General features: G+C 45.4%; 1 protein-coding gene across 2 annotated transcripts; it reads left to right on the forward strand.

Annotated features, from left to right (window-relative positions):
* Positions 1-6848: 6848 nt before the first annotated feature.
* On the forward strand, positions 6849-109650 carry LOC147897208 (NEDD8-activating enzyme E1 regulatory subunit AXL-like). Of its 2 annotated transcripts, XM_087381272.1 has the most exons (15): positions 6849-7012; positions 7315-7487; positions 7586-7749; positions 23090-23200; positions 23363-23442; positions 29435-29585; positions 29705-29798; positions 34070-34158; positions 34248-34321; positions 34433-34595; positions 34703-34788; positions 87374-87457; positions 87917-87997; positions 108841-109021; positions 109123-109650. In XM_087381272.1, the coding sequence occupies exons 1-15, from the start codon at positions 6975-6977 to the stop codon at positions 109213-109215; spliced, it is 1662 nt and encodes a 553-aa protein (XP_087237398.1). In that variant the 5' UTR covers positions 6849-6974; the 3' UTR covers positions 109216-109650. The 2 variants fall into 2 exon arrangements, with proteins under 2 accessions (XP_087237398.1, XP_087237399.1); XM_087381273.1 differs by lacking the exon at positions 87374-87457.
* Positions 109651-144179: the final 34529 nt, after the last annotated feature.

Here is a 144179-nt window from a genome sequence, read left to right on the forward strand (position 1 = left end):
ACCGTTTCTTATACCTTTTTAACTACTTCTTGATATATGACATTTACTAGCGTGGGTTCTTGTACGTTTGATGAGTATTATATGTGACAGCAAGACAAGCGAGGGAAGAATGCTTGGATACCTGTCACCCATTCAATAACTAGTAAAGTTCTAACTTTCATTATTGTCTGGTTGGTTGGCAAGTATAGTTCTTTCCTCCTCGAATAATTGGCATCAAGGACACAACTACCTCGGCTACACTATTGTTATCACTTTGTTGTCACCTTGATTATTCTATGTTACTTTTCTTTTTTCTCTTTTTTAAAGCAAATATTGATTTCCTTTTTTAATCAAATATTGATGATATCACTTCTCCCTACTCACTTTTTTTTAAAATTATACCACTTTGAATGAAATGTATGGTTCATATATGTGATGGGATATTGAATTGTCTACACACACACGCGTGCGCTATCCTTTCACTCTTTTTGCGTTTACACAATTAAATTTGTTTACCTTATTGAAAAAGACTTTTTTTTACCTTATCCCTGACTTCTCTTACATTCCCTCTATCCACTTTAAACATCTCCTAATTTCCCTCTATCCCAATTTCCCCCTAAATTTCGCCTAATTATTTCTCCCTATTTTTTGCCTAATTTTCCCTAATTTTTTCCAAAATTTTCTTCTAATTTTTTGCTACCCCCCCTTTTTTCCCTAATTTCCTTTATTTGCCTAATCGCATAATCTTCCCTAATTTTTTCCTTTATTTTTTAATTGTTTCTCATCTTCAATTTTTTATTTTCCTATTTTCCCCTAACTCACTTCTAATTTTTCCCTAATTTCTTCTATTTTTTCTTCCCCTCCACCCCATCTTCCCCTTCCCGTGTATTTTCATCTAATTTTTTCCCTTTAACCTTTTTCCCTGCTACTTTTTCCTTTTTCCTCTCCTAAATTTTCCTATTTTTCTCAAAGTTTTCCTATTTCTTCTCTAAAGCCCCCTATTTCCCCCCTAACTTCCCCTATTTTTGCCCCTAACTTCCCTTATTTTCCCTCCAAATTTTGTAACTATTTTTCTCTACTCCACCCCCCCCTTTTTCCTATTTTTTATCCTATTGTTCCCCTTGTTTTCCCTATTTTTCTAATATATTTCCCATCCTGAAAGTGCGAGTGGAAGCACTGCCTCTCTAGTCGGGCCAATGAAGCATACCCTTTGCTCAAGCGTGCCTGCATCGCAAGTCTCATAGTGAAGATGGGTCTGGAAAAGATAACCCCAATATAAGTGTATGATGAAACTACCTCAACAGGTAACCCATCAAATGTGAACTGCTCTTGGCACATGGTGGCTTGAGATGTATTAAAGATCATGACCTTGATTTTACCCAGGTTGAGACCTTCAAATCATGAGACTCATAAAGGGATTGTAGTGCGTCAAGGTGTCTCTGGAGCCCCTCTATTGAGGAAGACAAGAGAGCCATGTCATCAGCATAAAGCAATATCCGAATCAGCGTGTCCACAAGAGAGCAACCTACCCCCCCTGTGTCTGCATCAATGCCTCAAGCTCATCAATGTAGAGGCCAAACAAGGTAGGTGATAAAGCACACCCTTGTTTGACCCCAATACTACTCATGATCTCGTCTATCCACCCAGATCCTACCTAGACTCTACATGAAACTCTCTCGTAAAGTACCATGACAGCCCAAATGATCTCTTGGTCAGAACCTAAGTCCTGTAGGTGCCGTATGAGGCGGGCTCTTGGAACTGTGTCAAATGCCTTGCGAAAATCCATAAAGCAACAATAAACCCTCTGCTTCTGTGCCCTCGCCTCCTCGATGATACATCAGAGCTTGAGAATGTGGTCCGTGGTTCCATGATCATGCCAGAATCTGGCATTTCTTATTGCTTCAAGTACTCAACACTCCACAAATATGCTAACCTTGGAATCAAGTAGTGATGCATAAACCTTGGACATGACATGTCTAATCATAATGGTCCTGTAGTTCTTCAGGCTCATGGGATCCCCTGCCATGTGGATGGATGAGATAGTGTTAATGGTTGAGGTGCATGGAAACCCCAAACAAACAGCTTCATTAAAGAGCTTTGCTAAGATCGACGGGGCTAGGAGGTTAATCCCATATGCAATGAACTTAGTGAATAGCCCCTCATGATCCTTCGCTTGGCCATTATGAAGTTTCATTATGGATCCTTTACCCCTCCTCTACTGAAGTGGGTGCAGGATGTGGGGTGTGGCATGTGTCAGAGGTTAGGGACTGGCTGATTTGGGATGTCATAAAGTGTGCATGCATAATCAAACCAGATCTGATTGTCAGTGAGTGGTGAGGGAGACCGTCCTTCTAGAAATCTCTACCAAAAGTCCTTAGAGTCGTTACTAGACAAAATGTTCAGTAGCTCCTCCTCGTTCTGACGAACGAAGTCTAGTTTCTTTCTCTGTACCAATCTATGGTACATGCATAGCGTCTCTGGTTAGCTCAAAAGACTGTTTTTGGTTTTGAATCTAAGCTGATGTAAAGCCTTACACTCATCATCGTACCAGCTATTACAAGGTACAGTCCCAGGGGGTGGTGGGTGGGTGGTGTGGGGGAAAGCATGAAGGGCAGCCTTGTGTAGTGAGCGGGTGACCAAGGCAGCACGATCCTCTAAAAGGGGTATGAAGTCAATTTAAGCGAGAAGTATATACAGACAGCCAGAGTAAGTAGGTGAGTGATTGTGGTCAAAGCGTATATCATGTTAGGTGGAGTAAGAACTCCGTGGGTTAGAAGGTGCTATGCGATGGCGAGTGGAGATGCTAAAGAAAAGATAGGTATGATCAGCCCTTGGAGGGAGAGGTGCTACGTTGAAGTCAGTGATGCGAGATGTGAAGGCAGGGGATCCCATGATGTAATCACAACAATGCAAGAGCCTCCCTTGTTTGTCAGTCAAAACCCGTAGCATACCTACCTCCTCAAGGTCAATGTCTGGCAGTAGAGTGAAATCATCCCTGAAGTCGAGTAGTACCTAACGGGCACCTATCCTCGTGTTGAAGTCCCCCACTAGAAGATATTCTCCATGACTAGAGAAGTCAACAATGGACTGATAAAGAGTAGCAAATGGAGATGTCTCATCCTCACCTCGAATATCTGTGGCAAAGTGGGAGGTCTCAGGGGGGAAGTAGCAAACTGCAACAAATAGATCCCGGCTGTCCATGTGCTGAATCTGGATCCAAAGAGACCTAGAATGTGCATCTCTCTGCTCTATTGAAATGGTCCCCAAAAGTGTGGATCTGAAAAGGATTGCAACTCCACCTGACCTTCGAACTCCCTGTGTATCCCTCATCTCATCTCTGTAGGCAGACTCCCATGTATATCCGCTGACTATTGGAAGTGGGTGCTCTGGACTCTGATGTGTCTCTATATAAAAGACTATGTCGTGACCTGTATAGGATTTTGATAAGTTCCCTAGTTCTGACCATAAGGTACCATTACAGCTCCAAATGGTGCAGGATAGGGTCTCGGATATTTGAGTCTCATAGACCCCGCTTCCCTATGTAGGGGAGGGGGCTGGTGCCCTACGGGGGCCTGTAAGAAGTTGTCCCTCTCGTACCACTGCCCACTTCTCCTCCTTCCAGCCCTGATCCCGCTGCTGCAGCAAAGAGCATCTCTTCTCGACCTATAGAGGAGTGTGGTCCTCATCCATGGAGATCGCTGGTTGATCTCAAAGGGCTGACTTGCATCGTAGAGCTGAAAGTCGTGCGTGAGTGTCATGGAATCGTATGATCAAGGGTTGCTCTCGGTTGGGGTCTCTCCCCACCCGCCATGCCCTCTCTATCCTGTTCTCAGCCACACCTAGAGTAGCGACCACGAAAGCAGTCGCATTTACCATTGGTGTAGCCTTGGTGCATGGGATCCCGTGTACTCTGATGTTGAGAGCCTTATTGGCTCTCTACTGTTGCTCCATGAGGGTAGCCGAAACGGTTACCCTTATGGGTTTCGTTTGACCATGTCAACCCATCTAGATGTCTCCTCAATAGCAGATTGCATGCTCGCAATTTGTGCCTCAACAACTGGAGTACTCCGTGGTTTTGTGTGTATGGATGGCTGTGACCTCTTGCCGGAGTTGCAAGATATCCGATCTGAGTCCCTGAATGAGACCAGCCTGCTCTCGGCCCAAGCCTGCTCTTGGTTGATGCAGCTCTACTCTTGGTTGAAGCGGACCTACTTCCGTGTGAAGCATGTCTACTCCATCTCGCACTCACAAAAACTATGAAACTATGCACCTCCATGATCAAGGTCTCCCAAGCCTTTGGTGTATCAGCCCACCCATGTCCTAGCTGAAACTGTGATGGTTGTGACTTGAAAGTATGGGGATGAGTCCGGAAGCTGGGTGAATTAGGTGAGGTACGAAGATGACAATGGAAGGGATGAGGCGATGTGGGAGTGTTGGCTGATTGAGAGGGAGAGGGGAGAGTGAAGCATAATGCGGAGCAATGTATGACACCTCCGAAGTAGGTGTCATAAGTGGTGCGAGAGCTGTAAGAGGAGAGGAAGGGAAGGAAACAATCAGCGCCACGGGCATAAGTATGTCACTGATAGTGGCTATAGCTGTAGCTGGGGATGTGGAGGCTGTAGCTGAAACTAGTGCTGAAGTGGAAGCTAAAGTTGGAAGTGAGGATGTAGAGGGAGTTGAGACTGGAACTGGAACCGAGACTGAAGCGAGGGCTAAAGTCGAAGTAGAAATAGAGGGAGCTAAGGCTGGAATTGAAACTGAAATTGAAGTGGGGGCTAAAGTCGAAGTAGAGATAGAGGCTGAAGATGAGGCTGAAGTGGGTGCCGCCTCTACTTTGCTGTCAACCTCGAGTCCACTGTGGTTGATGCGCGTGTTCACATCCTCAAGTTTCAATTGGGTCTGTGGTTTGCTATTGTTGTCGTCTTTCTTGGCTTTATCCGTCTCTCTCTTAGCTTTTCCCATTGCCTTGGATTGATTCGTGTCCCCTTGATGCAGGTTTTAGTGCGCGATCGGGAGTGGGAGCACAAGTCCCCCCTTGGCGGGAAGCACACCAAGAGCGAGGAAGGTAGGGTAGTCGGAGGTGGGTGGAAGAGAGTAGGAGGAGAGAGGAATTGTAGAGGAGGAGGTGCAAGGTGGAGGGCAGCCGGAGGTGGAGAGGCGAAGGAGGGAGCTACCTACCGTGAGGGCGGGGGGCTGTGAGGCGTGGCGGGAGAGAGGAGCAGCCGAAGGTGAGGAGGTGGAGAGGCGAAGGAGGGAGCGGGTGGGAGGCCTAAAGGCCTAGGCGGAGGGGTGGGCAGAGCTACAGCGCAACACGGGAGGGAAGAGCAGCACGGGGGGAGGGGTAGCAAAGCTGTAGTAGGAGGCGCAGGCGGGGAGTAGGAGCGAAGGGCAGGAGCAGGAGTGTAGGAGCAGGAGCGGGAGAGGCTGAGTGACGAGGGAGCTGAGCAGGAGGGAGAGTCTAAGCGGTGAGGGAGGGGGCTGAGCAGCAAGAGAGAAGGAGGAGGAAGGTGAGTTGGCACTACTAAAGAAAAGTATAGTAGAGCCAAACAAGCTTCAATAGACCAATAGAATGAGGAGGGTCTTTTGCGAGCTCATGCAACCGATAAGCTTATCAGGTACGCCCACGCCCTGTTAGTTTTGATAGGCATGAATTTTTTTCCTTGTGAACAACGTGCCAAAGATCCTGGAGAGATACTTTGAGTCCTCCATGTGAGGTTGATGCACCTTGGTTTGTCCATCTTTGATCTCTCTCTCTCTCTCTCTCTCAGACTTTTCATAAACTTTTCTCTGCCTTCATACATGTACTATGTATAAATGAATTGTGTATTGCATATTTCTCATTGCTCAATACTTATTGAGAGAGAGAGAGAGAGCGAGAGAGAGAGAGAGAGAGAGAGAGAGAGAGAGAGAGAGAGAGAGAGTATAACATGATCAAAAAAAGCCGTTCAACACACAACTCCCCATAAATGAAAAATCCAAGCTTGGTTCACTTTTAATAAGTATTGAGCAATGAGAATTATGCAATACACAATTCATTTATACATAGTGCATGTATGAATGAAGTTAAAACAAAGAGAAAAAAGAAAAGAGGTTGCAAGGTTGTTACTGGACCTTTCACCCTAGCATACTTGTTCTCGGTTATTTTTAAATCTCTTCTTATGGGTATGATTTAAGCAATGAAAACTTTACATGCCTCGTTAAAACTCTAAGTTGAATGAGATCTAGAGACTTGTGATACAAACGTATTCCATAGTTAACACATTAAGTGCAATTTTTGTGTTTTTTTTTTGGGTGTAATATAAAATGAACAAAGTAGATATGTAGAAATTTAAAAGACCGCGTCCTAGTCGTAACAAAAAAAGTGTAGTTTTTGAAGTGTATAAGATTAATTCAAATGTTATATATATATATATATATGTATGTATGTATGCATGTATGTATGTATATGTATTGATAATAATATTTACTCATTATTCAATATAATTTGATAATTATATGTATTCATTATTCAATATATTTTGAGTGTGTTACTTGAATATATATATATATATATATATATAAATAATTGTATTTACTCATTATTCAATATCTATTTATGAGTTGAACTTCTAAACAAGCGTGGATGAGGGCACTGCCTCCTAGTATAGTGGTAAAGCAAGTGCTTTTGGATGCAAAAACGGAAGCAAAGGATTTTTGGGCTATTAATAGGCAATTTTTGTAGCATGATCTCCATAAACCTAACCGAGTTAATGTTTTTAAAATTAGATGTGGAAATTCACAAAAGAGTTTCAATTGTGCTAAATAAACATGAATACTCTTATTTTCATGAAACTGCAAGAAAGCAAACCACGTCATTAGTGGACCTACAATCATGTTGCCTTTTATAGGGGAAGGGTCTGATCGATTTGCAAGTTCAGTATCGGGCCGTGGGCTGATCATGGACGCAATGGAAGCACTCCAACTGTAAGCATTCCGCACCTGCATCGCCATTCACTATGGCTGCTCGCAACAACAAATACGATCGTCAACTCAGGTGCCCCTTTGTCCCATGCTTCTCTTTCCTCGATCGTCTGCGCTTTCGTCCCCCGTCAGCTAAATGACTAGTGCTTCATCTTCCTGAGGATTTTCTCAAATTCTCTCTAACCCTTTTGAATTTACAGATTAGAATTATAAGGCTGTTTGCCATTTCCAAATGATATGGTTTGCACTTGTGTGAACTCCACTTCGGTCTGCGGAGTTTTTTTGCAAGTTAAGCTACAGACTACGTAGCCTGATGCTTCTTTGGATGACTCGAGGTCAAAACTTTGCGTTATGATGAAGTACTTTCTTTTACAGAATTTGGGGTGACCAAGGCCAGTCGGCACTAGAGCAAGCAAGCATCTGTCTACTCAACTGCGGACCGACAGGAGCTGAAGCTTTGAAAAATCTTGTACTGGGTGGTGTTGGAAGCTTCACAATTGTCGATGCTTCTAAAGTGGAGGCAAAAGATCTGGGAAACAACTTTCTTGGCATGTTTTTGTCTCAGTTTGTGGTTTTTGTTCAGAAATAATTTTGAGGCTTGTGGTCACGGATGTTCATCTTTTACTGGTTGCATATATTTCTGCAGTCGACTGGGAAAGCAGTGGGCTTTCAAAAGCCAAGACAGTTAGTGCATTGTTGCAAGAACTCAATGACACTGTGAAGGCCAAGTTTGTGGAAGAGTCGCCCGAATCTTTGCTGGAGGCAAATCCTGCATTTTTCTCTCAGTTTACTATTGTGATAGCAACTCAGGTATCGATTGTTGAAACATGAGTACCCTGTATAACTTGTTATGAAGTCATAAATGTTTGGAGCTCAAGCAAAAGCTCAGCCCTAACATTTTGTCAAATTTTTACATGCGTTAAGAATTACTAATGTGTTTTAAGCAGCCAAAGGGTGTAGGCATCAATCAGAATAAAATGTATGAGTACTTATACGGGTGAGCCTAAATGCTTTTCTCGCAACCAACTGCATGACCATGTAAAGATCTGCTCAAATCAAATATCCATGGACGGTGATAAAAGAAATTCCAACTATTCCGTGCTCATACATTTAATGGGTATGTTAACAAAGGGCAAGGGCAGCGATATGCTAACAAAGGGCAGCCATATAAAGATGTCTGTTAGTTCTGCTCAAACCACATATCTGTGGACAGTTATACAAAAAATGCCAACCATTCCACGCTCGTGCATTTAAGGGTATATTAACAAAGGGCGGCGATATACTTTGCGTTAAGAATTACTAATGTGTTTTAAGCACCCAAACGGTGTAGGGATCGATCAGAATAAAATGTATGAGTACTTATACGGGTCAGCCTAAATGCTTTTCTTGCAACCAAATGCATGACCGTGTAAAGATCTACTCAAATCACATATCCATGGACAGTGATAAAAGAGATGTCTGTTAGTTCTGCTCAAACCACATATCCGTGGACAGTTACACAAAGAAATGCCAACCATTCCACGCTCGTGCATTTAAGGGATATATTAACAAAGGGCGGCGATACACTTTAGATCATGATGAGGTGGGAAGGCACTTGTGTCCACGTGGCTGAACTGAAAACTCTTCAAGCTGGTGTGTGGAGGCTGCCCGTGTTGGGGGACAGGCTGCTTCTGGATGGCCCCATGCGGGCTGCATTGACCTGGCCACGCTGTGGCAGTACAGCTTTTGCTGCTTCTGTCTCAGGCTGGGTGTTGTAACCATACAGCTGCATGGCAGCCTACGTGTCTGCCTATGTTCTTGGCAGCCCTTGGCTGCCCCATATGCACACTTTCATGTTTATGGAGTGTACATGTCTATGCACACTTATACCCAGCCCTATGCTTTTACCCTCCAAGGTCCTCATGAACAGAGGCTGATGGACTGGGTAGCTGAAGCTACAGTCCTCTTTTTTTAAAGGGTGTTGGAAACCACGTTTCAAGGGTACATATTCTATCATGCCCCCAACTGTTGGAATACCTTGGGGGGCTAGCTTTTATAGAGCTGCTAATAGTGACTAGTGTCACGAGGACGTGAAAAGTGATGTAAAGTATCTTCGTAACTCAACCTACGCTTAACTCGGGGTTAACCATGGTTAAGTGTTGTAATGGTTTGGCGGTGAGGGACTGGCTAGAGGAAGTGCACACTTCCTAGAAGCTCCTAGGGGCAAAGTCTAGGTGCACCACTAGGTCGTAGGGGCAAGGCAAAGGCTTTAAAAGAGGGGTCTAAAAGTTGGGCTCAAGGACAACCAACGTTGTCCTTGGTATGGGGGTTAGGACTTTAATGAAGGGAAAAATGGCAAGGAGGAGGTGCCATTTGTCATGCATGTGCATGCATGTCCTTCCCCCACCTTCCATCTCTCTCCCCTCACTCTCCCAGAGGTGTTGGACGTTTTCAGTTATTCTTGTGAAGTTTTTGAGTTGTTTGAGTTGTTTCAAGCCTATTTTCAGCCGTTTTAAGCCTGTTTTGGCTATTCCAAGGTTAGTATACACTTCTAGGAAGTGCCAGAAGTCATTTCTAAACTTTCTGAAAATTTTCATAGGGACTGTATGGACGTTCGTACAGACGTGTGCAGCGGCGTCCAACAGGTGCCCAGGGTTGTCTTTTCCTGTGCTGGACCTTTCTGCACGTGTTTCTTGCTGCGTGGTGGCTTCTGGAGCTGTTCAAGACCAGTGCAAGCTGTAGGAGAAACTTTACCTGTTGCTTTTGGCACCCTCTCTTAGGCATAGATCCCGAGGCGGTCATTTCAGGGCAGATCTGTGGACCATCTTTCCTCTACAGCTCTTTCTTGTTCACCCTCCGCTCTCTACCTTCATTTCTCTCTTCTCCTGATCGCTGAAAGACACCTTCCTGGGAAGAGCTTGGACAGAGGATAGGTGCGGGGAAGAAGCTTGCCCCTCTGCCACAGACAGCGGGAGTTGGTTCCAGGTTCTGTTTTTCGTTGTTCTTTCTTGCTTTGTAGCTTTTTGCAGTGCATGCGTGTTGTTTGCAGTTCTTTCAGGACTCCTATAGGTTCTAGCAAGCATCCAGAGGCAAGGGTGATCCTGTGGAAGGCCTAAGGACAGTGTGGATACATGTGATAGCCTTGAGCTCAGTTTGCCAGTGGTTTGGATGCTTGAATGCCTCTAAGTTGGGTCAGATCAGAAGTGAATGCCTGAGTATGCCTTGCCAGTGGGAATTCTAGTGGTGCACTTGGATTAGATGCCTTGAAGACAAGTAGAGGATTTGCAGAGGGGAACAGTGCAGGGTTGAACCCCTGTTGTAAAATCCATTCAGAAGCATTAAATAAATACCGTAAGGGGTGCCAAGGCATTTGGGGCATTCTAGTCTCACCTTTGTTGTTGTTGAAGCTTGTTTCTAAGTTGTGCTAAGTGATTGAAGTGACTGAAGCTTGCATTGTGGCCATTTATGAAGTTTATGATTGAGTAGAAGAAGGTCACTGCCCTTTTGTTTATCGAAGGCCGGTTTCAGTGGTTTCATTGCCGGGATATTCACCATCTTCCTACAGAGGTGAGCCTTGGTAGTGTTGGGTGAAGGACACCTTCAGTGCAATTGTTGCTATAGCCATCAATCTTAGCAAGCATGTCACACCGTGAGAGGTCATTGACCATTTCAGAGCAGGAAGGGCATGACGAAGACAGAGCATCAGAGAGCTTTGAAGAGGAGCATAGTATTAGCGGGGGTGATGACCAGCAGGGCAGTGGGACACATCCAGTTTCTCCTGAGCATGCCACGGAGGACTCATAGGATGAGGTAGATGAGGCAGAGGAGCTTGATCCCAATGCACTTTTTCAGCTACGAATGCAAAGTGTAGCGGGAGCCCTATCGCAGTTGCAACATGCTGTCACGGAGATTATGCAAGCTCCTTTATCTATGGTTGCTTCCCCTGGAAGTAAAAAGTCAGCTCAGAAGAAACATAAGAAGCATAAGAAGACTCCTAGGCATGTTTCTTTCAGTGGACAGCCGTCAGAGATACCCTCGATCACCCTTGTAGCGGGTAATGCCAATAACTTTCATTCAGTCAATCAGGGACAGCAAGCCCTTCCTCAGCCCATGATGCATCCAGGATATTTCGGAGGGGGATTAGTTTTTCAGGCAATGGTGGCACCATCCGCAGAGGCACCCTGAAATGCAGAATTTCCAGCAACCTATGATGGGTGAATGCCCCCTGCAAATGCCAATATGATGTGCTCAAACATTGGGATGCAGCCTGGAATGCAGATAGGAATGCTTGGGTCTATGGGCAATACTTGGAATATGTCACAGATGCAGGGAGTGGGACTTGGAATGCCAAACCCCACCATGGATACGGCTGAAATCGTTTAGAATGCGGGAGCAGTGATGCCCCCACCGTTTTTACAGCGCCCCGTCTATAACAATCTCACCCCTAAAGGCATATTGAAAGATTACAAAGAGGGAGAGGCAACTGTCAAGTTTGAGACTTTTAATGGGATGCAGGACAGATTGAAGGCTTTGACATTCGTGCAACAGTTTGATGCTGCCTACTCAGGTGGACACTTCATAGAATCCTCCAAAGTCCGAAAGGCAGCCACCTTTTTGAAGGGCAATGCGCTCCAATGGTGGACCAACCTCCTCTTGCAAGGCAGAGCACCTGGTCTTCTCAGCAGCATGGCTCACTACCACTTTTGAGGTGGATATCATGACCGCCTGGTACAAGTTGGATGGTGCAAATTGCAGAAATTTGGAGGACTACAATAAGAAGTTTTGGGAAGCTCTACTGCCAGCGAATTCTTACAGACATGTGCCGCTGTCCGAGCAAATTGAAAGATATTGCTGCGGGTTGCCAAAGGAGATTTGCCCTTCACCTTCGGAGTGCCGACAGAAACTCAGTACGAAGACTTTGTATAAATGGATGCTCAAGTATGTGTGGGTGTGTGGATTTGTATGTGTGAGAGCATACTTTTATACTATGGTCTACACCCACTGTTAGGCGCTGATGACGTCAGTGGGGATGTCATAGTAGCTAGTCCGTGCTATGCGTGATGGAGTTTATGGTTTTTAATCTTATGAGTGACTCTCGTGAGATTGAAATTGCACTATGTTGTGTTTTTAGAGGATGAGTTTGGGAATGTTACTGGATTCATCTAGGTATATGCTTCCGTCGTATTAGCGGACATGCGAATTTCACCTTGTGAAGTTTTCGTCCAAGTTGCGGCCTGCTGGTATTGCAATAATTCTTTCTATCTTAAATGGTTGTTTTTCCTTGTGTTGTTAAGGCTATGTGCTAGTTTTCATGCTTGATTTTCAAGGATTAAAGACAAAAAACGAGATTTTGTGAAAGATACTATGGTCTACACCCACTGTTGGGCGCTGATGATGTCAGTGGGGATGTCATAGTAGCTAGTCCCTGCTATGCGTGATGGAGTTTATGGTTTTCAATCTTATGAGTGACTCTCGTGAGATTGAAACTGCACTATGTTGTGTTTTTAGAGGTGTTTTTAGAGGATGAGTTTGGGAATGTTCATGGATTCATCTAGGTATATGCTTCTGTCGTATTAGCGGACGTGCAAATTTCACCTTGTGAAGTTTTCGTCCAAGTTGCAGCTTGCTGGTATTGCGATAATTCTTTGTATCTTAAATGGTGCGTTGCCCTATCAGCTAGATTTAGATTTAGATGCTTGTTTGGGAGAGACTAAAATAAAATCGTTTAGACTTCACAAGCAGTTGTAGCTTGAATGAAGAGATTTGGACTACTTTTTGATTAGCCTTCTCCTTTAGTGCTAGCCTTCGTCATGGCTGAGTTTGCTTTTCACCTCCGGAGTGCTGACAGAAACTCAGTACGAAGACTTTGTATAAATGGATGCTCAAGTATGTGTGGGTGTGTGGATTTGTATGTGTGAGAGCATACTTTTATACTATGGTCTACACCCACTGTTGGGCGCTGATGATGTCAGTGGGGATGTCATAGTAGCTAGTCCGTGCTATGCGTGATGGAGTTTATGGTTTTCAATCTTATGAGTGACTCTCGTGAGATTGAAACTACACTATGTTGTGTTTTTAGAGGATGAGTTTGGGAATGTTCCTGGATTCATCTAGGTATATGCTTTTGCCGTATTAGCGGACATGCAAATTTCACCTTGTGAAGTTTTCGTCCAAGTTGCGGCCCGCTGGTATTGCGATAATTCTTTCTATCTTAAATGGTGCGTTGCCCTATCAGCTAGATTTAGATTTAGATGCTCGTTTGGGAGAGACTAAAATCTGCAAAAGGAGTAAATTCTACTGCCAATATGCTCAAATGTGACTCAAACTGAGTCCAAAAAGCCTGCAAAGCTCTCAAATTGCTCTTCTTCTGCAAAATTGCAATCCAATTGCAAAAGCCCCAATTTCTTACCACAAATTGCAACCAGAAGAGGGCAGATTGACTAAAAGCCCCAACTGCTGCAAAAATTGCAATGCAAGTCCAAAATCCCCAAACTCTTGACAAATCTGCAATCTGCTTGCCATACTTGTCCAAGAATGTACAGAAGCCCCAGTTTTTTGTCCCAAAAAATGCAATGTGCCTGCTAAATGTTACTTGTTGCAAAAATAGAAGTACCTACACCTTGTGTCTGTTGGTGGTTGTACGGATAGTAGCGCAGTACGGATGTACGGACTAACTGCTTGCTGTTGGAACGGGAGTTGCTTGCGCAACTTTGTACGGATGTACGGTCATCCTTCCTGTGTAGTACGGGCACGTATGGACGGTAGTACGTCGAACAACTTTGAAGCTATGTAGTACCAAGCAGCCAACAGGTTGTGTGTACGGCCAAATGGCTCACAACACGGACGAGTAGTAGGTACGGATAGTCGGCGCAAATCTGTACGGACGAAATGTGCAGGTTGTACGGAAGCAGGTACGGACATTGCAGGTTTGGACTTGCACAGTACGGACATCGTACATTGTACAGACGGTGACGTGAATGCAGGGCTGTACGGGACTGGGTAGAGTTGTACGGACGGAAGAAGTATGACGCTCCAAGCTTCTACTGCAGGTATGTATGAACATATGATTGATAGGTGCAGGGTGTACGGCACCTCGAGGCTAGAGCTGGAGCTGGAGCTACGTGAGCTTGGGAGCTGAAGTCGAAGATGTGGGAGCTGGTCCACAAGGCAGGAGCTCAGGATCTAAGAGCACTCTCACACACGGACAATGACAGGAGCTCGGGGAGAGAAGCAGATGCTCTGATACCAAAGAGAAAGAGAGAGCAAAAGAGACTGAGTGCTGAACGTAAGTTGCAATAGATAAGATTAACAACATACAAAGCAGGGAAAGGTTTTGTCTAAGTGACAAAACCTTATCCTTCACTAACCGTAGTTAGTGAACTAACTAGGGTTAGGGGGAAAAACCTCTAAAGAGGGAAAAGTGCCCCTAACACATTGGTCACTGCCTAGAATATAATAATAATTCTAACATATGATGGGATATGGACCGTTATTTGCAGATTCAGTAAGCAGGCTCACTTCATTTCCGTAAGGAAGAAAATTACAGCATACCAGATGGCGAGACTCTTTATGTCTCATGTGTTTAATCATCACGGGATGCCTCGATCAATTGTCAGTGATAGAGACTTGCGGATGACAAGTCTTTTCTAGAGAGGTATCTTTGAGAATATGGGTACCACGCTGAATTTCTCACCCTCTTTCCATCCTGAATCTAATGGGCAGTCCGAAGAAGCCGATTCCACTGCCCTTGATCTTCTAAAATGCTATGTTTCGGATCAGCAATCGAAATGGGAGCAATTTTTGCCACTTGTTGAGTTTGTGTATAACAACACTGTACACTCATCCACAGGAAAATCTCCCTTTGAAATTGTGGCAGGAGAACGGAAGGTACCTCCCATTCTGCATACGAAAAATAGGATCTTTGAAGCGGACAGATTTGTGGAAAGTTCGGATGTTGCTTACCAGAAGGTCAAAACAGCTTTCCAGAAAAGCCAAGAGAAGCACAAACGGGCAGCCGATAAGCATCGCCGCGAGTTACTCTTGAAAGAGGGTGATTGGGTGCTGCTGCATTTTGAAAAAGCATGACTCAGGAAGATGAAAGGCAAGATGGAAGTGTACACAAAGCTGAAGATGCGGTATTATGGTCCTTTTCAGGTTTTTGAATGCATTAATGATGTAGCTTACAGGCTGAAGCTACCTGCCACATGGACCATACACAATGCCTTTCATGTGAGTTTATTGAAGCCTTTCCAGGGTGATGTGCTTGCTGACCTGCTACATGAGGATCAGCCCGAGGTGGAAGAGTTGGATGAAATCTTGGTTTTGGAACAGATTTTGGCACATATGGAAAGAAAAGTGAAAGGTAGAGTTTCCTGTCGCCACCTGTTGAAGATCAAGAATTATCCTACACTGGATGCGAGGTGGATGGAGGAGGGTGACCTGGCAGAGTCACCTCAGATTTTGCAGCTCTACCTTGACGTGCTACAGCTTGCGTCCACTGCGGTGCAGGCTCCTACAGGTTAAGCAAAGCAGAGATTTGGAGCATTGCCTGGTGCTCAAGAGGAGGGTAGCACATCCCCTTCCTTGATTCAGATTGCTCATGTATCCGGAGATCGCTTGGTGGCACCGATTGTCTCACCCGAGATGCTGCTTGTTGACAGTATTTTTGCCGTGAGGTCTCCATGATGGGTGCTCGCGACACTCGACACAGAGGATGCATTGATGTATGGATGGACTCTCGAGCTCTCCTAGCCCATATTATCATGCAGGTTGTATCTTACAGATGATGTATATTCTGGTATGGGCTATATTTGCCTATTTGCACCTTTTTAGCAGCAACCTAGGTAGTTTGCTGTTTTAAGAGGAGGGTATGTCACGAGTACGAGAAAAGTGATGTAAAGTATCTTCGTAACTCAACCTACGCTTAACCCGAGGTCAACCATGGTTAAGTGTTGTAATGGTTTGGCGGTGAGGGATTGGCTAGAGGAAGTGCACACTTCTTAGAAGTTCCTAGGGGCAAAGTCTAGGTGCACCACTAGGTCCTAGGGGCAAGGCAAAGGCTTTAAAAGAGCGGTCTAAAAGTTGGGCCCAAGGACAACCAACGTTGTCCTTGGTATGGGAGTTAGGACTTTAATGAAGGGGCAAATGGCAAGGAGGAGGTGCCATTTGTCATGCATGTGTATGACCTTCCATCTCTCTCCCCTTACTCTCCCAGAGGTGTTGGACGTTTTCAGTTGTTCTTGTGCAGTTTTTGAGCTGTTTGAGCTGTTTCAAGCCTGTTTTCAGCCGTTTTAAGCCTGTTTTGGCTGTTTCAAGGCTACTATGCACTTCAAGGAAGTGCAGAAGTCATTTTTGAACTTTTTGAAAATTTTCGTACGGACTATATGGGAATCCGTACGGACGTGTGCAGCTGCCTCCAGCAGGTGCCCAGGGTTATCTTTTCCTGGGCTGGACCTTTCTGCACGCGTTTTTGGCTGCTTGGTGGCTTCTGGAGCTGTTCTGATTCAGTGCAGGCTATAGTAGAAACTTTCCTTGCTGTTGGCACCCATCCTGAGTGAATGTGGTAGGTGGATCTGGGTGTACCTGGTGGGATGGTGAAACTCTCTGTTGAAATGTGCAAGCAGTGGTTCCGATAGAAACTGAGCTTCATAGGGAGCTCTGCTTGTGCTAGCCAGGTCCCGAATGTGTGTAGCTGTAGGAGATCCTCTCGTATGATTGGGTTGAATTCGTTGCCCCGGAACGGGACAAATGCTGTACTGGAAGGGTGGCAGCCTGTCTATATGAAAACCTAATCTCTTAAACCACCTGTATGTGTGCACGTACTAACATCTCTCATCATCTTGAGTTGCTAATGCCATAGAAGATGCTAGTGCCAACCAAGGTAGCTTGGGTTGCCTTGTGGTATATGAACCATACGCGGGCACACGGTAGAGGTAAATGATAGTCTGGAATGCCGCATCTAATTGCAGTGGATGTCCCAAACTTAGCTTGAATGATCTGATGAGGGACAGATGGCTTGCACGTATCATCCGTGAGAGTAGGAGAACTTGTAATCCCTCCACTCGAGTCCACTTTGTGACAGAGAGGTCTAGTCCCCAACATGTGCTACCATACATGCCCGCAGGTCGGACCAAGGAGTCGAAAAGAACCTTGGTCCGCGGGTCCTGAAATTGTGAATGGAAGCATTGTCTTTCCGATCGGGCTAGGGAGGCGTAACCTCTACTCAGGCGTGCTTGCATCGCCGGTCTCATCGTGAAGATAGGTCCAAAAAACAGAACCCCCAAGTATGTGTATGATGAAACGATCTCAACTGGTGTCCTGTCAAAAGTAAAACGCTCTCTGTGTATAGCCGCCTTGGAGGTATTGAAGATCATAACATTGGTTTTACCCAGGTTGATCTTTTTTTTGGGCAAAAAAAGACTTCTTTTAAGTATTAAAGAAAACCGTTAGAGCAAGCTCCATACGGGAATACGGGATACACCATGCAATGCATGAAAAGCTCGAGCCAAAAAGAAAGGATTGGGGCTGATAAAGCCTGCCTGTCCATCTGCTCTGAGTCCCTGCATCTCTGCATAGCGACTGACCTCCATATCTACTGAAAAGCATATATCTTGGACATGAAGCAACCATGAGATCCCCTTACTTGGGGATAGGTGTGATAGTGTTGAGGGTCCAAGTGCGTGGGAAACCAAGACAAACTACTTCATTAAATAGGTTTGCAAGGATGGGGGCTAGGATATCAATCCCGTATGCAACAAACTTGACACATAATCTCTCATGATCCTTTGCTCGGCCATTATGTAGTTTCATGACCGCATCTTTGATGCCCCCCTTAGAGAGAAGAGCGCAAGAGGTAGGTTGTGGTATGTGCGAGAGATTAGTGTGGGCTGGTTGGGGATGTCATAAAGTGCGTGGGCGTAGTTGAGTGTCTGTGAGTGGTGAGGGGGACCGCCATTCAAGAAACCGTTGCCAAAAGTAGTTGGAATTCTTACTGAAAAGAATGTTCAGTAATTCGTCCTCGTTTTAGCGAACTAGATGACGGTACTCACGTAACATGTCTGGTTCACTCGGTAGGCCATGTTGGGATTCGAATCGAAGTTGTCGGTGAAGAGCCTTATACTCGTTATCATACCACCTATTACACGGCACGAACCCTAACGTGTGGTGTGCGGAAAGACATGAACGGCTGCTTCGTGCAGTGACCGGCTAATCAATGCGGCTCGATCCTCTAGGAGGGGTATGTGGTCAATATAGGTGAGTAGAGTGTAGAGTCGTGCAGAGTATATGGGTGAGAGGCTGTGGTCAAAGTGTATGTCGTGATAGGTAGTGTAGGTGGGTGGTGTGGTGAGTGGTGAAGCGAGGCGGGGAGTGGTGATATTGAAGAGGAGAGAGAGAGAGAGAGAGAGAGAGAGAGAGAGAGAGAGAGAGAGAGAGAACGTCCACAAAAAGCCTCGCGGGCCTATGGGACAAAGGGACACCAAAGAGAAAAACTCATACAAGCCACAAGGCGCTGAGGCAAAGGGCGCGCTAAGGCCCTTTGCTGAGTACTGTGCTGAAATAAAAAGAGCTCACTGGCTCAAACATAAACAAGTACGAAAATAAATAAATATATCATATCATATCATGTGCTATTTGCTATCGGGAGCAAGTTGAGAAGTGGAATTGGACTGGAAACTCAGAAACCGAAACCGGGCATTGTGGTGGCTTGTCTATGAGTGGTGAAAGTGTCTCTAATCTGAGTCTGTTTGGCTATCTCATACTGTGGCATCGGAGGGGGTGTGGTCTCTGAACCTGCTGAGCTATGTTCAGAGTGACACCTCGTCTCGGGCGGTCCCCTTTGAGGAAAGCTGTGATTGGGCGAACCTCAATCGAGTGTGCTCTTGACGGTCTCCGTGTCGTGGGTGGCCTCTGCAGTCGTCTCTCGGTAATCCAAGCTGCCTGCATAGCAGCTAGCTCCTCCTCCACCTCACTGTGTCCTGGAGCTCACTCGAATGCATAAAAATCTGTCACGTGCCGCTATCTATGGTCAGCCTCTGCATCCTGTGGTGTGATCACGTCGTGCTGCTCTCTGATCTGTCGTAGCAAGGTCTCCCTGTGTCGGCGCATCTCAAGCAGGTAAGCCCAATGCAAACCTGGTCATGGAAATGGATCAAGCGTGATAGTGGGCCGAAGCCACTCTCGTCCTGATAGAGGTAGTGGTATTGTCCCCGGATCTCGTAGTAGGTTGGGCAAGTGCAAAGAAAGTGTTCGTCTTTCTCAACCACTCCCAATGTGCATAGCGTGCAGGTCCGCTCTCTGGGTATACGCAGTGCTGTCCCTGTCTCAATCCTCAGCTGATGGGATGAAACTTGTATCTGCCTAATAGCGATCCTCAGTGCATGTGAGACTCTTCTGTCCTCGAGATATAGGGGTCTGATGATGAATCCATCCTCTGAGACATTCAGGAAATTGTCACAGTAGAATTGTGTCTTGGTGGGGAGCTCCTGATCTCCCCCCCAAGCTCGAGACGTATGGAGCTGGAGAAGATCTAACCGTATGATACGGTTAATCTCATCTTGCGGGATTGACTCCGGGGGTGTATCCAAACTATACTGAAAGGGGGGGAGCTTGTCCATTTGAATCCCGTGTCTGGCAAACCATGTGGATATACGTGCATACCATGTGTCTGCCCCACCACAGAGCCAGCCTCAGTAGTCTCCAATGGGGCAAGTCCCCGACTCTATGGATGAAAGTCACTGTCTGAAAGATGGCATAAATTTGTAGTGGTGTCATGGCGAACTCTGCTTGTATTATCTCATGGGGGATTGAGGACTTGCTCCGAATCATCCTAGATCCCATGGTAACCTGTAACCGCTCAAATGTCTTCCACCTTGCTATCGGTAGATCACATCCCCAAAAAGGTGTTGCATACATGACAATCGGTCACACTAGTGTATCGAAAAGCCAACACTTCGTCGGTGGATCTTGGAAGTGTGCCTGGAAACACCGCCTCTCTAATCGGGCCAGAGCACCCCGTCCAAACGTGCTTGGGCTGCATGTGTCAAGGGGGTGTGGGGGGAGCTCTCCCTCTGGTTGGCGTGGTGGTGGCGATATGGAAGGTCAAGTATGAGTGATCAGCTCCGAGTTGGGGGGGGGTATGGCGAAGTCGTGTATCCGTGAGATAAAGTCTAGTGGGCCTAGTAGATAGTCCACTGTACTAGATCCACCACCATGTGGGAAGCAAGTGAGTCTTCTAGAAGATGGCCATCTGTGAAGGCCATTAAAGATGATGAGGTCGTGGATTGCCCCTAGCTCAAGCAGATGTCGTCCATACCCTCACCTGTGGGGTATTTGCAGAATGCCTTAGTATCCCAAGCTGAGCTGCATCTAGTTCCGGGACTATGTGTGGGTCTCTGTCATCATCTGAGAAGTCAAGTAGGCCCACCTGTCTATTTCCTGTCTGTGCATTGAAGTCCCCCAGTAGGAGAGTGTCTCCTTGTTTGGAAAACTCCGTGATGTCATCATGGATCGTCTCATATGGACTGTGTCCATCTGTAGTGATCTCTCGTGCATAGGATGACGTGTTTGGAGGAAAGTAGCATACTGCAATGAAGATAGGCCGAGCGTCTGGGAGCTGAACTCGTATCCACATGTGTCGTGCATGCTCGTCTCTCCGAACAATCGATATGAGTGGTCTCAATTGTGATCTAAAAAGGACAGCCACTCCACCGGAGCCACAAACTCCGCTATCTCTTCTCAACTCTCTTCTGTGAGCTGATTCCCATGCATGTCCAGTCATTGTGGGCAGCCCTCGCTCTGGACTCTCGTGTGTCTCAGTGTAGTAAATCACATCTCTATCGTTATACGTCTCCAAGAAGCCCCTGGGTCATACCATAATGTGCCATTACAATTCCATACTGCTATTTTCAGTCCGATATGTGCACACATCCTATGAGCTTGACACCGTCACAATTCTCCCTCTTCCTTCTCTTCCTTCTCTTCTTTATCCTCCTTATCTCCTCTTTCTCGAAGAATCACCCTACCATCCCTATATACAGCCCATTTCCCTGCTTCCCTATCATACCTTCCCTGCGATGTTCCTGTTGTAAGAGTGTGAGGTCGTCATCCAGGTAGATCCTTGTTCCCTTCAAAGTCGCCCTCGTGCTCATGAGGGTCTTTCTGTCCATGGCTGTCCGGAATTTCAGCACTAGTGGCTTTGAGGGTGCCTCAGGTTTACCCACCCTCCAGGCTGTCTCAGAAGTGAGATTGACTCCCATTTGGTGAACAGTATTTTGGCATCTTCCATCGGAAGCCCCCTCACTAAGACCTTTAATGCTTTGCTGGTCCTCCTTTTTTCCTCCTCAAGTGCTTCGGAGATAAATTCTTTTTTGGGGGCTGTTGTACCCTTTTTGACCACATCCTTCCATTCCAACATCTTAGCTTCCCCTTTGCTCATTTGTTGTTTAAGCTCAGCATGTGTGCCTTGCATTGTTTCCTGCATGGTGGCAATGTCCTTCCTGAGAGTGGCATTTTCTGTTTTCAGCTCCCCCATCGCTTTGCAATTTCCTTCCGGGGGTGCTTTCATGTCCTTTATTTGCTGCAATTCAATCTCCAAAGCATGTGCCCTGTCCTGGAGCTTGTTTTTCTCGCATATCCATTCACCCTTTTCATTCTCCCATTCCTCCTTTTTGACCCTTTCTTTCCTCCATTCCTCCTGCATTTTCCCTCCATGCTTTTTCACTTTAGCTAGTGTTTTATCTACATTTGCCTTCTCTGCAAGGAGGGCCACATTAGTAGATTCCAAGCTATCGATTCTGTCAATCAATGCAAGGCATATCTTTTGGAGGCTGCTGAGGACATTGGACGTAATGTTTGGAGTGGTCCCTGCTGTGTAAGCTGTCATGGCATTTTCAAGTGGTTGTTTCCCCCAAATGTCCTCCACACATGCTCGTGTAGGCATTGTGCAATGTAAGTATCTACCCTTGTTGGCTGAGACAGGTATGATACCTCTCGAAGGAGAGGCATTGTGCCAATTCATGGCATACCTCAGCAAAGTTGGAAAGATGGACGCCAATAGGATACCACACAAAGCAATGGAAGCTACGTGAAGCGCTGGATGGCACAAAGAGGGGCTGAAATGGATGGAATTATGGGGCATAACCGCTGCTGAGATCCCCGAAGATGCATTGGAAATTAGGGAGCTAGTGATGCAGAGAATGCTACAGCAGCTATGGCAAGAACCGAGGGCAAAAATGCAGTTTTATAAGCAGGAAATCAATCCGATGGACAGCTATGGAATGCAGATATACCTTGGGGAAGACATATCAATATTCAAAAGACATTTAATCTGCAAAATCAGAACCAGCTCACATGATCTCGAGGTGGAGAGGGGAAGATGGGCAAGACCCAGGGTACCAAGAGAGGAAAGAGTACGTAAAATCTGCCTCGCAGGAGAAGTAGAAAATGAGCAACATGTACTCCTAACATGTTGAGCATCTGCGCAAATCAGAGAATGTTATATGGGCAACAGAAGCAACCTGAAATCCCTACTGGAGTGGCTAGCCAAAGAGCTAGGCAACTACATAAAGGAAATTTTAGAATATTGCAACAAAGTGCTTGGTCTAGCACACATGCTAGCACAAGAAGTACTCATTGCATAGCACATTTATGCTTTTATTTATGATATTTTCTTTCAATGGATGTAAACAATCACTACTTGTTGATAGTGATCACTGTCCCATAGATCCTGAAGGGTCTCACGAGGACGTTAATACAATCATATCATATCATATCATATTTGTTGAACTGGAAAATGCAGTTATATATATATATAGAGAGAGAGAGAGAGAGAGAGGGAGAGAGAGAGAGAGAGAGAGAGAGAGAGGCGGGGGGCTACTTCTTGCTTGCAAAAGACCTGAATTGCCTATTCAACAAGGTCCAGTGTAATGCATGTTATACTTGAGGGAGAGCTTAAATACTTCTCCCAATCATTTAAGAAAAACACAACAAAATGTAAAATACAACTCTGCTAGTGTGTGTTGCAATGTAAGTCAGCTAGGCTGAAGGACGCAGATGCATGCACGCGCATAAATAAATATAAACTTGTCTTTAGTGATTTATATATGTGTTTTGTTGTATGCTTAAAAGGACTGAAAGCTGGATTTCCTTTTTGTTGAAAAAACCTTGTGTACAGATGAGAGAAGCTTCCCTTTTGAAGCTTGATACAATTTGCAGGAACCAGAACGTGATACTCTTGATTGCCCGATCCTATGGTTTGACAGGGCTTGTTCGCATTAGCCTAAAGGTGGGATTTTTGAAGTAAGCACAGTTTATTTGACAATGTTTTGCATTTATTTGCTTAAGGTCAGGTTAGGAGCCCTTCGTTTTTTGGGTTGCAAAGACATGCCAGGAATCTTGGAGTCAAAAAATCGAATTTTGGAAAATGATAAAAATTCTGTTGTTGCAGGAACATTGTGTGGTTGAATCAAAGCCGGATAATGCGCTAGATGATCTCAGATTGCATAAACCATGGGACAAGTGTAAGAGGTAGTGGGGTCGATGCTCTTATTGTTTCCTTTTTGTGGAATAGTAGGGTTGAGCAAGCATTTGGCCTCATATTTATTTGCGTCATTGGTAGAAGTTTGCTTTTTGTGTTCTAGCTGTTAGAGTAGTATAAAAGCCTTATCACAAACACTTGTACATTTTGGTAGTAAAAGGGATTAGACACTTCATCAAGGAAGAACGAGGTGGTTGGTGGGATCTACATAATGAGACTTCCATACATGTGGCATAAATATATCTTACAAGTAGAAAGAGTGACATCAAAAGTAAATTTTCCTCAAGTTTGAACAACCTAATTTATTTTGAGATATATCAAGTGGGTTGGACCTTTGGGGCTTCTTGTGTAATAGGCAAGCTAATAAGTTTTTGTAGCTGCAGTACCTAATCTGATCTTTGCCTTCTTGTGTGATGACCGAAACTGAAACATGTGTATGCTATAAAGGCGCTCAGTCAAATGAGATGTTCCAATACACACGTGGATTGATTGTAATAATTCTGGCAACCAGAGAAAGTTCCTCTTTCCAAGAACGTACTAAACATATTGTGTCACGGAGTACTCCCATTGTTACGAGGTTAGGGTAACTTAACACACATGATGCACATGCATCAGGGTCAAGCCCAAGTGGCAGTGACAACTGGCTACCTCGTCAGCCGATCGCAGCTCCCTACACAGCAGATTTGGCATGATTTGGGGCCTCAAAAGGGCAGCAAAATGCATAGAGAGTGAGCTAGGGGAGGCACCTTTTATGGGCAGCCTCAAACCCCTCCTGGTCGGCCCCTAGGGCTGGGCAAACAGCCCGACCAGCCCAGCCGATTGGAGTTCATGCTGGTTGGAACGGGTCTTTCTTGTTAGCACTTAGCCTTGAGCCTTGTACGCTAGTTAGGACATTTTCTCCTAGTCTTGGTCAACCAATCGACTTTGGGGTCATATAGTGGCCACACTCGTACTTTCTTCATTCTCCATTTGCAAGTACGTCATGTACTCCATTTAGATGCTCGTTTGGGAGAGACTGTTTAGACTGCACAAGCAGTTGTAGCTTGAATGAAGAGATTTTGGACTACTTTTTGATTAGCCTTCTCCTTTAGTGCTAGCCTTCGTCATGGCTGAGTCTGCCCTTCACATCCGGAGTGCCGACAGAAACTCAGTACGAAGACTTTGTATAAATGGATGCTCAAGTATGTGTGGGTGTGTAAATTTGTACGTGTGAGAGCATATTTTTATACTATGGTCTACGCCCACTGTTGGGCGCTGATGACGTCAGTGGCGATGTCATAGTAGCTAGTCCCTCCTATGCATGGAGTTTATGGTTTTCAATCTTATGAGTGACTATCGTGAGATTGAAACTGCACTATGTTGTGTTTTTACAGGATGAGTTTGGGAATGTTCTTGGATTCATCTAGGTATATACTTCGTGTTCTCTCAGCTTGTTGTTTCTCCCTTCATTCCATCTCCATTCCATTGCTCCCTGCACCCAATGGTGGTATCAGAGCAGCTTCTGGATGTCGCCTGCTCTCCCCTTGTGCACATTTGTAGCAATTTGCTGTGGGCTCTCTTCCAAGCAATCTCGAATAGCCTCATTGCTTAAGCAACCTATGGCAGCTTAGCCCCATGACCAAAGGCAACAAATCATCGACAACCACTTCAGTCGTCAGCTTTAGCTCAAGCGGCCTTACGATGCTGCAACGTCAATCTTCTTGTACGTTGTCCGTACATATTTCTGCTGTACCTGCTTAGCCTGTGCAATCCATGTGTCAACGTTTGTAGGGTGACTATGTCAACATTGCTACAATTTGCTGAAGTTTCCCATATGACCATTGCTCCTACCATTCGCCGTACAATTGTACAATCGTGGCAATCACCGTACAATCTTTGACCGTACGTGCAATCGTCTGTACAATTTGCATGTGTAGTTTTTTACTGTACTTTTTTACATTTGACCGTACCACGTACGATTCTCATATGGTGGTCTAGGGGAAGAGTTTCTAGCCTCACCATTAGAGCAAAAATCCTCAAAGAAAATCAAGGTAAATCTTGGCTCAGTTGATGGTGTCCTGAGGATGTGTAGGACCTGCTAGCCAGAGAGTAACATCTTACAGATATCAAACATCCACATAAAATATAACAATTATGCAAGAAGACCTGAGAAGAGATTTCACACCAAACCAAAATTGGAATTCTATTGAAGCCTCACACAAAAGAAGTAACACAGGTTCTGCAGACTATTTTATGCCAGTAACAAAAGTCGGTACACAGTCGAAGTAAAACTGCAAAAGTACTCCAACACAGTTGGCATAGTAGTCAAGGAGTTTCGAAACGGCAAGTTTCACAACGGGTTTCGGGGTTTCGGAAACGTGTTCAAGGCGAGCCCGAAACGTCCATACAAACTTTTTTCCCCCCCCAAAAAAAATAATTTTATATTATTATCACCAGAACTCCAATACTTGAAAAAAACTCATGAAACATAGTGCATAGACATTTGATTTGGCTATCAGTGGTCGTGGATGATGCTTACAGATATCAAACATCCCCGTAAAATATAACAGAGAAGAGATTTCACACCAAACCAAAATTTCAGTACACACTGGAGTAAAATTGCATAAAATGATGAAGTACTCTAACACAGTTTCCAATTGGATATATGAAGGTAGAGTAGCCGTGACACAGATCCAAAGCTTGCTCTATGCAAGACAACAGTTGAGGCGACACATGCCTTCACACAGTCGTGATCAGTGAGAGCATTGTCGCCCTGCTCTCAAGCTTATGTAAACGTCGAGGAGGAGCCACGAATCGACTCCACCAGCTAGCTTGCCCATTCGCCATAGACTCAACCCATAAGGGTTGGTGCTAGCAGCTCACCTTCCAGCTGTAGGCTCATTCGAGCCACCCCTGAGGTAGAGGTCTAAATCACCTGGAGAGAGCTATTAGAATTGTGTGCTCTGGGGTGTAAACCTTGTAGGTGATGACATTCCTAGGTTGAATGCAACACGTGGTGTCAGAGCTTGCAATGGTGCATGCAATTGTGAACGTGCCTATCAGCAGCGTGGGTTTTCTGGCCTTTTGCCTTGAGTACTTGTCATTCTCCCTGTGGGTTTGAGAGCTCTCCATGAGAGTTGGAAGGTGTGACTGGTTATGGAGCTGACGTGGATACCCCACTAGGGTCTAGGGTTGACTAGACCTGGTTGGGGGTTGTTACATCTGAGCTTGTATATCTTTTGGGAGAAAAGGTTGGTGATCCTCATCATCTTGTATGTTGACGATCTCATTTTGACACGCAGCCACATTGTCCACATTACCGAGACAAAGCTGCTTTGTCGTGATGACAGATGTAGGTCTACTCCATTTCTTCTTGGGTTTGGAGATTTGGCATACTGAGAGGGGGCTCTCGGTCTTACAACAGCAGTATGCTCATGAGCTGGTAGCGGCCTTTAAAATGGAGAATTGTAAAGCTTAAACCCATCTCCTCTCCCATGGATCATAACCCTTAAGTTGTCCCAGCATCATCTCAAGGAGCAGGTGGACGACACGACGTACAAGAAACTTGTGGGTTGATCTACTCTTTAACATGAGGGTGGACCTCAGCCTTCCAGCGGGCTTCTAAGCTCCTTTATGCAGAAACCACAGAAGACATATCAGGTATGCAGATTCTCGGTATCTACAGGGTACGAGGGATTGTGGACTGTTTTATGTTAGAGGTATAGGAGTACAGCCTAGGATCCGGTTACAAGGATGGAGTGATTGCAATTGGGGGGGAGATCTGGATACACGGAGACCGACAACCGGCTATTGCTTTACCCTCGGTTCAGCAGCCATTACGTGGAGCAGTAAGAAGAACTAGGCTTCGTGTTCAGCAACTTGCGAGGTGGTTTGGCTTTGGATGCTATTGAGAGAGATCCGACCGTCATCAAGTGCGACAATTAGAGTTGTATAGCAATTGCAAGTAATCCGGTGTTCCATGCCCGGACCAAGCACATTGAGATATAGTACCACTTTGTCCGTAAAAAGATCCTTGATCGGAATATCTTCCTAGCCTTCTGTTCGACGAAGGACAACGCAGTGGACCTGTTTACCGATCCCCTACCACAAGTGTTGCTCAGTGAATGTTCCAGCTCCCTTGGGTTGATCTGACATCGAGGAGCTGAGAGTGGGTATTAGAGGGAGACATCTACTTATGTACAGTAGTGAGTGAGGCTTGCTATGTGTGTGCGCTTGCCTAGAGAGAGGCATAGGATATTCATCCTTTCTCAGTGTAAGTCACAGGTAGGGTTCCCTGCCAGAGTACGGGCTTCGCGGGCCAGTTTGGAGGCTCTTAAAGGGCCACATTTGGCCGCTTCACAAGCCGGGGTTGGGGCCCACGCTTGGCCACTCAACTAGGTTGGGTAACCCCGACCATCTTGTGTGTCGGGTTAGTCCGACGAGCAGGTCAGTCAGTCATCTGCATAAGAAGGCTGACCAGGAAGGGGGGCTTCCCCTATAAAAAGGTCCCATCCTTGCCCTCATGTTGTATCACACTATGAACGCTTTTCTCAGCATTATCAGTAGATTGTTTTCCACGACTCCTATGTCAATTTCTATCACTACGGGTGATGGTAATGCTGTTGATTCTTCATCTTCCAGCACTACTTCTCTTTTGCCTCCAGCTCAGGAACAATCCAAAATGGGATGGAAGAGATGCACATGCTCAATTGACCTCTTTGTATCAGAACCGCAATGAAGCAAGAGTTGCATATTTTGAGACAGCAGCTGGATGCCTTAAGAAAGCAATGATAGTGGTGCTTCTAAGCACATAACTTTATGCAAAGAGTTGCCTATGTGAAAGTGCAGTGAAATACTAAACCTGTGATGGAGGTCTAGCCTCAACACCTTAATAATACTCCACAAATTCTTGGCTACCAACACATGATGTATCATGTAGGACCACATGGGGTAGTGGTGCCATCTAAATTGTCTTCAAGGGCAAGCATTTGAAAAAGTCTTTGTTTTCCATTACAATTGAGGCAAAATGCACACATTCCCAAATTATCTCACTGATCCAAGCTCAAAGTCAACTGCATGCACAGTAACTAACTGCAAATGTGTGCTGCCCACACAATAGTGCACTGTATGGAGCAGAAATAAAACCCCAAGGCACGAGGGCCTCATACAAAGAGCAAATCGAGCAGAAGCCCCAGATTATGCAAGGCAGAATGTAACAAAATGTTGACCAGGACTCTGAAAAGGCAGCCAAAGTGAACTTGCAGTTCTTTTGTCAAAGAACTATCAAAGATTTGCCCTGCAGAAGGGAATTTTCACCAAAATCTGATGGAAATCGCTGCTAAACAGCAATGAAGTACTTCCGTGGAAGCTCTAGTTGCACTAAAACTGAATCATTCAATCAAAAAACAGCAGCAACAGGCCGTGATCCACTATATGCAATGGTCAAAGGTGCATGGCTTTCAGCCCAAGAATCTGGTCTTCTATGCAAGGACTAGGATTTGGAACTGCATTTTCAAATTTCTGGAAGGATATGTAGAGTGAGGTGATTTAAATGTTGGGTTGTCTTGCTGAGGATAATCTTGCAGATGTGGTTATCGAAGAGTTTACAATTGGTGAATTTGTAAAGTTTAGAAAGTCTCTAGAATTAAAAAGGATAACGTGAGACAATCTCATCAAGTTGTCAGCATCGATCAGAGCTTAGTCACAATAAGTGCTAGTGAGGCTATTTGCTTTAGCCCTCTGTGTTTACTTTTTAACCTCCGGCATGAGGAGTATGTCAGTATTGGGGTTTCCACTAGGGTTCAGTGAATAACTCCCATTTTAGGATTTCAGGATGACACGTGGCTTGTTTTGTATTGCACTATCTCCTCTCAGTTTGCATGGCTCAATCTCAGCTATACACCATTTAGCGATAGCAGCTTTGGTTTTGCTATATTATTTAAGTTTTTATTGTGAGAGTAATGTGTTTGAGTGGCTTGATTAAATTCGGCACTATTTGAACAGGTTTGTGGATGAGTTTGACGTGGAAATAGATGATCCCTTAATACACAAGCACATACCCTTTGCAGTTCTCTTGATCAAGGCAACGGAAGACTGGCGCAAAAATCATGGTGGCTCATTGCCCTCAACAAGCAAAGAGAGGCAGGAGTTCAAGGTAGATGTATATCCATTCTTCTTGTATCTCTCCATAACTCAACGTGGTTTCATTTTTTCCGAATGTGAGTTTTTTTGTTTCAAATTGTATCTGCTTTTTAATTGTTTTACTTCATTTAGGCATTTCTTTCTTCAACAAGGCGCTCGGAAGACGAGGATAATTACAAAGAGGCTTTGGCTTCAGCATATAAAGTCTGGTCTCCACCAAGAATGAGTATGGATTGCCTCTGGAGTCTTGTCAAAATGCACGGTTTACAAACTGAATGTGTGGTATTGTAATTTGGCTTGCCAAATCTTAATGAGTGAGTGCTCTCTCAGTATAGTTTTTCTTTGAACACAAAACAGTTAAGGCAAAGGAGATTTTGTGCCCCTTTGTATTTTCAAAACTGAATGTGTGGTATTGTAATTTGGCTTGCCAAATCTTAATGAGTGAGTGATCTCTAAGTATAGTTTTTCTTTGAACACAAAACAGTTAAGGCAAATGAGATTTTGTGTCCCTTTGTCTTTTCCTTTTGAAAGGCTTGAAATGCCAGGAAAAGTGAGCTTCCCCTAGAAAACAAAATGCTTTTGCACACATCTGTGTGACTGAAGTGAAGTGTGAAATATTTAAACATCCATTTGAAGAAGTTGATACACATTCTACTCACTTTTGAAGAAAGAAAGTTTTTAATTGATCAGCATGTGGTCTCATAAAGCTCCAAGAGGCCAGATGGACTCAGAGACCTTTTGAGAGTGTTCATTTTTAATGTAGATAGTACAAATGAAAGCTTGCTGTTTAGGAAACATAATAGTTCAGAGCATGTGTGCGAGTGTCTGTCATATGCAGGCAGACATTTGCACTGCACATGCTGTATCTTTCGGAATATAGGATTTTTTTGGAGGAATAGTAAACGCTGAAGTATGATTTGTATTCAAATTGACCAAGATATCTGAGATCAAGAAACATACTCAGACCATGGGTGGCAATGAAGTTCCATTCAGATTAGGCATCGGTTCCTTAGCGGTGTATCTTGTGGACAAGTCTTGAAAACTATGATGGATATGTGTGTCTTGAAATATAAGGAGACACATAAGAGTCCAGATTAAGGTAATCGAGACCAATGAAAATACTTGTTATGTAACATGCACTAGGCTTACTAGTTACAGTCATGTCCGTTTCCTAAACCCAAACCCCCCCCCCCCCCGCGCGGTCGGCACCCCACGAAATTGAGTAAATATAAACAGCAATCCCTGAGGCCCTGAAATGAAAAATGTGCTAGCTGAACTGCAGCCTGCCTCTTAGGGTCTCAGCTCACTGCCTAGAGTATCCTGGAACAAGGCACCAACAGCTAGGGGGGGTATAGAACCAATGGTTACCTTGATCCGTGAGAATATAAAAGATACCTGCAGGCTAAGCCTTACAGAAATGGTCATGCCTTTCGGCAGTCTTCCTAAAGTCCTCTCGTACCCCCTCTTAGATTGCACATAGCCACGAGGGTGTCTGCCGGTCAGGTCTATGCGTGGACAAGAGACTGAGATAGGTGTCCTGAGTCAAGAATCTCTTGAAATGCCAGGCGTAACATGGTGACCGGATGCTCCCAAAAAGTGCAGAAGAAATTTGGGGAGAGACCATCATCCCCAATGCGTTTCTGTATTTGGAGGGCCTCAAGAAGCTTCCCCATGGGTGAAGGGGTCTCTAGGTGAGAGCCTGAGCCTCAAGGCCTACGCCTGCGTTTTTGTATTGCTTCTTATGTTGTCCAAAGAGCCCACCCATCTTGCAGCCAAGCATCCTCTGTGAGCCGCTGGGGGAGATCTAAAACAATGGGGGAGTGAACGTACATCGTGGGGCCTACCAAAATGCATGTGCCCCTTCGCCCCCCCCCCCCCCCGTCATGACAAGAGAAATCACTAATCTGTGATTAGTAGACATTATATATTATACGCCAATGGTGTAACATGTATATGTATTTATGATGGACACCGACCGATTTGTTATGGCGGTGGATCATCTCAGTAGATAGGACTAGTCGAGCTGGAGCCACTGCTTTAGACGGCATTGAATTTGGACATGTGATACTTATTCTATTAATAAAAATGTGCACACACGTGTCTAGGTCCTAGGGGCAATAGGAAGGGAAGGGTGCATTGGCAAGAATTGCAAAGTGGGCAGCGAAACGCTGTGCAGAGTTCCTCTATTCCAAGAGATTTGCCTGATACTTCGGACGGCCCTTCAGATGTAAGTTGCAACGGATATCGCAATCATCAGTCGCTGTCTTTCATCATCACGTCCCAATAATCTTCATTTATGGGACGCTCTGATGCTTTGAATAATTTGAGGAAAGCCACTTAGACGTCTTTAGGTTGGCCTTGGTAATCTCTAAGGATTGTTATGCTTTTGGCGTCGATTTTTGGATCAGTTGTATGAACTGCTGAAGAGGAACGCGGATTCCCCTTCATTTTTGGAAAGGCTGAAGGAGCTTCATACCGACGGATCTTCAATCGGGTCAAATATCAAAGGTTCGCTCCACCTTAAAGTATATATTGCCATTGTACTTCATTGTGCTTCCTACATTATAAGTGTTTGGGTAGACTCGGCCTTTTGGCAAGCATCATGAACTCAGATGGTGAAAATAAACTGCTCCCACACAGCTCCTACAAACTTGACTCTAAGAGTGAAAAACGAATTACAAGAAGAAAAACTAAGGGGTGGAGCCAACTAAGCAGACATCCAGACTCAAGATTGATGTATGAGACCATAAAGAAAAGGAGAGAGATTAAGCATCAAGATTCACTGCGATTTCTCGTGGAAGGATGCATGGAGCAAATCATATTAGTCTAAAAGAGGCCATGGAAGATCACTACCAAGGAGCCGGTCAGTCATCTATCTACCTATGTGTCTGGTCTTGTGTATGATGTTTGGGGGAGTAGGGCCTCTGAGCAACTGAGGAGATCAGAAATAATCTCGATGGAGAATAGCCCTGGTGAAGGCTAGCATCCTTGAGGGATGATATCAATGATAGGACGCTGCTGATGTTTAGCTTGGGTAGCGTGCCCATGCTCTGCTCTGCTCCTCTAGAAATAATCGCTTCCTAGCAGGTGCCAATGTAGTGACATCGTCTCTCTCTCCAAGTCAGAGAGTAGGGAGAATATATTTTTGGTCCTCGTGTGTGTCAACGTGTTGGCGAGCGTGTCATGCCGTATTCGCTGGGTCTTTGTTGCATTGTCTCCCCCATGTTCGTTGGTCTAATGAAAGAAGTATGTGATCGTCCTTTGGTGTGCTCCATCAAGATGCTGTGATCTCGTCTCTGTACTATGGATGGTCGATGTCTGCGTTGCTTGGCCTTGTGTAAGAAAATCATGACATGTCTTTGATTGAGGTCGGCTACGAGAGCTGATAGTGGTCCAAATCTGTCCTTAATAGGTAGTGGTGACGTCCTCAGATCTCATAGTATACGGGGCATCTAGAGGTGAAGTGCTTCTCTAACTTAACCTCCTTGCATGTTGCAAGGTGCAAAATTGTCCCCAAGTGAAACACCCTTTTCTCGTCTTGACTCAATACACAGTTGGTGCGAGGACATCGGAAACTGCAATTGAAATTTTGAAGGCGCGTGGAAGATGGATCCGAGTATAGCCCAGGGGGGTCGATGAAACCCTCATTTGAGATTTGTAGACAATTATCCTTGTAGAAGCTGAGCTTTACCAAAAGCTGGTGGGGCACTAACCAGGTCCTATATTTGCGGAGGCCATAGGAGATCCTCCCTGATGACCTGGTTTTCCTCGTGATCGGTGAGTGGGGCTGCTGGGGCCTCCAGGCTGTACTGAACAGCCCTTGTGGAGTCCAGGGCTGTAAACCATCTGCATATTAACGGGCTGCAGCGCAACCAACCCGTGGAGGCAGACGAGGGGAAACAAGGTGAGGAAGGACATGTGCTTTCTTAATCAACATGGAACCGTTGACACATTGTTTAGTTGCCATGTTTCCCTTCTCCCAGGGATGTTCCTCAATGCAGGGGGAAATGAGTAATTTGCCAGGCGTGGCAGCTTCTTTGCTGCTGTACTTAGCAGGGGGATCAAGAGAACGTTACACTATTTCACATGTACTTCTTCTTACTTCTTTTGAGAAGTGTTTTTCTTTTGGCGCCCTTTAAGAAGTAAAACCTGTTGATTTTGATACAATGAGCTCTGTTCGTAGGGTTTCAAATGCAAAAGCATTGATGATGTGTCCAGGATGTTAGATTGTGTACCATGCGTGAATTCTAAATGGATGTCTAGATGTGATATGCATCTTTAAGGAAGAGGAGCATATACATACCAGAGTCTATAGGTTGAAGATTTTAAGTGGACCATTGAGAAGTGAGAGATACAGATGAGTTGTTTCAGTTTCGTAATTTGATTCTTTGTCAACATGTCAAGCCAGTAGTTTTGACCAGTTATCTTGTTTCTATCAATTCTAGTTTTTTGGCTAGGTTCATCAGTGTTCATCATCTGTTGGTAGATGCTCTACAGGCTTAGAACTTCAGAGAGTTTTGGACGACACTGCAGCAAACGTGGATTCAAGCTCATCAGATTTTTGGGTGATGGTAGCAGCTTTAAAGGTGAGCTTGTTTATGCTTGTTGCCAAGTCCTGCAATGCTTCATTAATACTGTGTATTGATACTCAACATCCTGCTTTTTTTCTTTGTAGGATTTTATAGCTACTGAGGGGGAGGGAGATCTGCCCCTTGATGGAGCTATTCCAGACATGACATCATTGACAGAGTGAGTGGGTCTTTATGGGTTACTTTGTATGCATTCTGTTCCTTTGAATGATATTTAATGCTCGTTGGGTTGGTTTCTACTGTAATGATTCACATTTTTCCATGATGGCAGGTATTATGTCCAGTTACAAAAAATTTATCAGGACAAAGCTGAGTCAGATATATCTGCTATAGAGGCTAGAGTAAAGAATATTTTAAAAGGAATTGGAAGGGATTCACAGTCTATTAGCAGAACAACCATAAAGCAGTTTTGCAAAAATGCGAGGAATATTAGAGTAAGTTGAAGATTTAGCAAGGACATTTAATTTAATGGGATTAAGGGACGGATGCTGGATCAAAGTAATATTTGTTTATTGTAGCTAGCTAACTCTATGTATTTCAGGTCTTGAGATATCCTACTTTGGAAGATGAGTTTGGTTCTTTGGCAGGACCAGCACTACAAAAACTTCTAGGATTTGAAGAGAACAGGTACTACAAGCTAAGTTCTTGCCTGAATACAGTTTTGCATGAGAATTCTTCATGACATGTAATGGGCTAGTTGTCGCAGCAGCTTTTTTGTATTCCATAGCTGTGTGTTCATGGTTGTCTTCTAAATACTTTGGATGATAGTAGTAAAGAGGTATAATAGAACTCAAACCTGGAAGTCGCTCGATCTGTTGCGTAAAACATCCATGATGGTCTGCTGCTGTGTAGCGTGACCTGCTATTGGTAGCTATGATGTAGATCTGGAGGACATCCCATGTGATTGTCTGTCGCCTATTGGCTCAGTCTCTTGTGAGACCCGGTACAATAATGACTGTATAGGCATTCGTGCCGCCAACTTAGATTTGAAGCCAAGGACCATATTTTGAGCACAACGGAAACTTTGGATGAGTACTGCCATTTGGTTTGCCAAAAGAAGCAGCATGTGGATGCACAGATGAGGCTTGGGGATCTTCCCTCCGTGTTCGCTGGACCAAGGACACATTTGACTGAGGTGACAGTGTGTTACTATGAGGAGCCCACAATGAACCATGTAGGCTGACCGACATCAGCCAGTCTATTTGGGTTTTGTTCCTCCGTAGCACCGATATCCCCCCAAGTACCATCTGCCAAAACCCTTCTATTCATTTTCAACCGACTAGTGGACCGTCACATTGGTACCACATTGCAGATCTATCTTTTGGCTAACGGGTTCATATATTTTTCTTTTGTACGTGTATTTGTCTTGGGTGCAGATGCCCGCTTAGTGACTCCACCCATTCATCTCATTGCCTTTAGTTGTTAAGTCTCATAGGTCTTTTAAAAACTTTGATAAACTTTCTTTTTTTCTTTCTAGCTGGATGTATTTCTAGCTCAACTGCCAGAGGGCTTACTTCCTGAAAGGGTAGTAGATCATCGCATTGATTTAGTCCCTGGCGCTCAACCTATTAGTATACCACCTTATAGGATGAGCCAGTTTAAAGAGGACGAGTTAACTAGTTCAACTTCAGGATTACCTGAAGATGGGCTATATAAGAACGAGTAAGTCACCTTGGGGTACATCTGTCCATTTGAGAAAGAAAAAAGATGGTTCATGGAGAATGTGTGTTGATTACAAACGTTTGAATAAAGTGACAATTAAGAATAAATGCCCTCTTCCCCGCTCAGATGATTTGATAGACACATTGGCAAGAGCGAAGTATTTCACAAACTTTGATTTGCCTATTGGTTGTCACCAAATACCTATCTACGTGGAACACATAGAGAATTGCTTTCCGCACTAGGTATGGCCATTACGAGTTTCTCGTACAATCTTTTGTTTTGTTTGTGGGATTTGTTGCTGATTTTTGAATGCAGCAGTCATTCCTAGGCTGGGCACCTATTTCTTGAAGGTTGGACATACTTTTTGAGGTGTTTTTCAGGACTGTTTGGTTGTTTTGAAGCTCTTGGGACTGTTTTTGGGATTTTGGAGATCTTCTGTCTCCAGCAGTATTGTGCAAGGACAGCCCATATTTTGCACTTCTAGGTGCATTTTCAGTCCATACAGTTGGAGACTTGCTGTTTTTTTCAAATAGAGATAAAAATCAGTAATTTATTGCTTGCTAAGGCAAGCATACTCCAAGGAAAGTACATATAGTTTGTGGGAGATCATTTCAGTTCATCTTAAAGCTCTTTTTGGAAGCATTTTGCAGCCCATTTGCTGGGGTGCAAGTGCAATCAAGCATTCGATTGGGTTTATGCCTTGTTTTCGGGATTTTGGAGATCTCTCCTGCTGTTTTGAACCTGTCTCCAGCAGTATTGTGCAAGGACAGCCCATATTTTGCACTTCTAGGTGCATTTTCAGTCCATACAGTTGGAGACTTGCTGTTTTTTTCAAATAGAGATAAAAATCAGTCATTTATTGCTTGCTAAGGCAAGCATACTCCAAGGAAAGTACATATAGTTTGTGGGAGATCATTTCAGTTCATCTTAAAGCTCTTTTTGGAAGCATTTTGCAGCCCATTTGCTGGGGTGCAAGTGCAATCAAGCATTCGATTTGGTTGATGCCTTGTTGAGCCATTGGTTTTTGAGGGGGAATTCTGAGATTGCAGCATAAGATGCCCTGGCTGGGCAGCACCTGCACGTATTACTCGTGAGCAAAGGAGATGGGATACACGCAATGCTCAAGCCTTGTCTTTGACTTCACTAAATATCAAGAGACTCCGTGAGTATAGCTGCTTATGCTTGGGCACTGATGACATCATAAGTGTTGCTTTGCTTGCTAAGTATGTCTTCCTTTTGTTTTTCTTAAAAGTTTTTGTTTACCTCTTTTTTCTTATCTTTCATATTCTCTTTTCTCTTTTATTTTCTGTGTAGATTTTTGATCTTTAGGACAACAAAAAATCTAAATTTGTACGATTGGACTTATTCTAGTCTTACAAAGGTATATAAATATCAAGAAGTTTATTGTCCCTCATATCAGGTCTGTGGAATTGCTAAAGATGCATATTTTGAAAAATATGTATGAAGTTCAGAATGAGGCGAGAGTCTCATTTTTTGCAGAGAGATTGATAGCGCGCACATGGATGAGGGTGACTCAATGCAGGAACATGTCAACCAAAATTCAAGATTTGTGAGAAAGAAAGAAAGTTTATTAAAGTCTTCGGAAGACAGATGGGTCTATGAGAGTGTGAAAATCCTGATACAACGAGCTGTGGTAGTGGAGCTATTAAACGAGCATCCATACCAATGCAAAATGCAAAAATTGCAGAATGGCAGTACTAAGTCCTAAGTACAACATAGTCATGTCGATGGTCGACTATATATCAATCTCAGCATTATCATCAACATCATCATCATCATCAGCAACTGGACATCAAGATGGATGAGGCAGTGGATGCATGAAGTCGACAATAGAGTGCTGTCGGCCACTCAAAGGTGCAGTCCTGGCGCGTCTCCTGGTCCTTGCTCTGCGTCTAACCAGGGCTACTGTGACCCCTGTCAAGCTCCGACTCTGAACAAGGAAGGGATGTCCCTAAGTGTGATCTGTGTGTCAACCCTCTGTCTGAGCTGTCGGGTCACAGGCTCCGGGTCACGGTCATGTCGAGGCCTCGTCTCGTGGGGGTCCATGTGATCTGGCTAAAAGAATTCTATGATGTTGAGACACTAAATTCCTGCAACCCCCTTTCAGAATCAAATGAATGAGGCCCTCCGTAAGTGAGTCAACCCTGTAGGGCTGAAGTAATGTGATCCCCAATCTGATCCCAGAAAGTAATAAAAAATAAGGGGGTAAGTCCATCTAAACCAGGACACTTGCCCTTGTGAAGGGCAGAGAGAGCAGTCCTGAACTCTAAGTTGGTGAAGGGTGCCTCAAGTGAGATAGTCATATTCCCAGTCACCAACCCAGGTAAGTGTTGCCAAAGAACCACTCTAGCATCATTTGTGGCCTGAGTGTCAGGATCTGCTGTAAGAAGGGAGGCATAGAAATTGGTGGCAACCTGCAAGACGGCATCTGGATGTGTCTGAAGAACTCCGCCAGAGTCAACAAGTTGTGTGTGAGACGCTCTCCCTACTATGTCTGGGGCCAAGAGTAGAGAAGAGCTGCTTGTTGATCCTACCTCCCGTCTGAGTCCAAAATGACTCTCTGGCATGAAAGGCATACTCTGCTCTTTGATCTAAAAGTGACATCTGCTGGGTCCTTGCTGCAGCAAGGCACTCCTGAATCCAAGCATCTGTAGGCCTCTTTTGCTCCTCCCTTTGGAGGGCAGCCAATTGCTGACGGATACCTTTCTCACGCCTGAGCATCTCACCCCTCCTGATATGAGCAATTGAAAGATAAAAGTTGCTAATACCAGAGAGGGTTGTAGCTAAGTCTGACGGAGAAATCTGCCCATCATGCATATGAGATACCCAAGTCCTCAACACTATCTCTGGAAGGCCTCCTTTGCATAAAAGGCATTTGAAATCCTAACATTGGTAGAGCGACCCCCCACATGAGGATCTGAAACCATCAGAATCACTAGAAAATGATCCGAATGTTATGCTCTAGTTGAGATAGCATGACCTCGGATAGATCGGCGGGCATTTTCTCTTAGATGACCAACTTTTGTAATAGTTAATGTGCGTAATTAAAATGGTGAAGAGAAGTAACTGCCAAGGTCCTAGGTGAGGGCGGAATGGCATTGACTAGATAGTTCTGAGTGCTAAGGCCTAGGTGCACCTAAATGTGCAATAATGCCAAGGGGCAAGTGGATTTTAATGTGCCCAAGAGAGGGGTAAAAAAAGGTGCACCAAGTGGAGAGGCCAAAATGCTGACATTTGGCAAGGAGAACTATCTAGGGAATTGAGGGTCTCATGGATAAGCATGAAGCAAAATAACGAAAAAAAATGGATGTGATCTGACGACAGCTATCTATTAGAGTTAGACTGGGTGGAAAATTTGAGTGCCATCGCCCGTGACTGTACTAACGTAGGAGATGAGATAGAAGGGTGTTACATTTTGGTATCAGAGCCAGGTTAGGAAGAGTTCGACGGACAGTGGACGACCGGTGTGGGTGATGTGCTGATCACCGTGAGGCGTTGCGCGGTGGCTTGGGAGAAGAATCGATTTCAAGATCGATGAAGCAAGTGATCTGCGCCAGGAGAGGGTCAGATGTGACGCAGTGTTGGCGATTGTTTTTTTTGGACTTGAAATCGGGATAGTGAGCAGAATTGTGACGTGCATGATTCAAATTGATGCCCGCAACCCGTTAAATCTGTTTGTTCCGCTCCTCAAGTGTGGGCTGGTTGCAAGGCCTAGCCTTTGTAAGGCGGTTGGCTGGTTGTGGGCAAGCAGAGAGGGGTCGTGAAAACACGAGCATGGAGTAGAGACGGGCGACGCGTATGCTCGTGCAATGAGCAGTTTAAGTCGACGTCTATATCGTCATCTGCATAGAGAGCAGGATGGGCGCCGCGACCTTCTAACGTGATTTTTCTGGAATCGCTATTCTCAGGAGATCATAACCACGAAAGTCAGGAGCGCACGAACTCGGATCGCGTGGAGATTCCAGGGAGCATTTTTTCCTCTTTCAAAAATTTTTTTTTTTTGAGTTGCAGTTAATTCGTTCTATACAGCAGGGATTGTCGTTTATCTTTTCTGTAAAAAAAAAAAAACAAAAGGGAAAAATCCACCATTAAAAAAAAAAAAAACCACAACAAAGAAAGAAGAAGAAAAAAATAAAAAAACCCCCCCCCCCATCTTTCACTGTGAACCTATGGAAGCAGAAGGACAGAATTCAAGAGTGAATCCTAGTGAGTCTAGAGTACAGTCTACACAACAGATGTCACATCAGGCAGCACCTACTTTGATTGGTAGGATTTCGATATTAGAGGATGCTTTACAGCAGATTATGAACCAGCAGCTTCAAGTGAATGCTGGTTAAAATGAGATCAGGGAGATGGTGCAAGCCTTGTCCGCTAGACCGTCTAGGATTGATAAGGGCAAAGCTCCAGCAGAGCCAGAGCCCAGTATACATTCCTTAGAGCGCGCAAGGGTCAAAGTGCCTAATATCGCTAATTATAGACCGGAGAAGTACGCTGGTCGGATGACCGAGCGCAGCTCTGATGTGATCGAGGTTTGGTTGCACAAGTGGGAAGAAGCCTTCGCCATTTGTGAGATTAAATCCGATCTAAAGAAAATCCGCGAGGCCACACACCTGTTTATTGAGGCAGCGGACAGATGGTGGATAAAGCAACAGAAGGATCAAGTTGCTCCAACCACCTGGGAAGGGTTTAAAGCTGAGTTCAAGAAACACTTTCTCCCACCTGATGAAGAATCCCGAGCTTGGGATGCTTATAGAAATCTTCGTCAGAGGAGCTTGTCAGTGGCAGAGTACACTGACAAATTCAGGGAATGTGTCATGAAGATAACAGACCCTCTCCCTATGTCGGTTCAGTTAAAGGACTATATCTATGGACTGAACGACAAGATCAAAATGGAAGTTCGGGCTAAATATGTGACTACACTAGATGAATCTATAGCAGTAGCCCTGAACTATGAGGATGCCAGAGGCAGATCTGGTGGATTTGTGCAGGCAGGGACTCAGTATGAGCACCCGAGAAAAGGGGGATTTCAGAGGAAATGGGTTTCAAAGACAAGTGTCTCGCAGCCAAGTGGCCAAACCAAGCAGGTGAAGCCGGTTGAGGGACCAGTAAAAACAAGTACCACCGTTGGGGTGAAAAGGAAGATAACTCCAATGGCAGCCCGGGCTTGGTCAAAGTCCTCGTTGACCCCTGAACAAAAAGAGAAAGCTAGAAAAGAAGGATTGTGCTTCGGCTGCCTTCAGCGACATCAGTGGAAGGATTGTCCACTGAATAAAGACCGTCGCACGGCTAATATGATAATATCCGAATGCGACGTAGAAATGCAGGAGAGTCCCAGTGCGGAACATATGCAGATGCAACTGGCGGGACCTTCTCAGAGGTTAGTACCTTGTTTGTTATGTGTATCTGTTGCTAAGTTAGTGACGAGTGCACCTGATAACATCCTATCTAAGCCCGCAGCAACGGGGTATACGGCCTTTAATGATACGGAGTTAATTAAAATGAAAGGGCAAGTGGCCAGTCATGATGTCATTGTGTTGTTTGACTCGGCGTCAACTCACAATGTAATTAACTCCAAGCTCGTGAAGAGGCTGAAACTAAAGACAAGTCCATCTGACTATGCGTATACAGTCAGGATGGCTGATGGAAGTTCAACTGAAGTATGGGACCAAAGGGTTACCCAGTTGGAGCTTCGGATTCAGGACTATGCTGAGAAGCTTGATTTTGAAATGACCAAGCTTGCTCATGCAGATATAGCCCTGGGAATGGCGTGGCATTCTAGGAAGAATCCAGCCATTGATTGGAAAAAGCACGTATATCAATTCAAGATGAATGATGTGCTCTATGTCTTGCGAGGTGAAAAAGATATACCTCAGGGACCGTTGGTTTCCGTGATGGAAATCAGAAAGGCTCAAGTAGAGTTTTTATACCTTTGCACAGCATCGGTAGAGTCGGTGGATGAGTCTTCGGCTAGCACTGATGTTACGCAAAGGGGTGAGATGGCCAAGCTGGCTAATCTTATAACAGAGGAGTTCTCTGAATGCTTTAGGGATGAACTACCTTATGGGTTACCTCCAGAGTGGAAAGTTCAACATAAGATTGAACTGATCCCGAGGGCAGAACCTGTAAATAGACCTCCCTATAGGATGAGTTTTGCTGAAGAAGCGGAGGTGCGTAGGCAACTGGAAGAATACCTCAAGTTGGGGCAGATTCAACCAAGTTTCTCACCTTTTGCTTCGCCAGTGATATTAAAGAGGAAAAAGGATGATACGTTTCGCCTCTGTATAGATTACATAGCATTGAATAATATCACTGTCAAGCACAGGTATCCGATGGCTCGGATTGATGATTTGCTAGATGCATTACATGGAGCCGTGATTTTCAGCAAGATAGATCTTAAGTGCGGCTACCATCAGATCCGAATTCCCCAAGAGCACGCCTACCCGTGCGCACAGTGTAAGAAAAGAAGGGGGTAGGGTTCTCTGAGGACTCCGATGGTGGCCAGCGCCACTCTCCTGGGTCCACTCCACCTCTGTCAAGGAATGGCCCTCCCATATCCAGAGTCTCCAATCCTGGTCCTGCATAATCAGGGGGTCTATATGCCACGTCTTCCCTTGCAGCCCTACAATGCGAAGGCGCTGCCAGGGAAGCTGGGGGTCGATCACGGCCTCTCTGCTCTGTAGGCGGCTATCATCAATGACGGAGAAGAAGTGTACCGAGGAGTCCGAGAAAAGGCCTGCAACCACCAAAGGAATGCCTCGTGGAGTGAACTGTCCTAGCCACCTCTCATCTCCGGGGAAGAGCTGTTCGGTGACTATGGGAATCCTCCAACCTGCAGGAATGGCAGCATCAATCTCCGCTCGCCGAGCCTGGAGCCCACGTGTCGTACCTATTGCTGTTGCTAGCTCGCCTGAGCTCAACTGGCTGTAGACGTCCCTCCAAACCTGAAGCGAGCGCGCGGGCCCACGCGCCCAGAGCGCCCAAGGGATATGGGATCTCTCTCCAAGCTGGCGACCTGTAACATCTGTCACCTGGCTGCTCCAGATCAGGGGCTGTCTGTCTATCTCCTCTCGGCAGCTAGGGGGAACTTGGGAGAGGCTGTGTCGCAACTTCCTCCAGACCGAGATGAGGCTATGGAGGAAGGGGGAACAGGGTTGAGTCAAAGGAGCAGAAGTGAAGATCCATCGGATAGAAGGCTGCCAAACACCCCCTCTCTGGGGAGTACACGCGCTGAGACCATGGTGTAGCAAGAGCTTCCACGTCTGCCCTCCTGGGGTCAGACCGCGGATGACTAACTTGCCAAGAAGTGCCTGACTCTGTAGCTCTAGATCTATGATGCCGAGGCCGCCCTCTGTCTGGGGGAGAATGACTGTCTGCCAGGCGACCCTGGCTCTGGTGGTGGCGGAACCGTCTGAACCAGACCATAGGAAGTTCCGCACCAGTCTCCTCAGCTGGGCTACACATGATCTCGAGAAACACCAGCAAGAGGCCACATACCAAGCAGTGGCAAGAAGGTCCTGGTTGATCACAAGGGCCCTGCCTGCCAAGGAAAGCCGAGCCGTGCTCCAGAAAGCAAGCTTCCGTCATATGGAGGCTAGGACCGGCAAGAACTGCTGAGCCGGTGTGATGTCCAGGCCTACCTGGAATCCTAGGTAACGTGAGTATGTCTATGGGTCCACACCTAGACCATCAGACGGCGGTCCAGTAGTATAGCAACTCCCACTGTTGCCACAACACCACTCCCAAGGATTACTAGTGGTCTATTGGGAGAGTGAAATCTCTCTCTCTCTCTCTCTCTCTCTCTCCTGCTGACCTCTGTCAATGAGTCCTGAAGAACTCTCTGAACATCCTGTTGCCTTTCCTAGCCCAGAAGGACTTGGAAGCATGAAATGAGAACTCTGAGCGACGCTGGGTGATCTCCTCTAGCATGGCTCAGCCCCGAACCTCCTGCTGTCTGAGCTCCTCAGAGCCTGGAGAAGACTGCTGCATCCGCTGAATCGAAGCGAGATCACTTCTAAGACCCCTCTCCCGCGCCCAACACTGCTGCCTGACCTGAGTCGCCTCCTGCTGGCAGATGGGGCTAGACTCAGCAAGCGCCTGAGCTACCTATGCTGCCATATCCCTGGTGGGGTCCCAATCCTGCTCCCATAGGTCCACTATCCTGTTGTGAACCGCTGCTCTGGAGTAGATGGAGTCTGGGATCCGGCATGAGCGTGGAGGTGAGGAGTGAGAGGCTGAGTCCAGGACTAGGATGACTGGGCTTTGGTCTGAGAGTGTCGTCCCTGGGACCACTCCTGACTCTCCTCCTCTGCCAAGCGCCCAATCGCTGACATAGAAACGGTCCAGCCGCTCCAGAAGTCTGCCTCCCTCCCTCCTGTAACCCCAAGAGAAGTCCAGACTCCTTGACCATCTGCGAAAGAAAGGCTCCCTCCAGCTGTCCCGACCTCCCACTGCGAAGAGGAAGGAGTCCCAATTTGCCTGCTCTGCCTGAGCTATACCGAGGAACTCTGGGTCCCGTACCTGCTGATCCTCTAGGGTCTCAAGGTTGTTGAAGTCCCCTCCAACAATCCAAGAGTCCATCTCTGGCAACAAGTCTGTCAAGGACCTCCAAAAAACGGCTCTCCGTCTGAGATCGGTCGGGGCATAGATATTGAGGATGCCGATACGGGATCCCTCAATATGCAAGCCCACCCAAAGCGCACGTCTTGGGATCAGAGTGCCAAAACCACACACATGCTTAACTAGAGAAGTGTCGATGGAGGTACAGACACCCCCGCTCCTCCCCTGCTCGCCAATCGAAGGTTCCCAATAGGTGTGGGAGCGTCCTGTGAGGACCTTCCCACAAATACTGGTCTGCGAAGCCGAAAGCTTGTGTTCCTATAGTAGGAGCACATCTACCCCTCCCACCAAGGCTGGCTAGAGCTCCTGTCTGAGCACCATCTTCCTGGGGCCACGGGTTCCCGATGAGTGGAACCCGTTGACGTTCCAAGAGATAATGCGTATACTCATGAGGAGGGAAGGTGGGCCACAAACAACAGTCTGCTTGCGGTCGATGTCGAAGTGGTCGGAGGATGTCCTGCGTGGAGATGAAGGCGCTTCTGAGAAGGTTTCGAAGGAGAGGCCGAATCATCGGACCCATCCTCTAAAACCTTCAGCAAAGGGGAGAGGCCCTTCGTCCCGTGGTGGTAGGCTCTCTCTAACCAGCTCGACGCCTCTGCCAGGGAAATGCTGTAGAAGCCCGCTACCTCTGAGGTCCTCCATGGGCGGAGCCCTTCCACGTAGGCCCACTCCAGAGGTGGCCTAATAATGACTAGGAGTCCGAAACGTTTGGCGCTGTGGCGCCATCGCAGACGAACATCACCCTCCTGCCACTGTTGCTGAAGAAGCTCCGCTGCTCTGCTACCGATCCAGTCCTGCACCTGCTCCTGGGACTGATCTCGTATCGTCTCCCAAACATTTTCATTCGTCCATTGCTCGTTCCCTTCACTGGAGATAGTGAAGGAATAGCTAGGACCATCGTGTGGGGCGAGGACGGACACCTTACCCTCCGCCCCCTTGCGGAGGAAGAAGATGTTGATGTCTAGGCATGCAGGGAAGGAGCCAATACCCGCTGCATCCAAATAATCCCAAGGACCTGCTCGATAAAACTCCAATGGAAGAGCTCTAGGAGCAGCCCTTGGGCGTGGGGACGAAGAAGAGGAGTCTGAACCAGAGAGAGGGGTACTGGCCACTTGCGGGGAAGGGCCTCTTCCCTCCGCCGGGCTAGGAGGGATAGGCGTGGGTGAGGTCTGTGCTGGCTTCGGGGCTGCAGGTGGCGCAGGTGGAGGGGGGGGGTTCCCTCTGGATCATGCTCGAGGAAGAGAGTGGAGCGGAAACCACCGGTGCGGAGGGGGATCCTGGAGGGGGTGGGGGTCGGAGAATCGAGGAGGAGGGGGGAGGGGGAGGAGGGCGGGGTGAAGGATGAGGGGGAGGCTGGCTGATCTTCTCCTTTCCCTTCTCCTTCCCCTTACCGGGCTGCTGATGAGTAGGGACCACCGGGGGGGGGGGGGGGGGGCTCTTGCTGTAGATGGGCAGGTTTTTTGGGGCCTGCTTTGTTTCCCTTACGTTTTCTTTTGACCTCCGTCCAGCCTTCCCCTTCGGGAGGGGATGTTGCTGGCTGGTGAGGAGGATCCTGAGTTGCCTGAACGGGGGCCTTCTGAGGTTCTGTACCCGTGAAGCGAGGACATGAGCGCGCCTGGTGCCCAAAGCCATGGCATCTCAAACATTGATTTGGGCGACCAGTGACCAAAATGCGCTGCGTCACCACACCTGTGTCTGTCTCGATCTCAAACTCCGAGGGGATGCTCTGTGGATCGAGGACTGCCACTTTGACACGTGGCACCCCTTGGGCTGCCGCCGCATCAACGTAGGTGTCCTGCATAGGCCAGCCAAAGTACGCCCCGAGGTCCTTGATGATCGGGTGAAGCTCGGTTGCGAGACCTGGGAAGATAAGGGTAACTGGATGGCGAGGAATGCGAAAGCGGGCATCAAAGTCCGCTACGCTGAAACCCCTGTACCATGGGACCATGAGGATGATCTTCCCACCCAGAGAAGTAGGGGATCGCCTGACCATATCGCTCGCAGCCTGTGCTGAGGAGAGCTTAAGCCAGAAGATGCCACGTCCCATGAGTGCAACCTCCTCGATGTGACTGTCTTCGAGGTAGAGGGTGGACTGCAACCAGTCCCTGATGTCTGCTCGTGAAGGGGAATAGCCAATGACTCTCCCATAAACGGATGTCTGGGAGAAGTCCGTGGCGGCCCGCTTCACCAAGGAGACTTGGTGCTCTGTCAATGTTACGCGATAGGCTGATGGAGGGGGGGGGTCCGTCTGGGCCACCGGTTCCGGGCATGTGGCCGCCATATCGCATTGACTAACTGCGAACGCTCCGAGGCGGGGGAAGGGGAAGGAAACGGAAGGGGCGGGGGTGGGGGATTAAGGTGGGGGAGGGAAGGAGGAGGGATGGAGAGGTATGGGGAAGCGGGGGGGAGAGGGTGGTGACGAATGGGGGTGGCGGAGGAAGGAGGAGGAGAAAGAGAGGAGGGGGGGGCAGCGCAGCGCAGGGGGTGAGAGGAAGGGGAAGGGGAGGTGTGGCAGCGCCGCACGAGGGGGGATGGGGAGGAGAGGTGAGGAGGGGAGGGAAGGGGGGGGGGCAGCGTGGCGCCTTAGCGGGGAGGGGCAGGAGGGGGCGGGGGGGTTGGTAGTGCCACGCGAGGGGGGGGAGCTGAATGCGGAGAGGGGAGGAGTGGAGAGGAAAGGAGGAGCGGAGCGAGGGGGGAGCGACGGGCGGAGAGGGGGAGTGGAGAGGGGGGAGCGACGGGCGGAGAGAGGGTGAGCGGAGTGTGGCGAGGGGGGAGGAGTGAATCGACGGGCGGAGGGGGAGGAGAGGGGGGCGGATGGCCGCGCGGCAGCGGGAGAGAGGAGGGGTAGACGGGGAGCGGAGGAGGGAGGGAGTTCGCAGGAGCTCTTCCCATACCCACATAGTTCCTCATAGCTGTCACTAGTGCCTAGTTAACCACCTATCTGCTCCAAGTAGAAAAAGAGAGCATACAAAGGGTTTCCCCACTGATCAGGACTGTCACTACCAATAGTCACTCACCCTATTGGCATCATACATCCCGTTACATCAACTTGTTTTCCATAGGAGAACTTGCATCTCAACACAACAAACACTAGGTAGTCATACATGTACCATCCCTCTAGCATCAATGACACTAAAAGTCCGTTAGGCATCCATAAATAATGCGTGTTCTTTGCTGAGAATGGCTCCCACCAAACATGGTAAATATGCATCCATTTCAGTTCCAAAACACTTGCACTCAGCTTAGGCCTGTTCCTAGCAACCGATACTTGGTCACACAGTCCCTATTAGGTGTCTTGAGTGTTGGGTGCGGGAAGCAATGGAAATGGAGAGGATGCAAGGGAGCAAACAATAAGCTGAAGCAAACGTGAGTACTTGCAAATGGATAATGAAAAAGTACAAAGAGGTGGCCTATATGGCCTCGAAGTCAACCATATGGTTGACCAATGAAGTCAACCTAAGGGTTGACCTAGTCCTAAGACTAGCCTACAAGGCCATATCAGGGCTAAGTGCTAACAAACCCCCCTCCATGGTATGGTTGAAGTATCCTGGATACATCTCAGGTATACCTGGAAACTATATCATGGTTGCACATATTTGTCCAAGATAGATATAGCAACCTATGATAGTATAGTGAGATCAAATCACGTGATAAATGGTGCCAAGTGTAAGGCATGTCGAAAAGCGTCAAACGTGGGCCGTGGTAGAGCCTTCGTGAAGAGAGATGCTAAGTTCTCCTCCGTGGGACAACTGTATGTCTCCAGCTGACAGTCGCTCTCGAACATAATGATAATGAACCTCAATGTGCTTTAAACGCGCATGAAACATTGGGTTTCTCGCAATAGCCAAAGCACTTTGGCTGCTAGTGTAGTGCCTTGTATTTAGCTTCACAACTCGAAGTAGCAACTGTAGGCTGCTTCTTGCTGAACCATGAAATGCATGAACATCCAAGCATTAGATAGTTGCCACTATGGGACACTCTTGTGTCATAACAACCTGCCCTACATCGAGAGAAGAGCATCCCCTTCTTTCGTTACACGGTCAGTAATGCTAGGAGATTTCAGCTCAGTGGTAGAGGTTGGAGACCTTCCAGAGTTCCTCATTGGGAGACATTTGATATCACTACGGATCTGCAGAGGTGCTTCTGGAGGAGACTCTGGCACATACACAAGAAACCCAAACACCCGCATGTGAGAAATGACATGCTTAATACCTGTCCATGCTTCATAGGGAGTCATGGTCTTCAATGCCCGAGTGAGTGCTTGATTGAGCACATAGTTGGCACACATAATTGCATCCAACCAGAATTTATTGGGCAAAGACTTTCCCTTAAGCATGCACTTGCCCATTTCGTTTCTGTTCTATTCTTGCGCTCGGCAAGTTCATTTTGTTGCTGAGTGTAGGCCACTGTTCACTGATGAATGATGCCCTGGGCTGCTAAAAACTCAGAAAATTCTCAGGACAAGTACGTACCCCCGTGGTCAGTGCGGAAGGTCAAGAGTTTCTCCCCACTCTCATTCTCTACCAAGGCAATCCAATGCTTGAAGCAAGAGAAGACATCTAACTTCAGCTTCATGGGATATATTCAAGTGAACCTAGTGAAGTCATCTATAAAAGTAATAAAGTAATAGTACCCCCCAAGTGATGTTGTCCGCATCGGTCTGAACACATCACTATGTACGAGATGCAACTTCCTGGATGCACCAAGGGTCCCGTCCTTGGGAAATGGAATCCTACGCATTTTGCCCAAGCAGCCCTTGCATACATGTTTTTAAGTGCATGCATGGGTGGAAGATTTACGACCATGTCATGTGAATGCATCTTCACCAAACTGTTGAAGTTGAGATGCCCAATCTCTCATGCCATAGATGTGTATCAGAAATTACAGATTCAGCCTCGACATTAGCTTCTATAGCAGCCTGTTGTGCATATGAGGATGCAAAAGCTGTCTCATGCAGAGTAGGATTATAATGACACTCCACAATAAATGCCCACTCATCATGAGCAAGATTGGCTGCCTTTGTATTTGCGACATTAGCAGTTGAAGTATTTGTGACAACATGACCTTGCTGTCTTGGCTGTCCATCCTTCTTCTCGGCACTCAGAGATGTCATGACCTGGTTTCCTGCAATAATTGCAGCGTTTCTCCTTCTTCCCATCAGCAGAAGAGGTACCAGATGTAGGTTTGGGCATGCTGTAATTTCCCCCCTTTTCCTTTGCCCCTATGATACTGCAAAAGCTTGATCTGCATTTAGACGAGTCTGCTCCTCCTGCAGAAGTAGGGAAACAAGCTAGCAAATCCCCAAATTTGGAGAGGGCAATTATGCCAAAAAGAGGAAAGGTCCCAAATTTTGCCAAAATTTTGCAAATGGTATGCAATCTCCTGCAATGTCTTGCCAATGTCAATTCCTGCATACAATGTGTCCAATAAATGTGTCCAATCTCAGAGGGAGTGTAGGGAGAGTCCAACAGATTGATGCAGCCTTGCCCTTGGATTGGGTGGACACAGATTACATGCCTATTACTTGCTCCACCTGGATGGGGGCATTTTTCAGATTGGGAGTTCCTTTACAGGTGATTGCTTTTCTTGACACACATGAGGATGCCTTAGTTTTTGATGTTTCTTCGGGGGGCAGGCTGTTCAGATCCACAGATGATATCTTGTTGGAGGTACCGTTTCAGCCAGTCAGGATAGTGGGCTTCATGGAGCATGGCTCTCTTTCATAGTGGTACTTGGATCCTAATCCGCTTCTCCTCGCCCTTGGCTCATGGAGGCTGTGGCTCTATGGAGGTGTCCCAATTAAGTTTTTGCAGTGGGACCCTGGGGAATGGGAATGGATAGATGAAGGGCACCGAGAGAAGGGCATCCCCTTCTTTCGTTACACGGTCAGTAATGCCAGGAAATTCCAGCTCAGCTGTAGGGGTTGGAGGCCCACCAAAGCTCATCATTGGGAGAACTTTCAGATTCCTGCTGACTTGCAAAAATTTTTTTGGCAGAGACTCTGGAAATCCCACCGGAATAGAAAAATCACTCTCTTCTTTTGGCTTTCTATTCATGGTGGGATAGCAGTAAACCATTGGAGATCCAGGTTCGGAGCTGACCCTTCTTGCCCTCGTTGCCTTTTTGCTTTGGAGACAATACAACACTGCCTTTGGGATTGCAGACAGGCGAGAATCATATGGAAGGGGATTGCAAGACTTTTCAGCACTTTTGTTCGCCTACCTTTCTATATGACCTGGGGATCAGTGGCTTGGCTTACTCTTTCAGGGCCCCATGTATTTTTTGAGAGACTTGATTCCTCTTGGGCTCTTCACATCCGACGACACCTTGTGGAGTCGTGTTCTCTAGAGGATGTTCTGGCCACTCCTTTCAGGGCTGCTCACTCCTCGGTCGACTCTCCATGGGAGATCCTAGCTAGCATTGTAGCATGGCACATTTGGAGAGCCAGATGCACTGAGGCTTTGGAGGGTTCTCAGGTTCACCCTTCTCAGATCTTGGCCAGTACTTGGACAGATACGATACACACTCTGATGGCCATTTGGGCGACCATGCAGGGATCATCTCGAGCAGCCTCCTCCAAGAGAGTTACTTTTCTCAGAGATTGGAGAGACTCTCCCTTCTTTGCTGAGACTTCTACAGGGTTGAGATGGCATTTTCAGCCTCAGCCCTGGTTTCTTTCTACCTCATTCCTCTGAGGTGTTTTTTATTACATGCTTAGCATGGTGTATTTCCGCACAGAGCTTGCTCTAGCGGGTTTCTTTCTTACTTAATAGAAGTCTCTTTTTTGAAAAAAAAAAAGATAAATGTACACCTAGCCTCAAAAATTTCCTAAAGCTTCCAATTTAGACGCCGCCCTAGAAGCCACAGTGAAGATGTTTGATATTGAGATGTGGGCCGACGGGGAGTGAGAAATCTTTGTGAAGGTGAAGGACAACATGGAATCTTCTAGGTGCGTGGCTGTTGATACTGACACGAGGGTGGATACCATGGAGTGCCCTAGGTTTCATGTTCAGATAGTTGCTGTAATTCAGAAGGGGACAGTACAGGATTGCACAGGTTATTGGTGTGTGCCTCCATGAGGTGAATGGTTTGCTTTCAGAGCAAGCACAGAGGCTCGCAAGAGAAGAAGACTGCAACAGATGGCGCTAAGTACAAAGCCCAGAAAAGGTTTGGAAGGAGGCAGATCTGGAGCGGCAGGAAAGGGACAGAAGAGCCTGGGATGCGCTTGCCTATGGGCAGGTAAGGAGCCTGCAGGAGGGCCTGGCAGCAGCAAGGGGAGGGGCTGCAAAAGGGCAGCACCCTGCCCTTTTAAAAGGGCCAAGGAGCTGGCTGGTCAGCCATATGGTAGAGCCCACAGCCCCATACATAGGGGTGAGTGGAGGGGGCCAGCCACTCAGCTGGCACACAAAACAAGGGGGCTGGGCCCCCACTTAAATGCAGAGGGAACACAGCCCAAGAGCAGCTGCCCACAGCCCAAAATATAGGGCTGGTGGGGGTGGGTTTTTGCAGACAGAGTCGGCCAGCATCGGGGCTTCCAGTCGGCTATTTTGCCACACCTTGGGGCCTATAAAAGGGGAGACTAGGAGTCTCATAACACATCCAGCATCCAGGAAGGTTTGGGAGGAGAAGGAGCAGCACCATCCTCACCTTTGGGCCTACATCCAGGAGGCAAAGCAAGGGAGGAGTTGCTGCAGACTGATCTCTTCTAGGGCTCCACATGATACTCCAACGGGTGATGCCTCAGTGTAGCCTCTGGCTGAGCTTGTTCCTCAGAAGAAATTGATGATGCAGTTGCACATAAAAGTACAGCAGCAGTGCAAGAAGCGCGATTAGTACCTCGTTGGTTGCTCCCCACTCTTGAGGACATCAAGCTTTGTGCACCACTTCCTAGCCATACACGGAGTGGCACTAGAGACACTGAGGATGCCCATTTCTGTGAGTTTGCTTGGGTAAGTAGCTTACTTGAGGCAGGTGAGCCTAACAGTTTTGACGTTGCATGAGACAATATGCATCAGATGCAAGCAATGCAAGCGGACATTGACTCCATTAATAAAAACCACACTTATGAGTTGGTGGACTTGCTTGCTGGCAAGGAGGCAATTGACATGAAGTGGTGTACAATTGGCACGAAGTGGGTAGACAGGTACAAAGCTCATCTCGTGACAAAGGGCTATGCATAGTAGAAAGGCATAGAGTATGATGAAGCATTTTTCCCTTCTTCTCGTATGACCACCATTAGGTGTGTGGTTGCATTGGCCGATGTAAATCCAACAATTGGACATTAAAACTGCATTTTTGAATGGGGACCTTCAGGAGGAGGTCTATGTTTCTCAGCCTATTGGATTTGTGGAACTTGGCGAGGAAGCCAAAGTATGCAAGCGGAGAAAGGCCTCATATGGTTTGAAGCAAGCTCCTCGAGCTTGGTATCCAAAGATAGATGTCTTTTTGACCAGCGAGGGAATGCAGAATAGTCCACATGAGAGCACCTCTATGTCAGGAAGAAGGGGGGGATTTGCTCATCATTGTTCTCTATGTCGATGATAGGTTGCTCACTGGTACTAATGCTTCAAAACTTGCAGATTTCAAGGCTGAGTTTCAACATGTTTGAGATGTCATATTTGGGGTTGCTTCACTACTATTTGGGCATCCAATTTATGCAAGATGACAGAGGTAGTTGCAGTACAAGTATATTGATAAGCTCCTCGAACTGTTCAGATTTCAGAATCGCAAGCCTATCTCTACTCCTATGGAGCTGCGGCTTCAGTTGTCCGTTCACAATGCCAGTGAACCTTTTGATGCCTCTGTTTACAACGAGATTGTGGGATGCCTTATTTATTTATGCAACACACGTCCTGACATTCAGTATGCAGGTTTATGCACAGCCCAAAGAATCCACATTTGGCAAGCTGTGAAGCGTGTGTTCCGTTATGTGCAGGGCACCCGTTCTCTTGGTTTGCACTTGTTCTCTTGGTTTGCTCTTTCCCGTGGCGGGGGTTTTTTTTTTCAAAGAAGAGACTTTTATTAAGTAAGAAAGAAACTCGCTAGAGCAAGCTCTGAGCGGAAATACAACATCATGAAATCATGAGGATAAATAAAACCCCCTCAAAGTGAGGTGGAAAACAACCAAGGCTGAGGCTGAAAGTGCCGCCTCAACCCTGTAGGAGTCTCAGAGAAGAAAGGAGAATCCTTCCATTCCCTGAAGAAAGAAGCTCTCCTAGCTGAGGCTGCACGGGAATCTCTCTGTATACTCATCCATACGGCCTCCTCTGGAAGCATGCGGAAAGCTTTCCAAGACCCCAAAGATGATGCAGGTCCCCTCTCCCACCTAGACCACTGCATGTAGAGTGAGGCACCAAGTGGTCCATGATCATCTAAAATACTGTCATTCCACATGATGGGTTGCCTATCAATCTCTTCACGAGAGGAAGGAGGAATCCTCTGAAGAGTGCTCCTGAAACTGGCCCATGCTTTCAAAATGGCAACCATGAGAGGGAACGAAGGTGATCTGAGGTGTGCTGTGGTGAAGATCCACCTAATACTGCTCATCCAGTCTCCTCCTGAAGAAGGTGTGCACCTCTGTATGTTGCTAATAAGAAAGGCCTTCCACGGTTCCTGCCCTGACATAAGTCCCCGCACCACCATCTTGCATAGTAAAGCTCTGCACTGTAAATCTGGATCAATAATATTGAGACCCCCTTCCTGTGTAGGGAGGATGAGGGTCTCCCAAGCCACCCTGGCTAAGGTATCTGCTGTGCCATGAAGCCCACTCCAAAGAAAATTTCTGATCAGTCTCCTGAGCTGAGTGATGCAGTCCCTAGAATAGCACCAGCAAGAACAAACAAACTAGACCATGGCCAAGAGGACCTGGTTGACCACCACAACTCTAGAGGCAAGATCCAGCTTGGCTGAGCTCCAAAAAAGGAGCTTCCTCCTGATGCTCTCCAACACGGGAGCAAACTGCTGCGTGGAAGAAATATCCAAGCCGACCTGGCAGCCCAAATACCTGACAGGCACACCCCTCTAAACCCAAGTGAATCCTATGTCAAGCCCCCAAACTGGAGTGTCCTCATCACTGATCCAAAAGCCATTGGATTTATGCCAATTTATTTGCGCCCCCGCCGCCAAGCAAAATAAATCCAATGCTGTCCTGAAAGAAGTGAGCGTGTGTGGAGTGGCATCCAAGTAAACTGCTGTGTCATCTGCCAACTCACTGTCAAGTAACTCCTTCTAATGGGAAGTCTCAGCCCAAAGATGTCAGCTTGAGATCTAACATAGATACTCATAGCTTCAGCCACGAACAAAAAAAGGAAAGGAGCAAGGGGGCATCCCTGACGGACTGATCTGGAAATCTGAAATCTCTCACCCCTTACCCCACCAATAAGTACCTGGCTGTGGGCTGATCTGTACAAGGAGGAAACACCTCTGATCCAAGCATCAGTAAAGCCAAAACATAGAGGGTGCCCTCCAAAAAACCCCAATCTACTCTGTCATAAGCTTTCTCAAAATCCAAAAGTAGAATGGCTAGATTCTGGCCGCTCTGCATGGCCCACTCTGAGGCTTCCCAGAAAGAGAAAATGTTATAAAAAATGCTTCTGCCATGTACAAATCCCGTCTGAGTGTCATGAATAAGATCTGGGAGAAGGGGCTGCAATCGGAGGCTGATTGCCTTGGCCAGAATTTTGTAACAGGTCCCTAGAAGTGTGATAGGCCTCCACTGGGACACTTGATTTCTGCAACCTCCTTTCGGGATAAGGTGGATGAGACCTTCTGTAAGCGACCCGTGCATCTCACCAGAGTCCCAAATACCCTGCAGGGCTGAAGTAATGTAGTCTCCAATCATATCCCAGAATGCAATGAAAAAAGAGGGGGTAAGGCCATCCGAACCTGGGCACTTGCCCTTGTGAAGGGCTGAAAGTGCAATCGTGAACTCTGTGTTGGTGAAAGGTGCATCAAGCAAAACATGCATATCCGGTTTCACCAACAAAGGGATGCTCTGCCAAATAACTTGTCTAGCATTCTCTCTATCCCGTGTCTCACGATCAGCAGTAAAAAATTTGAAGCTATGCGCAAGACATCATCAGGATCTGTCTGTAAAACCCCATGTGAGTCAATAAGTTGGGATACACTCTCTCTACTATGTCTAGGGCCAAGAGTAGAGAAAAAGTGTTTATTGACTCCGCCACCCATCTGAATCCAGAAGGACTCCCGTGCATGAAAGGCATACTCTGCTCTTTGATCAAGCAATACCTGTTGATGAGCCCTTGCTGTAGCAAGGCGCTCCTGAATCCAAGCATCTGAAGGCCGTTTCTGCTCTTCCCTTTGCAAAGCTGCCAACTGTTGGCGAATACCATTCTCACGTCTGAGAATATCTCGTCTCCTGGTACGAGCAACTGAGAGGTAGAAGTCGCTAATACGAGAAAGGGCAGCAGCTACCTGTGATGGCAATGGCTGCCCACTCTGGACATGAGAAACCCATATCTGTAGGGCTGCCTCTGTAAGGTCCTCCTCTGTGTACAAGGCATTTGGAATCCTGATGCTGGCAGATCGGCCTTTCAAGTGAGGCTCTGAGATAACCAGCACAACAGGAAAGTGGTTTGAAGCGGAGATCCCAGTAGCAATGCATACCGATCCACCTCTGTCAAGTGCCCAATCATCTACACAGAATCTGTCAATACGTGCATGAATAGGCATCCGCTGCCTCTTGTTCGACCAAGAGAAGAGGAGGGACTGTGGCTGAATAAGAAAGGCATCGTCCAACCAAGTATCTCTGCCACAGTAGTGAAAAAGGAAGGCATCCCAAGCTACTCTCTCCAAAGAGTGAAGTCCTTCTCTATCCCCTTTTTGTTTGACGGTAAGTCAACCATGTTAAAGTCACCTCCAATCACCCATGAATCCGCAATGGGTGCCCAGGAGAGCAAATCCTTCCACATAAAGACACGTTCCCCTCTAATGTTGGAGGCATACAAGTTAAGGAAACCAACCTTACACCCTCTGTCAAGTGCCCAATCATCTACATAGAATCTGTCAATACGTGCATGAATAGGCATCTGTTGCCTCCTGTTCGACCAAGAGAACAGGAGGGACTGTGGCTGAATAAGAAAGGCATCGTCCAACCAAGTATTTCTGCCACAGTAGTGAAAAAGGAAGGCATCCCAAGCTACTTTCTCCAAAGAGTGAAGTCCTCCTTCTCTACCCCCTTTTTGTCAACCATGTTAAAGTCACCTCCAATCACCCATGAATCCGCAATGGGGGCCCAAGAGAGCAAATCCTTCCACATAAAGACACGTTCACCTCTAATGTTGGAGGCATACAAGTTAAGGAAACCAACCTTACACCCTCCAATCAAGAGAATAATCCATTGAGCTCTAGAGGGAATAATGACTCCGTGTCCAACAACCAAGGGGAGAACCGACTGCGAAACTGAAATAGAAGTGCCTCCCCTGGTGCCCAAGGTAGGCGATCAAAAAGTATGACCAGAAAGCAGTTTGCCAGACTTAGAGCAATCACTGGCATCCAACTTGTGTTCCTGGATAAAAAGGATATCAATAGCACCTCCAGTGACACCTGGATGAAGCTGATTCCGGATTAGACCAGAAAGCAGTTTGCCAGACTTAGAGCAATCACTGGCATCCAACTTGTGTTCCTGGATAAAAAGGATATCAATAGCACCTCCAGTGACACCTGGATGAAGCTGATTCCGGATCAGCTGCCTACGGCGACGGTGTGGAACTCCGCCTAGGCCCTGTATGTTCCAGCTGACTATCCTCATCGACAGGAGGATGCTGGATGGAAAGGCTTACTCGACCTAGTAGAGGAGACCAGCTTCCCTTGGGTCGAAACACTCCTGTTGAGGGCAGGAAACTCAACAGGCGAAAGGATCCCTACACCTGCTGAGGGGGAGGCCCTGTCAAAAGGAATCCCAATGACCGGGATCCCTAAAGTGGAGGGCACAAACTTCTCCTCATCCATGAAAGTCGCCGAATCAGCCAGTGTCGAAAAAGAGTTCCTGAGAAGCAAGTCTGGCCGAGGAGTGCGAAGAAGACCTGCACTCGTGGAGGAAGGAGGAGAAGGATCTGCCAGGCCTCTATCAACAGATCTGGAGCTGGGAGCTGAGGAGGCCTGTGGTTGGGCTGAAGAAGGATCTATAGTCCTCATCTGTGCAAACACTCCCTCAGCTGTGGCATGAACAGTCTGAGGGGAAGAAGTATCGGTAGCCCCCTCGTGATCAGAAACGAAAATGACGGGTTGGTGCCTCTGAAGTCCCCTCCTGATGTGGAATTGTAGTATCTGGGGCTGCAACAGCATCCACCTTTGGAGTTTGGATTGCATCTGTCTGAACCGGATCAAGGGTCTCCTCTTGAGGTAAAGGAGCCACTCTGACTGCTCTCCAACGTGGTACTGGGAGTGTTGCAGGCTTTGGGCGCCTTGCTGCCCCTGGTGGTCCTGGGGTGCGCGAAGCAGGGCGCCCTGTTGCTCCTGGTAGTCCTGGAGTGCGTGGTACAGGCCGCAGGGGAGGTGCAGACGGGGTAGTACGTGAAGGAGCCACACTAGAAGACCTCTTGGGTCTTTTTCTCTTTCTTGAGCAATCTCTAGCAAAGTGCCCAAGGGTCCTGCAAATCCTGCACTGATCCTGTCTACCTGTAATCTCGATTCTCTGTCGAAAGAGAGAGCCATTTGGACGCTGAATCATGATGTGGTAATCTGAGATGTTAGGGTTAGAGACAATGACCCTAACTCGAGGCACGCCGTCCGCTGTGACTGCCTGTGCCGAGGAAGAAGGCATGCCAAGAAGGGGGGAATCTCAGTGACCATTCCGAAAGTGGCTCCGATAGTAGCAAGAAGTCGATGGTAAACCTGAGGAAGACCTTGAAACCTGATGAACAGTGATGTGACCTGACTGTCCTCCTCGATCGGATCGAAGCCCAAGGTGTAGGGCAAAAGAAAAATCCTCCTCGAACCCAAAGCCAAGGGGATTAGCTTTGAGAACAAGGGCTGTGGACTCGTGGGAGTCGAAAATCACTTGGAAGAATCCACGTCCGAGAAGTCGAATATCCCTGAGGTGTGGGGCGAGATCTGCTGGTAACGCCGCTAGCATCCAGTCTCTAGCCTGTGATTTGGAAGGATGTGAGCCAAAGATGCGGGCGAAAAGTGATGTGGAGCCCTCTAATTCTACATCTTTCTTGAGCTGCTGCAACTCGTCTTCTGAAAAAATGATAGTTCTCGAGGCCGGTGGAAGTGGATGGAGATTGGCTGAATGGGGATCCATTCGCCAATCGAAGTGAAAAGGCCGATTCCAAGACTGTTAAAGCTCCGTCCGTGAGACTACTGCCCAGAACGCCCTGAAACGGGCGTAGGAAGGAGGAGAAAAGGAGAGGGTAGGAGAGAGGGGAAGGGACGGAGAGGAGAAGCAGAGGGGAGCTGAGATAGGATAGAAGGGAGAGGGCTGACGGGGAAGGAGAGGGTAGGCGACGGAGAGGAAAAGAGGAGGGGGGTTAGGAGGGAGGGAGGGAGGGGGCGGGTTAGGAGGGAGGAAGGGGGCTGAAGGCGGGGAGGGAGAAGGTGGGCGGGGGAGAGGAAGGGAGGGGGCGGAGGGGCTAGAGGAAGGGTGGGGGAAGGGGCGGGGAAGGGAGGGGCGGGGGAGGGGAGGGAGGAGGGGGGGAAAGAGGGGGCGGGGGGGGCGGGGGAGGAGAAGGGGGCGAGGGGGGGGGAGAGGGAGGGCGGGGGAGGGGGAAGGGGAGGGAAGGGGCGGGGGAAGGAGGAGAAAAGGAGAGGGTTGGAATGGGCGTAGGAAGGAGGAGAAAAGGAGAGGGTAGGAGAGAGGGGAAGGGACGGAGAGGAGAAGCGGAGGGGAGCTGAGATAGGATAGAAGGGAGAGGGCTGACGGGGAAGGAGAGGGTAGGCGACGGAGAGGAAAAGAGGGGGGGGTTAGGAGGGAGGGAGGGGGCGGGTTAGGAGGGAGGAAGGGGGCTGAAGGCGGGGAGGGAGAAGGTGGGCGGGGGAGAGGAAGGGTGGGGGCGGGGGGGTTAGAGGAAGGGTGGGGGAAGGGGCGGGGAAGGGAGGGGGCGGGGGAGGGGAGGGAGGAGGGGGGGGAAAGAGGGGGCGGGGGGGAAAGGGGGGGGGCGGGGGAGGAGAAGGGGGCGAGGGGGGGGGAGAGGGAGGGCGGGGGAGGGGGAAGGGGAGGGAAGGGGCGGGGGAGGAGGAGGGGGCGGGGGGGGGGCAGCGGGAGAGGGAGGGTGGGGGAGAAAGGGGGTGGGGGAGGGAGGGGGCGGGGGGCAGCGGGTGGGGGGGGGCGGGGGAGGGAGGGCAGCGGGTGGGGAGAGGGAGGGTGAGGAGGGAGAGGGAGGGGACAGGAGGGCTGGCAGGGGGGGGGAGGGAGAGCGGGGAGGAGGAAGGGAGGGAGAGGGGGCTGGCGAAGGGGAGGGAGAGGAGGAGAAGCAAGGGGAGGGAGAGGGCGCGCAGCGAGGGTGAGGGGGAGGGAGAGAGAGGGAGAAGGGGCTGGCTGAGAGAGGGAGAGGGGGGGGGCAGCAGCTCACGGGAGCAGCTCGTCTATCCCTACCGGGTGTTGATTTTCACTTGAATGCTTACAACAATTCTGGTGGTTTTGATACTCGGCAGCCCACTAGTGGTAACTGTTTCTTTCTTGGACTCTTTGCATTTGTTGGACACTCGTGCATTTCTTAGTTAAGCAAGAAACAGTCTATGGTGGGTATCTGATCATGTGAGGCTGAGTATAGGGCAGTCTTCATGACCTAGTCGAGTGTATTTGGCTGAGGCGTTTGCTCGGTGATCTTCATGCATCATTGGAGGAGCCTACTCCAATTCTCATTGACAGTTAGAGTGCCATTGCAGTGGTGCAGAATCCAGTGTTTCATGTACATTGAAATTCATTATCATTATGTCAGGGAGTGTTATCTCATCCAAAGTTTGAGGCTTTTCGCTAAGCTTTAAACTTATATCTGTTTGGTGATTGATGTTTACCTTATACATTGTGATATTGTCACTGTAGGGGGGTGTTAGAAATATTTATATTTCCTAAGGTAGTGGGCAATGTTATGTAATGAGGGGCTAGGGGCACTTTTTGGGCTGCCCTAGGGGAAAGGGTTCAGTAAAGAGTCATGTTTTTAAGAAAGGGAAAATTAGGTTTTTTAAAATTGAAAATTGCATGTTTTTTGATTGGTGGTTGCATTTTTGTGAGCATGCATGGCGAGATCTTTGCGCGAATTCATGTTGTAAACCTTGTGCTGATTGTGCGAATTCTTGCTGAAAATCTTGTGCTGATTTTGTTGATGGAAGTTTTGATAATGGATATTGGCGCCGACTTAAAATCCCTACTTGACACCCGGCTCGGTGACTCTCTTGATTCCATGTCTCCCTCAAGCGATACCACACCCAATTCGGCTATCTCAATCTCTCAAATTCCCAGAACATCAACACCATCTCCGATGACTCCACCCCGAATGGGCCATTCCATTTTTACTATTTCGATTCTAGCAGGGAGGGCTGCAAGATATTGACCTGCGGTCATTCTTCAGAGATTGGGCACCTCATCGGTTTAGCCCATAATCTTGTGAGTAATGCTATCGTACCCGAGCATTGCCCCTCGCGAAGTCAAGATTTAATTCAACCGGATGACATTTAGGTTGCACAATACTTGGAGGGTGCCAATCCAACAATCCCCTTCTTGGAGTTCCACCCAGCTTGCATAACTTGACGTGCAGGTTGGAGAACACTTGATTCCCAAAAGGAAGGAACTCATTGAATTGATGGACAACACGGGAGAAGACGTCAACAGCTTAAAGAAGACGCGAGTGAGCTGGTCTATGCAGTTACATCAACAATTTGTTGATGTAACTATCTCTCGTTTGTTTTGCTATTTTGCCGTCCTACTTGACGTTTGTTGTCTAGGCTGTTGTCTTCCCCATATTTACCGGGACAATCCGTCCGTTCCATCAACACCACTTATGTCGTTTTTGTTTTTGTGGATGATTGTGAAATAGTTTTCTCTATGATCAAGACACTGCTTGATTCAAGCAGGATGGACTACTAGACTGACGTATGGAGCTATTGATGTATGGTCTCCATTGAGCCATCCTCTTGATATTTGTGGCTGTGTTGCAGAAGCTGTACTCAAGAAAATACTTGATATCATGATGCTAGTCATTTGCAGGTTTGGCATTGCTCAATGGTTGTCTTGAGGAGAAAATAGTAGTTGCTTGATGTTTACCGGTCTTCCGTGATCCTATATCTATTTTTGGTTGATCCCTTCAGAAATATCAACTATATTTGGAGAGGCTAAGTGGCGTTGTATTGGAGCTCTGTTCGATTGCTTCATTCCAGTCCTACTTTTTCATCACCTTTGCTGATGTTGAATTACTATCCTTAAGTGCAGGCAACCGAATTCACCATCTCGTCGGCAGATAGCTGAACTGACAAGTGCAGCTCCTCAGATTTTGAAAGGAGCGCTTTTGGACTCCTAGTGACAGATGGAGGTTCCTTGTAACTAGGTTACAATGTGCTAATAGCAGGAAGTTTTATCGGTGTCGAACCAATTGAAAGAGTAGTAGTCAAGACTCCTGTGATATGTATCCAGATTTGCCACGGATTGTGAAAAAGGGTGTTGCATATGTTTGTTTGGCTTCCCTTTTGTACACACCAATCTAAATCACACTTCCAAACTGACAATGTCATTAATCTACAAAAACAGGAGACTCCCTCCGAGCAAGCCCAATGAATGCAAATTCATATTGTTTCTTTATTAAGTCTTTTTACCCCTAACCTCAGTTAGTTGTTGAGTTTGTCTGTGAGTTAGTCACCACACATCTTTTGACCCCAGTTAGGATTCATTCTAGGGTTTTGTCTCTATGACTATCATAGCTTTGTAGCTCAATCATCTTGCATTCTAGCTTGAAATCGTTTAGTCTTCACAAGCAGTTGTAGCTTGAAGGAAGAGTTTTTGGAGTACTTTTTGATTAGCCTTCTCCTTTTGTGCTAGCTTTCGTCATGGCTGAGTCTGCCCTTCACCTCCGGAGTGCTGACAGAAACTCATTACGAAGACTTTGTATAAATGGATGCTCACGTATGTGTGGGTGTGTGGATTTGTATATGTGAGAGCATATGTTTTTACTATGTGTTGGAAAGGTCACCTCCCCATTTGTAAGCCCCGAGATGAGGAGAGAGTGGGGAGGGAGACCTAGGGCAGAAGATGCCCAGAGAAGAGAAAGAAAGAGGGCGCTGCCACATGGGCAGCACCTCACAGCAAACCAGAGCTTCAGAGGGTGCATCAAAGGAGCTGATGTGCAGGAGATCGAGCCTTGGATCTGGCTTAGCACGAGGTGACGGAAGAGCAGCAAAGAAGCGAGGGTGGAGGGCCTGGCAGCAGAATGGGGGGAGCTGGCACACACTACAAGGGGGGGCTGGACCATCACATAAATGTACACTGCTCACTGCCCAAGAAGAGCTGCCCACAGCCCAATATAAAGGGCTTGGTGGGGGCTGTTTTGGGACAGACTGAGTCAGCCAGGAGGCCTGCTCCAGTCGGCTATTTCGGCCAGTGCTTGGGGCCTATAAAAGGAGAGGCTAGGAGCCTCATAACACATCCAACACACCAGCAAGTGTGGCAGCAGCAGGAGCAGCAGTGCACACATCCTCAGGTATACTTCCAGGAGGCAGAGGATTGCAATGGAGGCTGCAGACTTAGCTCTACGAGGGCTGGGACTTGGCTGTGTCCTAGGGCAGCAAGAAGCTGAGATTTGGACAGAGAGTCTACACATGCTCGAGGTGGAGCACGCGGGCTCAAGTTCTAGAGATATCCGGCAGATAGTAGAAGTACGTGGTGGTAAGATCAAAGGACCATGCTTTGGTGGAGCTTTGGATCTATCTCTCTTTGTATCGTGTCCATAGTTTTTGGCGGAAATATATATTCTTTTGGTAGCTTCTATGTTTGGCTGGATCATTGTCTATTGATGAGTTTGCACGTCTATTTGAAGCACATAAGTTTAAGAAGTTTGTGATTCCACACCTCACACACATTGTGTGAGCTCTTGGGCTATTCTACCAGTCTTCCGCTGTGCGTACCCTCTGTTGGTCGATTTCTAACATGGTATCAGAGCCAAAGTAGGAGGCTCACAAGTGTGGGAGCCTGAAGGCAAGGACCTTGCTGAAGGACGACCCTGATTCAAAGGCTCTTGGGAATTGACTTTCACGACTGAAGGAGAGTGCCCTTGCGAGAAGGAGGGTGACTCAGGCTCAATCAGGTGCGTACAGAGTTCTGGTCTATAGAAGCTTGAGTTTGCTTTTCGATTTTGCTGTGTGGTTTAGCAGTAGAGATGTTGATTTCAGACGCCTCTTTAGACCCTTCTCTCCCTTCCTCATCCCCCAGTCGAGTTCTTTCTTTCACCATTCCTAACTTTGGAGAGTCTGAGAAACTAGATGGGACTAACTATCGTATCTGGAAGGTGAAGAGAGTCATTTAGTGGCTCGAAAACAGTGTAAATTGAATATGGAAGCCGAGACGAAGCCGGAGGATGTGATGGACAACAATGGGAGGATACTCATACCAGTAGATGGAGAGGAGCTTGAACCTTGGGAAGATAGAGATGCCCACGCCTTGGAATTGATCATAGGGACTACGGCGGACTCTATGCTTCCTCACATCTAGATGACTGGCACGTCAGTAGAGACGTGGGCCATTCTGAAGGATCTGTACAAGACAGATAACACATCCCGGATCTTACTTCCTTAGTATCAGCTCTACAACTTGGATATGGATGAAGGAGATTCATGAATGACCACTTGACGAAGGTCAAGGTCGTGAGGAATCAACTAGCATCGGTTGGTCAGAAGGTGGACTAGTGCCAGTTGGCCTTGATGGTACTAAGTAGGCTACCCCAGAGTTTCAAAAGCTTCATCACGACTGTGATAGCAAGACAGAGGACCAAACCTTTGACTTTTAAGGAGTTGGTCCATTACTACTCTAGGAAGAAGCTAGGGAGAAGCTCTATAACAACGACAACGATGACATGCGTTGTTGGCAAGGGATAATGTTGTCAAAGGACAGGGCAAGGCTAACAGTGGCAAGCCCAAGAAGGATGACTTTGGAGATGAGGAGGACACTTCCAAGGAGAGGAAGCAGACGAAGAAGTGCTTCTATTGTGACACGCCAGGTCATTCTGCGAAGGATTGCAGAAAGAAGGTGGTGGATCAGAAGAACAAGGAGGAGTGTGACTCAGATCAGATGGTGATACAAAAGCCAAAGCTGATGTTGAAGAACTGTTCTTGGTGACATCTCCTTGTGTTATTGAGGTGAGATATGTCACCCTAGAAGCCACAGTGAAGATGTTTGACATTGAGATGTGTACCGATAAGAGTCAGAAACCTTTGTGAAGATGAAAGACATCATGGAGTGCTTGGAATCTTCCAGGTCTCCCGGTCATATTGATGCCCTTTGGGCCTTGGCATGTGCCATGTAGCTTCAGTTATTGGCACTTTGGTCACCTAGTACTTTTAGTGTCTTATGACACCTAGTACTAGTGGTACCACTAGGACACTAGGTCCTAGGGTTCTCTTTTATAGTACTTTGTACTTTCATTTTCCTTATTCTAGTTGATGTGACAGCCTTCAGCTCTTTGCTTTGACTCTTGTGCTTGCTTCCACTTCCACGTACCTACATTGGTATCAGAGCAGATTTCATCTCCTTGGACCTGCTCCCCTGCCTCTGGACCTGCATTGCTCCCAGCCATCAATAGCTCGAGTTGCGTGCCATCTGTACAGTCCGTACGACTGCACAGACCGTACATGTCCCGTGCCTCGCTGTACAGCTTCACGCCTTCTGCCAGCTACCTGTTGCATCTGCTTGCAGTCTTGTGCCATCCGTACAGTGCTCCGTACAGCCGCACCTGCTCCGTACAGGCGTACCTGCTTCGTACAGCCTTCCGTACAGGTGTACGTGCAGATCAGCTGTCCGTACAGCTTGTACTTGCTCTGCGCCGTCTGCAGGTGTTCCGTGCAGGCTCCGCACGTGCGAATCTGCCAACAGATTGCCTACAGCCATTTTGGCTGTTTTGGCATTGGCTGTGAACCAGGTTCTTACTTGCTAAAACCCATTTTGGGTCTCACTGCAGTCATCTACAGACATTTGCAGTTTTGGGGCTTTTGCAAGATATAGGGTCGCTTTTGCAGGACATTGGGTCACATTTGCAGGACATTGGGTTAGATTGCAGCAAAATTTGGGGCTTTTCTGTATTTGCCCTTGTTTTGGCTTTTTTGCCCTCATTACATTTGGGGCTTTTGCTAGATTTGCTGATTTTTGCAGTGGTCATTGCTTGACACAGTCACATTTGGGTCAAATTTGCATTTGCCCTTTGATTTGGGCTGGAAATTTGCAGGACATTCACTTGCAGGCATTTGCTGTCATTTTTGGACAGCCAGCTCTTTGCAGTGATAGGCTTGGGGCTTTTGTGTTTTCAGGTCTTTTCTTTACAGGGTATCCCATTTGCAATGGCTGGCAATAATCATGATTTATTTGGCATTCTTTGTGAAGATGATAAGTTGGATGGCACCAACTATCCGATGTGGTCTTATCTCATGAAACATATTCTTGTTGCAAGGCATTTCTGGAACATTGTTTCTGGGGTTGATATGGGGCCAGCCAATGCTAGAGTGGCTGCCCCTACTGCTGGTCCCTCTGCAGAGGGTACTCCTCCTGATGCTTTATCCTCTAGCACCCCTGTTGCTGCTCCTCCAACTCAGGAACAAACAAGATGGGATGCAAGAGCATTCCTGTATTGCTTTATCATGCAAGAGAATCATTATTCCACACATCCGGTCATGCAGGACAGCAAAGGATGCTTGGGACAAATTGGCTTCTCTTTATCAGATTCGCAATGAGGCATATTTAAGAAGGCAATTGCAGGAAGTCAGCATGAATGAAGGTGACTCTATAGATGCATACTTGACAAAGGTCAAGGACCTCATGGAACAACTTGCCAATATTGATGAGGTGGTGCCAAATTCTCAGCTTGTCAGTACCACATTGAATGGGCTGCCAGATACATATCAAGGGTTTGCTACAACCCTTCGACTCTTGGCCATGGGTAATCCAGACCACTACTCCTTTGATTAGTTAGTTGCTTTGCTTTTGCAGGTTCCTCTTCCAGCACAAAATGATCCCACTATTCATGATGCAGTGATTGAAGAAAGAGCTGTCAATAGACAGCAAAGGCAAGTTCCCAGATGGCTTCTTGACTCATTGAGGGACATCAAACAAGATCAACCACTTGCTGCCCGGACAAGATCAGGGAATAGACAGATGCATGGTCACTTTCTTGAGTTTGCATTCCTTGCTACAGCTTGCAATGAAGAGCCTTTGTGCCATAAAGATCCTTTTGACAGCAAAGAGTGGATGGATGCAATGAGAGCTGAGCTACAATCTATTGCAAAAAATGACACATGGGAATTAGTAGATCTCCCTCCCGGCAAGCATGCCATTGGTACCCGGTGGGTCTACAAATTAAAAAGGAAATTTGATGGCAGCATAGATCGACATAAAGCTCGTCTTGTTGCAAAAGGGTATGCCCAACAACAAGGCATTGACTTTGAGGAGACCTTTGCTCCCACATCTAGGATTACTACTATCAGATGTGTCATTGCCATTGCAGCCCATTACCATTGGCAAGTGCACCGGCTTGTCTGAAAACAAGGTATGCCAGCTGAAAAAAGCCCTTTATGGTTTGAAGCAGGCACCCAGGGCATGGTATGCCAAGATTCATGCACACTTAGTGTCCCTTGGTTTTTAGAATAGCCCCACAGAGCCCACTCTTTATGTCCGTGGGAGTGGTTTTGATTTTTTGGTGCTGATTTTATACGTGGATGACATGTTGATCACGCAGCATATTGCAGCTTTCAAGGCTGATTTGCAGCAAGCTTTTGAAATGTCAAACATGGGACATCTGCACTATTATTTGGGCATTCAGTTTGCTCATGTTGAGGGGCGTATCATGATGTCACAGTCCAAGTATATTGGACAGCTCCTTGATCGTTTTTAGTTTGAGGATTGCAAGCCAATCTCTACTCTAGTGGACCCTGGCTTCAAATTTTCAGCTCATAATGGGAGCCCATCATGTGATATCACTCTTTACCAGCAGGCTGTTGGATGTCTCATTTACTTATGCCACACCAGACCTGACTTACAGTATGTAGTATCCCAGCTCAGAAGGTTCATGCACATGCCCAGTTCACAGCATTGGCAGGCAGTGAAGAGAGTCTTCAGATATCTCAGAGGCACTTAGGATTTAGCCCTCTTCTATGGTGATCAAGGTTCACTTACCATGCATGCTTACACGGATAGTGACTGGGCAGGTTGTTTCGATACCAGAGTGTCACATGCCGGCAATTGTTTTTTGCTTGCCAGTTCATATATCTCTTGGCTCAGCAAGAAGCAACCAACAGTTGCCACATCCAGCTGTGAGGCTGAGTTTAGGGCAGCCTTCACCGCTACAATTGAGTGTCTGGCTTCGACAGTTACTTACACTTAGGATTTAGCTCTCTTCTATGGTGATCAGGGTTCACTTACCATGCATGCTTACACGGATAGTGACTGGCAGGTTGTTTCGATACGAGAGTGTCACATACCGGCAATTGTTTTTTGCTTGCCAGTTCATGTATCTCTTGGCTCAGCAAGAAGCAACCAACAGTTGCCACATCCAGCTGTGAGGCTGAGTACAGGGCAGCCTTCACCGCTACAGTAGAGTGTGTCTGGCTTCAACAGTTACTTACAGATCTTGCTTCGATAGTTACTTACAGATCTTGGTATTCGCCATACATCCTCCACTATGGTCTACACTGACAGCCAATGTGCTTTGGCCATTGCGTGTAATCCAGTGTTTCATGCGCGTACCAAGCACATTAAAGTTCACTATCATTATGTTCGACAGTGGTTGTCAGCGGGAGACATAGAGTTGTCCTCCCTTCCCACAGAGGACAACATAGCCGATATGTTTACAAAGGCACTTTCTCGTCCCAAGTTCAAAGTCTTTCGACAGGCTTTACACTTCGTTCCCTTTGTTACATGATCTGATATACCTTGTACATTCATACGTGGCTATATCCTTTTGGATGAACATGTGCCACCATGACTAGGAAATACCGGGTATTCTGAGACGTTTCTAGAATACTTCAGCCCATACCATGGGGGGGGTTTTGTAGGTCATCTTCTCCCGGTCGTATTGATGCCCTCTGGGCCCTGGTATGTGCCATGTAGCTTCAGTTATTGGCACTTAGCTCACCTAGTACTTTGAGTGTCTTATGACATCTAGTACTAGTGGTACCACTAGGACACTAGGTCCTAGGGTTCTCTTTTATAGTACTTTGTACTTTCATTTTCCTTATTCTATGATGTGACAGCCTTCAGCTCTTTGCCTTGACTCTTGTGCTTGCTTCCACTTCCACGCACCTTCAACATGCTGTGGAGAGAATCTGCTCTTCATATGTCTCAAGTAATGCGAGATTGGAGGGATGGGTCTTCTTCAAATCTTAGACAGAGATTGCTCAAAGGTGATGGACAAGGTGTATTGAAGCCATAAGAGTACCTTCGTGAGAGCTCAATGAGAGTTCGTGGTCTAGGTTATCCGGAGATTTTCTTGAGATTTCATTTCTCGAGATGGTTCTTTTGTTGCGGACCTTGCCAAAGGAAGGACGGGTTGAGATAGAACCTCAGAGCATGGTGCCTGGAAGACTATAGGTTGTTCACTCATTATGAAGGGGACAACTGGAAGATCGTGCCGTTTGGATTGCTCGGGTTCGAAGGCGGGAACGTGACTGAAGATGGTGGTGCCAACGGGTGCTACCATGGATGGACCTGTGTACCACGATGGTTTGCTTGTGCAGGATTGGACTTGGAGGAGTAGGAGCCACTGGTTGGAAAGCCAGGAACCGGAATCGACACCGGATTGTGCCAGAAGGTTTCATCATGGGATTTGTTGGGGCAAAGTCATCGATGTGGTTGCATTGGGCGAAGATGTGTCGGTGATGAGAGGGAGTGTTGGAAAGGCCACCTCCCCATCTGTAAGCCCCCAAATGAGGAGAGCGTGGGGGAGGGAGACCTAGGGCAGAAGATGCCCAGAGAAGAGAAAGAAAGAGGGGGCTGCCACATGGGCAGTACCTCACAGCAAACCAGAGCTTTAGAGGGTGCATCAAAGGAGCTGATGTGCAGGAGAGATGGCGGGGCATTGAGCCTTGGATCTGGCCTGGCACAAGGTGACGGAAGAGCAGCAAAGAAGCGAGGGTGGAGGGCCTGGCAGCAGCACAGCTGATGGCAAGGAAAGGGAGGGGCTGGCAGTGTGCAGCACCCTGCCCTTATATAGGGCCAGGAATGCTGGTCGGCCACATAAGCCAGCCCACAGCCCCATGCATAGGGGGGAGTGGGGGGAGCTGGCACACACTACAAGGGGGGGCTGGACCCCCACATAAATGTACAGGGCTCACAGCCCAATATATAGGGCTTGGTGGGGCAGGAGGCCTGCTCGATGCGGCTACTTTGGCGAGGCCTTGTTGCCTATAAAAGGAGAGGCTAGGAGCCTCATAACACATCCAGCACACCAGCAAGTGTGGCAGCAGCAGTGCACACATCCTCAGGTCTACTTCCAGGAGGCAGTTGATTGCAATAGAGGCTGCAGACTGAGCTGTACTAGGGCTTGGACGTGGCTGTCTCCTAGGGCAGCAAGAAGCTGAGATCTGGACACAGAGTCTACACACGCTCGAGGTGGAGCACACGGGCTCAAGTTCTAGAGATATCCGGTAGATAGTAGAAGTACATAGTGGTAAGATCAAGGACCACGCTTTGGTGGAGCTTTGGATCTATCTCTCTTTGTATTGTGTCCATATTTTTTGATGGAAATATATATTCTTTTGGTAGCTTCTATATCTGGCTGGATCATTGTCTTTGCACGTCTATTTGAACTTTGAAGCACATAAGTTTAAGAAGTTTATGATTCCACACCTTACACACACTATGTGAGCTTTTGGGCTATTCTATCAGTCTTCCGTTGTGCGTACCCTCTATTGGTCGATTTCTAACACTATGGTCTACACCCACTGTACTGATGACATCAGTGGGGATGTCATAGTAGCTAGTTCCTGTTGTGCGTGATGGAGTTTATGGTTTTCAACCTTATGAGTGACTATCATGAAATTGAAGCTGCACTAAGTTGAAGGTTGACCACACCTTTGTTGAACTAATGTCATGGTTGCACATGTCGGAAAGCTTCAAACTTAGGTCGAGGAATAGCTTTCTCAAAGAGATCTGCCAAGTTGTCTTCAGTGGGAACATAAGACAATTGAATATCACCTGCTAATAATCTTTCTCTGACATTGTGATAATGAACCTCAATATGCTTTGTGTGGGCATGGAAAGCTGGACTGTGTGCAATAGCTAAAGCACTCTGAAGCACACTCTCTCTCTCTCTCTCTCTCACACACACACACACTCTCTCTCTCTCTCAAACAAGTGAAAGGCAGACGGAAACAGGTCATAGGGGATATAACAGATGCAACCATGCTTAATTATGTTACCAAGTTGTACAATCATGCACTTGCTACTGAAATGGGGAAGGAGGATCTATCGGTCACATGCACTAGTCCTTTCACCTTTGAAGACATTGAAGTTGGACTAAAGAAGATGGCTAATGGCAAAGCATCAGATCACATGAAGATACAGGCGGAATTTGTGAAATGTACAGGAGACCGAGCAAGAACATGGCTCTCACACATCCTAACAAATGCTCTACACCATGGTTTCCCTCAGGAATGGCAAGAAAATTAGGTCCAGCCTTTACACAAAGGTGGAGACAAAAATTCAGTCACAAATTACAGAACTATAATGGTCAGCTCTACATTGGCCAAGCTCTTCAGTACAATGCTTGAAATGAAAATCAGCTCATGGGCAGAAGAGACACAGAAAAGAGCCACCGGACAGGCAGGCTTTTGCAAGGAGCACAGGACAGCCGACCACCTTATTATCTTAAGGGTCTTCATGGATGAATGCAGACTGAGAGGACGCACTCTATTTTGTTGTTTTGTGGATTTCAAGAAAGCATTTGACACAGTTCCAAGAGGAGGATTATGGAAGAGAATGCAAGAAATAGGAGTCCCTTTGGCCTTAAGGGTAGGCATCTCTCGCATCTATGAAAAGGTATTATGCCTACTCAAACAAACACAAAGTATGTCTGATGTATTTGAGAGCATTATGGGAGTGAAGCAAGGCTGCCCTCTATCGCCTACCTTGTTCGGAATATGCATTGACCAACTAGAGGAACTCATCAATGAATTTGCACTAGAGAAAGGGTTGCAAGGACTGCAATTGGGACTTTGGACAGTGCTGGACAGTGCTATTGTTGTTATATGCAGATGATGTCGTTCTTTTTGCATACGATCCGGAATCTATGCACAAACTTTTACAAGTGCTTAAGACTTTTTGTAGGGAAAGCGGGTTGCAAGTAAATGTTGGAAAAACAAAGATGATGGCAGTCTGTACCAATCAGCCAGAACATCCCCCTGAGATCACCTTTGATGGACAGATCATTGAGTATGTCAGCACCTTCAAATACTTAGGGGTTGATATTCCGGCAGATCACAGATGGTGGCAATGTATACATAGAAGGATGGACACTGGTTGGGGGAAGTACTACCAGCTTGAGAATGATTGCAGGCACACCGACACTAGGAACTGGAAAATTCGAAATGTATTGTTTGATGCATATGTAGTGCAGACAATATTATATGGAGTGGAAGTATGGGGAGGCAGCATTTCAGCCTTACATGGAATGATATTGAGAAAATGCAAAAAGCTTTCTTAAGGAGATACCTTGGTGTCAAACCCACTACTCCATACTCAATACTTCTGTTGGAAACGGGAAGAAGACCGATTGAATTTCATGCATTGATCAGAGTTATGCAATACCTAATAGAGGTGCAGCAAATGCAACCTGATAGGCTGCCTCATAAAGCATGGAAGCCAGCACAAAGCTTCAAAAGAACTACAAAAGTAAGGTCATCTGCACAGGATGGGCAACCGACATAAGAAAATGGTTCAGCAGATCGAAAGTGGGAGCATATTTGACCATGCCGCCTGAAAGGTCAACATGTAAGAGTTTCAATTGTCTTTACTGAGCACTTTACGGAATCACTGGTTGACAAGTGAAAAGAGGGTAAAGCTGGAATATTACCAAGACAACATAAATCCCATATGTTGGTCTACATACATGTCCATAGAGACTCATGCTCAGTCTTATATTAGCACACCTATCCCCCTTCTATATCGCAGAAACATCGCTAGGTTCCGTACCAGATCTCATACATTTGCCATTGAGCAAGGAGCTTGGATACACCAGCCCAGACATGCTAGAGTCTGTACCCTTTGTGACGTGCAGACAGTTGACACGGAGGCACATGTAGCTCTATAGTGCCCCCGATATGCACATATCAGGGAGGACTACCAGCAGATACTGGGGGACTCCACTCAGTTGACATTAGTTCTCTTCACTGCCTCTCCGGCAGCATTGGGATCTTTTGTCACTCGTCCTTTTACCTGTCGTCAGGAACTCATAGATTCCTGACCCCTCTCCTTGAGGAGACTCTTTTTACATTGTATCGAGACGGGTCCCATGGGTCATTTTTTGGCCCCCTGAGGACGCTAATAAATTCTACTTCTACTTCTACTTCTCTCTCTTTGAGACATCCCCTCTTTGTTTAGAGTCGGAGCCCGACCGACGGGGGTCATAGTAGCTCTGGTTAGACGCAGAGCTACGACCAGGAGACGTGCCAGGACCGCACCTCTGAGTGGCCGACAGCACTCTATTGCCGACTTTATGCCTCCACTGCCTCATCCACCCTGATATCTTGCTGTTGCCGAGGATGATGGTGATATTGATGATGATGCTGAGATTGATATGTAGTCGACCATCGACATGACTATGTTGTACTTAGGACTTAGTACTGCCATTCTGCAATTTTGCATTTTGTATTGGTATGGATGCTCGTTTAGTAGCTCCACTACCATAGCTTGTTGTATCAGGATTTTCAGAGTCTCATAGACCCATCGGTCTTCCAAAGACTTTAATAAACTCTCTCTCTCTCTCTCATAGGTATACATCTGTCGTAGATATGCGTTTGTCGTAGGTTCGTCTGTCGTAGGTCCTCTCCGTCCTAGGTCCTGTTCGTCTGTCGTAGGTCCGTTCGTCTCACTCTCTCTCCGTCGTAGGTGCGTGGAGCTATTGTTGTCACCTGTGGTTGCGCCATCGACGCTTTCCCCCGTTGGGAATTGCTGCTGCTATGCTACGCCAACGTAACCCCTCTGCCATCGACACCATCCCCCCGCCCACGTAACCTGTCTTCCAGCCTCACGCTTAGCATCGCTCATCGCTCACCTATGCTAGCCTCTCCGCTAGCCTACGCTGCCTATGCTAGCCTCTCTGCGCTTGCTGCGGTCACACGGGCTCCCACCGGATTGGCTCCAACTGATAGAGAAGTGCAGAAGCAGAGAAAACATGTGAAGATTCTCTCTATTAGTTCAGCAAATAAACAAGGACAGATACTTACATTGCACAATGCCTACACGAGCACGTGTGGAGGACATTTGGGGGAAACAAGCACTTGAAAATGCCATGACAGCTTACACAGCAGGGACCACTCCAAACATTACGTCCAATGTCCTCACCAGCCTCCAAAAGATATGCCTTGCATTGATTGAAAGAATTGATAGCTTGGAATCTACTAATGTGGCCCTCCTTGCGGAGAAGGCACATGTAGATAAAACACTAGCTAAAGTGAAAAAGCATGGAGGGAAAATGCAAGAGGAATGGAGGAAAGAAAGGGGCAAAAAGGAGGAATGGGAGAATGAAAAGGGTGAATGGATATGCGAGAAAAACAAGCTCCAGGACAGGGCGCATGCTTTGGAGATTGAATTGCAGCAAATAAAGGACATGAAAGCACCCCTGGAAGGAAATTGCAAAGCGATGGGGGAGCTGAAAACAGAAAATGCCACTCTCAGGAAGGACATTGCCACCATGCAGGAAACAATGCAAGGCACACATGCTGAGCTTAAACAACAAATTAGCAAAGGGGAAGCTAAGATGTTGGAATGGAAGGATGTGGTCAAAAAGGGCACAACAGCCCCCAAAAAAGAATTTATCTCCGAAGCACTTGAGGAGGAAAAAAGGAGGACCAGCAAAGCATTCAATGTCTAAGTGAGGGGGCTGCCGATGGGAGACACTTTGATGGGAGATGCCAAAATCTGTTCACCAAAATGGGAGTCAATCTCGCTTGTGAGACAGCCTGGAGGGTGGGTAAACCTGAGGCACCCTCAAAGCCACTAGTGCTGATATTCTGGACAGCCATGGACAGGAAGACCCTCATGAGCACGAGGGCGACTTTGAAGGCAACAAGGATCTACGTGGATGACGAACTCACACTCTTACAATAGGAACATCGCAGGAAAGGTATGATAAAAGTAATGGCAGCAAGGGAAGCAGGGAAATGGGTTGTATATAGGGATGGTAGGGTGATTCTTCGAGAAAGAGGAGATAAGGAGGGTAAAGAAGAGAAGGAAGAGGGAGAATTGTGACGGTGTCAAGCTCATAGGATGTGTGCACATACTGAACTGAAAATAGCAGTATGGAATTGTAATGGCACATTCTGGTCTGACCCGGGGGGCTTCCTGGAGACATATAATGATAGAGATATGATTTTCTACACGGAAACACTCGAGAGTCCAGAGCGAGGACTGCCCACAGTAACTAAATACACATGGGAATCAGCTCACAGAAGAGAGTTGAGAAGAGATAGCGGAGTTCGTGGCTGTCCTTTTCAGATCACAACTGAGACCACTCATATCGGTGGTTCGGAGAGAGGAACATGCACGACACATGTGGATACGAGTTCAGCTCCCAGATGCTTGGCCTATCTTCATTGCAGTATGCTACTTTCCTCCAGACACGTCATCCTATGCACGAGAGATCACTACAGATGGACACAATCCATATGAGACGATCCATGATGACATCACGGAGTTTTTCGAAAAGGAGACACTCTCCTACTTGGGTACTTCAATGCACGGACAAGAAATAGACATGTGGGCCTACTTGACTTCTCAGATGATGACAGAGACCCACACATGGTCTCGGAACTAGATGTAGCTGAGCTTGGGATAGTAAAGCATTCTGCAGATACCCCATAGGTGAGAGGGTATGGACGACATCTGCTTTAGCTGGGGGCAATCCACGACCTGATCATCTTTAATGGCCTTCACAGATGACCATCTTCTGAAAGACTCACTTGCTTCCCACATGGTGGTGGATCTAGTAGAGTGGACTATCTACTAGGCCCACTAGACTTTATCTCACGGATACACGACTTCGTCATACCCCCCCGCCCCCCACTCGGAGCTGATGATGATTCATACTTGACCTTCCATATCGCCACCACCACGCCAACCACAGGGAGAGCTCCCCCCACGCGCCCACGCACTCAGATCCACTTTGATCGTGCTCTTGACCCAGTATACATGAGCCATCTAGCCAGGGAGATCTCGGCTATACTTGCGGATGACATAGACCTTACCAGCGCCTTCGACACCCTTGTCTCAGTGGTACAAGACGCTGCTATCAGATCTTTTCCCACGACCTGATCCAGGCGGGCCAGAGATGGGAAGATGCCTCAGAACCCTTGGTTCGACAAGGAGTGCAGAGAGGCAAGAGCCCACTTCACACAGCAGCAGAGTTTGAGTCATCTGACGCCACCTAAAGCACAAAGGATCTATCGACGACTGACACGTTGCAAGAGATGGGCTTTCCTCACACATAGGATGGATGAGATTGTCAGATCGTTCCGAGGAGGAGACCCGACCACTGGATGGGGATTTCCATAAGAGGGGGAAGCCACCTATCTTCATTTCTGACCTAGATGTGTGGCACATGTATGCATGCTCCCTCTATGATGCCCAGATGCAGACAGCGTCGGATATGTCCTCCATGCCTAGGCCCACCTCTTGTCATCTGTTCACCAGACAGAATGTACAGGCTGCACTTCGCCATCTACACAATCGGAGAGCGCAAGACCACAAGGGCCTCCGGACTGAGCACTTTGCACATACAGGAGGTCCTAGCTCCGATCCTTGCATAGATGTTCAACCGGGCTGTTTGTCACGGATTTCCACCTTCTTGGAGTACCACCACTATTGTACCAATACACAAAGCGGGGACCCTATGGAGACGGGGAACTATCGGACCCTTATGATTGGCCACACTTTGGCCAAGATTTATGGATTAGTTCTAGAGAGGGAACTCAGCAGTCATACAGAGGCTCGGGGGCAGTGGGCACTAGGACAGGCAGGATTCCGGAGACAACACTCTACCCTAGATCACATCTTCACTTTGAGGGCTATCATTGAGGAGGCGAGGTCTACACACAAGAAAGTCTACACATGCTTTGTAGACTTTTGGAAGGCTTTTGACAATGTCCCACGATCCTGCATGATCAGGAGGTTACAGGAGCTGCAGATTCCAGAGACATTGATATGGGGGGTGATGAGCCTATATGAGTTAGTCAGAGGCCGAGTTCGTGTCCCAGGAGGCCTATTGGAGTGGGTCGAGAGTACGATTGGAGTGAAGCAGGGATGTCCCCTCTCACCGACTCTCTTCGGGTTGTACATTGATGAGATCACCTCTTTCATAGACCGCCTAGCGGGCGAAGAATCACCACTGGCCGATCTCATGATACAGATATTGCTATACCCTGATGACATAGTCCTCATCTCATTCTTAGCGGAGGGGCTGCAGAGACACTTGGAGGCCCTAGAGGTGTTCTGTAGAGAGAGAGACCTGACAGTCAACCTTGGGAAGACCAAGGTTATGGTCTTCAACACCTCATATGCAGTAATCCGACGACTCAATTTCACTTATCGAACCGAGCCAATGGAGATAGTGCAGTCATACACATATTTGGGAGCAGTCTTCACAGGATCCCTTTTCACTATGACACATGCAGCCCAGGCACGACTCACACGGGGACGAGGTGCTTTGGCCCGATTGGAGAGGCAGTGTTTCCAGGCACACTTCCAAGATCCATTGACGAAGTGTTGGCTTTTCGATACGCTAGTGCGACCGACTGCCATGTATGCAGCACCTTTCTGGGGATGTGATCTACTGATAGCAATGTGGAAGACATTTGAGTGGCTACAGGTGACCATGGGATCTAGGATGATTCGGAGCAAGCCCTCAGTCCCGCATGAGATAATACAGGCAGAGTTCGCCATGACACCACTACAGATTGATGCAATCTTTTCAGACAGTGACTTTCATCCATAGAGTCTCGGACTTATTCCATTGGAGACTACCGAGACTAGCTCTGGAGTCTCCCAAACGACTAGCTGAGGGTGGGGCAGACACATGGTATGCACGTATATCCACATGGTTTGCCAGACACGGGATTCAGATGGACAGGCTAGCCCCTCTTTCAGTATAGTTTGGATGCACCCCCTGAGTCGATCCCGCGAGATGAGATTAACCGTATCATACGGTTAGATCTTCTCCAGCTCCATACGTCTCAAGCTTGGGGGGGAGATCAGAAGGTCCCCACCAAGACACAAATCTACCGTGACAATTTCCTGAATGTCTCAGAGGTGGATATATCGTCAGACCCCTCTATCTCGAGGATAGAAGAGTCTCACATGCGATGAGGATCGCAATTGGGCAGATGCGGGTCTCATCCCATCAGTTGAGGATTGAGACAGGGAGAGTAGCACGTATACCTAGAGAGCAGCAGACGTGTAAGCTATGCACACTGGGAGTGGTTGAGACAGAGGAACACTTTCTTTGCGCCTGCCCAGCCTACTATGAGATCTGGGAACGATACCATTGCCTCTATCAAGACGGGAGTGGCTTCGGCCCATTATCACACTTGATCCATTTCCATGACCAGGTCTGCATTAGGCTCTACCTGCTTGAGATGCGCCGACACAAGGAGACCTTGCTACGACAGATCAGAGAGCAGTGGGAGGCGATCACACCACAGGATGCAGAGGCAGGCGATCACACCACAGGATGCAGAGGCTGAGCATAGACAGCGGCACGTCACCAATTTTTATGCATTCGAGTGAGCTCTAGGACACAATGGGGTGGAGGAGGAGGAGCTAGCTGCCATGCGGGCAGCTTGGATTATTGAGAAAGGACTGCAGAGGCCACCCACGACATGGAGACCGCCTAGAGCACACTCGATTGAGATTCGCCCTATCACAGCTTTCCTCAGAGGAGACCGCCCGAGACGAGGGGTCACTCTGAACATAGCTCAGCGGGTTCAAAGATCGAGGAGACCATACCCCCCTCCGATGTTACAGTATGAGACAGCCAGACAGACTCAGATTCGAGACATGTTCACCGCTCATGATGAGCCACAATAGTGCCCGGTTTCGGTTTCTGAGTTTCCAGTCCAGTTCCATTTCTCAGCCTGCTCCCGATAGCAGATAACACATGATATGATATGATATATTTACTTATTTTTGTACTTGTTTTTGTTTGAGCCAGTGAGCTCTTTTTATTTCAGCACAGTATCAGCAAAGGGTCTTAGCGCGCCCTTTGCCTCAGCCCCTTGTGGCTTATATGAGTTTTTCTCTTTGGTGTCACTTTGTTCCATAGGCCCACGAGGCCTTCTGTGGACATTAATATATCTTTCTTTCTTTCTGACTATCATGAAGATGACGGTGGGAGCTGTTTGAGGTACATGAAGATCTACAAGTAATTTCCGGAGCCAAACACACCTCATTGTAGGTGTAAAAGCTTTTCTGTACTCATCCTCACAGCTAGAGGTAGCAATTGTAGTTTGCTTCTTGCTGAACCAAGAGATGCATGAAGTACCAAGCATAAAATAGTTGACACTATGTGACACACGGGTGTCGAAACAGCCAGCCCAATGAAACAGCTAACTGTTTGCTGATAGAGAGTGATATCACATGCACCACTGTCATCATCAGATGAGAATTGAAAACCAGGCTCTAATGGTGTAGATACTGGCTTGCAATCCTCAAACTGAAAACGTGTCCAATATACTTGGATTGTGACATCAAAATAGCCCCCCTCACTGCTAGCAAATTGAATGCCTAGATAATAATGCAAAGGACCAAGATCTGACATAGCAAATGACTTCTGCAAGTTAAATGTTGCAATTTGCACAGCATGTGTCCCAATAACAAGTATGTCATCCACATAGAGCACTAAAATCAGCAACTCTTGCGGATGTAAGGTGTAGCCTCTGTAGGGCTGTTCTGACGTGGTGCTTGTTTCAATCCATAAAGGGCTTTCATCAACCGGCATACCTTCCCTTCAGAACCTTCAACCTCAAAGCCAAAAGGTTGGGTAACATAGACTTCCTCTTGCAAGTGCCCATGAAGAAATGCTGCCTTAATGTCAAGCTGATGTACCTCCCCAATGAAAGTGGGCTGCAAGGGCAATAACAATCCTGAAGTGGTGATTCTGGAAGTGGGGGAAAAAGTCAATGCCTTGTTGCTGTGCATAACCCTTTGCAACAAGACGGGCTTTGTAACGTTCCACTGAACCATCAGCTTTCCGTTTGACCTCTAATGACATTCTTGCTAGGAGGCAAGTCACACAACTCCCAAGTGTCATTCTCATGTATTGAATCCAATTCAGCTTGCATGGCCTGCTTCCAACAGTCATTTCAAAGGCATCCTTATGATTTAGTGGCTCTTCATTGCATGCTGTAGCAACCAATGCAAAAGCAACCAAATTACCATGTTCTTCTAGTACGGGCTGGCAGAGAAGCAAATTGTTTGCTGTCTTTGAGAGTGTCAAACAGCCAACGGGGAAGTCCTTTGGGCTCCTGAATTTCAGCTCTCTCTTGGTCAATGGACCTGTGCATAATATCCTGATCAATCAGAGGCATATCAGGCTGTAAATATTACTGATTTTCAGACTGCACAAGTGGCTGTAAATGACCATTAGAAGGAGGAGGAGGAATCTTAGATGTAGCATCATCATGGGGGTTTGACTCAAACAAAGGCTTCAAGGTGTCAAAAATATCTTATGCATCAACTGTGGGCTGTTTTTGAAAGTCTAGCAAAGGCATGGATGATGACTCATTAAAAATAACATCTCTACTAACAAAACTTTACCTGCGGGGCTGGTAGAGCTTGTAGCCCTTGCTTTCTGAGCTGTACCCAATAAAAATGCATTTGATGGCTTTGTCATCCAACTTTGTCCGTGTGTGTGAGGGCACATGTGCATATGCCAAGCACAACCAAATTTTCTCATGTGAGAAATCCTAGGGCTTATGGCCTGTCCAAGCCTCGTAAGGTGTGATGGTTTTCAATGCCTTGGTTGGGCATCTGTTCAAAATATAATTTGCACACATGATTGCATTCAACCACAATTTATTAGGCAAGTACTTCCCTTTGAGCATACACTTGGCCGTCTCCATGACTGATCTATTCTTCCTTTCAGCCACAGGATTCTGCTGAGGAGTGTAAGGCACAGTCCCTTAATGATAAGGCCAAATAATCAGCAAATTCTTTTGACATGTATTCACCTCCCCTGTTGGCAATTTTCGTCCGACTTTCATTCTCTACCAAAGCAATAAAATGCTTAAAGCATGTGGAGACTCGAGATTTGGACTTTAGAGCAAAAATCCAAGTGTACCTAGTGAAGTCATCAATGAAAGTCACAAGATAGTAAAAATCCACCTATGACTGCAACTCTCATAGGGCCACAAACATAACTGTGAATCAAGTACAACTTGCCGGGTGCACCAACTCTCCCATCCTTGGGAAATGCAAAACGTGCATCTTTCCAAGAAGGCATATGCATCTTAGGAAGATCAACAACCATATCTTCTTTATGCAACTTTACGAAAACTCTGAAGCTAAGGTGTCCAAACCTCTCATGCCATAAATGGGTATCTGCCATGGTAGAAGCATCAACAACATAAGTATCTGCATCTGCAAGTCTCATCCAAGCTGCATCAAGTCTGTAAAGTCCTCTAAGCAATGTGCCAGACTCCAGTCAACACCATGGTAAAGGCATATGTAACATCATAGACTTCACACCTAATACCATTAAAAAGAACCTGATATCCACAAGTAACAATTGCTGAGATGGATATGAGGTTTTTACGGATACCTGGTACATTGTCTAGGGTGAGTAGTACACTGGATACTGAAGTAATGGCAACTTGCTCAATGCTTTTTATTGAATAAGATGCTTTATTTGTGCATGTAACTGTTCCCCCCTTTGGTGCATCTGTAAGTGAGCTGAATGACTTTTTGCAGGAAGTTATGTGCTTGCTAGCATCACTGTCAAAAAACCATGCATCATAACCATCAGAAACTGTTATGCAAGCATCATGAATAGAAGGATTGTACTGACAAATAACGAGAAAAGCCCAATGTTGATCATGTGTAAAAGTGGCTGTCTCATGCTAATCATCTGCACTATGAGCACTAGAAACTGCATGACTTGACTCCTTTTTCAATGCAATTCTCTTCTTGCACTCAGTGATGTGATGCAATAGTTACATCTCTTTTTTCTTTTCAGCAGAGGAAGATGCATCAGTAAAATGACCAGCATGTGCATGAGTGGGATTACTAGCTGAAAGGAGGATACATCATATGGGCACATAGTAGGATAGTAGTGAATACGTGTGGGATAGCCAACAATCTGAAATCGTGGGAGGGAGGTTCCATATAGAGAGGTTTGTACCCAGGGGAGTATTGACATATTTAGGGGCAATTTTAGGCTTTTTCTATTCGGGTGGGGGCTTCATGGGATTCTATTGGATGTCATTGATGATAGGCAAGCTTGTTGAGGATTTTGAGCTTTTTCCACCCCCAAGACAAGACTCCCTTCCCTTAAATCAGTAGCTTAGATTGGAATGCTTCCCCATCCACCACTCTAGCCACCTTGCTTGGGTTAAACTTGATGCGTGTAGCCTTAAATGCCTCTAGTCGAGTATATGAGATCCGAGGACGTTTCCACTGTCTCTTCAGGGATAGTTATGGGATTTTAGCCCGTTTCCTCTCCTACCCAGACCAGCGGTGTTTTGCAGGTTTCATTCATGAGGCACTTAGACACCGCGAGAGGATACTCTGAGCACGGAGACAGGAGCAGACTTCTTCCTCGGTTGATCCCTCTGAGAGCTCTATCACGGAGTTCTTTCAGCTAGATCACATGGACCCCAACGAGACAAGGCCTCGACATGAGCGTGACCTAGAGCCTGTGACCCGACAGCTCAGACAGAGGGTCGACACACAGATGACACTTGGAGACATCCCCTCCTTGTTTAGAGTCGGAGCCTGACTGACGGGGGTCACAGTAGCCCTGGTTAGACGCAGAGCTACGACTAGGAGACGTGCCAGGACCGCACCTTTGCGTGGCTGACAGCACTCTATTGCCGACTTCATGCCTCAACTGCCTCATCCATCCTGATATCTTGCTGTTGCTGGGGATGATGATGATGCTGAGATTGATTATAGTCGACCATCGACATGACTATGTTGTACTTAGGACTTAGTACTGCCATTTTGCATTTTTGCATTTTTTGCATTTTGCATTTTGCATTGGTATGGATGCTCGTTTAGTAGCTCTACTACCACAGCTCGTTGTATCAGGATTTTCATAGTCTCATAGACCCATTGGTCTTCCAAAGACTTTAATAAACTTTCTTTCTTTCTTTCTTTCTTTGTAGTATCTGGATGTGTCTGATTAACGTCTGCAGAAAGCCTCACGGGCTTATGGGACAAAGTACAAAGTACAAAACAAAATCCTTACATCATCTGGATAAACCGGAGAGGGTCAAGGAGTGCACATGACAACTCAGCTCGAGCTTATTTTAACACACATCTAAGTTGTAGTCCTATATCAAAATGGCCTTCAATACATCAGTTTAAGACTGAGGGTCTTTAGATTTAGATTTGAAATCTTGAATTAATGCTATTCCGTCTCGGTAGACTGCCCATTTTCCTGCTTTTCGTGCATCCTTGACTTTAGTGAGTTCACTATTCCTTTGTTTGAGTTGAGTCGGGGTGAGCTCCTCAGATATCCATATCTTTGTACCCTTCAACTTATTTGTTTGTTGGAGAATATTGACTCTCTCTGTCCTTTCATTGAAGTAAACCTGCACTTGTGTTCTCTTTCGAGTGATGTAGCTAATATGGGTTTCATCCCATTCAATTTGTGGTATATTCTTCTTGAGGCATATTATCCTCTCATCTTCTGTGAAATCTACATCCTCACTAGAGCAGCCAAAGCAATCCTTGGGCCAATGCGTAATATTTTCTTGTTATTTACTGCTGCTTCCTGCTCTTTAACTTCTGCATAGAGATCTGCATTTTATTGCTGGCCACAATAGACATCTCCTCCTTGGTTGAGGTAGCCTGTGTATTGATCATCTCTTTGACCGTAGAAACAAGTGTTGGTGTTGGCGGAGAGATGCTGCATTTTTCCATGACCTCTTCAATGATCTCCTGCTTGTTCTTACTCTCCATCTCCTTCACCTTTCTTCCAAGAGCTTTAACCATAATAAGCCTGAGCTCTCTAACTTCTTGCTGTAGGTAGTAAATTTGTTCTTGTGGATCTGATCCAATCTTGCTTTTGAATGTCAACGCATAGGGGCTAGGTGTGGCTGCAACAGAGGAATATGAAGGCTTACTCGTCGGGTAGAAGCAAACAACTTAGTCTTGGGAAACTCCATATTGGCCTGCATAAGTCTGAGAAACCCCCTTGTTGAAGCTAACCCCTAAGCTGGGCCAGGGGTTCAGCCCAGCCTAGGGTTGTAGGAAAGAGGGCGACGTTGGCGATGCCCTAGTCGAAAGGCAGTGTGGGCCTTGTACGGAGCACGGGCTGTTTGGAGGCATTACCAGATATACTATAGGCATTACGGGAGGCATTACCAGATATACCATAGGCATTAGGTCTAGTGGGTCTGACCTCAGTACCCGCAACAATGTTCCAAAGATTCTTGGCAAACAATACATGGCCCATCATATAAGACCACATGGGGTAATTTGTGCCACTAATTTTGTCCTCAGATCCAAGCATCCCAAACAAGTCATCCTTGCTCCTAGCCATAGTGCAAAAATGCAAATCAAAAGCACCAACTGACAATGCAAATGAAAGGAGTGCAATCTCCCAAATCCAAAGGCAATCTACTGCACAAGGGTTAGAGAGTTTTCACTGCAAATATGTGGCTGTCACAAAGTGTATCTTCTGCAAAAAGACTTCCAAAGGCAACACGGGCCTTCCAAGGCAGCACGGGGCCTTTTTACAATTCCAAGGAACCAAAAGAAAGGCTTTTTTGCTAAAAATAAAAGAAGTTAATGCAGTAGGAGCTTACCATCAAAATTACAGCAAGGAAAAATGCTCCAAACTTGAAGACAGGTAGTCGCCCTTGTAGGAGAGGTGAAATGGACAGCAAATGGCAGCTGAGGGTGCCAAGAGAAGCTGGAATAAGATGTTACAGCAAGGGTATATGCTGTACAGCTGTCAGCAATCGACTTTGAAGGAGTACAGTGCAAAGCTCAAGTAGAAGCGAAACAAGAATGTTTCGAAAAGGAGGAACATGGGTCAAGAATGCCACGTCATATGACACATCATCATGTCACATAAAACTATATACTACAGTCCACAACATCTCACATAAAACTATATACTACAGTCCACAACCTTTCATTTCATATGACATGAAACCATACTACAATCTGAAAGACAGTAAACTCTACAGCTTTCAACTTTCCATTTTAGCTTTAGACTTTCAAAACACACAAAATTCCATAGAAAACTTAGAGTTTTAAGCTTTGGAACATTTCATAAGCTATGACTTGAGTATGGGGATATCCAAATAATATCCCTAATATATGAGAAGGCACTTTTGCAAGCCCAAAAAAAAACAATTTTTTCCTTTCTTTTTGTGGAAAAGCAGCTGCTAGAGGTGAAGAGCTCAGAGTCCGAGATGAGAAACCAGCAAAGGAGAGCAAGGCTGCTGCAGAAGAACACTTCCAATTATAGCAACAGGCACAAAAATGTGCGAGGCGGCTGGTCTAGGGCACCTGTAGGCTTTGGAATGGATCAGGGGTGTCTTGAAGTGCTTCGAAATGCTGGACTATGATAAAAAACAGTCAAAAGACTGCTCTGGAGTAGTCACCTATGCAGCAGGAGCACTAGAGAGGTGGTTGTTGGTGATGAAACTCCTCAGAATAGCCTCGGGTGATCACACATGCAGTTGCGCCTACAAAGGAAAAGGCCGCCAATGAGATCTGGAGAGCTCGGGGTGGCTGGAAATGGCTAAGGGGTGAGGCCTTAACCTGCTCTGATACCACTGAAGGCAAATGGAAGCAATGAAATGGAGCAACAAGCTGAAACTGTATGGCTGTAATGAATTGTAGGAACGAACCAAAAGTACAATATAACAAAACCTTGTCCTAGGGTGTCCTAGTAGTACCTAGTGTACTTAGCGGCACATGTCATAACTGCCCTAAGTGTCCTAACTGCCTATATCTATGCCTACAAGGCACGTACTAGGGAATAGAAGGCACCAATGGATAGCCCATGGGATGGCCTACAGGAGGCTTGCAAAGAAGACCTTGAGTGGTTGGCCTTGTTAGGTGGCTAGATGGCAAGTAATCCTAGTCCGTTGGTCAATGTGAACTAGGGATGGGGAGGCTCCAGTCTCAATACTATTAATAGCCTCCTTGTAATGGGCATATGGGGAGAGAAGGTTAGGTTGCACTTGGCCTTCTTGCCACACAAAATACACAAAGCGTGCCCAACCACCACCCTAGAAAGACAACATGTGGTCTTTGAACATCTAATGGAAGAAGAGAGTCCTAGTTCGGGTGTTACTTGTTGCCAAAGTCTCAAAAACCCTCAAAAAGTGGTTTCTAAAAAAGGGAGATCCGAGCGGAATTCAAAGAAAGGGGAGCGGAGGGGACCTGTGACTTGGAATGTGTGCTTGTATAGAGAGGATTTTAGGGAGGGGGGAGGGAGGGGGGCGGGGAGTCGAGTCCAAGTGCCAAGAGGAGGATTTGGAACAGAGACGGAAACCAACTTTAGAGTTGAGAGCAGAGGAAAAGATCAACCAAGAGGGTCCTATGGAACTAGAGGAGAAGGAGTTTGGGGAACATGTGAGGAAACTGAGCTTTGGTTGGACATCCAAGGAAGGTGAACATCACACCTTGGGAGAAGAGTTGAAACTTTTATTGGTTGCTGGAAGCAATTGACTTCTTTTTTTCTTGAAGGTGTGAGGTCAAGTGTGTAGCCAAGGGTTTTTAAAGTAGTTAAGACAGATTGAAAAGTTACTTCTGTTTGTTAGGACTTCAAAACATAAAGTTGGGTCACTTATACGTGATGAAAGTTGAGACACACAATACATATTACTTGATCTCCAAGTCGGAATGCAGTACTGATTAGTGCGCTAGAATGTTTACATGTTTGCTTGCGTTTCTGTGTCTTTCAACTTCAATGCTCTCTAAACTCTCGGGGAAAAGTGATTACATCCAATGTGTTCACTTTGTGACAGCTGTAAAATCTGTCTGCTCTATGATAATGTTCCTGTACAAGTATGCTACAATGTGTGATGATTGACTGTTGCTTTCATTCAAGCTTGGTGCAGAAGAATTAATGGTTGGACTTTTAACTTATGTATGCGAGTCCTTAGGTCACGGGGTGCAAAAATTGTGTTGATTACTGCTTTGTCTTTGCTTATCTGGCCTGTGATTTTCCCATTATTTCTGCAGAAATGAAAAACAGGCTGATTAATAGGTCTTTAAAAGTGGTTACAGATTGCTGAGTGGGTTATGCAACTTCGGAAATGTTTTTTTTTTTTGTATTAATTTTGTAAGTTTGTATTTTCTCTGAATTATAAGAGACATGTCTTCTGCGGAAAACGGAGCTGAACCTATTGGTGGTGAAGCGAAGGAAAAATGCAGCCTTTCCCGCACCAAGGACATGTATGATTGCTCATTGCTTCTGTGGTGAGATTTATAAAAAAGGATGCGTGTGAGGGACTGCGTTTATTTTTCCCCCCCTTTTCCATTTTAGGGGAGTACTTTTCACAAGGCCTATATGAATGTATTATGAGCTACTTAATATACGGTTATTTCTGGAATGGGCCTATGTTGCGGTTAGATCGGTTGTTTCCTGAGTTTGTGTAAGTATGCTGTCTATCGTTAAGCTAGAGTTGGGTCTTGTGATGAAACATGTACCTGATTCCAATGAAGACACTATACTGTATGTTCTGTTCTTGGGTGGTTATACTTATTTGGTTGATATAGCATGGACAGGCGCTTGAACTTATCTTTTGGTTTTTGTTTTCTGTTATTAGATGATAAATAAGCGATCAAGCTTTTAGTATATATCTCTGAAACTTAAAAGTTTTGAGTAACAAACGGAATGGTTTGTGCTTGTAGCAATGCTTCTTTGTACTTGCTGCTGCGAGGAGTCGACCATTTTGCAAGCACGTACAATCGTTTTCCAGGTTTCTTTGATGAGTAAGTCCGATGATGCTTTTTGTGTTTCGTGACTCGTCTCGTCTTTTGAAAGCTGTCTAATGGATTCAAAACTAATATGTATAATGGTGCATAGTGGCATCAGATAAAATAGCAGATGTTGTCTCAGTGTCTTTCAGGATATTCAATACTCTAGTTTATAAAGACATCTTACAGTCTGTAGTAGTGCAAGTGTTTCTTTGTTTCTCTTAGGCATTTTGGGCTTCCAAAGACATTAATAGACTTTCTCCTTTCTTTTAAATAACTGCAAAATATTTTTTAAAATTAAAGCACATATTTGGTGATGGCTTGGTGCCTTTGAGGTGGCTTAAGACTTGAGGATATCTAGCAATTAGTGATACGACATAATTAGGAGAAGAGGATATATGATGGTGTATTTGCAAAGTGGAACATGGTCAATCTGCGTGGGGAAAAGTGGATTGTCCTCCTAACCTTCGTATCACAACTCATCTGCTGTGACTTCCTAGCTTTGTGGGAAGTGGAATTGACAGGACGAGCCAATATGCAAGGATTGTGACATCTGTTGCAAGAAGTTCTAGATATGTACTAGATCTTACTTCTGTACTCTCCTGATATATGTGGCATCATGACTGTGTACTGGACACCAAAAAGCAAATAAATCTCTTTGCTCATCACCTACAATTTGCGATTCAATAGGAATTCTTAAGTGATATGGAGATTTTGTCATATAGTTCTAGGGGGGTCTGATGTAAGCATGTTCAAATTGAATGCATGTAGGATACGATATAAAACACTTACTGGCGGCTAATTTATTTTCTGGAAACGTAGGAGCAAAGGTGGGACCATAGGACGTGTGTCACATGTCTTGGCAATTCAAGGTTGGAAGGAGCCCTTGTTTACCCTCCCTTTTGTCTTGTTCAACCCATAGGCCTTAACGGTCTTCCTGTTTGCATATGGGAAAATGTTTGTTAATAAGTTGAATAAAAATCCAGACTCAATTTGTGAAAGATTAGTGAGTACAAACTGAATGATAATTAAATGATTGATCAATAATTTCCAAATGCATTCTAGAGCTGAACTTCAGGACTTTGAAATATACAGTATACTTCCAAATAGATTGCTGAACTCTCAGGACTTTGAAATATACAATATACTTTCAAATAGATTCTTGAAATATGCTATACATCAAGGGCTTGAAAGGGGTTAGGACGTAGCAGTTGATTCCTGCTGAAAGGCATGCCCACAAGAAAGCAAACAATGCATTGCATAATGGTAAAAATGCAAATTATATATATGAAAAAGGGCAGCAATTCTTGCTCGCAAATGTGTGCAAAACAAACCCCGGAGGATCCAGGATCCTTTGGGGAAGTTGTGGCTGTTTGATTTGACCAATAGCCATGTACGCAGCAGGCATACCCAGAGATTTGAGAGCAGAGGATATGTGGACTTCGCACTCTAAAGAGGTGGGGACGGAGTAGCACTTCGTGTGTTGATGCCTTGTATACTATGAGATACATGGACGATGTCATTACCTGTTTCAGGAGGGGTGGTTTTGGACCACTGACCCAGATAATCCATTTTCTATATCAGATGTGTGATGGCCTATACCTGATAGAGTCCTGATCAGATGTTTGTTGGCCTATACTTGATAGAGATGCCTGATCAGATGTCTGTTGGCCTATACCTGATCAGAGAATTCCAAACTAATGTAATGGAAGCCATATTATGTTAGCATGAGAAAATAGTTATGCTTTATAATTAGAGTGGAAATGCTTCATGCACAGCCTGGTATGCACGCATATCCAGATGGTTTGATAGTCAGGTTATTCACTGGGATTGCCTTCCCTCCTTCAGTACAACTTCGTCCCTCTAGATCCCGCGAGCAACCGTATCATATGATTGGATCTACTCCATCTCTGGACTCGGGTTGGGAACCATGAGTTCCCCACCAAGGTCTAGTTCTACCATGTTCACTTCCTGAGAGTATTAGAGGATGGAGTGATTACTAGGCCCCAGTATCTGGAAGATGGACTGGTCTTAGACGCACGGAGGATTGCCATCAGATAGATGCGGGTCTCATCCCATCAGCGGAGGATCAAGGCAAGGAGAACCGGCACACCTGGGATTTGCAGGCTGTGCACATTGGCAGAGGTGGAGACAGAGGAGCACTTTCGATGTACTTGCCTCGTCTACTATGAGATCCGAGGATGGTACCACTGTCTCTTTCAAGAGGGGCGCGGGTTTGGGCCACTGTCTTGCCTAATCCACTTTCATGACTGGGTTTGTGTTGGCCTCTTTTTGTTGGAGATGTGGCGACACAGAGAGACCTTATGGCAGCAAATTAGACAGGAGGAGGTGACAATACCACAAGAGACATATCGAGCACAACGACACATCACCGACTTTTATGCCTTTGAGTCAGCCCAAGGACACATTGGAGTAGAGGAGGAGAAGATAGTCGACATGAGGTTAGCATGGATCAGTGGGAAGAGACGGCACGGAGCGGTGGAGCGAGTGACATAGAGGCTGACTAGAGCACGCATGATAGAGGTCTAGCCCATCACGGCTCTACTTAGAGGAGACCGTTCGAGCTGAGGTGTCACCCTTGATATGGCCCACTGGATACAGAGATCATGAAGACCACACTCCCTACCATAGCGAGAGACGGCTTGACAGATGCATATACGAGACATCTTCTCGTCTCATTGGAGAGCCACCATGGTGCCCGTATATGTATTTTGAGCATTAGCTTGCAAATATGAGACATCTTCTCGTCTCATTGGAGAGCCACCATGGTGCCGGTCACTAAGTTGTAAATACTCCAAGTCAAAATACAAATTGACCTCTTATTTTCCCATAGTCAAAAGGTTCTTTATTTATTTTAATGATGATCAAAGAGTTCTTTTAATTGGTCAAATCATTAACTTCAGTCAAAGAAATCCAAATCGCTCCTGCGAGCTTCCCCTCCCCCCCTCGCCGTTAGCCCCTACCTCCCCCCTCGCTCCCCCCCCCCCTCGCCGCGACCACCTCCACCCCTCCCGTCCGCCCTCGACCCCCGTCCCCTCTCCTCCCCCCCCGCCGGCACCCCGCTACCCCTCGCCTCACCTCCGCTCCAGCCGCCCCTCGCTCCATCCCGCCCCCTCGCTCCATTCCGCCCCCTTGCCTCCGCTCCATCCCGCCCCCTCGCTCCAACCCGCCCCTCGCCCCCTCGCTCCAACCCGCCCCCTCGCTCCAACCCGCCCCTCGTCCCTCGCCCCCTCGCTCCAACCCGCCCCCTCGCTCCATCCCGCCCCCTTACCTCCGCTCCATCCCGCCCCCTCGCTCCAACCCGCCCCCCGCCCCCGCTCCAACCCCCCCCTCGCCGCCGCTCCAACCGCCGCCTCGCCTCGTCCTTTTTTTTTTTTTTTTTTTTTTTTCTCTCTCTCTCTCTCTCTCTCTCTCTCTCTCTCTCTCTCTCCAGCCCGCCTCGCCCTCGCCCCGCCTCCGCTCCATTCCGCCCCTCGCTGCTCCCTCGCCATCCACCCCGCTCCAACCCGCCCCCTCGCTGCTCCTTCACCCCCTCGCTTCACCCGCCTCCGCCTCATTCCGCTCCCCTCGCCCCCCCGCTTCACCCCTCCACCCCCGCCATTCCAACTTCACCCCCCCCCCCCATCGGCCCTCTCGCCCCTTCCGTACTCCCCGCATCCCGCAGCCTTCGCCCCGCCCTCCGCTTCGACCCCTCCGACCCTTCATTTCGCCTCGCCCGCCTCACCCCCAGGCTCCACCGCCGCTTCATCCCCTTCTTGGGTGGCAGCCTGTTTTTCTTCATCGGAAGCTTGCAGTTAGTCTTGGCGGTATGGCGGCCCCAGCCCGGATCCGGAGGCCCAGTCGGACCCTCCCTCTCCAGATGCCTACCGCGTTATCCTGACAGAGCAACAATCATCCCGTGTTCAGGCGGTAGCCAGTGACTTTGCTCGTACCTCTGTTTACGGTAGAGTCATTGGACACTCCCCCTCCAGGTCTACCATCAGGGACTGGCTCCAGTCCACTCTCTTGCTAGAGGATGGCCACATTGAGGAGGTGGCCCTTATGGGAAGGGGCATCTTCTGGCTCAAACTCTCCAGTGAGAAAGCTGCGAGCAATCTGATTGCCGGTTCCCCCACATCGGTGGATGGGAAGATCATCATGATAGTCCCGTGGTACCGTGGTTTCAGCGCAGCGGATTTCGATACTCGGTTCCGTATACCTCGCCACCCAGTGACACTAGTTTTTCCAGGGCTTGCTACTGAGCTGCGGCCGATTGTCAGGGACTTGGGCTCCCATTTTGGCTGGGTTATGCACGACACCTTTGCCGACGCGGTGTCCACGGCAGGAGCTCCCCGAGTCCGTGTGGCTGTGGCGGATCCTGCGACTCTCCCTGCAGTGATCGAGATCGTGACAGGTGCCGGCAGTATCACCCAGAGCATGATAGTCACCGGACAGCCAGGTCAGTGCCTGCGGTGCCATGGCTTTGGGCACTTGGCGGCTGCTTGTCCACGCTTTGCCAGCTCGTCTCGACCCTCCCCGCCCCCGCCCCCTCCGCCCCCACCTCCCCCCCCCGGACAGCCACGTCAGGAGGAGCCGAGGCAGTCGGAGCCTGGGCCAGAGGTAGTGGGCGGTTGGACCGAGGTTCGAAGGAAAAGAGGAAAGAATAAGAAGATTTCGGATAAAGGCAAGGAGGCAGAGGTCACCCTTCCTGCAGCAGCACTCTAGAGACCTGACAGGCAGATGCCCCAGGGACCTGGGAGAGCTTCTTCTTCGACGGCAGCCCGCCCTCCACAGCCTCAGATCCTCCTCTCTCCCACCCCCCCGCCTTCTCCCCAGTTTCCCCCCCCTTCGCCCGCCCCGCAGTTTCAGCCCCCGCCTCCTTTCCCTCAGTCCCCTCCCCCTCAGCCCCAGTTCGAGATGCATCCCCATCCCCCTCCCCCCCCTGCTCCCCTCGCCCCGCCTACAGAGTTAGCTGCACCGTCGCCTTCCCAGCCGAGTGCAGCCTCCGTTCCACCTCCTCCACCTTCTCCGCCAGTCGCCTCCGTGGAGCCCGAGTCGCCTATCCCGCAGCCTCCTCCCCCTCCCCCCCCGCTTGTAGGACACCCGGAGTCTGTACCACCAGTGGAGCAGGTTTCCCTTCCCGCTAGCCCCTCAGTGGCAGACTCAGCTGGGTCTCAGCTCCAGGAGAGAGAGCTCCCTCGAGACTTTTACAGATCTGGCCCCTGGGACTACCTGGATGTGGCCGACCTTGGGACCTTCCCGGCTTGTCTCGACATTAGTATCTTCATGCTCCGCAAAGGGGCGGATGGGAAGATTGCTGCCTTGGCTCCCAGGGACGGCCCTAGCTTCGCCTTCACGTTCCTCAGCGATGGCACCGAGACCTGGACAGACGACTCGGTGTGGGAGGCTCTCAGAGAGCAGACACACGCCCAGATTTGCTCCTGGATAGGCCCGTCCGGTGGGCAGCTCCTCGAGACTCAGTGGTACGAGGGCGATGTGCGCTTGCGGTGGCGTTGCGCTGCCAAACGTTTCCGATTGATCGTGATCCTCAGACCCCCCCTGGCATGGCCTCTTCCCCAGGATGTCAGAGCTTGGTCCCAACAGAAACTCCGAACCTTCTACGGGATGACCACTTCAGAGATCTCGAGCTGGCTCGAGAAAGCATTTGCTCATGGCACTAGAGGCCTCTCGCCATTGCTGAAGGTGTTGAAGAACGGGCAGGACGACCCCGTCTCCCCCTCCAAACCTTCTCACAAGCGGCAGCGCCTCCACTCCGATATGTCTGATTCTTCTTCGACTTCGACTGCGAGCAGACAGCTGCTCGCAGCCCCCCATCCCTCTCCATGAGCCTACACCTCGTATCCTGGAATGTGAACGGGTTTCACTCTTCGAGCACCCGTGGTCCCAGGAAGCTCATTTTGCGTCAGGAACTTCAGCCTGCAGTGATTGGTCGATTGGATGTACTGCTGCTCCAGGAGCACAAGCTTTCTGCGGCTCATGCCCGCAGCTGCGGGAAGGTTCTCCCTGGACGCTCCTACACTTATTGGGAGCCTTCGATCGGCGCACAGGGGAGGAGCGGGGGGGTCTGTACCTCCGTGTGCGAGCAGTTAGCTCAGATAGTTTTCGGTCACGGCACGTTGATCCCAGGCCGAGCCCTTTGGGTAGGCCTGAATTTGGAGGGATCCAAGATAGGAATCCTCAACATTTATGCTCCCACAGACCTCCGTTGCAGAGCCACCTTCTGGAGGACACTTACAGGGATTCTTCCAGACATGGATTCCTGGATTGTTGGAGGAGACTTCAACAATCTGGAGACCTTGGAGGACCAGCAGGGTAGAGATCCGGAGTTCACAGGTATGGCTCAGGCAGAGCAGTCAGCTTGGGACTCTTTCATCTTCGCGACAGGAGGGAGGGACAGTTGGAGAGACCCGTCCTTCCGGCGTTGGCACGGGAGCCTGGACTTCTCTTGGGGCTTCCGCAGGGAAGGAGGCAGACTCCTGGAGCGGCTTGATAGGTTTTATGTCAGTGATTGGGCCATCAGCAGAGGTGGCCAGGCGGGCATTGTTCCAGGGACGACACTCTCCGACCATGCGCCTGTGCTCCTTTCATTAGATTCGGCAGCCCAGACTCTCCCCCCCCGATCATGCAGGATTCCCGATTCCATCTTCTCGAGGGTGGACGTCCGTAGCAGCATTTGCAGTCTTTGGGACAGAGACTGGGGGGAGGGCGTGGATCTGGTAGACTCGGTCGCGCAGGCTCTGCAGGAGTCCAGCCAGATCTGCCAGCTCGCAGCCCTACAGGTTCGACAGGATTGGTGGGACAGAGAGAGAGCTCTTCGGAGGGACCTCGCCTCCATTCAGCGACTTCAGCAGTCTTCCCCGGGCTCGGAGGAGCTTCGGATCCAGGCCCTTCGAGCCAGAGCCCTCTTGGAGGAGACCCTCCAGCGTCGCTCCGAGTTCTCCTATCACGCCTCTCTCTCCTTCTGGGCCCGGAAGGGTGACCGGATGTGCAGGGAGTTCTTCAGGACACACGGCCAGAGAGCTGCAGGGGATCAGCTACGGAGTCTCAGGACAGCGGATGGTCACATTGTTACGGACCCGGGGGAGGTCCTGGGGTTGGCCACTGACTTCTACAGGACCCTCTTCCAGCAGGAGCCACTTGCCCCTCGTGCTAGTCGTGACCATGAGGAGGTGTGGAGGCACATTCCATCCCTTGTCCAGCCTAGCATGCAGGCGACGTTGTTGGCGCCGTTCACCTCGGATGAGATGTTGGAGGCCTTGATGGCCATTGATGGGCAGAAATGCCCAGGTGAGGATGGGCTATCCCGAGCTTTCTTCACCTCCTTCTGGGACCAGATCCATCAGCCCCTCCTTGCAGCTCTGCAGGGGATTTTCAGCAGCGGTCAGATGCCAGAGAGCCTTTCCTCGGGACTGATTTGCCTCATCCCGAAGGGAGGAGATAGACAGGAGATCCGCCAGTGGCGTCCGATCACTCTCCTTACCACTGCCTACAAAATCCTCGCCAAGATGATCAGTGCCAGAGTTCGACCTCTACTACCAGACCTCGTCCATGACACTCAGACAGGCTTTGTCCAGGATCGCAGTATCCTGGATAATGTCTTCACCTTTTCAGAGGCGGCGGAGTGGGCTCAGTACAGCGGATCACACCTTGCCATTTTACTTCTCGACTTCGAGAAGGCCTACGATCGCGTGGATTGGTCCTTTTTGGAGGGGACTCTGGAGCGGCTAGGTTTCCCGGCAGGCTGGATTCAGGGTATCTCAGCTTTGTACAGGACAGCGTCCAGCAGAGTCATCATTGGAGGCAGGATGGGTGAGCGATTCAGCTTGGAGAGATCAGTACGTCAGGGCTGTCCCCTGGCTCCTTATCTGTTTCTCTTCTTCGCCGAGGCCATGACTTACTACCTTCGGGCGAGGTCCACAGGGCTCAGGGGTGTTCGCCTTCCACTCCGGGAGGACACGGAGCTTCTGGACTCAGAGTACGCAGATGATACAGCCCTTTATGTCCAGGACGATGAGAGGATGCTAGAGAGGGTGCGGATGGCCCTGGAGGTTTTCTGCTCGGCCGCTGGTGCGAAAATCAACTGGAACAAATCAGTTGGTTTTCTCACAGACCCGGGGGCGTGTTCTCAGTGGGGGCGATTTCTGGGCTTCAGATGGATTCCACGTGGACAGACAGCTAGATACCTTGGCTTCCAGGTTGGCCTAGACATTACGCCAGCTCAGCAGTTTCTCCCGGTGCTAGATTCCATCCGACGGAAGCTGGCTTTCTGGAGCACTGCTAAGCTTTCCCTTGCAGGTCGTGCTTTGGTAGTTAACCAGGTCCTTCTAGCCACGGCTTGGTATGTGGCTTCCTGTTGGTGCTTCTCGAGATCCAGCGTGGCACAGCTCAGGAGGTTGGTTCGGAACTTTCTTTGGTCTGGGTAGGATGGGCATAGAGATACCAGAGCCAGGGTTGCTTGGCAGACAGTCATTCTTCCGCAGGCTGAGGGTGGTATGGGGGTCATTGATCCAGAGCTTCAGAGTCAGGCCTTGTTAGGCAAGCTTATCATCCGCGGTTTGACCCCAGGGGGGCAGACATGGAAGATGTTACTTCAGCAGGGAGTCGGCTCTTGTGTCCCGCGCCGAGGTGGAGAGTGGCTACCGTCCTTCAGGTGGATCTTCACTTCCGCCCCGCTCACTCAGCCCCGCTCCCCACTCGTTCGTAGCCTCCTCATGGTTTGGAGGCGGCTCCGTCTCAGTCTCATTCAGTCCCAGCCCAGCTGTCAGGAGGAGATCGATCGCCAGCCGCTCGTCTGGAATGGGCAGGTCAGAGACGCCGAGGGCCTTCAGCTGGGGGAGAGATCACATATCAGGTGGGACGGCTGGATGAGGGGGCCAGCCCGGTCCCTTCGAGTTTGGAGGGATACGTACAGACATCTGGAGATGGCCGATCTTGCAGACGCAGCTGGAGGTGCACGCGGAGTCCAGGCGAGACGCACGGAGATCGACGGTGCGATCCCAGCCGCTTGGTTGGCTCCACCTGAGCCTCAGGTCCTCATGCCTGGAGACACCCACTGGCTGGGACAGTTCACCCCCCGTGGCATCCCACTGGTGGTCGCAGGACGTTTGGATGACTCCTCTATCGCCTTCTTCGCGGTTTCAGGGGATGGACGACTCAGGAGAGAGGATGCGCTCATCGACCCCCTACTCCCGTGGCAGAGGGTTAGGGTCGTAGGCCTTCTGGGGAAGGTTTGGCATACCGACCCTAGTATCGAGCAGGACCAGTTGCAGCTTTGGCGTCTTTGGCTCTGGGAGGGGCGGGCCTTGTCAGAACTTGAGTGGGACCCAGGAGAGTGGTGGTGGCCAGAGATTGTGACAGGACAGGGGCCGACTTCCTTCTTCGCTTACAGCACGACTCTAGGCAGGCGAGTTCTCGGGAGGATGCAGAGCCGCCCCCCACCCAGCGTCCTAGCTGGTACGCACAGGGTATTTCCAGGTTCTTTTTGCAGGCATTTTGGAAGGCCTTGTGGGAGAGCTGGCGGCCGCAGAAGATCTCATACTTCCTGTGGCTTCTTACCCACAAAGGTCTTCCAGTGGGGAGCTGGTTGAGGCAGATAGGCCAGGACGGTTGCTGTCAGATTTGCCATGCGGATGAGGAGTCACCAAAACACTGCCTGTGGAGCTGCACGCGCGCCCAGGAAGTGTGGAGGTGGACTTTCGGGCTTCTTGCTCGTGCAGCACCAGAGCTAGGAGTGATCACTTGGGGCGCGTTCTGTTGGTGCAGCACCGCACCTGGTCTTCATCACTTGTTTGAGGCATGCCAGCAGGACCCCACTTTCCTTATCACACAGGGGACGTGGGGGCCGCTCGAGGTATCCCACAGCACCTAGCAGAGGCTGATACAGGAGTTCGGGAGCGGCAGCCAGTCTGGGAGATTATCAGCAGCATTACAGGATGGCACATCTGGACCTCGCGCTGCGCGCAGATCCTCGGTGGCACCTCCTTATCGACTGCCCAGATCATGGCGGAGATTTGGAGTGAGATTATTCATACCCTCAGAGGCCAGTGGGACCAGATTCAGGGAGACTCCCGGGCCGGTCAGGAGAAGCGGAGACGCTTCCTCCAGGCTTGGGACACACAGAGCCTCTTCTTCGAGCAGACTACGCAGGGCCTTCGGTGGCACTACTCACCACCCCGATGGCTGTTCATTCACACTCAGCATATCCCTCCGTGAGAGTATGATCTATTATGCTACCTTTTGGGCGGCGTCCGGTTTGTGAACGCAGCCCGTCAGCTATAAGCTGACCTCTTGTATCTTGTTCTCGAAGTAATATAATTAGCACTGTTTTTTCGGCAAAAAAAAATTAACTTCAGTCAAAGACAAGTGACTCCGGTCAAGTAGGTATGACTTCGGTTAGGGAGACTTGGTTTAGGCTAAGAGGGTTGACTACGGTCAACCAGAGTATTTGTGCTTACTATGGTCAGAGAGATTTGACTAGGGTTAAGGATTTTGACCTCAATCAGGTTTCTTAACCATGGTCAAAGAGGGTTGACCTCGATCAACCATTTGGTGTGCACTGGTTTGCTTGGTGGGGACGTCCACAAAGACTAGTTTTAGTGTAGAGATTCCTATTTGCATGCAAGAGCTAACAATTAATGGGTGCCATGGTTATGTAGTGCTCTACCAGCCAAAGAAAGCCTAGCTGTGCTACAATTAATTGTTGCAGGTACACGAGAGTCGTTATTTGCCCTATTTTTAAGGGGCTAAGGCTGCTTATAAAGAGGAGTCTACATTAGCATGTGACCAAGGGCTTGGAAGGCTCTACAACTGCCAATTCATTTGGTGTGTAACTAGTGGATTGTTAGGAACCCGACAAAGGTAATTACCACGTTGGAATTTCCATCTTTTTTGTAATCAAATCTTGGATAGTATTTGTATCAGCCTTCGGGCTGCAAAAGCTGTGTTTTGAATAGAGTGAGAGAGAGGTAAGAAAGAATAAAAATTAGGAAGGTCATCGTCAATAATGCAAAATGAGGTGATGATTCTAATTAAGGTTCCATTGGATGAAATTGGTATTAGAGCACAGCTAATCTTCTTTATGAAGAAGTGACGATCAAAGGCTACGAAGGGGTCTACGCAGATACTTTCTTGGCGATGACGAGTCATAGTCAACGTAATTGCACGCGAGGGCATTGCTCATCTGTTGGGTTGCATAAGGATTGACGACGAGCGTCAGAGAAAAATGATTTGTATCTGTCATTTTGCATATTGACGACCAGCGTTAGAGAAGAGTACGGAAATGCATGTCATTTGGATAAGGAATTGCATCTGTCTCTTTGCATTGGTAATTGCCACCACAGACTAGGAAGAAAGCGTGACAAGATCTTTTCCATCAGGCTCTACGAGTTTGGCTAGGCGGATGGAACAAGGGGGAATTTACTAAGCGAGGAAGGTCTGCATCGTGGGTGTCTTGTGAAGCGGTTGACGGACGATTATAATTGTGGGTGGTCGCCGCTCAAGTCCAAGGCATTGGGGCTCATCTTTCCGTCCAGCTTGGATCTCCGGCCATCATGATTGCCATTTCTACTGCATCAGACATTACCAAGCTGAGCAGAATTCCATTGACCCCGTGTATCTGCCTGCAGTAATTCATCAATTCCCTGTATGCTGAGCAGAAGCCCATCTTGAGCCACGTGGCAATGCAGAGCAGGCAGCCCTCACCAGAATAGTTTATAATAAAAAAAGAGAGCAAGCCTGAGTGGTTTGTTGCCAAATATGACGTGGGCAAATTACCAAATATAAGGCTTGTACTTCGCTTGTCTCATTTAGTGATGATGAATGAATGAAAGCCTTCATGTATTCTACATTTGTTTACCATTTCTTCACTCCCTAGCCTATCTCTCTCTCTCACTCACACCATGTTTCTAACATGGTATCAAAGCAGGTCAATCTGCCATAGCTGCCATGCCATGTCATCTCTGTCCTAACCCTAAAGCCTATGCAGCCGCCTCATTTCCGTCTCAGCTGAAGCTTTCTCTCTGCTCATTTCTGCCTCCTTTCAGCTGCTCCTACCCAATTAGGGTTTCTGCACAGCTGCCTTCATTCAGCCATTTTTGTGTTCATTTCTGCAGCCAGCCACCGCCGTTTCTTGTTAGCCGGTACCCTGCAGCCACAGGCGCCCACACACGAGCTGATTTGGAGCCTTCTATTAAGTAAGAGAAAAAACCCGCGAGAGCAAGCTCAAAGCGGAATACATCATGAAATCATGAGGATAAATAAAAAACCCCCTCAGAGTGAGGTGGAAAACAACCAAGGCTGAGGCTGAAAGTGCCACCTCAACCCTGTAGTAGTCTTAGAGAAGAAAGGAGAATCCTTCCATTCCCTGAAGAAAGAAGCCCTCCTAGCTGAGGTTGCACGGGAGTCTCCCTGCATACGCGTCCATACGGCCATCAAAGTATGTACGGTGTCTGTCTAGATACTAGCCAATGTGTGCGAGGGATGAACCTGAGTACCCTCCAAAGCCTCTGTGCATATGGCTCTCCAGATATGCCAGAATGCTATGTAAGTCGACCATTTGTGAGCCTTGATTGCAGAATTTCGTGATCTTTTGGAGGCTTTTCGACCTAGTTTGGAGCTGCTACTGCAATTTCGAGCTGTTTTGGTGCTGCTGCAGCATAACTGCCTACATCAGAGGTGATTTCAGGTGTTGTCCTCATCTGCTCCAGCATTTCGAAACCCTGAATCACCTGGAGCTGCATTTCCAGCCACTTTCGAGGTGTTTCCGGTCTTTCAGGACATCAAAATCAATCGATTCTCTGCGTGAAGACTTGCTGCAGCACCCCGGTGCACTTTGAATAGCCACCTTTGCATTTTGGAGCTGTTTTGAGGCCTCTAGCACACCTACAAGAGACCATTTTCATTGTGGAAGCCTGCTACATCATTTCGGACTACTCTAGAGAGTCGTCTGATCAATTTCGGACCTGCTACAGCACTTGGAGAACTTTCCACACCCACTAGTGCACATCTCTTGGCTCCTTTTTACATTTTGGGGCATCTACTTGCTGGGCACTTGGTTCTACATTCCCAGGCATATTCTTTCTGCTTTTGCATTAGGGTTTGCATTTTGGAGCCTCCAAGGTCATCCACCAACCGCTGGACACGTTTATTCATGCATTTCTCAAGCTGCTGATCCATTTCAGAGCCCTAGGCCAGCCTCTTCATTTGTTGGTTATCCATTTCAGCTTGTTGGCTTTTTTAACCTCAGATTGATACTATAGAGCCTCATCCTTGTGGTGAAGACTCATCAGCATCACTCTCAGCGAGGGATGAACAGATGACAAAGCAATGGCGCTTATTGGTGTGAGGTTGGCCAACAAATTACTTCATGAACTTGACCTCACTACTTCAGCTAAGGTGATCTTGGACAAGCTTGAGAATATTTATGCCACATCTACTAGACATGAGGAGCAAGCTTTATCAGCTATATTGCATGATCTATCCCTCTCTGAGGTGGTAGATGATGCTTATTTCTATGTGTTTTTGTGTCGTCTCAATAAAGGTTCTCAGCCTTGAGTTGCCCCTCTAAACTAAATGTATTTGGAGTCCATAAGAGATACTCTTCCTTGGGTTGTCCCCCGAAAATGAATGTATTGTCTTTTACTTTGGTTTGATGGTATTGATCACCCAGTTCAGAGTAAGGGGGGGTGACACGTGATGGTTTGCCCTGGTTGGTTACAAGCTGACTAGGAAGTCACTATCACACGGGAGGTGTTGGATAGTTGGACTTGCTCTTTGCAATATTGTGGTGGAGGGGGATTCTGTCTACTCTTTGCATCCTAGTTTACCCTTGAGCAGATTGCCATATTCTGCAAAGAGGGAAAGTGTTTCCGATGTGAAAACGACGGGCATGTGGTTGCCTAGTGTCTTGAGAGTCCTACGTCCTCGAGGGAGCAGAAGAAGCCACAAGGGCTGTCGAGGCCAGTGGTGGGAGGAGTCCCGGATGTATTGGGATGAGTCAGTGATCCTGAAAGAGAGTTATGCCTTGCTTGGGGAAAGATCGAAGACTTGCAGACATTAATTTTGTTTGACCTAGGGGCAATGGAAAATTTTATATCAGAAGACTTAGCCCTCAGATCGGGTATCAAGACAGAAGAATTGGGCAGGGCTCTAGATGCCAATCCAATGTTTCATGGGGACCATGTGCTTGTTACTCCCTTGATTTGGAAGCTCCGTCTGCATGTACAAAACTTTGTAGATTAGGAAGACTTTTTCATTTTGTCTCTCAAGCATCATGACGTTGTTCTTGGCATGCCTTGGTTTCATTGTAGGGGAGGGATAACTGCATGCTGGATTTTGTATATAAGGGGAAAAACCAGCAGATTGTTGCAAAGAATAGAGGAGAGACCATTCCCATTGTATCTAATACTTTTGCTAAAAAAGCAAGAAAGTTTGCTGTTTCTGCGTACACAGTTTTTATCAAGGAAAGGGTTTAAATGTACATGCTGAATTAAATGCTTCTGAAGAGGAAAATTTTCAGTTTCTTGAAAGATTGTTTTTTGGATGCTTTGTCAGGGGAGTTACCCCGTGAGAGGCCAAAGGATCACTAGAGGGAAGCAAGCCACCAAAGAGGCTACCCTACATGGTTAGTGCTACATAGAGAGAGGAGAACATGGACCAGGTGCAGGACTTGCTGTCTAAAGGGCTAATTCAGCCCAGCTCCCCTCCTTTTGCTCACCTTTACTTCTGTTTTTTCAGAAGAAAAATGGCTCTTTCGGATGTGTGTGGATCACCGCGCCTTGGGTAAGATGACCGTCAAAAACAGATTTCCCATACATGCATAGATGATGTGGTAGATCAACTTAGTGGAGCCTTAGTTCAGCATAATAGATTTAAAAAGTGGCTATCATCAGGTTTGCATACAGCCACATAATGTGCACAAGACCACAGTCCGCACTACCTTTGGTCGATATGAGTTCTTGGTGATGCCGTTTAGTTTGACAAATGCCCTTGCCACCATTAACAGATTGATGGATCGTATCTTCCGTCCTTTTAGGCACTTCACCATACCTTCTTCAATAACATTATAAGAAGATTACATAAAACATCTTGCTATTGTGTTTCAAGAGCTGCGTAATCATCAGCTCTATGCCAATAGCAAAGAGTGAATTTTTCTTGGAAAGATCCATTATATGGGGCATATTACTTCCGAGAAATGGACTTAGATTGATTGTGCTAAGATACAAGCCATTGAGGATTGGCCTAAGCTGAAAACTGTGCATGAAGTACACAACTTTTTGGGCCTCTGTTCCTGTTATAGGATTTTTATTAGGCACTTTGCAGACATCGCTGCACCACTTAATGATTTGACCAAGAAAAACACAGCTTTCAGATGGGGTGAACCACAAAGGACAGCATTTAATTCACTCAAAAGCAAACTGAGTCCTTGGCCTGTACAAACCCTTTGCTGTGGATTGTGATGCATGCGGAGAATGTGTTGGGGTTGCACTTCATTAGGATGGTCATATAGTGGCTTATGAAAGCCGGAGACTACAAGATGCTGAAAGGTTGTAAACTACTCGGTGCTTTCTCTCAATTCAGATTGCGATTTCCAATGATGTCACTTTGTGTTTAACTTGTATAAGTCTTAATTCCAGCTTAATTGCAAACTCTTAAGTTCAAGTATATGTGTTTGGCAACTTGCAATCATTTCATTCAAACGCCTCTGCAAAATCCGTTGTTTGAATTGATAGAAAGCACTGAATAGTTTACAAAGGTATATGGGAATCTACTATGAGAAAGAGCAACTAGTTGTAATACATGCCGTAAATACATGGAAGCATTTTCTCTTAGGTCCAGATTTTACTGTTAAAACTGATAACTGAAGTCTGAGATATTTTTTGATACAGACTAAGCTCTCAGAAAAGCATATAAAATGGGAAAATTTGCTGTCCATGTTTCATTTTCAGATAGTTTATATACCGGAAGCTTTGAATAGAGTAGATGTCCTCTTTCGAAGAATCGAGGTCAATAGTGTTACCATTACTTACTATAGGGATCTTGAAGAGATGAGAGAGCAATATGCCAATGAACTTTGAACAACTATTGCAGCACATGCAAGAGGGGCAGTCTACAAGTCAATATGCCATGAAAGATGATTGCCTATGCATTACCAGAGCCATGTGACGAAAGAATGTCATGCACCTTCATATGTTGGACATAGACGCATTGTAGCTACTACTCGAGCCTTGGAGAGTTATTTTTGAAGGACATACACAAGTTTGTAACAGAATGCCTCAATTGTCAAAAGGTTAAATATGACAGACGGGAGGCATCTGGCCTACTGATGCCTCATCTTGTATCCCAAGTACCATGGGAGATTATAGCAATGGACTTTATCTTTGATATGCCATGATCAAAGACAAGGGATGATGGGATATGAACTACTATAGATAGATTTGCAAACAGGCTCATTTTATTCCGGTATGTAAGACCATTAAGGTAGACCACATGGCCAAAGTTTTCATGGCATTGCCTACGTATCTCAGATGAGGGGTTTATTGACCACCAGGATCTTCACCGATTCACTTATCCCATTCACCGAGGATCACCATTGGGCAGTTTCGGGTCTCTTCACATAGACTCTATATTGAGAGTGGTCGGACAGAGGGTCTACCTAGGGAGAGACGCATATGCACTGTGTGTGTCCTATAGGAGGTTGAGTTGGAGGAACATTTCATCTTCAGATGCCCAGTTTACTATCTATTCAGAGATAGCTTTGGGCATTATTCCGATTTCTTTTTTTTTTCAGATCAGAGATGCTGACTATTTATTCATGAGGCAGTTAGACATCATGAACGCCTACTCCAATCCATACTTACCAGGGAACAGGAACGTTTCGAAAATTCGGGTGTCAGAACGGGAACGTTTCGGGAAGGGGGGAACGGGAATCGGAACACCACGTCATACATGACATGTCATCATATGACATAAAACTATGTTAGAAAATGAAAGAAACTAACATTTTACAGCTTTAAACTTTATATAATAGCTCTAAAATACCCATTTGGAACTTTCAAAGTTTTTTTTTTTTTGGCCCCGAGGGGGAGGGGGGAGAACGTTCCGGGGCTGTTTTGGTGGTTTCGGTCTGCTTCTTGGAATGGCGTTCTAGACATTCTAGATGTCGGAACGCTGTTCTCTGTTAACTATGCGAGTCTAGTTTCAGAGAGAGGAGGAGCATACCTTGGTAGACTCTTCTCAGAGTATGATCACGGAGTTCTTCCAGCCGGACCACACAGGCTCCCCCCGTACAGGCCCTAGGCATGATCGGGACCCAGAGCTAGTGACATGGCAGCTCAGTTAGAGGGTTGATGCACAGATTATGCTTGGGCACATTCCCTCCATGTCGAGAGTGGGGGCGTGATTGCCGACAGGGGTGACTGTCACCCTTGTTAGACACAGAGCTGTGACGAGGAGATGGCGCAGGATTGTGCATCTACAGGTGGCCGGCAGCACTCTATCTTTGATTTCATGCTATCACTCCCTCACTCTTGATGGGGGGAGACCACAAGTGACATTGGAGCATACTTCACTTTGTATTATGATGACAGTCGCTCTGTTGATGATGTTGATGATAGTGATGTTGTAGATGACAATTATTTTGATATGACTATGTAGCATGGAGTTTTTTTTCTTTTTGTATGGGTGTTTAGTAGCTCCACCCTTTCAGTTGGCTTGTATCAGGCTTCTCACAGTCTCATAGACCCATCGGTCTTCCAAACACTTTAATAAACTTTCTTTCTTTTTCTTTCTTTGTCTTGCTCTCTCGCTCACTTGCGTGTGCTACATGCACAGGTACCTATGAAAGTACATGCATATTTGCATAAATATATCCTTTGATACCTACGTACTGACATATATGTTGTAATACATACTCAGCACATACATTTTGTACATACGTATATACATACACAAATACATACACATGCTCTTATAAGGATTTTGTTAAATGGATGGCTGTTTGCATCTGAAATACTGGAGAGAGTAATGAGAGTAGTGACTGGTTGAGATTGAACGAGGAAAGGGGCCAACATGAGGGCTGGAGACATTGGACTGTGTTTCTTTTGGGTGACTGGATAGAAGGTTGTTCGGAGGCTGGGCGACTGGAAAGGCTATTCTCGAGAGTGCAATAGAGACACACACTAGGGAGTTTCCCATCTGGGATGGAGTTACCCAAGCCTCTAAATATAGGCAAGGAGCCTCAATGGGTCACTACAGAGAGATAGATCTCCCTAGAGTGTATTGTCTTTGATGCATTGCCCTAGGGCATGGTATAATCTACTAGCTGATGCTTCTTCGAATGACAAAGGCATAACGGTGCATAGGTTAAGTCTATTGATTTTTTGATTGATTTGAGAGCTTCATTCCAAATGACAGCTATAGGCAAAACACTTCTGAATTAAAGGGATCAAAATATTGAGTTCTGAGAGTGGCAGTGAATGTAGATCACATCTTTATTCAAAAAAATGATACTTGAACACACTAGAGGAATATTAAGGATAATTCTATGTTTGTTGAATAGAAGCTTGACAACGGGTATTGGGCATGTGGACTGTAGGCTTGCGATCATCCAGCATTCCAATGGTTTGGGGAATGGAGCACAAATAAATTAACTGGCAGTATGCAAAGGTTTAAAGGGACTAAGCTGCTTAGTAGTATTATCTTCAAAATGAATAAAATGCTGCTGCTGCTACTTTTCAGCTGGTCGCTTTCTCTCGCTTTCTTTGCAAGTCTCATAACATGTATGCTTTTTTGTCAGCTGATAACTGACAAACATACATTTTGTTGATATTGTGTCCAGATTTGGCCTCTTGAAATCGGCACTCACAACAAATTACAATTTCTAGCTTTTGAGCGAGTAATATAAATGCCCTGAATCACTGCGGACTTTGGAGTCTATCTATCATCTCAAATGCCATTCCTACTGGAAGTACTCACTATGGGTCATGAATTTCTCGGTAGTCCATAGAAGAATGTGTACCAGAATGAAAGAGAAGTCACAGCTTCCACTATCGTTCGATTGCTTTCCTCTCAATCCAACGTTTAAATTTAAAAACAAATGCACTGCTGTTTGTGATAGCAACAGTGCAATGGGACCTAGATGCAGGACAAAATAGCTTGACAACAGTACAAATACTCATTGCTTCAAATAATGATCATGTAAACAATAATCACAGCCCATATTTTCTTCACCCCATGCCATCGCTGCATTAAGGGCTATTCTTCAGATGCCATGCCCTGGTAATGCTTCTAGATAACCATTCAAAAAATAAAAATTTACATCCATCAGAAAAAAAGACCAAACATGGTATGGCAACTAACAGTTTAGTAGTAACTTTGGCCATTTAAGAAAGTGTCTCTGCACAATCAAAGCCTTCAACCAGGCTAAAGCCTTTGGCATCCAATTATATTTACATAAGCATCAGCCGACAATGTTATTCTTTTCTGGCAATCACACAAATCAGTGTGTGATTTTCTTAGTGCATTACACTCATCTCTATGGGTTCCTGCCATTTCTTATGAGGTGCAACTTCTTTCATATCATGAGGGCCCTGTCTCTCAATAATCAATGCAACATTAAGATGGCTTGAATATATTTGGAATTTTTTACCCTTTGTGATCCCCTGGGTCCTCCGCTGCTTGACTCGGAATATTTGTATAGCCAGTGTCGGAGTTCCATCCTTCGCCCTTTACATCAATATTGCCTTTATCCCATAATGCTCATAGCCCCCTCTTCTTTCTCTCCATGGCCCCTCCACCACCACTCCAAAGGCTCTCCGTCACTCAACGCTGTTGTCTCATGGTTGCTACTCATCCATGTTCAGCCTCTCATGCTGATCTAGGCCAAGTCGTCTGTTTATGTGATGAGCTATGAGTGATATCATATCTGGTATATCAGCTCTCTATTGTGTTCTACTTGCTCACTGCGCATAACCTTAAATTATGGAGTAGTGATGGATGAGATGGCATTTCTATTTAAATGTTTTGTCTTTTATTGATTAGCAGCTTGTCTTTTTTTTTCCTCCCCTCCGAAAAAAGGAAATAAACAAGGAAAATTTATGCCTTTAATAAGTTAAGTCTTTAGGGTCCCGCACCATATGCTACTCCTACGGTATGGCTCTTACGAATGGTATGACTATGTGTCTCTTTAGGTGTAAACCTGGAACAGTGACGGACCCTATGCAATGTCATATCTATGAAAACCACAAACTTTGCTAATCCGTTGAAACTAGGGATGGACCAGGTAAAAGTAAGTGAGTAAAACACAAATTGCAGAAGTTTGTCTTCTCAAGCAGGTTATAGATGGGATCGTGGTGTGGGTGAACCCTGCTATGGATGGAGCTCATTGTATGAAACCTTGGAGATGACTTTTATGATGTGAGGAATTTATTTTCAACTTTTACACATATTCGATGGATTCATCTAGTGAGACATTTGAAAGTATCTCTGTATTTTAATGATCAGGAAGATTGGGAATAGGGAGTGGTGATAAGCTTAGTAGAAGGTGTTTAGAAAGAACATGAAGTTCACAATAGGAGGCTTATTCAAATTCAGAATCATCTTTGGCAAGGTTGTACTGGGATATCTTTGACACAAGTCTGGTTTGTAAGCGGGATTGCACCTCTGTGGTCACATTTCTTACGAACCAGAAATTAAAGTAGGCTGTCTTAAATTGGCACCTACAAAAGAAACAGAAGTGGGACTTGTTTGAATATTGATGTTAAATGCTTGATAGTGTCTTAGGTTGTAGGTTGTATGAAACAATGGGTTTGGTGTAAGCAAGTAATATGTTTTCTTTCCAGGGACTTGGAAGATGATAGTTCCAAACTGAAGGCTGTAACATCTATGCTTTTGAACAATATGGGGATTAGTGGTGCATGCATATCAGAAGACCTTGTTGGTGAAATGTGTCGTTATGGAGCTGCAGAAATCCACAATGTGGCTTCTATCATTGGGGGCATTGCATCGCAGGAGGCAATAAAGGTATCTATATTGACACTGTTGAAGATTGTATTGTTTCTTTCAGTAGACTTGTTTTATTCATCTTTGTTCATCTCATTTCATGCTTTGGGACTACTTTGCAGCTTATCACGAAACAGTTTACTCCTCTTTCTGGCACACTCATCTACAATGGGATTGATTCAACTTCGTCAGTTGTGCGTTTTTGGAATCATTAGTTTTTAAATCGGGGCACATGTTGTGAACCTGCTGGCCCTCTTATTGGATAAGCAGGTGGGATTGTTCTTATATGGTAAGAGATTTTGTACAAGCTTCCTAGACATCTGCTCGAGAGTTCCGTACTCTATGCATGGCTGTCTCATGATACGTGTCAGTCCCAAATATATGACACGAAATGTATAAGACCCTGTATTTCTGGGTTTGAGAATCCCCATAACTAAAGTGCAAGTTGATGTCACTTAATGAGGTTACAGATTGCAGGCTAAGTGTATCCTAGTCTGAACTTTGACATGGGTCGTTGCATTATTACAATGAAGGGTCAAGGAGTGCCGAATGGCAAATCAGTGTGACTGTCAATCAGTCCACATTTATTTTTTGTGCTTTGGAATGGTGGGGCTAAATTTGTTGGCTGTTCTAATAACTTCCCTTCCATAGTCCAGCTTTAGAACTGTTAGTGATATCTTATCGTGCAGTTTACTGCTACTTTGATTTATGCTCTTTGAGTATCGTCTCTGGGTTCTCTCTCACATATGTTGACTCAGTTTGAATAAAATGTCTTATTCTCTAAATCTATTGCAATCATGTATCGTGTGGTGAATTTTAGGTGGGCCATTTAATCTAGGACCTAATGTGCCAGCTCTTTATTATGTCTCTAGTAAGAAATTTGGGATGATCTGTTAAGTTCTTGTTAACTCTGTTAGACGCACATTTTGTCATCACCAATTACACAAGTTGAACTACAAAGCTTGCACACTGAATTACGCTATAAAGACATGAGTAAATCAAATAATTTTTTATTTGAACCTTGAACTACTATTTAAAACTGTTTGGTCTTTGAGTTCCTTTCTTTTGTCAATGTACCATAGTTGCACAAAGCGGCCGTTTCATGGCCGGATGAAACGGAAACGGCGTTTCGTTAAGAAACGGTTGACGAAACGCCGTTTCGTAAAACCTGATTTGCCCTAAACCCTAAAAACGTGATTTCGTCGCTTGGCTTCATCTTTCGCCGCCTCCCGCCCATTCCACTCCTCCTGTGCATCCTTGCTGCTCTCTCCACCTTCTCTAAGCTCTCTCCATCCCTCCATCCTTTGCTCTTGGGCTCTCCATCCTGTTTTCCTCGGACCTCCATCCTTCTCTCTCCATCCTCTTCATCCTTCTCTCCATCTTCTCCATCGTGCAAGCTGCAGCTTGGCAGCCTGCTCTCCATCCTTCCATCCTTCTTCTCTCCATCCTCTCTTTAATCTTACCTGTAACCTCTCCATCCTCCTCCACTTCTACCTCTGATCCTCCAGGCTCCTTCCACCTCTCCATCCTCTTTTACCTCTGAGCTCTCCATCCTCCTTCTACCTCTCCATCCTTTCTCACTTGTGACCTCTCCATCCTCCTCCTCATCTCTCCATCCTCCTCAATGCCGAGAGATGCTTATTGGGTCCATGTCTCCCTCCCGGATAGTTATAAAGGAGGCGGTGGCTCCAAGAAGTGGAGATGTAACTATTGCGGCATAAGCAAAACGGGGTCTATCACACGGGTGAAAGACCATTTAGCAGGTGTTCCCAGCAAGGATGTAGGACCTTGTGAGTTCGTGCCTACTCCAGTGAAAGGTGGCCTAACAGAATGGAAGCATGTGCGTATGGTAGCCTTGGCTGCAAAAAGTGGAGGACAAGGGCTACAAGATGAAGAGGCTGCTGACACTGAGCCATTGGATGATGCCAGCACATTGGGTTATGCAAAGAGAAGTAGAGGGGCATCAACTACATTGAGCGCGGGTCCTAGTGCTACAAGAACACCCTTGCCACATGGATCAATTAGTGTGGATGCTAGTGCGGGGAAAAGAGGATCACTGCAAAGGTCTAGTATTCAAGCACGCTTGGAAAAGCAAGCAGTGAAGGAGGTCACTAGTGAGCTCACAAAGCTCTTCATACAGTGTGCAATACCCTTTCATGTGGCGAAGACTACACGATGGAGGAAGGCCATGAGAGCTGTAAGCCGCATTGGGTATGAATGGGAAGGGCCTACATATGAGGCCTTGCGGACAAGAGAGCTAAGAAGAGAGAGGGAATGTGTGGAAGATCAAATGAAGCCCTTGAAAGAGACTTGGAAAAAATATGGATGCACACTCTTATGCGATGGATGGTCAGATGCACGCAAGAGGAATGTGTACAATATTTTAGTGTCTTCTTGCAAGGGAACCATATTCTTGAGAGCCATAGATGCTTTCACTGCAGGTACAATGATTACAGGGTTGTATATTTGGGAGCGTTTACGGGCAACCATTATGGAGATAGGTGTTGAGCATGTGGTGCAGGTGGTGACAAATAATGGCAGCAATTGTGTGTCAATGGGTGCCATGTTAGAAGATGAGTTCCCTAAGATTGTGTGGACCCCCTGTGCCTCACATTGCCTTGATCTTTTGATGGAGGACCTAGGGAAAGATACCTTGGATTGATGCCATCTTCTCCACAGTCCGCAGTATCGTGAAGTTTGTCACGAAGAGACCCAAAGTCCTCAGCATCTATCGGGCTTACAGTGACCTTGAGCTATTGAAACCTCCAGCCACAAGTTTGCTTACATGTTCATAGTGGTGGAGAGGCTTGTGCGAGTGTGTCAGGGCTTGTTGCGCACGGTTGTGTCTCGGGAGTGGGGAGATTGGGATGATAGAGGCCAAGCAAAGTCTATTAAATTTTTTCGCATGATCATGGATGAGTCTTGGTGGAATCAGGCGGAGGCATTAATCAAATCGATTAATCCTATCTACACAGTGCTTCGCATCACGAACATGGAGGGAAGCACATTAGGGCTCTTGTACGAGTTTATGGACAAGATTGGAGAGGCCCTCAACAGAAACACTTCCCTATCGCCTGATAAGTAAGACTTTTTACTTTTGTAATATATATAATTATTGCAGTTACTAAATTGCAATTTGTTATCATGAAGCCTTAAATTTTCAGATATATATTATGTATGTACTTTATGTATGTACTATTATCTATAGTCTATGAATTTTGCATGCATAATGAATTCTAATTTCTTGTGGCATGATTTAGGGTTGAGTCCATCCGTGCTATATGGAATAAGCGGTGGAATTGGTTCCACCGTCCAATCCATGCGGTGGCACATGTATTGCATCCGCTCTGGCGCAGTCAAGAGCAATATGAGAATGACGAGTTGGAGGAGGGGATGCAACAGTATCTACAAAATTGGACGGGTGGTGACTTGGAGATGCAATGAAGAACGGAGGATGAACTTCTATTGTTCCGCAATCACAGCCTCTCCTTTGGTTGACCTACGGCTAGGCTCCGAGAGATAGAGTTGCAACCTGTCTCCTGGTGGGAGAAATATGGCAACTGTACTCCTACTTTGGTAAGAGTCTAAGAGACAAGTTTCAATGCCACTAGTTAGAGCTTAGTCGTTAAGTAATTTGAAGTTTTATCTACTACAAATATGTTTAAAGTTATCAAGTTCCTGATACTTATCTCTGCTTAATTCGCTTATGGCAGAAACGCCTTACTATACGTGTTCTCTCATAGGACTGTAGTTCCGATCCTTGTGAGAGGAACTGGAGCACTTGGGTCCTCTTTCACACAAAGAAGAGGAACAGATTGAGGACGGCTCAATTGGAGCGGTTGGTGTTTTGTCATTGCAACCTCCGTCTCCTTGAGTTTGCCGTCGGTTACCCCGAACCTCGCCAAGTGAATGTAGACAAGGTGGACGTGGAGAAGATGAAGGCCATACCAGATATCCCACAGGAGGAGCTGGACATATACACCATGTTGTATGAGGAGCTGTCAGCACCAGCACACCACACACGATCATACACTCAACCATCTGGAGATGGTGCTAGTACTTCAGTTGCACCCGATGGTCCTGATCCTGATGTTGATGATTCTTCTTCAAACAGTGACACAGATGCCTCAAGCCTATCTGAGGACGCAGAGGATGACGATGATGAGGAGTCCATGGATGATGCAGATGATCAGTAGCCCTGTTGCTTTTTTTTATATCATCCATGGGTGCTTTTATTTTGAGTCTTGCATGACTCATGATCATGAAATTTGTGGATCATGAATCATGATCATCTATGGAGTCTGGACATTGTATACTTTCGATTTTCAAGTTTCAAGTTTCAACTTGTGTGCTAAGTTTAAACTTTGAAGTACTTCAAACTTCTAAATTTGAGATTCTTGTAATGCCAAACTTGTTAGTCATGACTCATGATACATGTTGATTTCAGATCATTGAAGCATCATTCAAGAATTTAGAATCATAGAGGCATGAATGATGTATTGATGCTTGAAGGCTGAAGCTTCAAGTATAGATAATTGTAATTTGTATTATGTATGATTTGTACTCTATTGATAATTATATTATGTATAAAAAATAAATTTTTATACATAAATTGTATCATATTGCCGTTTCTTCCGTTTTCGTTTCGGCGGGGCCCGGAAACTCTGTTTCTTCCGTTTCCGTTTCGGCTAGTAACTATGCTATGTACCATGTAAGTAGTCAATTGCCATGCAATTGTCACTCCCATTTCACAAATGTTGTCTTCCCCCAATGCTCTCCATAGATTATATTCAACTTGGGAGGCTATGCTACATGATGACTGCCAAATCATTGTAATTGACATAGGATAATAAGCTGAATATGTGGACATTGCTGACCTAAGGTAGGTTTTTGAATGACTATACGCGGAAAGTGCTTTGCATATGGAATAGCTTGGCAAGGAGACAAGAAGTGAATCGTTTTGATAGCCATTGGTTAATATATTGCATCTTTACCATTGCATCTTTACCGGAAGAACCCTTGGCAATAGGAGGATGTTTTTTTTTCTGGGAATTGAAGGCGATGTCTTGCCAATAAGACGCACAGGTACCATAATGTCCTTGCAAGAAAGGGAGAAGGAAGTCTTGGAGGACGTAATAGGAAAACAAATCTTGATGTCTTAAACATCATATTGACACAACTTGTGTGATTTTAATCTATAGTCAATAATAGGGAAGCACTATTTTTATGTATTTAATATTCTACTCATAGTGAAGAGCATGAAATAGGGAGTCCATGTTGGCAAACTGGTTCTTTGTGGGAACCATGGCCTCTTTAGAATGATTGGTTTATCTATCATCGGAAGGGAGTCGATTTAGAGTATAGAAAGGTTTGGCATGATGAAACAAGAATATTTCATTGTATTTGACCATGCATCGGTGTGCTTCTAGTCATGAAAGTGGTATCCAATGGGTATGATAGTTTGCATGACATGCAAAGTATCATTTCCATGAAGTGTCATTTGCATGGTGAAAAAAGAACATTTCATTGTTTTTCATTATGCATCATGCATTTTTGATGCAAAACATGCATCGGGTCTTCTAGCTCATCATGCATGAGCATAGAAAAACATGCATTCGTGTGTTGCTAGTCGTAAAAATGGTATTCGATGGGCTACACGGGTCGTAAACTCAACTACTTTAAGGCCCGTGCAAAGTATCATGGTCATCAGGTGCCATTTGCATGGCTAGAAGCACATTGATGCATGTTTTGCTAGGAAACAAAGTCTCACTATCAATTGGAAAACAATCAATGTATATCGTAATGGTATTCGATCCGTATCAAACTCTATAAGTACATAGTATTTTTTCCACATCAGTTTTATGAGGTAGCTTAACATCTTTCTCATTATGAAAGCAACAATATAGATAATGGAGATTTTTGACGCTTTTATCGATGCTAATATCGACTTTGGTAAAGTTTTTAGAGGTTTTCGATGGAAATAAAGAGATGGTTGCTTTCAGCCTTTACCTGAGGTTGAGTTGGATATGAGGTACAAGTTTGGATTTGGCTAGTTTGTGCCTTGTGACTTTTCATAGTCGATTCACTAAATTCTTTTCATACCAAGGAGATGAATTTGTTTCGGGAAGTTAGAAAGTGCACGAGTTGTATAGTTTTTCTCATCAAGGAGATGAACTTGTTTCTGGAAGTTTGAGAGCGCACGAGTTGTATAGTTTTTCTCATGAGTCAATGTTGACCCAGGGATATTGAAACGGCCTATAGGAAGATCGACAACCAAAAGAGGAATAGAATATGAGTATTGAAGTGTAGGATGCATCAAAAGAGGATGAAAGAATGCAAGACATGATCAATACTTACTTTGATGCCACTTCACTTCAAGATGAAAGAGATGAAGATGTCGAACTGATTTGGGAGGATAACATGAAACGTGAAGAGGAGAGCTTAAGACGTGAAGCAAGCACCATGTTAGATGAAGGGGCAAGCACCATGTTATATAAAGGGACAAGCAAATCTTGTCTTTCATCCATTCTTCTAATCTTAAATTTACAAGCAACCTATGGATGATTAAACACTAGTGTTTCATGCCTCTTTCGGTAATAGTTTTGATGTAATTGCGTATACTTTCAATTTGGTGCTGTAAATTCGTTGAATGAATCAATATTTTAGGTTACTTGACACACTTCTTTTAAAAGAAAATACAATTCTCGATTCAAGAAAGGACGCAAAGAAAATGTTTGCATCATTAGAAATGGATTACAAGTCAATTCATGCATATCTCAATGATTGCATTCTTTATAGAGAAACATATGAGCACTACATGTCGATACTAGCAAGATACATACGGTGAAATGATTTCAAGAAAGGTACTATGACACATGTCTATCTTAATATGCATCTTACACTTGTTTCATTTTGGATCATTAGTTGGACTTATGGATTAGCATTCTCGTGGCTGCTGGCCAAAGTTTGGGCTTGAGCCTGGGTATTTGTGTCTTTGATTAGCTATGAATGGTGTTAATTAATTTGGGCATTAGTCCATATCATGGTCCACGTGGCTAGTAGTAGTCACAATCTACAATATTTCGCCTTAGTTGACCATAAAGAAGGGGCATTTGATATTGACCCTTATTGTACTAAGGAAGCATAAGGTGAAGAATCTTTTCAAGTAAAAGGCATTCTGATGTGTACCATGCATAATTATTTCGGATTGCATGATTTCTATTCCTCAAGATTCCCAAAATTGCTTTGTGATTGATTGTTCTTTCACTTCTCAGATTCTGTTTTGTGTCCTACCATTTTAGTAGGTCTCCAAGTGTCCAGATACCCCGCATGTGCAAATTGTAGAGATAGTTTATGCAGTTGGACTCAAAAAGTATTTTGAGGATGGTATATACAAGCACAGGTGGTTTCCACCATGGACTGACCATATCGAGTGGATCCATATTTTGGCAAGGCAGAACTAGCACACATTCCTCTAGTCATGAGATTTGGCGATTGGGAGCGACTTTGGCATGGTTTAGTTGTTGAAATTCCTCCATTTGGCATGCCACATCTTTCCATATTTACAACTCTTCCTTATTAGAGGCAATATAATGTTACATATCTATTGGACCCAATGCATATATTCCAAAATGTGTCAAAAAGTTTGTGGAAGCATATGATTGGGGATAGAGACAACCCAAAAGCACGAGAGGACTTAAAAGTGATGAAAACCAAAAGATCCTTCTAGCAAAAATAAAACAGTGTCGGCAAGGTGATTATACAAAAGTGTTGACAAAAGCAGAAGAGGCTTGGGTAAAGAGTGTTATCATGGGTCTGAAAACCCTACCAGAGACATGTATAAATTAAAGAATGCCTTTACTTCGAGTAAAAAACTAAGTGGTCTAAAGTCGTATGAATTGGCACAAAATGATAGAGGTTGCATTATTTTCACTTCATTTCGAAGTATTTATGAACTATTGTTTCAATTAGTGACACATGACTGTCGCTATAGTCCTAGGGACGTAGTACTAAAGATGCATTAGATGCCATCAACAAGCTCAGTGTATTTGTGAGGTATGTCACAGGGTTTGCAACTACATGTCTAATTTTCCCTTGCATTGAAAAAGTAAGTTCAATTGCTTACCAATGGTGGATAAATGCAAGTGGATTTCATCATAAAAATAAAGAGATCATCCATTCTCACCATCGAAGTCGTATGTTTGATTGCAAATGCAAAATTGACAAGTATCATGGACATCCAATTGCATCTACTCGTGCACTTAGCAGAGGAAGTGGCGTATGCTAGCACTTTACATAATCGGTGGATGTTTGTCTTGGAATGGTTTATGAAGGTGTTGAAAGGGTATGCAAGACAAAAAACTAGACCAGAGGGAAGCATCGTTGAAGGATGGCTGGTGCAAGAGTCAATCTTTTACATTATTGAGTTTCTTGTACAACTTATGCTAGACATGCCTCGACTTTGGGATGATAGCGATGACCCACAAGTTGTAGGAGAGATCGCACAAGGGAAGGGAAAGCAAAACAAAATGAGTATGTGCTTGTAACTCAAAGTGAATACCTTATATATTTACAATTGTGAAAAAATGGAGAAATGAATCAATTAATATGAAGAAGAAAGAGCTAAACAAGAGGACAATAGAAAAGTGTGGCAAAGGACTCATAGAGGTAGGAAGTATCCCTCGGAGTTATTAAAAATGCCTACTAAATGCGCCATTAATTGGCTACAAAACGCCTCGAAGATGCCAATCGAAGAAGGACCTGATTGTGACAAATAGGGAGGAGGAATTTGTACAGGGTTGTGATCTAAAGGTATATAATCATGTTGATTTTATTTGCATTTGTTTATAATCTTTTTGTATATGCTAAGGGGAATCCATTACCTTTGCAGTCTGTTTGTTCAATGTAATGTGGGTGTATGGTAGTCACTACCGATTAGAGAAAATTGATGTAAAGCGCAACACATTTGATCGAGAACTCATGGCCAACTTGTCACAAGACAATAGAGCTATTGCGATGGATACAAATCTCATCGCAGACAAAATGGATTATGTTGGAACTATACAGGATATTTTGTGAGTGAATTTTAGAAAATTTCAAGTATTTGTATTTGATGTGAAATGGTTCAAATTCATCTACAAAGGTGCTCAAGCTATAGTCAAAAGGATCCAAGTGGGTTTTTTGCTATTAACTCAATAAAATTTTGGGATGCCCTTCGTGACAATTCCTGCCACCCATGCATCATGAGCAAGTAAGCATTTTTCTTATATGGATATCATTTGCCTTCATTTGATTATTGCAAGGTGTAGGCAAAATTCCATGCTATCAAAGCATCTTGAGTCCTTGCAGTTCCCCGTGCCAACTATTATCGTCAACACCAGTACTGCTCACGGTGAGTTCTCCTATAAAGGAGAATTCAACCAAATATTTGCGGAAGCCTTTCAAGCTGTTGTTGAGGAGGCATAGCCGAAAGTATCATGGGTCGATTTCATTGGCATTTATACCATTGACGACAATTGTTGTGATTTATAAGAAGCAGCTGATATGGTGAGGTAATTGAAGACAGATTTCTTTGTTGCACGTAATTGGCACAACTTATCTGAGCCCTAGTGACCTATGCTTTAGATGTACTCTTGTCGTACATGTATGTTTTCAATCTCCCCTCCTTTCTCTTGTTCTTAGCAAACTAATATGTCTCGACGAAATCCCTCTCTGTAGTCAATGTTTTCAATCTCCAATATACCTTGATGAAATCTCTCTCCAGTCATTCATTTACTTCTGTTGACATCATATACTATGTTGGAGAAGTATTGCCCTATTGAGTGCATAGACTACACCACACAGAGAGAAAAGAACTAAATTATATTTGCTTCGGACAGGCTTGCTGAATGCATTCACCTTGTTTCTTTCATGAATACTAAAAACACTAGAGAAACATGTTTAGAGGCTTATCAAAGGAATAAAAAATGAAATCTAACACTTACAAAATAAAATAGGATGAAAGAATCACTTACCTTGAAAGTACTCGAAGAGGAAGCTTGGTGGCGAAGGAGCAAGATGGAGAGGGAGCTTGGTATAGAAGCAACAAGGAGGAGGAAGGATGTAATAAGGCAAGGGAGCAGATGGAAGGAGCAAAGAAAAGAGCTTCACATTTTTGAATGAGGAAAAAATATGTTTTGGGCTTTCTTTAGAGTTTCCAGACCATCAGTATGGCCATCAGTATAGGTGTTGATATTGGAAAAAGTGTAGCATCGATATGGTCATCGATACAGGTGTCAGTATATACCATTACCTATATTGATAAAAACATAGTACTCATATTTTTGGGCTCGAACTTTGATCATTTTTTGCTTTGATTTTGATCTTTGGCATGGTTTTGGATGTGGAGTGCAACCTCATTAGATAAATACCCAATGCGTGAGAGCTCAGAGTGGCTTACCTAGAGATTGCATTGTCCTTGCACACATTATAAGCAATAAATTTGACATGAGTGCCATATTGTCATGCGTCACGTGTAAGCATATGGGGAGTTTTTTTGAGATGCTTTTAATGTTGATGATGCTAGATCATCAATGATTCAATGGTGTTTGAGTTTGTGATTGCATGCATATTGCATACACTAACATTATTTACATCAGACCATTATACAAGATGAGAGGGTGAGAGAGCACCTGCAAGGAGTGCTACAGAGAGGCATGGATTGATATGCTTGGACCCTATTGAATAGTCTCCTCGATGTGTGAGATGAGGATAGTCTCCCTGATATCCAAGATGAGGCCCACGAATAGCATGATGGATGTGATGTCCGAGTCCAAGAGCAACATGTGGGAGTTGCAATCAATACCTTCTATGATGGTTCTTGCATGTCAAAACTACTGCTTTGCCTTTTGATCCTAAATTTGCAAGCAACATATCGTTGGTCAGACACGAGTGAGGTTAGTGCATTTATATTAATTGACGTTTGTATCTTATTTTATCAATTATTAATGTCATGTTTTTAATATTTCTTGCATATATGAATTGCAATAGGTTTCTCTAAAAGATGTTTTTTTCAGACCCAGATATCATGCCCACACCAAGGGATGAAGTGAGAAAGATGTTAACGAGTATTGGGATGGGTTGTAATACTATCGAATTTTGTCCTAATGATTGTATTCTCTTTATTCATGAGCATGAGAATTCGGTTAATTATTTAGAGTGTGGAGTCACATTGCTATAGGCAAGACATGCAAGGTTAGACCATCCCAATAAAGGTCTTTAGAAATTAAGTGCATGTGCTTTATGGTGTGATCATGTATAATGACCTTTTTATGCATGTAGGTATCATGCTTGTCCTATTTGCCGTGATTGTTTGGAGGCATGACACTCTAAACATCTAAAGAAAATCATTTATGAAGTTCATACTTGATATCCCTGGCATGATCATCCTACACGTGAAGGGATCATTGGTCCTAAACCACTTTCTTTGAAGGCAAGTGATGGCATAAGAATTGAATAGTGAATGGAGAGCATTGTCTAGTAGGTATAAAGAGGTATCTTATTTTTCATGAGCTTATTTATTGGGGTCAGTTTTATTGATCAATCATCTTTTGGATCCCATGCATATCTTCAAGAACGTGGAGGCTTCTATTTGGCACATTTGGTTGGTGGCAAAGACACATAAGCAGCATGAGAAGTCTTAAGAAAAAAGGATAGAATGTCCTAGTTGTGGCCCCAAATGTGTGGTTCTAGAGTTGTTCTCCCGAGAGCACCATCAATCATTTCCAAGAGAGAGGAGGCAATGGTAAAGAAGAAAATTGCCTCTTTTTAGACACCAATGGGACACATGCATTGCTTGAAAGGAGCATTTATAAAGAAAAATCGGCTTAGTGGTCTCAAGTCGCATGATTGGCACAATTTCTTACAAGTATTCTACATGTTTCAAATTGAGTTTGATGCTTGAATGCCCTTAGGATTGTAGTGCATAACTATAACTATAATTATGATGCATTGCCATAACTCCTTTGTTGCTTGGATAGTTTATCCTCTTAATTATGGTTAAATGATGCCTATCAAAAGATGTTAAAAAATATATGTACAAGATTAGTGGCAGTTTGTGGTTATCCTTATTGTCATATCACCTTATATTGTATTTAATTTTGAATCTTATATGTACATGTGAAATAGATAAATCTCCCAAAAAGAGATCTCCTTGTTGCGCATCAAGAAGGCTAGTGTGGAATCCATTGAATCTATGTGATTGCCTGAGAAGCACTTTTCCTCAAGCATTACAACAACTCATGTGTACTTGCTTGTACATAGAGTACAAAAGGTCACCATTACAAGCATTGTTCATAGTCATTAGATGTTTTTCCTCAAACGGTTTATGAAAACTTTGAAGGGATTTGTAAGGCAAAATCAAGACATGAGAGAAGCATGGTAGAGAGCTAGTTTGTGCAAGAGATAATAGTATATATCATAGAGTTTCTTGATCCTAGTATTCCATATGTTTGCATAACACAGATGATAATCGAGTTATTTTCCTAAGGTTGCTCAAGAAAAAGGGATTCAAAGAAAGATGGGCAAAGAGATGAGGGAGAAAATCAATAGTTGTATCCTCAATAGCAATAGATATAAATGCTAAAAGAGAAAGAGCAAATGTGATAAGGAAATTAGAGCCTTGCACAGGCTAACGCAACCATATCCACAAGACCTTTCTCTTCTTCCCAAAGACATGTCACAAGCTTGGCTACAACAAGCTATTCATCAAGTTGAAGATGATGGAGAGCATGTATTCAAGAAGAGTAGTAGTTTGCACGAGGATGTACTCTACACGTAAGTTTCTTACATTTTGATTTGCTTAAGCTAATCATGGTCACAATTGTTATAAAATGCATCCTCATTGTTTTAATGATTTTCCTATGTAGTTGAAAATATATAGTGCATTATGATTATATGGACAACATTTTTTGGAGAAAGGCATCAATTTAAAGAGAGTCACAATGGATAGCTTCATAGAAGATTGACAAGCAACCACATCTGATACCGATATCCTTTTTGCACAATTAGATTATTGTGGGACCGTACATGATATCTTAGAAGTCATATTTTATTCTTAATATTAAATGGTTTAAAACTATATAAAATGGTCCCAATTCTACATTAGAAAAGGTGGTAGTGGTTTTTTTGCTATAGATTCCACCAAACTATGAATGAATGAAAGTGACACTTTTGTTCTTCTCATATAATGTGAATAGACATGTGCTAATGAATTGAACTAATGCCTTTATTTTTAAACAATTATAACATATTAATACTTAATCATAAATATATTAATATAATTAATGGCATTTTTATCTTGAACATAGGTGGTCTTTCATCCAGATTGTTCTGATCCAAGATGATAGTATGTGGTCAAAGTTGCTCCTTCAAGTAAATTGACTTTTGAAGATAGGGATGTGGATATATAGATGCCAATGGATGCAATTGATGACGATGGATCTAGGGAAGAAGACGAGGATCACTATATGCTAGAAGAAGGTGGAAATAATGAGATTGTAATAGAGGAAGGTTGAGATCATGACATTAGGGAAGATGGGGATCATGTTTCACCTGATATTATCAACCTTTGAAGACACATGATATAGAGGGTTTCTTAGTAGTGCAACCCACAAGAGAATAATTCTCATGGTAGATACTGCCTACTGCAATAGACTCATCACCAAAGGGTGATATCTATGCCTTACTCATGCCAGAGAATGAACTTGTGGTAACTGAAGAAGAGGTAGTCAAATGTTCTATTGGGAGCTTAACCATAGAAGTCCCTGAAAACCTCTTGTACATGGATTTGTGATTAGAACTTGTTCTAAGTATAAGTATGAATCCAATAGAGAATTGTGCAGTAGGCTTGAATCTTCTATTGTTGATGGGGGCGGGGGGAGAAAGTTTCATAGGTCAACTCCCCATCTATGAGCCCACAAATGAGGAGAGCATGGGGGAGGTGCACCATGAAGGTCAAAATTCAAAGGCTTTTTAGGGTTGCCACATGAGAAACATCTATGAATAGCAAAAAGTAACCACCATAATGATTGATTCAAATTTCGATGCTATCTAGCATTGGTGGTTCATTGTTGGTTGCCCTCTTTTCTTTTGTTATTTGATTAATTGGAGGAAGGGTTAGGTGCATTACATTAGCAAGGGGGAAGATTGCTTGGTGGAGGAGGTAATGTTTAGGAAAGCCCCATGCCATTCAGAGTGATGGATGCCATGTCCATCCCCCATGCTTGGTGTATGTTGAAGTGATAGTGCACCAACCAAACTCCTAAAAACCATATGTATGAAATGATAAATTGTTAGTCTTCATTAAAAAGTTAATAGTTATTCAAATGCATACCTAGATTGGTAGCTATAAGTCAAACTAGATAGTTATTCAAGTGCATACCTCGATTTGGTAGATATAAATTGATAAGCCTTCAGCTAGAACATAATGGTGTTTGTTGACAAGAATTGACTAGATTGAAATTAGTAGGATCTCTGATTGAATTGTAGTTTTTGTTCCTTTTGCCCACAATGTAGAAGTTCTGCTCGTGAAGATGGATCGGATGTGACTCGAACAATACATTTGCAGTATTTTGATAAACTATTTGGATGCTATAGTTAAATGGAAGGACTTCTACACGTGTACGCACCATACCAGACTTGGCAATAGGATTCATTCCAGTATAGTTGCTTGCAAAGAAAGGAACACTCGAAAAATCTATCATGTAGACGCTACTAATATTATAGTGGTATGCCTAAAATAATGCATCGAATTAGATGTTTCTTCACTGGTTATTGGCAATCATGTACCCCCTTTACCATATGCATGTTTAAGTCCATTCATGAAGAGTCTTACTTGAAGCAAGGAAATGTTTCTTGAGACAAAGGTAATGTTGTTTATGGCCATTCTGAGTAGGGCAGGAAAGGGGAATATACATGTTACATTTGCAGCGCAAGGCTACAAGGTGTAACCCATAGTATGGAGGAGGTACTTATCGATGGTCTTTGGCAAATCTTGATAGTTATTTCCTTTCCATCCTTGTAGAGTTTGGGTGAAATTAGCTTGGGAAGCAGTGTGATTATATACTAAAAAAGCCGGAGAGTCAAGTTGAGAGAACTAGAGGCCCCATGGTACTTAAGTTTAGCTATTCTAGGTGTTGCAAGAAACGAAACAAAGGTAGCACTTGGCAAGAAATACATGGAAGCTGCTATGTAGTATTCTCTGACTTCTTGGTTAGTTGTCAACAAAGCATTTTGTAGTCTACTCAAGAGAGAGAAGAATGACATCCGTGGTGTACCATTTTGTATACATGGCATCTACCTCTACCACTATTAGACTGTGATTAGCCACCAAAAAATAACATATGGAAGTTCAAAGCAACATCATTGCTTATCTGCTAAAGAATTGTTTCTCCCTTTCTCACATGGTAGATGACTGTGTCTTCATTACAATGATAGAAGCGATCTACCATTTGCACCACTTTCTCCATAGTTTGTATTTTCTTTATATTAAATTAGGAGTATTGGAGCTTTGAGCTAAGTTACCATTATCAATTGCAAGGCATTGTATAGATTGCCAGGCTTCCCATTGATTGTGATGGCATTGGAGGTGTTATAACTTGATTTTAGGGGTGTGAGTGGCTGCGCTATGACATCCTCCACGTTTGCATTCCACCATTCACCAAAATCAATTTGCAAAGGATAAAAAATATCACATTAATCAACTCTCCATCCTATCATCTAAAGTCAATTGTAGGTGTATATAGATATGAGAGAGAGAGAGAGAGAGGTAAGAGAGAATATGGTTTTCCCTCCCTTCAAAAGGTGGAATGTATAAAAGGCCAATGGTTTGACTTTGGTCTTCATTGTTGTATGCACACATTTGGGAATACAAGCCCTCTTTCTCTTCCACAAGTTGTCTTGAGTTTTCTCGTAGTACCTTGGTGATTGCTACTCCCTCTCCCCTTCTTCATTCCCCTCTTTCCTTCCCCTTCCCCTTCTCTTCTCCCTTCTCCCCTCCCCCCCTTCCTCTGTGGAGTCACATTGTAACAATCTTGAAGCTACTATGTGACACAAGTGGACAACGAGCCTTTACATTGCTCCTCACACCATGAGAGTTCAGGACTCCAAGGGAGGCATATTGGTGAACTTCCCCATGACATGTGACTCACCGTCGGGACTACACGCTCAATTGTACATAGGCATCTCTCTCTCTCTCTCTCTCTCTCTTATAAGGCCCTTGGGCCCTTATGGCTCCAAGGTGGATTTCTATTGTCTTCCTTTCACCCTCTCCCTATTCTCCATGCTATCTTGCAAAACATATCATTGTTAACCATGGCAGTTAACATGCCCCCCTTCCTATTCATGATCCATGCATGAGTTGGACGCAGTGTATAATGTTGGACTTGAGGGCATTGTTCATTTTATTGTGGCAGTTGAAGCGTTTTTCGGAGATGTGGCAAAACGTGGCCAAAAATGTGTGTCTTATATGTATTCAAAGGTTTGTATGTGGTGACCATGAAGATTTTGACAGGAAAGTACAACCGCATAACTTAGGAGAATTGAGGGCGGGTGTTGAGGTTGAAGAGAGCTATTTTGCAGGGATGTCCCGTAGCAAAATAATGAGGAGGAAGAAAAAGTGCATCATTGCCACAATGACAAGATCGCAGACTGATGGAAAGTGATATTAAAGATCGGCGTAGGAGGTAGCCACATTTTGAAAATTGAGCTGGGTGAAGTTGTAGACAATGTTGGGATCTAAGGCCTTTAGGGCATCAAAATCCTTCCACACATCCAGCACCTTTGGAGAGACATGTAAGTGGAGTTGACTCATCGGTCTTTCTTGGCCAAGTAGTACATCTTCCAAAATGCCATGTGCTTTAAAAATGGGAGCCTCCATTTAGGTCAGAGCCCCACTTCGTTGTCTATACTTGGGACCTGGTTAATATCTGGGAGGATGTGGCCACTGTGTGTCTCCGGAGGGTGAACCCTATGCCATTTACGAAAGCTTTTCTATAGGAGTACGATGAGGGCACAAACTTTCCTATAGGAGTACGGTAAGGGCGTGGACTTCCATTAAATCCTTTTGCCTGAGTGGAAAATTTGCAGCTCCCTTTACAACCTATTGATGTTGGAGATGTCTTTGAACACCTTGAAGGACGTGATTGCCTTGTGCCAGGTGTTGTGGTCAGGTAGAGGTTCATGTGGTAAGTTGTCCTCTTCTTCTATCAGATCCCTGTTCACCTCCTCAATATCTTCTTTGTCATTGGGACAGTCAATGTCCGCAAAGAGCATGGGATTTAAGTTCTGGTACCATGCCAATGTGCTTAGATCTTCCAAAATGGGACCTGCAGGTCATATTCTTGATATGCACATCATGCGTGATCGGAGGAGGAAAACTCCGTTGGTTTTCATAGAAGGAGTATGTTACAAAAGTATTGCAACATTTCAATATGGAGGGGGGGAAGGCAGTGAGTACTCCATTGCCTCCATATGTGAAATTGAGTCAAGCAAATAGTCCCAAATTAGAGGAGGAGAGGGCCATGATGGCCAAGGTTCCTTATGCATCAGCAGTTGGGAGTCTTATGTATGCTATGATATCTACTAGATCGGACATTGCATTTGCAGTGGGAGTTTATAGCTGGTATATGGCTAATCCAAGAAAGAGACACTGGGAGGCAGTTAAGTGCATCATGAGGTACATGAAGGGTACCAAGGAGATGTGCATTTGCTTTGGAAGAGGAGAGATACATGTACTTGGGTACACAGATTCAAACTATGCAAGGCATGTGGATAGTAGGAGATCCACTTCTAGTTATGTGTTCACCTTTGCAGGTGAGTGTCATGGATGTCTCATGCACACAAGTGCGTTGCTTTGTCTACCATAGAGGTGAAATATGTTGTAAGGAGGTTATATGGCTTGATCGGCTAGTGGGAGGCTTGGGGATTCATATAGGTGTACCGAATTGCATAGTGATTCCATGAGTGCTATTCAGCTAGCATGGAATCCGGTCTTTCATGCAAAGACCAAACACATTGAAGCTAGGTACTTGAGGACAAGCGCATAGAGCTTGTCAAGGTTCATACAGATGATAAACCTACAGATATGCTGTGACGAAGAGTCTACCTAGCCAACGGTTTGAGTTTTGTCATGTCTTGATGGGCATTGGATAGTATGTCCCCTAGTTGTTCTACCCTTAAAGGCAGATTGTCCTTTAAGTGGGAGGTTGTGGGGATCAAATCCTAATTAAAGGCCACTGTGCTTTAACCCTAATTATGTACACAATACTCAATATATGCATGTATGTGTGTGTGTGTGTGTGTATGAATGAGATAGAAGATAAGGGTGGTTGAGCACCCACAAAAACCTATGTGTTCCTCTCTGGCTCTCACTCTCTCTTGTTTTCCACTTCCGTTGTGAACTCATACTATCTTGGCCTATAACATTTATCAAACCCTTTCTATACGCTCTCCTAGTCTATTAATTGTTGTGTCTGCATTCATGTATGATTCCTCTTATTTGATAAGTTCTAAAAGATATAAAATACTCTAACTTTGTCCAAAGTAAAATATGAGTGCATAGGAGTGTTATATTTATATCAATCATCATCACGATTCACTCCATTCATCAATTTGCATTTGGAAGATAAACTAATGACCTTGCATAGTTTGGGTCCAAAAGCAACATTTATGATGCGGCATGCAATGCATTCTTTGTAGGAGGCTAGAGGGCTCGCAAGACTCAAAACCTACCGCCCAATAATTCCTCTCTCTGATTTTTCCATTTCCCATCGATAACACACTCCCTCACTATGGACTTGCCCTACCAAATCTACCTCGACGCCATTACCTTGCCACTCTTAAAAAGGTTGCAAAATAGCCCCTACCATGCCCATGAATCACCACACTGCTTTGGTGTTTTCCTGACCAATTCCTACAACATCCCCCTCTCCCATCTACTCCCCTCACTCGACCATCTGGGTGAGCACTCTTTCTAGTTTTCATGAAGAAATTGAGAGGTGCTCTATGATGGAGGATACAACATTTGGAAAGCCCCCTCCTTCCCATGTAGTGATATGTCCTACTTATGATCTTGAGCACACCATGCGAGCAACCTACTTGGCCTTGAAAACCTTATGGTTTATTCCTCCTTCTTGTCTCACTAGTAATTTTCTTCTTTGTTTCTCAATGGGTGGGATCATGTTCATTCAAGATGTGGGCACACTATGATTGTGGGAGAAGACATGTGTTCTAACCTTGAGCACACCCTGTGAGCCACCTGCTTGGCCTTAAAAGCCTTAGTCTACTCCTCCTCCTTGTCTCACTAGTGATTTTATTCTTTGTTCATTAATGGCATTCAAGATGTGGGCACACTTGATTGTGGGAAAGCATGGGTGTTCTTTTTAGGCAATCGTTTTAAATATCTCCCACAAATCCACCCCACCATGATTGAAATTCTCATTGCCCTTTATTTGAGCCAATCATGGGGAATAGGTTGTGGAAGCTGCTCACTTCAAATCCCTTGTGGAGGTCACTCTCCTTTCCACCATTTTACAAAGACCTGATTTTCCCATTAGGAATGGTCGTCAGATCACATGGCTTTATTGCCACCTTTACAATCTTGTTGTCTTTATTTAAGTGAGGTATAGCAATCATGTGATCTTATTAGTCAAATATTTAACTTCAAAGCTTTAACATTAATTGTAAAGAAAAGTTTTAACCCTTCCTCTTGTTATGTATTTTGCTAATTTTAATGCTAACCTTTCATTGTCCCCTTCAAACCCTTATAAGCTCCTTGCTTTTTTCCTTTCATTTTCTTAGTCTTCAACTGTTCATTAAAACATTTTTTAAAACCAAATAATTTTACAAAGTTTCTTAAAGGAAATATCATTGTGCCATTATTGCTTGTTCTTATATGCCACTTTTACTCGCAACACCATATTTCCTCGTTTTTTTTGCTTACCCTAGATACTATCACATCTAAAGAATGGCAATTGTGAAACCTTTAGCTGTGAGCTACTCGACCCAAAAGGCAAGTTGCAAAGGCATAGCAATAGAGGAGTGACTCGACCTAGAAGGAAACCCTGCAAAGAGAGTTCCAGTTATTTCAAGACAAAAAATTGTGGTTTCCATCTTATTTTCTCTGCTAGCTCGCCTCCGTTGCAATGTGATTAGTACCTGACAGGGGGGAACGAAAGCACTCAGGAAGGACGCACGTTCAGGCTGCTCCATAATATTAGCCTAGAGCTGGCTTGAACAATCAGTAGTAGGGAGATAGAATCGTAGGGGTTTGGATCATCGGCATGGAAATTCCTCTGGAAACTGGGCCAAAAGTACGCACTCAGAATCGTAGGGGTTCGAATCATTGCATCGCCTGCATTGAATGACATCAAATGCAAAGAAAACTATTTCTAGAATTAATCGAGAACGTAAAACGAACCACAAAATATTGCAGCTTCAACGAGGAGGGCAAAACAGAAGAAATGGAAAGGACGTGAAAACGTGAAGGCACCACCGTACCGTGTAACGATATGATTTTTTGATTGTTATGGCGAGTTATGCGAAGCCAGGGAAGTTGGAGGAAGATCGATGTAGATTGCAAATGTTATGGGTCAGGGTATTGTTGAGCATATCTGACAAGTATACAAGCTACAGAAAAGATAGAGCGGCGAAATCAAAGCTAGCTCTGGCGCTAAAATAAGGGAGAGGAAGGTGGATTTGTGCATTAGGAGCTAGCTTGGCTTCTGCAGCATAGTTGATGATTGATGAAGTAACTAGCAACAGCGACTTGAGCCCCAACGTAGCAGAATTGAGCAGCTGTACCAAAGAGTAAGTTTCGCTACTTATAGATGGGCTTATCATCACCGAGACCTGTCTCTTCCATCTGCAATTCCATGTCTGCGTTTGTGATCTCTGGGATTGGGGCAAAGAAAAAGGCGACGGCGAGGAGGAAGATGAAGATAGCGATTGCAAGGTAAACGTATTGCACGCTCTGGAGATTGTTACTCCCAACATTCTTGAAAAACACCTGAGTAGCCAAAATGGGTGCGACCATAGTTCCTACAGCTTGAAATTCCTACGAAGTGTTGAGTCAGATCTCAGAGTACTTTGGAGGGCCGCAGATGGCAATGTAAGGATTGGCAGCAGTTTTGAGAGTGGAGAGACCACAACGGATAACAAGGGCAGTAGCGCAGAAACAATCTAGCATCAGTGATTGGTCCTTTGAGTCATTTGTGCTAGCGCTCCGGGCTGGCTGGCTTTTGGGGCGTTGAATCAATACTAGGGCCTAGGATCATTCTTGGATTTTGTCTGTGGGCACCCGCAAGGTGGGCAACGCGTGTTACGCAATAGCATTGTTGATTGCAAGCAGCTTTGAAATCCCTGCGCATAAAAGTTAGGTTCCTGGAAGCTGAATTAAGGTGATGAAAACCTTTGCTGGACGCATTACTTCCGAATGAGTAAAAGTCAATCACACGTAGGGGATAAGAATGGCGGGACACACAAAGTGACCATTACTCAGCTGTTATCAATAGCAGTGCTACACCTTTGTGTCATTGAGCATTCAAAGGTGGCCTCTCCTCGAATTCTGTCAGGGCTAAAGGTGGCTTTCACCTTTGTCACTTTGTAGGTCTCTTGCCAGCGCTTCTGCTTTTGAAGAGGCAATGAAGCATAACAAGCTTAAGTCTGAGGAGAGTGTTGGCATTTCATCACGCAGGGAACATAAAAGTTTGAAAACAAAAGCGAGAGCTGGGTTGCCCAAGCTACAAGGAGAAAAAAAATGAAGCTCACGATGATGGGCAGGAGCTAGAAGAGAGGGACGGAGTACTACCTCCTTCCGTCGAGGCAAATTGTGGCAAGGTGACTCAGAGGGTGTTGAAGCAGCAACTAGCATGTCACGAACTGTCACGAAGGTGTAAGCTTTGAATATGCATTCCTCCATTACGCTTACACAACGCATCTAGGCTGTGCAAACTCCTTCTTGCTACTGATGATAGCCACTCTATGAGGGAGCAGCCAAAAACAATGGAGCTTTTACATCCGAACAGTAGAGAGGCGCCAAAGTTACTCAGAGGGGATGAGGCAGACTCACAGAAAACTCTTCCCGAGTCTCAAAGGAGCCAGCGTTGAACTTATTTGTGCCCCCAAGCAGTATGAGGTGTACGAGTTTGCAAATCTATGAGGTGTATGAGTTTAGACCATTCCAAAGCTGGCAAATGAACGCAACAACTTCTTAAGAATATAGTGGTGGGATGGTTGATGCAAGATACAATCGTCCAGATGGGTCCAAACTTGGGCCAAGACCTTGAGATGGAGAGATATCTCTCACAAGTGCGATGAAAAGGAGGCTTTGCCAATTAAAACATGAGTATGCAAGAGCGTTAAAGGATAGAATCGGGTTCTACTACTCTTTAATAGTGAAATCATCTATACTTCTATATCTCTACTTCTATACTTCTATACTTCTATATTTGTTTGTCTTTTAAGCGATCTTTTAAGCTTCTAGACCAATTTCTTTAATAAAGTTTCATACTCATTTTTAAGGCTTTTTCAAATCAATTTCGTTTCTAATTATTTAAAGGCTTCTCAAATTGGTTTCTAAAGCTCATGACATGATGTTTAAGAAAATATATTCTTGATGTGTAGGGGACCTTAGATCTGGCTAAACGAAATCAGCTATGCTTCTATATCTATACTTCTATACTTCCATACTACTCTTTAAGGGGAGAGAGAGAGAGAGAGAGGTGTAGCTCACCTAACCCTTTTTTGGGGGCATTTTTTAATTGTAGGCAGCCCTGTCGAGTCGGTGGCATCTCATCAACTTTTCGTATCACGAGTACATCCCCTCCACCACCTACATATCAGGTTGGTGATGTTTATTTGTTTGTCTTTTAAGCGATCTTTTAAGCTTCTAGACCATTTTCTTTAATAAAGTTTCATACTCATTTTTTAGGCTTTTTCAAATCAATTTCATTTCTAATTATTTAAAGGCTTCTCAAATTGATTTCTAAAGCTCATAAAATGATGTTAAAGAAAATATATTCTTGATGTGTGGGGGACCTTAGGTCTGGCTAAACGAAAGTTGAGTGTTGAAAGCAAAAAAGTATTTTTAAAGCTCCTAAAGAAATTTATTTTTAAAGCTCTTTTAAAAATAAATTATTCTAAGAGGGGATCTTAAAGACTTCTCAATTAGTTGAGTCTAGATCTAGATTAGCTAATAATGATTGGAGAAAAAAGACTCTTCAAGAAGAGAGGGAGAGAACACTATTTTAAATTTACATGTGGTGATATAACAGTGTTCACTTGAAAAATTATGCAACCATTGAATCATATAAATCATAAAACAAGGGCTCTAGGGTGAAAGAGAAGTTTGGATGTTAGACATGCATGAATTCCCAACAAGGATTAGTAGCTACTCTCTTTCTCTCTCTCAATGTGTGTGTCTGTCTATGCACTACGATGGCTATAGTCACAGTTTCTTTTCCTTGGCAAGATCGTACATCTATTGAGGAAAAGCTAAATTTAAAAAGGTGATCGTTGTTTTTATATGGCTCACACATCAGATTGAATGAAAGTTGAGTGTTGAAAGAGAGGGATGCGAGTCGTGAAGCCAGGTGTTGAGAAGCAAGCAAAACTGGTAGATACACAAGTTGAATTCATCGATTTTTAGCTTCTTGATTGTAGGTAGTCCAGTTGAGTCGGTGGAATCCAGCCAACTATTCGCATTGCAGAGACAACCCCTCCACCACCTACACATTAGGTTGGTGATGTTGATTTTTTCCCCGAAAGCTTAGAGAGAGAGAGAGAGAGAGAGAGAGAGAGAGAGAGAGAGAGAGAGAGAGATTTAACATTTATTAATATCTATATATTTTTTGTTTTGTTTTAGAGATAGAAATTTTATTTGCACTTTTATGGGTACCAGGTCTTATCTCTTCTCTACAAGGTTCTTTGACTAGAAACTCTCAGATTTAATAGTATAAATCGTCTCTTGACAGGAAACTTAAGTTTTTGGTTTGTATTGGCCAAGGAAATAATTTGAGAAATAATAATTTGAGAAAGAAGACTCTTCAAGAAGAGAGGGAGGGAATTATATTTCAAATTTACGCATGGTACACACACACACACACACATTCTTGATGGGTAGGGGACCTTAGATCTGACCAAATGAAAGTTGAGTGTTAAAAGTTGATATAGTAAATTTTTTAAAAAAGGCTTTCAAGTTATCTCTTGGATGTATTTTTAAAATCCATTCTTCATGGATAGGGGACATTGGAGTGTTGAAATTTAACATTGTGCAAACTTTTAAAGAAGTCTTTTCTTGAAGGATAGCGGTCACAACACACATTTTAATATGACTGCACACTTGTATTGAGGAAAAGCTAAAATTCAAAAGGTGTTGATTGTTTTTATATGGCCTACACATCAGATTGAATGAAAGTTGAGTGTTGAAAGCAAAATTTATTTTAAAAGCTCCTAAAGACATTTATTTTTAAAGCACTTTTAAAAAAAGAGGCTTCTCAAGCTCAAGCTCTTTTCTTTATGGGTACCAGCGAAAACACACACACACACACACACACAGACACTAGAGTGTTGAAATTTAACATTGTGCAAACTTTTAAAGAACTCTTTTCTTAAAAGGGTAGTGGTCTCAATGCACATTTTAATATGCATGCATACATGTATCAATGACATGCACACAATTATCAACACTTCTGTCCAGGCACTCTCTTTGTGAACTGAAGCATGCTTTTGGGCCTTCCTTGCCTGGCGATTATATGTTGGCATAGTGCATATTGCCAGAGGTATTTGTATATTAGGATCAACATAAAATAGTTGAGGCATGCCTATTAGTGCAGTCACTCTCTTTCTTTTCCTTGGCAAGATCATACATCTATTGAGGATGAGCTAAAATTCAAAAGGTGGTCATTGTTTTTATATGGCCTACACATCAGATTGAATGAAAGTTGAGTGTTGAAAGCAAAAATTATTTTAAAAGCTCCTAAAGACATTTATTTTTAAAACACTTTTTTAAAAAATGACTTCTCAAGCTCAAGTTCGTTCTTTATGGGTGCCAGTGAAAACACACACACACACACATTCTTGATGGGTAGGGGATGTTAGATTTGTTGGTGGGGTAAAGGGCAGTGTGCCCACCCACTGTATAGTGCCCATGTATACTCATATATATATGATAGAGGAATAAGCTGGAGTCTCCTTATCCCTTTGTGTGTGCTCTCCTCTCCCACAACTGGTATCAGAGCAGGTCATGGTGTTCGATCTGCGGGGAGCTTCGCGAGGGCTTGTGGTGTGTGCGGATCGAGCATTGAAGGAGCTTTGGATCGATGTCTCTCGTGGAGAATACGGGGCAGCCATAGCTATGTTGATCTGCTGATCTGAGCTCCGGGAGCTCGAGGAGAAGAGCATGAGGAGAGAGTTCAATGGAGCCATCAAAGGAGCAGAGGCAAGCGATGACGACTCAGGCATTCTTCATCTTTCTCTTCCTCCGCGAACTGTGGAGTTCATTACAAATTCAGTTCTTGATTGCTGCGCATTCATCCTCCAAAGACCCGCCACTTCCAGAATTTTGCAGCATTTTGGCAGCATAGGACAAGGTTTGATGGGATTCGGGAATCCATATTTGGTCGATTGCAAGCACTTACGCCATTCCTGTGCATTTGTAGTTGAAGGCGGTGCACCATGTGTCATTGGAAGCATGGTGTCGAGGGAGCCTGTGAGCTCTAGTGAGGCGGCTGGAGACATGTGAATAGTCGATGGAGAGACTCGTTGCCCTGGTGTTGATGTAGTCTATGTTGGAGGTGGCACAGCTGGAGATCCGTCGGGGCTTTTGCGCTAGAGGAGCTGGCTGCCGGTGAGCACTAGCTGGTCAATGGAGCTTGTAGGTAGGTGTGTTTCTTAGTCAGTAGTAGAACTCTATGGAGGGTTGGAAGAGCCGGTCAAAAAACAGGAGCTCATTGAGCTGAGGATTCAGCCGGTCGTGGAGTCTTTGCTTGCAGGTCGTCCATGAAGGAGCTTACTCGTGAGTCACCTTGAATCTGGGCTCTACTCTATGGCCTCCCCCGATGGTTTCCTCACTGTGGAGCAGTGTGAGCTGCTGAGATCTGTGTCCTGCTGGTGCTAGAGTTGCCTCCATGGGCCGTGGAGGAGTTGATAGCTGCGCAATGATAGTTGACAGCTACTTCATGGAAGTCCGCAGTGGAGGGAAATTTCCATTGGTAGCCTAATGGTGCGAGTTCACACAAGCAGCCGCAACTCGATGCTTCTAAGGGTATAGCCAGTGAATGGCCTTTGTATAAGAAACAATCGGAGGTGCCTACTCTGCTGTTGCTGGATCACAGTTATTTCAAAAAGGGCCAAGACTTGTCCATGGAGATTCTTGCAACATATTTTGACATACGGGGTGATCTACTAGATGTATTTTGACCATTTTTGGGGCTGTTTTGCCAGAGCAGATGAGTGCTGTAAAGGGTAGCAAACATTCAAGGAAGCTGCTGTTGCTGTTTTTATGACAAAACAGTCATTTTCAAGACTGAATATCTCTTTCCTGGTGTGGAATTGCACTTTGTGCCGAACTGGAAAGTTGTAGTTCACAGAACATACTACAACTTTGCTTTTGGAAGCAAGTTGATCCGGTATAAGATGCAGGAGTTACAGCCTCTACGAAACCACAAAAAGTTGCAGTCTACTGTCTATTTGTGACCAATGTGCAGGAAGCTATTTTTCAGGTGAGAATATCTGAGAATCCACAAGGATTTGGCTCTTGAGGTTAACTGATAAGTTGTAGATCTTTTTACAAGCTATAACTTTGCTGTTTACAGCTTTGGCATCCGGTCTTTCAGTGAAAAGATATCGCTGTTCAAAAACAGGGACAGCGTGTTATTTTGCCCAAAGTGGCTGTGAGGTATTGTTGTAGGAATTTCTCTTGCACAACAGTGAATTGGGAACTCACAGTAAATTACAGAAAGTGATTGGGATCTCACTTCAGTCCAAGGGCATTATTGGCATTTTGGCAAGTCACTTTGGCACGTTTGGCAAGTGGTGAATGCTTGATTTTGTTGCCAAAGGATTGCACACTTGAGGTGATGCATTGGTGATGCAGTAAATGCCATTTCGATGCATTATGGATTTGCATTGGTGGATGCCACACTGATGTTTATGGATAGTTGAGCTGGGCTACTATTGCCATTGGTTGAGCAGGCATTGCTCATTTGGTTCAGTGCATTTCTTACTTGGATTGCCAAGCATTGGTAGGTTACTGGGCTGCATATATTCTTGTTTATGCCACTTTATGGCTGAGTGCTTTTGAGCATTGGATCAGCCAGTTTATTTGGAGACCTGATTGGTCTGGACAACACTATTTTTCGGTCATTTGGGTTGCCTATTGCACTATACTATTCTTTGGTTGTGAGCTATTGTGCCACAGATATGGCATCTACAGTTGGTAGTGCCCTCTTTGATATTGAGAGGTTGGATGGATCAAACTTTCAGTATTGGAAAGAGCAGATTTATGATGTGTTAGTGCAGAAAAGGCAGCATAAGCCCATTCAATGCAAAGGTGTCAAGCCTAATAGCTTTAAACAGAGTGATTGGGATGACATGGATGAGCAAGCATGCTCTATCATTCAGTCATCACTCTCGAAGTCAGTCTCCTTGCAGGTACAGGATGGTGTACAGGGTGTAGACTACCATGCATATGAGTTCTATACTCGTATATGCCAGATGTATGACCATGATAGTGTTATATTACCGCATGATGGGTTGAAATGCCCTGATGTGTTGAAATACAGCCTTGATATGCACTCCAGAGGTAGATCAATTGGTAGAAACAGGTCATGTTCAAGGGGGAATTCCAAGAGCAAGTCTAGCTCTCGGACTTGTGTTAGTAGATGTTTCTATTGTGGAAAGTATGGCCACATGAAAAAGTATTGCTGGAAATGGCTGAGAAAATACAAGAAGAAGAGCAAGGTTAAGAATGACAGGAAGAAGGAGAAGAAGCATGTTGAGCTTCAAGGCGTGGATGCCAGGGTTTCCACTCACAGTAGCAGTGATGAAGGCATTCTTTTGTCTATGTCTGACACCTCCTTCTTGGCCACTGATATACCCATTCTCGGTAATTGGATGTTAGATCCATGTACTTCATGTCATATGACCCCTCATAGGTCATGGTTCAGTGCATATCAGGAATGCATTGTGGAGAGTGGTTTGATGGGCATTGATCATTCTATGGATGTCTATGATTATGGGGATATCCACCTTGTTATGCCTAGTGGCTCTATTCTTGTTCTACAGAGGGTTAGACATATACCAAGACTTGCTACAAGCAAGATCAGTATTGGACAGTTGGTTGAGGGAGGTTATCATGTCTCTTTGGGTGATCATGCATGGAAGATTGCTAGAGGCAATCTAGTTATGGCTAGGGGATCACGGGTTGGATTCTCTTATGCATTGCATGTATCAGGCGTCCAAGATAAGATGCTTATGATTAGTAAGCACCCATCAGTTAGTTTATGGTATGCCAGACTTGGACATATGTCTACTGCAGGTATGGAAGCCCTTACAACATTGAGATACATTCTTGTTATGGATGTCTCTCAAATTTTATGTCATGATTGTGATGATGGTCAGCAGTCAGGATCCTCTTTTGTGAGGAAGATAGTCAGTGAGAGGTATGTTGAGCCATTGCAGTTGGTTCATAGTGCAGTTTGTGGGCCTATGCCTACCGTTACACTGGGTGGCGCCTCTTACTTTGTGACATTTATTGATGCTGCTACAAAGTACATATGGGTATATCCGATTCGGCAGAAGCATCATGTATATGATACATTTCAGCGCTTGTTGGGTAATGCTGAAAATCAGTCAAGAAAGAAGCTATTGAGCTTGATGACTGATGGTGATGCAGAGTTTACCTCGTCTAGATTTCAGCATCTATGTGATACACTTGGTATCAGGAGGGTGTTGACCACTCCTCATCTTTCTGCTCATGATGCCTTGGCAGAAGGCATAAATTGGATTCTATTAGACAGGATTGGTAGCATGCTACGATATGCAGGTCTTACTGAATGCTATTGGGCTGAGGCATGTAAGACAGCTGCATACTTGCTTAACAGGTCACCCAGGAGATCTCTGAATGGTAGAGTGCCATTTGACTTCTTGACAGGCAGGGCACCATGTTATGAGCATTTACGTGTATTTGGCTGTGAGGCTTATGCTCATGGTTCCCGATCGAGGAGGTGTATCTTCCTTGGATATAGTGAGTCCAGTAGGGACTACAGGTTATGGGATTCTTCAACTAGAGAGTTGATACGCAGCCATAATGTCTATTTCAGAGAGGATGCTATGTTTAGACAGCCCAGGACTTTGGATAGCAGGAGAGTGGTATTCCAGGAGGGTGTAAGTGCACTGATACCTCCGAATTCTTTGCAGGGGCAGCCCATATCCCTTGGAGTGGGAGATTTTTCCCACGGTGAGTAAGTTATAAAGTTGGGACAACCACGATTACTTCCTGATTTTGGTCAGAGACGGTCAGATGTCTCGAGTATTCCACAGGTTTATACTCCTATGGAGATTGTTGATGCATCTTCTATGGACAGTTATAGTTTACTCCCAGGATGCGGAGTGCCTCTTGTAGATGAGGATGAGGCTATGCATGGTGAGGAGGATACCTTGGCTAATGATGCCCGGTATGATCCATTAGCTGGTTATGCCAGGATAGATGTGGTTTCTGCAGTTATTGACTCGGGTCATATTGCGCATGGGCAGGAATCATTGATATGTTTGCTTTGTAAGTGCCTCCATGGCAAGAAGCAATCCCCTCGAGCTTGGCTTCATAGGTTTGATACCGTTATGAGAGCTCAGGATGTGATGCGCAGTGAGACAGGTTATGGTCTCAGTATTCAGGAGGTTGCTATCCTTCTGAGGTTACTTGCCATATGGTTCCTTATGGACAGGGCTGCTTTACAGTGGGAGTTGCATGGTCTTGATGATGTTTGTTAGATACTTGGTTGTTTCAGTATGGAGAGGGGAAAGTTACTGAGTACTCCATTGCCTGTGTTGGCTCCATACTTGAAACACTGCAGGTTTGAGTCACAGATCAATTGAGCAGCAAGTTATGGTTGATATGGTAGCCATAGTACTTCATGCATCCATGACTGTGTTGAGACTTGGTTCTCACATGTTTGCCATTAGGGCTACACTTCCGGTTCTTGCTTCCGTTGCAGTGGGAGTTGGTAGCATGATTATGGTAGTTTTTGGCAGTAGGGAAGCGGTTGTGGACATCAGGTCCTTATGCTTCCAGGAGCAGCATGCAGGTGATGCAGGTTGGGTAGACCAGCAGAGGTCTATTGTAGGGCATGTGCTTATGGTCACAGGTGATACAGAGACATTTTCTTTACACAGTGACAGTTCGGGTGTTATGGACTTAGCACAGGAGCACGTGGTGGTGAGAGTTCACTCTCCCAGTGAGATCTGGCATGAGATCTTGGTTGACAGGCATCTATAGCTTGTCATTTTCTATCTCGCAAACCGGATGTCTGCTAGCAGCTTATCCTCTATGCACTTTGCACATTGTAAAGTGCCGATGGGCATAGGATGACGGTCTGGTCATCTTATTTTTCAGCCTATGGCTGATTGTATTATATGTATACTATACTCCCTTAAAGGCACACTGCCTTTAAGTGGGAGGTTGTTGGGGTAAAGGGCAGTGTGCCCACCCACTGTATAGTGCCCATGTATACTCATATATATATGATAGAGGAATAAGCTGGAGTAGCTTTTGCTCCTCTCTTCCCCCTCAAGATTTGACCAAATGGAAGTTGAGTGTTGAAAGTTGATATAATAAATTTTTTAAAAGGCTTTGAAATTATCTCTTGGATGTATTTTAAAAATCCATTCTTCATGGATAGGGGACATTCGAGTGTTGACATTTAACATTGTGCAAACTTTTAAAGAACTCTTTTCTTGAAGGGTAGCGGTCACAACGCACATTTTAATATGCATGCACACATGTATCAAAATGACATGCACACAATTGTAGGCACTTCTGTCCGGGCATTCTCTTTGCAAACTGAAGCATGCTTTTGGGCCTTCCTTCCCTGGCGATTATATGTTAGCATAATGCATAGTGCACGAATAGCTATGGCTACATGCGTACATAAATTTTTAAAAAGGCTTCTCAAATTATCTCTTTAATTTGTTCTGTGTGTGTGTGTGTGTGTGTGTGTGTGTGTGCATGTGTACTATGATGGCTATAGTTGGAGTTTCTTTTAAGGCATACTTTTTTCAAAGATGTAAAGAGATTAATATGTTTAAAAACGGTCCATAGTTGGTCTTCTTTATTGTAGGTAGTCCAGTCCAATCGGTGGCATCTCGCTAACTATTTGCATTATAGGGACATCCCCTCCACCGCTTACACTTCAAGTTGGTGATGTTGATTTTTTTCCCAAATAGATTTTTAAAGCTTCTAAGGTAATTTTTTTAAAAGGCTTCTCAAATTATCTCTTGAATTTATTTAAATAATCCATTCTTCATGGGTAAGGGATCTTTGATGTGACATTCAAAGTTGAGTGGTGAAAGTTACTAGAGTATATTTTTTTAAAGGCTTCTCAAATTCTCTTGAATTTATTTTTAAAAAACATTCTTCATGGGTAGGGGACCTTAGATGTGACATTGAAAGTTGAGTGTTGAAAAATAACATTGTTTTTGAAGCTTCTAAAGGAATTTGTTTGTGCAAACTTTTAAAGAAATATTTTCTTTAGGTAGGGGTCATGACACACATTTTAATATGCCTACACACATGTACCAATGACACGCACACAACAATTAGAAAACCAAACATGCACGTTTTTTTTTTAAATTGTAGGAGCTCTTGCCCAAGCACTCTCTTTTGCAACCTGAAGCATGCTTTTAGGCCTATCTCCCCTAGCAATTATATGTTAGCATAATGCATAGTACCCAGAGTATCAGTATATTAGGCTCATGAAGAGAAAATAGTTGATGCACACCTATTAGTGCAGTCACGCATGCAATCACATGCATCGACATACAAAGATTTTCACAAGTTATTTTGGACACAGTTGCAAATATGACTTCGGTCATTGTCCCAACTGAAGAGGCCATTCGAGATATCATAGTGTCATCTATGTGTGAATGAAAAGGCCTTTGTGCAATTAAACGACTTGCAAGGGGTGGGCCTTCCACTTATGCAACCAAGCAAGCAACTAGACACAGTTCTTCAAAACAAAACACTATTGCTATTGCAAAATGTTTAGATGGACATCGAAGTCGTCGAACAATGAGATGGTTCACAAGAGCGGGGCCTTCCTCAAGCCAAAATGTTGTTGCTATCACAAAGCATTTGAAGTCCATTCATGAATTGTGTGAGCATAATGAACATGCTAATGCAATGAATGCGACATATCTCAGCTCCTTATGGAGCGGAATCCATTCGGAAGGTGATGGAGCAATGAGAGAGGATGCGGGGACATCTGTTAACACTATCATCACAAGGATTTCCCGAATCGAGAGTGGCATACAGGCCACAAATGAGTACATGCAAGATCTTCTCGGAAGGGGTGGAGAAGGTTCAATTGTATGTAATAAAGGGTGTAGGCTACAAGTAGATATCCTAAAGGAACAAGTGAAATTGTTGCACAGCGAGGTGTCAACATTTAAAGTTAGTTTGAATAGGTTGACAACTCTGATGACACGTATGAGCTGAAAGCTAGACCAGGTTGCAATCCATCGCAATTGAATTGATACGTATGTATAGATATTGCATTGGAGGTCAAAGTTTCCTCATCATTGGAATATTCAAAGTTTTGTATCCACTTTTCCTTTGTAAGAAGAACACTTTCAAATTGTTCAACTTCATCTTAAGTTTTAATATAGTGGTTATCTATATGAAAAAGTGTACATGTCTCGAATAAAATGAAAGGATGAGTGGTGTATTTAATTACTTCGAAGTTTTGTATCCTCTTTTCGTTTGTATCTTAACAAAAATTTAAAGTTAAAATATAGTTATTCTCTAGAGAAAAATGTATACATATGTGTTTTTAATAAAAATAAATGGATGAGTAGCAGATTATAATCATGTAGATGAGAGTCAAGATGCATATATGTAAGCTCATGTAGATACAGATGTGCACACATGAAAACATACTTAGAGGCACACTCACTCATATGTCCAAATAATCAACACACACACACACACACACACGCCACACACACACACACACACACACATGCAAATATATTGCCACGTGTAATACAGATGTAAATCCATGAAAACATTAACTTACAAATATAGCAATACCACATTCACACACACGTTTAAAGAATTAACATATAAACATATGTGTACATATATAGGTACACACACACACACACAAAATAAATTGATGAGTGGCAGATTATAATCATGTAGGTGAGAGTCAAGATGCATATATGTAAGCTCATGCAGATACAAATGTGCACACATGAAAACATAGCAACACTACATTCACATGTACTTAGAGACACACTCACTCATATGTCCAAATAATCAACACACATGTGCGTGTGCGCACATGCACACAGATACACACACATGCAAATATATTATATACGGTGCAACATGTAATACAGACGTGAACAAATACAAACATTAACTTACAAATATAGCAACACCACATTCATACACACGTAGAAAACATGTGTGTGTGTGTGTGTGTGTGTGTGTGTGTGCCTATATATGTACACACATAAATTAAAAAATAAATAACTATAGATAAATGTATAGACACACATATAGAGCAACACCACATTCAGACATGATTGGAGAAACACTCACACATTTATCCAAAGAATTAACTATATGTATGTTAAATAGATAGATAGTTCTATAGATAGATAGCCACGCACACAGATACACACACATGCAAATATATTATAGATGGTGCAACATGTAATATAGACTTGAACAAATACAAACATTAACTTACAAATATAGCAACACCACATTCATACACATGTAGAAAACATGTGTGTGTGTGTGTGTGTATGTGTGCCTATATATGTACACACATAAATTAAAAAATAAATAACTATAGATAAATGCAACACTACATTCACACATGAATGGAGAAACACTCACGCATTTATCCAAAGAATCAACTATATATATATATATATATAGAGAGAGAGAGAGAGAGAGGGAAATATATACATAGTTGTGTTTATTTACAGGAGATGGTGGAATGCATTTCACATTCAAACATCTTCATAGGAGATAAATGTTACATTCAACACGTAGGGCACGGCGTGATTTTGCTAGACAAAGAACAATGTTCAAAAAACAAGCTACTAGAAACATAGAGACAATTGTGGAATTTTGTCCTGATGGTGCACACAATGTGCGACAGGATACGTTGGGAGAAAGGAATGAGACAAATACTCCAACTATAACAAGAAGAGTTCGATTGGTTGCAACTAGGTCTTTTAGCGTTTCAGTTGCAAGACAACGCATTGTTGGCAACGTGCCTGCAGTTTTCAATGCACAGGGATGCCTTTCTATTTTGCGCCGATTTCCCTTAAGAGATGATGTGGGACACCCATCTTTATACCCAGTGGTCTTTTGTGCTTCTACTCTTCAATCGCTTGGAGCTATGAATCACTTCTGTAGTTTTTGCAATGTTCAATTGTGGTAGCAAGAGACGAGAGGAAATGTGCATCAAGTTGTGGGAAAGCACTGTTGTAAGGTTGGACATGTATCACTATTTCCATTAGAGGAACCACCTGAGGATTTGAAAGTTTTATTGAATGGCAATGATGCTAGAAGTAGACTATTTAAGTGGAACATAAGAGCTTATAATAGTGTGATGGCCTTTGTTTCATTGCGTGCTCAACTCGATGGAATGTTTTTCGGAAATAGAGATGTACAAACCTTTTGAGTGCATGGTAGCATATACCATCATGTTGGGAATTTATTGCCTGACGAAGCTAGACAAGGAGTCCCATGGTTTGCACAGCTGTATGTATGTGACAGGGAGCATGAATTGCAAAACCGTTTGGATGGCATGCTTGGTTTGGATCCTAGCATTTTGGAGTTATTGCAAAGAATGATGCATGCATGCAATCCATATGCCAATGCATTGGTAGCTGTGGGAGAAGTTTT

This window comes from Dipteris shenzhenensis, chromosome 11, assembly GCF_047967505.1.
Source record: "Dipteris shenzhenensis isolate YYH24624 ecotype China chromosome 11, Dip_SZ_1.0, whole genome shotgun sequence".
In the NCBI taxonomy this organism is placed as follows: Eukaryota; Viridiplantae; Streptophyta; class Polypodiopsida; order Gleicheniales; family Dipteridaceae; genus Dipteris; species Dipteris shenzhenensis.

Coding starts and splice junctions, on each gene's coding strand:
- LOC147897208 (XM_087381272.1), top strand. CDS start 6,975: ATGGCTGCTCGCAACAACAAATACGATCGTCAACTCAG. Junction 7,013..7,314: donor AAATACGATCGTCAACTCAG/GTGCCCCTTTGT, acceptor TTTCTTTTACAG/AATTTGGGGTGACCAAGGCC. Junction 29,799..34,069: donor CTGGTCTCCACCAAGAATGA/GTATGGATTGCC, acceptor GATGCTCTACAG/GCTTAGAACTTCAGAGAGTT.